General features: G+C 37.0%; 17 protein-coding genes across 27 annotated transcripts in view; 10 read left to right on the forward strand and 7 right to left on the reverse strand.

Moving 5' to 3' along the window:
- Window positions 1-887: 887 nt before the first annotated feature.
- Window positions 888-30,169, forward strand: LOC306878645 (electroneutral sodium bicarbonate exchanger 1-like). The gene is made up of 25 exons (XM_079431104.1): window positions 888-980; window positions 10,318-10,399; window positions 10,517-10,678; window positions 12,331-12,466; window positions 12,999-13,159; window positions 15,125-15,313; window positions 17,577-17,662; window positions 18,565-18,722; window positions 18,808-18,895; window positions 19,098-19,244; window positions 19,328-19,428; window positions 19,693-19,867; window positions 20,003-20,136; window positions 20,929-21,174; window positions 21,332-21,437; window positions 22,158-22,319; window positions 22,422-22,535; window positions 24,196-24,357; window positions 24,465-24,716; window positions 26,373-26,441; window positions 26,527-26,700; window positions 26,856-26,984; window positions 27,753-27,865; window positions 28,075-28,183; window positions 28,696-30,169. The coding sequence occupies exons 1-25, from the start codon at window positions 936-938 to the stop codon at window positions 28,705-28,707; spliced, it is 3,312 nt and encodes a 1,103-aa protein (XP_079287230.1). The 5' UTR covers window positions 888-935; the 3' UTR covers window positions 28,708-30,169.
- Window positions 30,170-34,995: 4,826 nt separating this feature from the next.
- Window positions 34,996-37,507, forward strand: LOC306879340 (uncharacterized protein). The gene is made up of 2 exons (XM_079432187.1): window positions 34,996-35,064; window positions 35,958-37,507. Exons 1-2 carry the CDS (start codon window positions 35,044-35,046, stop codon window positions 36,918-36,920), a joined length of 984 nt encoding a protein of 327 aa, XP_079288313.1. The 5' UTR covers window positions 34,996-35,043; the 3' UTR covers window positions 36,921-37,507.
- A 110-nt stretch (window positions 37,508-37,617) lies between these two features.
- LOC306879713 (sorting nexin-5) lies at window positions 37,618-42,557 on the reverse strand. Of its 2 annotated transcripts, XM_079432856.1 has the most exons (14): window positions 42,356-42,557; window positions 41,820-41,927; window positions 41,629-41,736; window positions 41,451-41,520; window positions 41,151-41,278; window positions 40,334-40,417; window positions 40,090-40,164; window positions 39,941-39,971; window positions 39,765-39,849; window positions 39,577-39,616; window positions 39,368-39,454; window positions 38,437-38,526; window positions 38,255-38,320; window positions 37,618-38,051 (listed from the first exon to the last, which is right to left on the reverse strand). In XM_079432856.1, the coding sequence occupies exons 1-14, from the start codon at window positions 42,356-42,358 to the stop codon at window positions 37,908-37,910; spliced, it is 1,119 nt and encodes a 372-aa protein (XP_079288982.1). In that variant the 5' UTR covers window positions 42,359-42,557; the 3' UTR covers window positions 37,618-37,907. The 2 variants fall into 2 exon arrangements, with proteins under 2 accessions (XP_079288982.1, XP_079288983.1); XM_079432857.1 differs by lacking the exon at window positions 40,090-40,164 and having other exon boundaries at window positions 37,619-38,051.
- A 75-nt stretch (window positions 42,558-42,632) lies between these two features.
- On the reverse strand, window positions 42,633-47,200 carry ccdc174 (coiled-coil domain containing 174). 2 transcript variants are annotated; one of them, XM_079431332.1, is made up of 11 exons: window positions 46,815-47,200; window positions 46,520-46,624; window positions 46,334-46,434; window positions 45,548-45,606; window positions 45,254-45,416; window positions 45,049-45,144; window positions 44,823-44,959; window positions 44,627-44,721; window positions 43,928-44,057; window positions 43,655-43,810; window positions 42,633-43,554 (listed from the first exon to the last, which is right to left on the reverse strand). In XM_079431332.1, the coding sequence occupies exons 1-11, from the start codon at window positions 46,854-46,856 to the stop codon at window positions 43,247-43,249; spliced, it is 1,392 nt and encodes a 463-aa protein (XP_079287458.1). In that variant the 5' UTR covers window positions 46,857-47,200; the 3' UTR covers window positions 42,633-43,246. The 2 variants fall into 2 exon arrangements, with proteins under 2 accessions (XP_079287458.1, XP_079287459.1); XM_079431333.1 differs by having other exon boundaries at window positions 43,105-43,554; window positions 43,655-43,801; window positions 46,815-46,936.
- Window positions 47,201-49,016: 1,816 nt separating this feature from the next.
- LOC306878799 (ghrelin-like) lies at window positions 49,017-50,084 on the forward strand. Its single transcript, XM_079431334.1, has 5 exons — window positions 49,017-49,084; window positions 49,181-49,318; window positions 49,441-49,521; window positions 49,614-49,722; window positions 49,971-50,084. Exons 2-5 carry the CDS (start codon window positions 49,205-49,207, stop codon window positions 49,976-49,978), a joined length of 312 nt encoding a protein of 103 aa, XP_079287460.1. The 5' UTR covers window positions 49,017-49,084; window positions 49,181-49,204; the 3' UTR covers window positions 49,979-50,084.
- Window positions 50,085-50,206: 122 nt separating this feature from the next.
- On the reverse strand, window positions 50,207-56,084 carry tatdn2 (TatD DNase domain containing 2). 2 transcript variants are annotated; one of them, XM_079432868.1, is made up of 7 exons: window positions 55,815-56,084; window positions 54,928-55,225; window positions 54,487-54,834; window positions 52,229-53,215; window positions 52,007-52,134; window positions 50,965-51,130; window positions 50,207-50,862 (listed from the first exon to the last, which is right to left on the reverse strand). In XM_079432868.1, exons 2-7 carry the CDS (start codon window positions 55,219-55,221, stop codon window positions 50,722-50,724), a joined length of 2,064 nt encoding a protein of 687 aa, XP_079288994.1. In that variant the 5' UTR covers window positions 55,222-55,225; window positions 55,815-56,084; the 3' UTR covers window positions 50,207-50,721. The 2 variants fall into 2 exon arrangements, with proteins under 2 accessions (XP_079288994.1, XP_079288993.1); XM_079432867.1 differs by having other exon boundaries at window positions 50,213-50,862; window positions 50,965-51,148.
- Window positions 56,085-59,603: 3,519 nt separating this feature from the next.
- vhl (von Hippel-Lindau tumor suppressor) lies at window positions 59,604-67,573 on the reverse strand (the record flags this gene model as incomplete). Its single annotated transcript, XM_079431148.1, is given in 4 exon segments — window positions 59,604-59,797; window positions 59,912-60,034; window positions 67,296-67,353; window positions 67,357-67,573. Coding segments are annotated over 4 exon segments (510 nt in total). The 5' UTR covers window positions 67,492-67,573.
- A 1,979-nt stretch (window positions 67,574-69,552) lies between these two features.
- On the reverse strand, window positions 69,553-75,649 carry crbn (cereblon). 3 transcript variants are annotated; one of them, XM_079432107.1, is made up of 11 exons: window positions 75,532-75,647; window positions 74,488-74,597; window positions 74,081-74,283; window positions 73,742-73,900; window positions 73,436-73,592; window positions 73,032-73,094; window positions 72,692-72,776; window positions 72,494-72,609; window positions 72,278-72,342; window positions 71,303-71,434; window positions 69,553-71,212 (listed from the first exon to the last, which is right to left on the reverse strand). In XM_079432107.1, exons 1-11 carry the CDS (start codon window positions 75,602-75,604, stop codon window positions 71,035-71,037), a joined length of 1,341 nt encoding a protein of 446 aa, XP_079288233.1. In that variant the 5' UTR covers window positions 75,605-75,647; the 3' UTR covers window positions 69,553-71,034. The 3 variants fall into 3 exon arrangements, with proteins under 3 accessions (XP_079288233.1, XP_079288235.1, XP_079288234.1); XM_079432109.1 differs by having other exon boundaries at window positions 69,891-71,212; window positions 74,550-74,597; window positions 75,532-75,649; XM_079432108.1 differs by having other exon boundaries at window positions 69,891-71,212; window positions 72,494-72,573; window positions 75,532-75,643.
- Window positions 75,650-76,590: 941 nt separating this feature from the next.
- Window positions 76,591-77,341, forward strand: LOC306879081 (dnaJ homolog subfamily B member 9; the record flags this gene model as incomplete). The annotated part of the gene is made up of 2 exons (XM_079431786.1): window positions 76,591-76,798; window positions 76,886-77,341. 2 exons carry the CDS (start codon window positions 76,591-76,593, stop codon window positions 77,209-77,211), a joined length of 534 nt encoding a protein of 177 aa, XP_079287912.1. The 3' UTR covers window positions 77,212-77,341.
- A 2,285-nt stretch (window positions 77,342-79,626) lies between these two features.
- On the forward strand, window positions 79,627-93,173 carry fgd5b (FYVE, RhoGEF and PH domain containing 5b). 4 transcript variants are annotated; one of them, XM_079431581.1, is made up of 21 exons: window positions 79,627-79,849; window positions 80,943-83,275; window positions 83,844-83,937; window positions 84,017-84,075; window positions 84,237-84,267; window positions 84,379-84,485; window positions 84,607-84,727; window positions 84,955-85,033; window positions 85,201-85,251; window positions 85,976-86,034; window positions 86,159-86,230; window positions 86,367-86,435; window positions 87,458-87,541; window positions 89,591-89,670; window positions 89,755-89,848; window positions 89,937-90,074; window positions 90,851-90,953; window positions 91,047-91,156; window positions 91,391-91,513; window positions 91,599-91,741; window positions 92,362-93,173. In XM_079431581.1, the coding sequence occupies exons 2-21, from the start codon at window positions 81,102-81,104 to the stop codon at window positions 92,396-92,398; spliced, it is 3,828 nt and encodes a 1,275-aa protein (XP_079287707.1). In that variant the 5' UTR covers window positions 79,627-79,849; window positions 80,943-81,101; the 3' UTR covers window positions 92,399-93,173. The 4 variants fall into 4 exon arrangements, with proteins under 4 accessions (XP_079287707.1, XP_079287705.1, XP_079287706.1 ...); XM_079431579.1 differs by having other exon boundaries at window positions 89,591-89,848; window positions 92,362-93,168; XM_079431580.1 differs by lacking the exon at window positions 92,362-93,173 and having other exon boundaries at window positions 91,599-91,898.
- An 8,773-nt stretch (window positions 93,174-101,946) lies between these two features.
- prkcda (protein kinase C, delta a) lies at window positions 101,947-113,261 on the forward strand. 2 transcript variants are annotated; one of them, XM_079431379.1, is made up of 18 exons: window positions 101,947-102,221; window positions 107,066-107,194; window positions 107,537-107,736; window positions 107,832-107,898; window positions 109,206-109,365; window positions 109,443-109,474; window positions 109,709-109,794; window positions 109,870-109,999; window positions 110,250-110,350; window positions 110,451-110,541; window positions 110,617-110,747; window positions 110,831-111,004; window positions 111,197-111,288; window positions 111,419-111,481; window positions 111,592-111,730; window positions 111,817-112,005; window positions 112,092-112,220; window positions 112,312-113,261. In XM_079431379.1, exons 2-18 carry the CDS (start codon window positions 107,086-107,088, stop codon window positions 112,468-112,470), a joined length of 2,052 nt encoding a protein of 683 aa, XP_079287505.1. In that variant the 5' UTR covers window positions 101,947-102,221; window positions 107,066-107,085; the 3' UTR covers window positions 112,471-113,261. The 2 variants fall into 2 exon arrangements, with proteins under 2 accessions (XP_079287505.1, XP_079287506.1); XM_079431380.1 differs by having other exon boundaries at window positions 102,167-102,394.
- Window positions 113,262-117,860: 4,599 nt separating this feature from the next.
- Window positions 117,861-125,215, forward strand: ddi2 (DNA-damage inducible protein 2). 2 transcript variants are annotated; one of them, XM_079432402.1, is made up of 10 exons: window positions 117,861-118,242; window positions 119,174-119,300; window positions 119,386-119,646; window positions 119,736-119,862; window positions 119,964-120,091; window positions 120,364-120,492; window positions 120,596-120,699; window positions 120,969-121,161; window positions 122,201-122,252; window positions 122,507-125,215. In XM_079432402.1, exons 1-9 carry the CDS (start codon window positions 118,105-118,107, stop codon window positions 122,209-122,211), a joined length of 1,218 nt encoding a protein of 405 aa, XP_079288528.1. In that variant the 5' UTR covers window positions 117,861-118,104; the 3' UTR covers window positions 122,212-122,252; window positions 122,507-125,215. The 2 variants fall into 2 exon arrangements, with proteins under 2 accessions (XP_079288528.1, XP_079288527.1); XM_079432401.1 differs by lacking the exon at window positions 122,201-122,252 and having other exon boundaries at window positions 122,507-125,204.
- Window positions 125,216-125,941: 726 nt separating this feature from the next.
- On the forward strand, window positions 125,942-128,079 carry LOC306879185 (uncharacterized protein; the record flags this gene model as incomplete). The annotated part of the gene is made up of 5 exons (XM_079431985.1): window positions 125,942-126,026; window positions 126,267-126,357; window positions 126,476-126,538; window positions 127,317-127,563; window positions 127,681-128,079. 5 exons carry the CDS (start codon window positions 125,942-125,944, stop codon window positions 127,810-127,812), a joined length of 618 nt encoding a protein of 205 aa, XP_079288111.1. The 3' UTR covers window positions 127,813-128,079.
- A 157-nt stretch (window positions 128,080-128,236) lies between these two features.
- Window positions 128,237-129,905, reverse strand: tomm6 (translocase of outer mitochondrial membrane 6 homolog (yeast)). The gene is made up of 3 exons (XM_079431659.1): window positions 129,718-129,905; window positions 129,454-129,574; window positions 128,237-129,358 (listed from the first exon to the last, which is right to left on the reverse strand). The coding sequence occupies exons 1-2, from the start codon at window positions 129,810-129,812 to the stop codon at window positions 129,478-129,480; spliced, it is 192 nt and encodes a 63-aa protein (XP_079287785.1). The 5' UTR covers window positions 129,813-129,905; the 3' UTR covers window positions 128,237-129,358; window positions 129,454-129,477.
- Window positions 129,906-129,985: 80 nt separating this feature from the next.
- On the forward strand, window positions 129,986-132,603 carry uqcc2 (ubiquinol-cytochrome c reductase complex assembly factor 2). The gene is made up of 4 exons (XM_079432179.1): window positions 129,986-130,198; window positions 130,586-130,660; window positions 130,999-131,068; window positions 131,375-132,603. The coding sequence occupies exons 1-4, from the start codon at window positions 130,061-130,063 to the stop codon at window positions 131,479-131,481; spliced, it is 390 nt and encodes a 129-aa protein (XP_079288305.1). The 5' UTR covers window positions 129,986-130,060; the 3' UTR covers window positions 131,482-132,603.
- On the reverse strand, window positions 132,357-134,532 carry tspo (translocator protein). The gene is made up of 4 exons (XM_079432178.1): window positions 134,260-134,532; window positions 133,322-133,495; window positions 133,043-133,181; window positions 132,357-132,900 (listed from the first exon to the last, which is right to left on the reverse strand). Exons 1-4 carry the CDS (start codon window positions 134,379-134,381, stop codon window positions 132,724-132,726), a joined length of 612 nt encoding a protein of 203 aa, XP_079288304.1. The 5' UTR covers window positions 134,382-134,532; the 3' UTR covers window positions 132,357-132,723.
- Window positions 134,533-139,397: 4,865 nt separating this feature from the next.
- The window catches only part of LOC306879335 (fibroblast growth factor receptor substrate 2-like), a 10,246-nt gene continuing 9,149 nt past the window's right edge, over window positions 139,398-140,494 (forward strand). The window contains exon 1 of the mRNA XM_079432180.1: window positions 139,398-139,643. The gene's annotated coding sequence lies outside the window, so the exon portion shown is untranslated. The remainder of the gene's footprint in view (window positions 139,644-140,494) is intronic.

The raw sequence follows: 140,494 nt of genomic DNA on the forward strand, positions 1-140,494 counted from the left end.
GCGGACTGCCTCTAAAATATTTAGGCTATGTTTTGCATTATGTTTATTTGTGATTACCTGTCTTTTGGAATAAAGTCAGTCTACGTAAGGCTGCTTGTACATAAGAAAAGCCACTAGATGGCAATGTATGCTATAGCTTAAAGAAATGTTATGATTATGAGTTGGATGATATAGTTTACAATTTAAAACACCATGGTTATGTGTATAGTTATGTGTCTTTACATATATATCTTATGGAAAGCAGAGAGAAAATAATTACGTAATTACACATTATTTAATTTATTTAATTATTGTCTTATAAGCCAAATAAGTGATTTTACGTATGCAGGCATATTTGTAGTGTGAAAAATAGCATAAATGAGTAGCCTTGATAATGACGTTTATTCACTTATCACAAAAATAAAACCCCTATTCACTAATCAATTACAGCATTGTGGCTTTAGAAAGTAGTTTACTTAGTCGCTAAATCATGCGTTTTCTTTACTAATTGTAGTACATTGCGTATTACGACCTTATATAGACTTCACTGACTTGAGACGCTCCTCACATTATTTTCGCTCTCATGAATTGTACAACTATTTCTGGCACTTTCCTGTATGGGTGCAAAACCGCATCAATCGAGTTACAGCTTCAGCAACAGTCCCATTTCCAGCTCTCTGATTGGCTGAACGACATATGATGCTGCCACAGTCAGTACCTTTTTCCAAGTCCTGGAGAGCGCGCGCATAACAACAGCATTAAAGTATAGACAGGGCGAATGCAGGTCTCAATGTTAGTTTGAGAAGGGATCAAGTGTGCTTCATGTCTAACCGTGTATGCATCAAGTGATCTGGAGTTTCTCAACAGGAACTGCGAATCTGATCCGCGTCGCTGTATTCTTTCTGTGGAAGCTGCAATCGACGCACCTTTGACTCTACTTTAAAACGGAGTTAACCATGCCTGCCGAGAACAGCGACCAGGAGAGCATGCTGAGCTATCAGGTAGTTAATGAAATGCATACTTATGTGTTTATTGCTTAACTGATTATTCGTTTTATTCCTTCAGTAACTTAGAATAGGACACCTGCTATCGGAAACAGTCTGTAATGAGCCATATTATGTCATAAATCACCATCTACATAAGACTGCCTTTAATGTTAAAATTCCTGAATGTAATACAAACACATCCGGGCGCCTCATTAGTGCAAGGATCAATAGTACTGTGTGTTCCCTCTCGCCACCATTGCCACAAAATATCTTATCTACGCTGCACTTTCGGTCTATAATTGCATCCCGTTAAAAGCGGACCGTTCCTATTTCTTCCATGTCTGCTTTAGTAGCTCAGTTTGTGCTCCGTGCGTGGATGTGTGTTATTGCGGCGTTACAGGCACGTGCAGCAGCAGTATTCCCATTGCCAGGGACAACAGCTCTCATCATTCGTTTATTGCCGGGCGTTCTTGCAGAGGGATCCGCACTGTCGTATTGTAATGGGTTTAGTATGGAAGCGCGAGAGAGAAATAGCATATAATGTAAAATTTACCATCCTGCTGCAAGAGGGTGCGCCTAACGCCATGAATTGGTTTGGAAATTAAAGCTTTTAGCATTTGATGGTGTTGTATCAATGAGATTATTGTGCAAAATATGGCTTCCTTTGGGGAGCGCGTACTTCCAATGTACCCCGTTACCCTCAAATGACCTTGACGCCATCCTCTCTTACTGAGTTTTTAGACTACAACAGCGCTATTGGAGCAGTTTTTCAGCGCCAAAGTAAGCGCTGCTTGTTGCTTATCATTTGACATGTTAGGAGGAAACCTGACTCCTGGCTCTTTTGAGCAGCTACTGCTTCCCGTCATTAAGGCTGAAAGGATTCATTCACCCATTAGTAAAAATTCATCTTCTACTCACCCTCTTGTCGTTCCAAACTTGTCTTGACTTTATTTAATCCTTGAACACAAAAGGAGAAATTATGAATAACAAACTGGTCACTCTTGTATATTACAACTAACAGGGGTTTTAAAGTGAACTTGAGCTTTAAAGGAATAGTTCACCCAAATGGGTTCATCCCTAGGCCATTCAAGATGCAGATGAATTTCTTTATTAATCTGAACAGATCTGGAGAAATGTAACATTACATCACTTGTTTATCAATGGATCTTCTGCAGTGAATGGGTGCCGTCAGAATGAGAGTTGAAACAGCTGATAAAAACATCACAATATTTTGCAAATAATCCTCAGGACTTAAGTCCATTAATTATTGTATTGTGAAGTAAAAGCTGCATGTTTGTAATAAACAAATCCATCATTCAAACTGCTGCTTCCGTCTTAAATAAAAGTCCTCTGGCCATAATATTGCTTTCTCTATAGTGACAAAAGTTATCTCATCTGAATCAGGAGAGAAATACGCACAGATCACAAGTGAAAACAGTACAAAACAAATATGTTTGTGGGTTTTGATGTGAGAGGAGAACTGAATTATGGAAAGTTTTTGAATTATGGAAAGTTTAAAGTTAAAATGTCTTAATGATATATTTGTTTCTTACAAACCTCTGTTCAGTTAACAAGACCTTAAAACTAGGCTAGATTTTTGTGGATTATTTGTGATTACTGTGATGTTTTTATCAGTTGCTTGGACTCTCATTCTGATGGCACCCATTCACTGTAGAGGATCCATTGGTAAGCAAGTGATGTAATGTTAAATATCTCTAAATCTCTTCCAGTGAATAAACGTACTCATCAACCCATTTTAGATGACCCGAGGATCAGTACTTTTTTATTTTTTCTTCAAATTTTAATTTCTGGGTGAACTATTCAAAAAAACAAAACTACAAAAGTATCATGAAAGTCATCCATATATTTGAAGTCTTTTGAAGCCATAGAATGGCTTTGTGTGAGTGAGTGAAAAACATACCGAACAGTCATTATTCACTGATTTTCCACTCAAGTGGGTTGTTAACAACTACAGCGGAATCATTGAGTAAACTGGAGAACCAGATCAATCCACTTCATGAACAAGTCATTCAATGGATAAACTGATTTGTTCATGAATCAGGCATTGCTATCTCTCATGAATGCGCCAAAGTTACAGTGATAAACAAGATTTTAAGGGAATAATGACTTAAAATCAAAAAGACTTTAAATATGTTGTACAGTAGCACTCAATTCATATTAATTATTTTGACTGCATTTTCATTTTTGGGTGAATTATTCTGTTTATAAGTTTCATAAAATCTGCTTGAAGGATTCACTATCTAAAACACATTATGAGAATTAAATAGAGTTTTGGTACTTCTGAACATATAAGAAAACTTTTTCATCCAGTGGAATTGGGACTGTGGAGAGAAAGGGCATGTGTAAAGTCAAACTGATCAATAGTTTTTCCATTTGAAAAATTTGAAAAATGTGTGTTTATTCAGACACTCTCAGCAAAGAGAGTGCATGAGAGAGAACCATTCAGAACTGTCTTGGCTCAATATGTCATTACAGAAATGGTGCCTAAAACTTTTCATTTCAACCCAGATTTCATTTCATACCTTGGTTCTTTTTCTAGTCAAATTCTGTCTCTCTGTCTAGTGTGATCCTGAGAGGTTTTATTTACAAGAAAAGTCTGATCAATCATTTCTGAAGAGTTTTAAAACTGATTTTTGTGTTGAGCTAAATTATTAAAAAGATGCTCTTCATTTATGATAAAATATTGCCGATATTGCAAAGATATTATACATTTTAATGTACACCTGTGAAAAGAAATGCTTAAAATTTGTATCTCATTCTGTTCAGGGCCTTTGTATTAATTATATGTAAGAAAAACCTCAACAATCTTCTAGAGAGTCATTACCTATAATGTTTTTTATTTTGTTATCACTATATGTCTGATGCTGTGCTCTTTTTATGCCTTTCAACATCTCTCTTTTTCTCATTTGGTCACTTGTTTCTGACTGTCATCTTGAAAAAGGTTTCAGAGACCTTGAATAGTTACATAAGGTACTTTGCCCACATCCATTCCAAATAGTTAGCCAATAAAAGGCAGTCTTTGTGCAGGGTTAATTTAATTTATAACTTGAATGCATAATAATAATTTCACCTTCCGTAATGTAATTGCAGTATATAGAATATATTATAATGTACAGTATATAAGAGCATAATAATAATAATAAGAAGAATAGCATCTTTAATATGTTTGTTATGCATAGACTATATATTGTTAGACTCAAACTTCCAGCCGTATAATAGAAATATTTCCGAGACTGATGAAAACAAATGTAATGTGCCTAAAAAATTCAGAAGACACCTTTACAAAAACATAACGTTGAAGCTTTATGATACAGTGATGGTATCAGACACTCTAATCTCCAATGGGCTTTTTTCAAACTTTAAAGAATACCAAAATATACTAAAATATATTATTACCATGATATTATGCCCAAAACATGTCAATACCATGGTATTTTTTTAGTACTGCTGCATGATCCAGTACTTACACACACAAGCATACATTACAAAAACAGGGAGCCAAAAATGTCTTTGTAAAACGCAAAAACTTGTCACACACAACGTTAATACAAATGCACTTAAGGTGTCATGTAAACGATCCTTATTTTTTTATTTTAAATACGCACGTCATGAAGGCTACAATGCCACTGTGATAGAAAGGTTGAGGTGGCAATGAATAGTGAACGAGTCATTCCGCCAAGAGTAACAGGTAATACTTCAACTCTCTCTAACCAATTCTTTATTCCAAGTCTGAATACTGCAGTTGGTTGACCATCTCTCCCAAAATGATGCTTTTAGTGGTTTATTGAAAAATAAACAGTAATCAATAACATACACGCCACCCTCTACGAAAGACAACATAAAAGCATTCAATGATGTTATGGTTTGTGCATGCGTGTGTGTGTGTGTGTGTGTGTATGCGTCACTGTTAGGGATGGGTATTGTTTACATTTTATCGATACCGATACCGGTACTTATCGATACTGTTATCGATACTATTTGGCGCAAAAAGACATGTGAAAAGTTGTTGAAAATTTCAAGTTATTTTATTACTGCTGAACTTTAGCAACTGTATTAACCCTCATGTACTGTTCAAAAACAGGTGACTTCCTTTATGGTTCGGGTCAAATTGACCCGTATTGGATTCAATGTAATTCCACAAAAATTACGACATGTAAAAAACATACAATCAAGTACAATCAATAAACTTTTAATATCAGTACTTTTCACACATTTCAAAGAATGAATATCTGAATTTATGATTTATACAAATGTTTTTAACCACTATTTTTGACTGCCGCTCCCCCAGACCTGTGAGATGTTTGCGATTGCACATTTTTTAACGATAATATCTTGGTCTAAACCTAAAGTAATCTTGACAAATTATATATCATTTGAAAGCTTTTGGACTCTAGTTTTCATATTTGGTGAAATGACAGAGCAATAGATAAATAGCGATAGATTCTCCATTTGTGATATAGTGGCAAATACACTTTTATTCTATACTTATGTTTTTATGTGTTTTAGAGATAGCGTTCAAATCAAATATTAAAGTTACAACTATATCTGAATAGGATGTCTACTTCATAAATATTTAAAAAATTATGGAAATATATAGTTCAGAACACTCAAACAATAAATGGAAATCAAGAGTCCCTGTGTATCAACTAGTGGAAAAGTTTGTTACTTATCCACAAAATCGTACTTAAAAGTTCATTTTTTGAGATATCAACCTAACATTTGGCACAATACTTGTTCAGATGATTGGCTTTGAGTTTCTTGAAGATTTGGTGGTAAACATGTTTTGTAAAATTGCTATTTTAAATAAAATATAAAAAATATATATATTTTTATATTTTACATTTTCATACACTTAAACTTTTATAACTTTTTATAAATTTACTTTTATAACAGTTTTTTTTATTTCTACAATAACCTGTGATGTTTCACCTTTAAAATGATACCAATCTTAAGTCTGTGCTCTGAAGTAACAAGAAAAACAACACGAGTTAAATAGTATTTCAGATAGATTGAAAAAAGAAATGATAGACTGACACTGGTGTGGCTTTTAGTTTTGTAACGTGAGCCCAAACTTTCAAACGTTTCACTCTTGCCGCGATGACTGATTGCACGCAAACACACACTGCACATGCGCATGGATATCACACGCATGTCGAGCAAACGACGGCCACATCATTCAGTGAAGGAAAATGACAAGCAACAGCTTCTAATTCGTCATTAACATTGAAGTATACGGAGATAAAACAACGCAAGAGTATTGTTTGTCCTGAAGCTTACCGGTAGTCCGGTATTGACCAAATTACGTACCGATCCAAAAAAATACCGGTTCTCGGTACCCATCCCTAGTCACTGTATCTGTTCAGGCAGACAGGAGCATCTGGAAGTGGCAGTGGTAGTGGTCTGTGTCAAGATTACTAACATAACTGTCAAAGCAATGTGCTAGAGAACGGGAAGGAAAGAGGAAAAAGGGCAAGAAAATGGCCCATGTGACCTTTTGATCCAAAAGGGCAATATTCATGTACTGGCAGCCAAACTGACACTTGGTAGTGACCTCCATCTAAATTATTACTTATCCCATTTCTTCCTTAGAGCAAAAAATTGGAAAATTGGTAATTGTGAGATAAAGTAAGAAATAAAAAACAAAAAAATAAAGTAGGCTATACAGTCACATTGTAAGAAATAAATATACAGTATTATATAAAATTATATTAAATTTATTATGTATTATATTAAAATTATACAAAATAGTCATTTTGGTCAATGTGCGTTCTTGCTGAATAAAATGATTAATTTCTTCGAATTATTTCAATATAATATAAAAACATTATATTGACCCTAAACTTTTGGTAGCATTTGTGATTTGTGATTGCAACTATTATTTCATAGATCACGGCTGCAAGATAGAAAGTAAAAATTAAGAAAAATAAAATTGCAGTTAAGGTTTATATAGACGTGTTTTATTTGTATGCGTCTTTGATCAGGGACTGTGGAATTGTTGCCTGGTAATAAGGAGAGGTAAGAAGAAGCCATTTTTTGTAAGTGGAAAATCTCCCTTTGTGAGTGACACACAGATACTGTACACACAAACGAGTAACTAGGTGACACAGGAGCAGTCTAGTCAGCTCAAGTGTTTTGTTATTATTTTAATTAGGGTATGTGCTCATGTCAGACCAATAAAGGGAGAAAGACAAGGAGAGATTGAGAGAGAAGGAGTAGGAAAACAGTTGCATAAAGCAGATGATGAAAAATTAATTAACTTCACATGATTTGCTCTATCTCTATTTTCTCCTTCCCCCTGGGTAAGTGTTTTAATGACAATAACTGCTCAAATGATCCATGACTAGGATGACAGGGCAGTCTGAGTGATAAATTGTATGGTTGCCTTGTGTTTAAGACTGTCACTTAAGTAACGATTACACACACTATACAGAATGAAACAAGTAATAAGTAATTGTTCAAAAAACAACAATTTGATTGGTGAGGTTGATAGTTTATCTAGTCAACTTCAAATATATATATAAAAAAAAAAAATTAAATAATCCCCTTTAAGACAAATGTCTCCAGCATTTGCATCATGTGTCATGCTGTTTTTTGAGTGTCCTACCAAAAACGTGACTTTTTTTAAAAACAGTTTGTAGAGTTTAAAATAGTCCAACCATTAAAAAACCCTTATTGAGGTCAGGGTTCCTTAAGGTGGACTAAATGTTCAACCAACCCACCGACTGGTCGATTCTGAAAATCACACCATGACCACCAATCTATAAAATGGCGTCTGTATTCTGGCAAGTACTGCATATCATGCAGTGGAATATGTCTGGGAACAAATATCCTTAATAAATGAGTAACAGTACTTAAGGGCTCTTTAACTAATGGGTCCCCCTTGCAAAAAAAAAACATTTTTATTGTATTCACACATGCACTCATATTCTTCAAAGGGAAAGCAGAGGGCTTGACAGTATGAAATGGATCCATTTAATTGCAAACCTTAAAACAGAACAGTAATCATTCAGAAGTGAGGTATAATGATTTTGCATTGCAGCCATGTAACTGTCACGGTGCACACAGCAGGGGAGGAACAAGGAACACGGAGACGTTGACACATGACACACACACGACAGAGGTCTGACATAACTCCCCCCTCCCGAAAGGCTCTGGAGGCCCCTCAGGACAGACACAGAAACATACACCGGACGGGGCCTCCAGCGCGAAACAGACAGCCGAAGGCCGAGGAGGAGCAGGGAGCTCAGGAGGCCATGGCAGGTGGTCTTCATGGCCGTGGCCTCGTTCCTCGGCCCGGCCACTCCAGCCGGAACCCTTCTACCCCCTCAAAAAAATTTCCCTGGGGCAGCTCGGGGGTATCAGGGTGTCCAGGACCAAACGAACTGGCACAAGTGTTAAAAAGACCTTGGTCACTGGTCAATGTGGCGGCAGCCGGCTGACACTACAACAACGGCAGCAGCCGGCCGGCTGACCATCTCAATGGGCTGGAGGAAGCCTCAACCGGCGACGGGCCTTGTGACCGCGGACGGCGGGTTGGCCTTCCCCACGAAACAGCGGGCTAGGTGAGCCGCGAACGGCAAGATAAAATCACAATAAAATCATAGTCGGTTGTTTTAGGATTACAGAAGCTAAGAAACTTAAGCAATTATTCCGAAGCCTATAATAATTGTAGTTCTGGTGGACCTTGATAAGATGCCTGTACCATAATGTTAGTGGGATGTTGGAAACAAGGCGGATGCTGTTATAGTGGAAAGCTACTCGTGCTTTTGTTGTAACACACAATGTAATGCATGACCTCAATGCTGATCCACACTATGACTGCCAATCAATACCTCACCGATCAAATATACACATAAGCCTCAAGCAAAATACACAAAAGAGCATCATTTGCAGAACAGTGAATATAGATCATTTTAAAGCAGTTGGGTTCATTTGACAAAGCTTTTCTTGAATCTGTTATTATTCTACTGCACTACAAAACCTGTTAGAACATTTTGCTCTGTTTGGCTGTATTGTTGATGCAGGAAATGTTTAATGGGGTTTATATGAATTATAGGCTTGTGTTCCTGCAGAAGTAAGCCGTGAAAACACACTGATGAATCATCTTTTTCATGGAAAGATAGCAGCATCCCAGTGGGGTAGCACACACACACACAAATGTAAAGAAGGAAGTGAATAATAGGAAGCCTAAGTATGTGGTCTTTGACTGTTTAGAGGTAGTGGGTTACAGTACCTTTATTAACAGGCAACCACAAAGTCAGGTAAGATCTTATATGCAACTTTGATTTAATGCATCTATTTTGCAAACAGTTATAACTAAACTGTCACAGGATTATGCAATATTCATGTACTAAATTGTGTCTAAGGGTCAAGCAGTTCATGTGCTAAATAAAATATGCATGGTCTAAATAAAATATGTTGATACTTATTAGAGTACTTTTTATATTTGATGAAAAGTATGCAAAGTGAATTGTTTTAATTTGGTAATATTTTAAGATACCTTTTTTGACTCGTCATTAGAGATTAAGGAGACAGGTCAAATGATGGGAAAAAAATAAAATTTTTGATTAAGATCTTTTTATTATGAGTCCTAACCTAATACCTAAAAATTAAACTAAGCAGCAAAAACCTACTCCTTAAACAGCACTTTAATTAATAGGATCAGAGAGAGGGTGGAAAATGGACATTTAAAACAAATTATGACTATGCAAAAATAATAATAATAATAACATGACAAATATTTATATTTACGTATTTATTTCCTTATGGAAATAAAGTGTTAAAAAATTATGATTTTACCTCTTAAAGCTTGATAAGAAAGCATCCACTGTTTAGAATAACACAGTAAATGTCAGTTTATGCATGCCCAGCCCCTATAATAACTCATAAGTCTGTCTTTCCCTAACACACATTCATCATCCCAGACAGGTCCCTCATCTGAAATGCAGTCGAATTCAAGTCTGAATTCACTGTGTGTATGTAGAGGTGTGCTTACTTTGTAAACAAATACAGTGAAACATAAAGTAAAATTACCACAAAACAGGCGAATACTGCGAATATTTAAATATCTGAAATAATATGTAGAAATTAAAGGTTTCTGCAAGTATTAGGTTGAGAGGATTAAAAAAAAAAAGGTGTCATTAGCTCATTATAAAAGAAGTCAATAGAAATTCCCCTCAGTGATAGAAAAAACTTTTGTGGCCATCCTCAAATAGAAATAAATAAATAAACAATGCTGTTTTAAACGGGGAAAAGATTAGGGGTAGTAAGTACATGGTACTGTATGTACTTATTTACACTCTCATTAAAAACAAGTAAACGTGTTTTACAGAGGCCTGATGAGGAAGCTGTGGTGGACCATGGTGGCACCAGCTCAGTTCTGAATATCCATTATGAGAAAGAAGAGCTAGAGGGTTAGTATGCAACCACAACACTTACTCAGTCATTCATGTGATACAGCCAACAGCTCAATACAGTCATATTAACTGGAAAATCACATTGAATCTCACCAGCTATCTTTTTTCTCTCAGGTCACAGGACTCTGTTTGTGGGTGTGCGGATGCCCATGGGCAGACAGTCTCATCGTCATCACCGGCAGCACAGCTCCAAACACCGCAGGAGAGCTGAGAGGATGCGGGCTGGAAGTGTGGCTCAAGAAGACATGAACACAGAAAGTACCGCAACATCACACGGTGAGAACGACAACAGCAGTAACAAGCCGAGCAAATGTTTGTAGCTTCATTCACAGGAAAGTGAATCTGGAGAATTATATCAAGAATTCAAAAGTAGCGCTCGCGAAAGCGCCACATTCAAATGCGCCACAACTGTGACAATGACATGTTGCTTTTATAAACTAAATAAGGTTATTAAAAAATAGTATAATTTTAGACACAACATTCCCAGTTCCTACTTTATCTACTTCAGTGCCCCCTTCCCTGACAAAAATTGACCGTTGGGCGTATCCAAGCAACACAGGTGTTTTGAACTACTGGGGTTAGTGACTGATTTAATGACTCATCGTATCGTTATTTTCCTAAACGATTCAGTGCTTTGAACGATTCGGGTGATTGAATGATTCAAATGAAAAAGACAGTCTCTTGTCGCCACCTACTGTCATAACGATGTAACCTCAAAAGAGAGACACTGAAAATCCACAATGCTAATAATAAAAAGACTTGTACACAAATAGTAAAGGTCAAGCTTTACATAGCACAACGCCTTTCCTTTCAGCTGTTTTATAAAAAGGGTCATCAAAGCTTTTTAACATGGTGTATGCTGCGGCCATCAGGTGGTCAAAATAATGTATCTAATTTTTTTTAAGAAATAAAAGTGGTCGTAAAATAAATGAAAAACAAATAATAAATAAAATCTGCAGTCTATTTTTACCATGCCCCAGTTGTCAAATGAACATTGGGATTTATATATAAATTCAGGTATTTATTGTTAGAAACATATTAGAGTAAGGAAAACTGCACTAAGGTTCTCTCCTTGTGATCCAGCTGAAGCAGTCATGTGGTTCTAAGGCGAACAGAGCTTTGGACATCATAGATCATGTCCTTTTGGCAAAAACGAATCAGTGCTTCACTGTGAAATGTTTCAGTTTTTTTTAAACATGCTTCTTCTTCTCGTATGATATAATATCATTATATAATATCCCCTAGTAGCCATAACCACTCCCTTGTGGAGGGCCCAGGATGACAAAGGTTCAAGTCCACAGGTGGACAGAAATTGGGGCACTCCTCCATCAGGTGTTGGGCGGTCTGCTCAGGAGCACCGCATTGGCAGCTGACTGCTGCAGTCCCCAACGGCACATGAATACACCAAAGCGACCAACACCACTTTGCAGACGATTCAAGGACACCCATTCTTTCCTTGGTAGCTCAGCGCCAGGTGGTAGGGCTGTGTTCAGATGTGCAGGTTGAGACGCCTGTTGCCAGTCAGTAATCCATGATTCACAGATGTCAAACTGTGAATTCACAAGCCTAGCTGCATGACGGGAAAAGGGATGACGTGACAACAGATAGCAACACAAACATGCTTCTGAGCTTTGGTATCAAATTAAAAACTACTACTTTACTTCGTATGTGGTTCGGGCCTGAATGTTATTAATCGGTGATAAAATCCTGCAATTTGGTGAAAAAAGCACACTTTGGACCCTTATTACATTTTCTCAACATTGTGCCCTTGAGACCACAAAACCTAAAATCATAAACTCAGATTTATGATAACAAACACTGAAAATTGCTCTGTGCTTCCTTCCTCTACTTCCTCTCTCACAGCGAAAATTAATTTTACAAATATCCTCTTCTCTGTGTCTCTCATTCTTCCTATCTCTTTTCCCCAGATACTCCATCCCAGAGGGTTCAGTTTATTCTGGGCACTGAAGAGGATGAGGAGCATGCAGCACATGACCTCTTCACAGAACTTGACGAAATCTGTGTTAAAGACGGCAAAGATGCAGAGTGGAAGGAAACTGCGAGGTATGCACATGTCCTGCATCATGATATTCGGTGCCAAAAATGTAACTCGGGGGTTTTGAATCTTTTAGATGCAACAACTGCCAAATATGATCATTCTTGTGCAAAACGCAGCTGTATTTTCATGCAAAGAACCAATTTATTATGTAACAAAATTCTAATATGTGTAAAATATTATTTGGAAAATGTTTAGTCTCTGTTATGTTACATTATTATGTTTTTCCTGCTAAATAGTGTTGTACTGTTATATTTTATTATCATTTATTAATTGAAAATATTTAATTTAATATTTGTTATAAAGAAAAACAAATATACTTGTATTTATTTGTTATTATTTATTGATATTATTTATTTTTAGATTTTTTTACACTTTTCTAAACTTTTCCACAGACCACCTAGTTCTCCCTTGTGGCCTCCTGACGGTTCCAGACCCCAGTTTAAAACTTCTTGGTTATTAAACAACCCTCTGTTGCCTTCTGAGAGTTGAAGCAAGAGACTGTCTATGTGACTCTCTTTGTTCTTTAATACTTCTCAGGTGGTTAAAGTTTGAGGAGGATGTGGAAGATGGAGGGGAGAGGTGGAGTAAGCCGTACGTAGCTACACTCTCTCTCCATAGTCTGTTTGAGCTACGGAGCTGTATCATTAATGGAACAGTTCTGTTGGACATAAAGGCCAGCTGCATTGAGGAAATTGCAGGTCAGTCAGAAATCAATGTGTATAACACTCTACATATTTATCTGCAAAAGGACAAATTTTAACACTAAAAAATGACAAACTACACCTTACTGTATCAGATTCTGAAAATGTCAGTGTATGAAGTGCTTGCTAAACCTGAATTTAGCTTAACAGTCTGATCACGGTCAGTCTGAGCCTGACCTCAAGTTTATATTTATTCATTGAGTTCATGTCTTTAGTGGGTAAAGCAGCAGAGTAGCAAGTGTGTGTTCCAATCCTGCAGTGTATTAGGCTCACCTGTAACCTCACACATACTGTAACATCACACTCCCACTCATGTTGGTGATAGACACACGCGAACACTCATACCCACACCCATACCCATGTCACGTTAAAGAGTAGGAAGGAAACGTTTAAATTAAAAATGCATTTAATGGTGAAGTGTCATTTTTTTCAGTGTTGAAATATCCTTTAATGTGAAGAGACAAATATAAGAACACCATTTGTAGATTTACTTTTCAAAGAGTTGAAGATTTGTGGCTGTTCTTTCATAATGCTTGAGTGGCTCAAAATGTCCCCTATGGGTAGCATTAGCTTGGACCAGGACTACCTGTTTGGAAACAATAGTAATTATTGCAATACTATTTAGTGGAAACGTGATTTCTTCCGAGGGGAACGCTAGAGCCCTGCATTTCGGCCCAATATATGATGATCCTGACTCGCCATTTCCTCATTAGTCGCGCACCTTCACGGATTATAATGAAAGAGTTTTTGTTTTCGATTAGATTTATTTCATTAAGTAGTAATTTAAAGCTTTCTATAGATATATTTATCATGTCTGTGAGGCATTTATTCACTGACTTTCGGTTCATTTTTGTGAAGCGCTCCTGTTCAAGACGAGACGGCGCATCATTGTTTTCTTTATTTTATAAAATTATTTTATATATTTTATAAAATGTTTTGTTGATATTGTGAGTGCACACAAATAAAAGTAGACCCTTTACAGTTCCGAATGATGTATTACTCTTACTTTTATGAGCAAAAATTGCGGCGTAAGTTGTTTCCATGGAAAAAAATTGCAGTTGATTGCTCTGGTGCCTCCATGTCCTGCGCTTTAACTTCCACTCTCCGCACAAACTGGATGCAGCGCACATTTATCTAGGTTTAACGTTTAAACATTGTTATATGCTTGAACTGTTTTAGTATATCTATAGATTTTATTTTAGGCAAGTTGTGATGATTTGAGAAGGATAAATTGATCAAACATGGCTATGATCAGCCTGCCGGTCTGCCTCTGGCCGCTTGGTCGTTACTTTAAGAAAGAAAAAAATTAATTTAACGAACAAAAAAATGCTCCAAACGTTTTTCTAAATAAACTTAATAAAAAAAACTAAACTAAGTATAATCACTTTGCCATTACATACAAAAGTGAACTATTTTAATAGCTGAAACAGTATAATCTGATTTGGGAGAAGGGGAAAAAGACGGGCTCGGGACGGACTCGGGCTGGTAATTCTGTTAAGCTCTCGAACAGGGGCCGGGCTAAGGCCTGAGCGTCTCGGGCCAGGGTGAATATTCTGTCCAGGGGGCCCAGAATCCGTAGCGGCTATGATCAGTGTTGCAGCAATGGTAAGAACAAGATTAATACCGGAGAAATAGAAGGACAGGGAGACCAAGAGAGAATAATTATACTGTAAAGGTTGGAAGGGAGGGAAAGAGTGAGTGATGCAGATTAACAGTGCTGCATCAGCTCTGATTAGGGAGGTTTTAAAGAAAAAGAGAAAGTGAGAGGCTGAGAAAGTACTGCATTGTTTAGCATGCTGGAATAGAACATATTCAGATCTAACTATGAGGCTGCTCATCATTATCATACAGTTTAATCATGCAAACAATAAAAACCCTTTAAATTATACATGATTGTCTTTCAAAAGTCGATTGTGTTTGGTTTGTATTCACATGTGTATATGTATAATTTGTTGTGTGTAGATTTGGTGCTTGACCATCAGGAGGCAGCTCATGAACTAGATGACAGTGTGAGAATGAAGGTTCGAGACGCACTTCTGAAGAGGCATCACCACCAGAGTGACAAGAAGAGGAACAACCTGCTGCCCATGGTCAAGTCCCTTACTGACTCAGGCAGGAAACAGAGTGAACCTCATCATATGGACAAGTCGGGTGAGCTAAACTGCACATTTTACATGTGCATCATGAAGAAATATTATTGGTTAAATACAACTTAAGCCCTTTAGATATAATTACATAATGTTGATTTTGATATGATTTGTCAACGCTGTGCTTACAGTAATGCATTTACAATGTAAATCTATGGGGCGATTGCTCGAAAATATATCAAAGGACAAATGCAAAGCTATTTTTTTATTAATTATTCTGTAAACATAATTTTCTAATTCAGTTAGTAAAGTTGTCTAAATCATTCTTTTGAAGTTTGACTACTTCTGGTCATGCATTATTGACATAATTTCTTTGGGTGGAGTGCTATGCTCCATAAAGGGTTTTACAGATTACATCACATCCTGAGTGGTATTCTTGTGGGTATAATATGAAAAGAGGGATTTTAATGTAAATGGTATTATACTGATGTTTTTTTGTCACATAATTTGTTTTGTATTCTCCTGCCCAGGGACAGCAGATGAAATTTAGCTGAAAATTAGCATACTAACACCTGTTTTATGCTTAACTTTAAAATAATTTATTTAATTCTAATAAATAATATTAGTAATATACATATACAAACAGCTTTATTTTGGTACTATACTGCAACCCGAATTCCAGAAATGTTGGGATGTTTTTTAAATTTGAATAAAATGAAAACTAAAAGGCTTTCAAATCACACAAGCCAATATTTTATTCACAATAGACCATAGAGAACATAACAAATGTTTAAACTGAGAAATTCTACACTTTTATCCACTAAATGAGCTCATTTCAAATTTGATACCTGCTACAGGTCTCAAAGAAGTTGGCACGGGGGCAAGAAAGGGCTAAAGAAGCAAGGAATTTTGAAAAGATTCAGCTGGGAGAACATCTAGCAACTAATTAAGTTAATTGACATCAGGTCTGTAATGTGTTTAGCTATGAAAGGGATGTCTTAGAGAGGCAAAGTCTCTCAGAAGTAAAGATGGAGAGAGACTCTCCAGTCTGTGAAAGAGTGCGTAAAAAGATTGTGGAATACTTTAAAAACAACGCTCCTCAATGTCAAATTGCAAAGGCTTTGCAAATCTCATCATCTACAGCGCATAACATCATCAAAAGATTCAGAGAAACTGGAGAAATCTCTGTGCGTAAGGGACAAGGCCAAAGACCTTTGTTGGATGCCCGTGGTCTTCGGGCCCTCAGACGACACTGCATCACTCATCAGCATGATTCTGTCATTGACATTACTAAATGGGCCCAGGAATACTTCCAGAAACCACTGTTGGTAAACACAATCCACCATGCCATCTGCAGATGCCAATTAAAGCTCTATCATTCAAAAAGGAAGCCATATGTGAACATGGTCCAGAAGCGTCATCGTGTCCTTTTCAAGGCTTATTTAAAATGGACTGTTTCAAAGTGGAAAAGTGTTCTATGGTCAGACGAGTCCAAATTTGGTATTCTTGTTGGAAATCACGGACGCCATGTCCTCCGGGCTCAAGAGAAGGGAGACCTTCCAGCGTGTTATCTGCGTTCAGTTCAAAAGCCAGCATCTCTGTTGGAATGGGGGTGCATAAGTGCATACGGTATGGGCAGCTTGCATGTTTTGGAAGGCACTATGAATGCTGGAAGGTATATAAAGGTTTTAGAGCAACATCCAGACGACGTCTATTTCAGGGAAGGCCTTGTATATTTCAGCAGGACAATGCAAAACCACATACTGCAGCTATTACAACAGCATGGCTTTGTAGTAGAAGAGTGCGGGTGCTGAATTGGCCTGCCTGCAGTCCAGATCTTTCACCTATTGAGAACATTTGGCGCATCATTATACGAAAAATACGTCAAAAACAACCACAAACTCTTCAGCAGCTGGAAGCCTATATCAGGCAAGAATGGGACCAAATTCCAACACCAAAACTCCAGAAACTCACAACCTCGATGCCCAGACGTCTTCAAACTGTTTTGAAAAGAAGAGGAGATGCTACACCATGGTAAACCTGCCCCCGTCCCAACTATTTTGAGACCTGTAGTAGACATCAAATTTGTAATGAGCTCATTTTGTGCGTAAAATTTAAAAATTTCTCAGTTTAAACATTTGTCATGTTATCTATGTTCTATTGTGAATAAAATATTGGCTCGTGTGATTTTAAATTCTTTTAGTTTTCATTTTATTCAAATTTGAAAAACGTCCCAACATTTTCGGAATTTGGGTTGTATGTGCGATCTGGATATTGTAGGATGCTGTAGATATGAGATATTTATCATATTTAATTGTATCTCTCAGGTCCTGCCACTTCTCCCCAGCCTCCACCTACAAACCCAGATGTAAAGATCGGAGCAGCGGATAATGGCCAGATGGATCTCAGCAAGGTACTAGAACCACAACAATAAGAAGAACATCACAAGTTAATTAAATAAAAAAAAAACACTTATTTTACTCTAAAACTGGTACAATATCACTATTGTTTGTGATGTATACTGTATGTAGCATATTCTCACAGATCATTGTTTGGCTTCAAAATATAGGTTATTAGTTATTAGACACAATCAAAAAAAAAGAAGCAAAAATCTCTCCTACATCCAGTTTTCAGAGAAAACAGATATAGAAAAATGGATGTAAAAAAATAGAGGAAAGATGGTACTGAGCAAGATAACCCTTTAAACCAAATAGGTTCAATCAGTTTATTTCTGTTCATGTCCTGAGTGCTCACTGAAGGCAGGCAATGTATCGATTACCAAGAACATCTGGGACAAATGCACTCACACATACGCACAAACACTGCCACCTGGTGATCTTTAGAGGTACTGCAGATTGTTTGTGTAATGTTATGCTAATGATCAGGAAACAGGAAATGAACTTTAATGAGCCAGATGTCAGCCATTTAGAGTGACAGTAGCAAAAACGTAAAAAAGTAGCAAAACTTTGTGCCCCAGCTGTTCCTTTTATCTGAACAGCTGGAGTTAGTGACTGGAATAACCACCAGTCGACCATTTCTTTTCTACATTATTTATTTATATAAATATTAGATGAAATGTTGAACTTAAAAAATGTAAATAAAAATGAGAAATATTGCCTTGGAAACTAATATGTATAAAGTATTAAATTAGTAAAACCAAAACTGAAATAATAATTAAAGAAAGCTAACAAAAAAAAAAAAAAAAAAAAAAAATGACTATGACACGTAACAAATGAATAAAACTTAAATATGATAAAAAATATTAATAAATACAAATAATACAAAAATAGCACTGCTATGACCTTCTCTCTCTAGGTGGACACACATTTCATGAAGAAGATCCCCACTGGAGCAGAAGCTTCCAATGTGCTGGTTGGGGAGCTGGACTTTTTAGAGAGATCCATTGTTGCATTCGTTCGCCTGTCTCCTGCTGTACTGCTTACAGGGCTCACTGAAGTTCCCATTCCCACTAGGTACAAAGTGTTTGCTTTCAAATGCATAAATGGAGATGATAACGCCATTGTAACAGAATGATCAAAATCACTTTTTACTCTGCAGATTTGTGTTCATTTTACTTGGTCCCGATGGAAAAGCCCAACAGTACCATGAGATTGGTCGCTCCATGGCTACCATCATGACCGATGAGGTCAATGAATATTACTATCTCATTGAATATTAATGCATTAATTTTACATTTACATTTTCAATTCTTTTGCATTTTCAAAAATACCATTTGTAGATTTAAATCGATTCAATTCAAATTATTTTTAAATGCTAATTTCTATCTTTAATATAATTTTCTTATTTTTATGTTTTATTTAATATAATTTTATTCTTCCATTATTTAGATTTTCCATGATGTTGCATATAAGGCCAAGAACAGAAGTGATTTGTTGGCTGGTATAGATGAGTTTCTAGATCAAGTGACAGTTTTGCCTCCAGGGGAATGGGACCCTTCTATACGTATAGAACCTCCTAAAAGTGTCCCATCACAGGTAAGGTAAAACAAACATGTTTTACAGTGTGGATGAAGTGATTGATTATATGTGGTAATTTATCTACTCCTCTCACGGAATAGGAGAAAAGAAAGATGCCAGGAGTGCCGAACGGAACAGCTGTTCCTGTTGAGGAAGAGCAGCATGGAGAGCACCATGGACTAGAACTGCAGAGAACTGGAAGGTGTGTGTTCAGGTTTTAACCACACTGCGCAAGGCCAAATATCCTCACTAGAATATTAAAACCTGAAATAATTTACAACAGTCCCCATGAGGAAAATAGCCGTGTAAACACTGAATAATGTGTTCAATATGACAACAACAACAAAAAAAGAGGTTTGTGTGAGGGTAAGAGGTTTAGGGGAAAGAAATGTTATTAGCTCAGTATGAAAACATTTGAAATCAATGAAAATATAGTTCTGTCTATGTCTCTTCACTCTCTCTGTAGGCTGTTTGGTGGACTGATTCTGGATGTGAAAAGAAAAGTTCCATTTTATTTGAGTGATTATAAAGATGGTCTGAATTTGCAGTGTGTAGCTTCTTTTCTGTTTCTGTACTGTGCCTGTATGTCTCCTGTTATCACGTTTGGAGGACTTCTGGGAGAGGCTACAGAAGGTCGCATTGTAAGTACTCAAACACACAGTTTTGTTTCTGTGTGGTCTGTTAGGCAAAGTCACGTGAAAAATATGTTTGTAATGCAAAACACAGCAGTCATGTGTATTTATGTGTGTGTGTGTGTGTGTGTGTGTGCGTGTCAGAGTGCGATTGAGTCTCTTTTAGGAGCATCTATGACTGGAGTAGCATACTCTCTGTTCGCTGGACAGCCGCTAACTATACTGGGCAGCACTGGACCTGTCCTTGTGTTTGAAAAGATTCTCTTCAAGTTTTGCAAGTCAGTACAGACCAGACTAATCATTCACTTTCTCACCCAGAAAAAATGTGATTGGTGATGAATATGATACATTTGATAAATAATTATTATACTGAATAATAAATACACAGTTCTGTCATGAAACTCTAGAGGCCAATAAGTTCTAACTCAATCTGATATATTACCATCATTATTCACACGGTGCAGCCGATTGGTTTCTTTTCTCATCAGCAGCCAATTAGCTTGCTTCTCAACATTCAAATACTTGGCTAGTGCTTGCTGTAGCAGTTGCAACGCACTTCAGAAACCCTCCACCTTCCCCAGCTCCACCTGTATAGATCAGTTATGGGGTGATTTCATGTATGTCATATATTTTGAGGTTATTTTATATATATGTGCAGCAGCAGTATTTCCTACATAATCACAGCAGCCTGTCTGTGGATGTATTGGCAGTAGCAAATCTCAGTACTTGCTCTGCCACAGCAGCAGCAGCATAGCAGATCTATTCTGCCAAGACCAAACTCATTAACATTGCCATGTATATTACCATGATAAACGCTCAGAGAGTTGTCATGACAGAAGTATTATTATTGATTATTGTGTATTAAAATATATAAAAAAATCCCTCATTCCCTTACATAAAACAAGAATGTAGAATATGCGTTTAGAATATATCTTCTGTATCAATTTAGTATTAATTTACTGATTTAGCCTTATTCCTTATATTGTGTAATAAATCTGCAAAATATTTCATATATGATCAGATCTTAACCCACTATACTGTCTCTCTCCTGTCCGTTTCTGTCCCTGTAGAGACTATGATCTCTCATACCTGTCCCTGCGCACTTGTATCGGTCTGTGGACGGCTTTCCTGTGTCTGCTTCTTGTTGCAACGGATGCTAGCTCCTTGGTCTGTTACATCACACGTTTCACAGAGGAAGCGTTTGCTGCGCTCATATGCCTTATCTTCATTTATGAAGCACTAGAGAAACTTTTGCATCTTGGAGAACTGTACCCCATCAACAGACATGCTGATCTAGACAAACTAACACTGGCCTAGTAAGTATAAACGCATATACACAGATGCCTATGCACCTGCTCATCAAGTTGGAAGTCAGTAAACAATTAGCTTTCATCAGTTGTTTCTCCCAGGTGTAAATTAGATAAAATGGAAAGCAAAGGACTTATTTTAACACATTGTATTGTATGGCATCAGCTGTAGGTGTGCAGAGCCTGATATCCCCAGTAATAAAACACTACAAGTGTGGAATCAAAGGAACATCACAGCCTCTGCAGTACCATGGAGCAACCTCACTGTATCGGTACTTCAACCTCCCACATGCTCCCACAATCTTAGTTAACCACTGGAAACAGAAACATTCTTACATGGTGTAACCTTAAAAGTGCAATTCTTTGTTTAGCTGGCTGATACAGCAACTTTATACTGACAACTACTGGCATGGATGTATTATCTGGAAAAGCAAAAGTGTTTGGTCACTGATGCAATTGAAGAAATACCCTGATCAAATTTGTCACCTATTATTAATTTATTCTTAAAGTGGAGATGTAGCCAAGACAAACACGAGTCATGTGATCAGTATTCTGGTCATTGTGATAAAACACGCCTGTGTCATTGTGATAAAACACGCCTCTTAATCTCATGCGAGTACAGATGATTTTGAATATAATGTGTGAAAAATAGTATTCATTTCTTTCTGTGTTATTCTTAATGGGGAAAAGGGGGGAAAAGTACTCCTCTAAATGTGATCCCAGTTTTAACTTCTCAACAACTTCACATCTTCATAAACACCAGTTTTTGAAAAGACTGGTGTCAAGCAATGAAAAGAAAATCCTAAAACACACACTGTACAGTCGAAGTCCTGTTAATTCTCATCCCATTACTGCAGTGCGGTGTTATTTCACAATGTAGTCTCACACAGATCGCATTTAGTGCTAATCCTATTTTCACAGCTGAGTCAGCGTCTCGGCTGCAGTGCAGTTAAACATGAGCCAAACTCTGTGTGTGTGCGTGTTGTGAGTAGGAGTGTTTAGATCTCCAGGGGCAGTTTATTGGATCGGCGTGTGGACACCATGGTCCCTACACTCCTGATGTGCTCTTCTGGTCAGCCATCTTGTTTTTTAGTACCTTTTTCCTGTCTACCTTCCTGAAACAGTTCAAGACTAGCAGATACTTCCCAACACGGGTGAGGCTAAAATACTCATTCACAAACATAATTTTCAAACATAGTGTTATTTTCTATACAATAAATACAAAGTGTGTATTTTTGTGTGTTTCTGTTGTGTAGGTACGGTCAATGATCAGTGATTTTGCTGTTTTCCTCACCATTGTTCTCATGGTCCTGTTCGATTATTTAATTGGAGTTCCATCCCAAAAGTTACAAGTGCCCAGCAACTTCAAGGTAGTGTTCATAAACGAGTGCGCATACAAACACACACACACACACACACACACACACACACACACACACACACTTGTGTTTGTGTATTTAGCTCTGCATGCATTATATTTAATAAATTGCTTTCTAAGGCCTCTAAATCATTAATGTGATCAATACTTTGCCAAAAAGTGGTAAAGTACATTTCTTCTGCCCCCTTGTGGATTATCCATGCTCCCTCTTCAGGACGTAGAAGGAGGATTTTAAATAATTTCCAAAATGTTTACCTTTGTGTTGTGATCAACATGTGTTTTTGCCTCTGTGCTGATGTTGAAGTATTTTTAAGAATAATTTTATATTATTATTAGTAGAAGTGGTAGTCATAGTAGTAGTATTAATATTTCAGAATTAATATTTACTGGATCTAAGCAATGTGTGCATAATATTTCATTTTTCATTTTATATTTGAGTTGTATTTATTTAATTCATTGTTGAAATACATTTCATGATATGTTATTCCAAGCCAAAGTCACTAAGTTATGTAATCTTTAAACTAAATCAAATTAGTTAAAAAACGAAATATTATTTTGATAGTATATATCCAGAGTAAGAACTGATATTTACTTGTATTTTTGTATGCAATATTCTTATATTTTTGCAAACTCTTAACATGACAAAATATACACTTGACAAATAAACCAAAATAAATGCAAAAAGCTAATCAATTCATATTTCTTAAAAAAAGAGATACATCTGTGTAAGTCAGTAAAGAGGAAACACTCTCCTAAATGCTTTAAGCTTTCCAGTTCTTCCTAAAAGCTCTGCTTGTGAATCATGTTCTTTCAAAGCTTACCTTACAATGATGAATCCACTGCTTCAGTCTTCAAAGTTTTTGGTGTCCACTCATAATCCACAACAGTCCTGTTTTTGTGCAATTTCTTTGTGTCTTGTTTCTAGGCACATTTTTTCAAATGATTCATTTAGAGTGGCACCCCTGCAATGACAGATTAGATGATTAGACAATGCTGAGTCTTAGAATTTAGTTTATACCCCAGGCTAATCTGGATACACGCATTGTGCGCAGACAGTGATCTATGAACAATTGAGCTGGACTAATATTTAATCCATAGTTAAAATGTATGTCTCAATTTAGACTGAATTGTCATGAACATTGCATCGTTCTCAACTATTCACTCACATCTTTGTCAGCCAGGCAAATGCTGAAATGTACAGTTTACATAATCAAAATAAATCACAATGTTCACTACACTGTAAAAAAAAACATAAACATAAAAAATCATATAAGGTTTATAATACATTTATTGAGCAACAATGCATTAAATTGGTGAAAAGTGACAGTAAAGACTTTTACATTGTTGCAATTTTTATTTCAAATACTTTCTGTTCATCAAAGAATATAGACATGTTAATAATAAGAATAAATGAATAAGAAGAAGAAGAAATGTTTCTTGAACACCAAATGAGCATATTAGAATATTTCTGAAGGATCATGTGACACTGAAGACTGGAGTAATGATGCTGAAAATGCAGCTTTGCCATCAAAGGAATACATTATATTTTTTTCACAAAAATAATTAGTAGTACTATTTTATGGATATGATTACCATGCTATTTTCAGGGGTTTGGCCCTTTTCTTGACTTGTTGACTGGTTGTGTATTATAGCCCACGCGTGATGACCGTGGTTGGTTTATTAAACCTATCGGACGAAACCCATGGTGGACTGTGCTGGCTGCCTTAATACCAGCTGTTCTTTGCACCATCCTCATCTTCATGGACCAGCAGATCACCGCTGTCATAATTAACCGCAAGGAACACAAACTGCTAGTATGTTTATTTTTTAAATTAGCCTTTACAGAGGATGTGTGTGTGTGTGTGTGTGTGTGTGTGTGTGCAGATCATATGTAAGTGTGTGCCCTATTTTCTCTACACAGAAAGGCTGCGGGTACCATTTGGATCTTCTGATGGTTGGAGTGATGCTGGCTGTATGTTCCATAATGGGGTTACCCTGGTTTGTTGCAGCAACCGTCCTGTCAATTACCCATGTCAACAGCCTGAAGCTAGAGTCTGAAAGCTCCGCCCCTGGAGAGCAACCTCGATTTCTGGGTATTAGAGAGCAGAGGCTGACTGGTCTGGTAATCTTTCTACTCATGGGCTCATCTGTGTTCATGACTGGAGCATTGCAGGTAATTACAAAAATTCTGTGATTGTCATATAATATGTAAAGTGTGCCCTTCTTAAAGGGATAGTCCACCCAAAAATGAAAATTGTGTCATCATTTACTCCCCCTCATGTCCTTACAAACCTGTATGACTAACTTTTTCTGTGGAACACAAAAGGAGATATTTTGAAGAATGTTGGTACGAAATGATTTCAGGTCCCATTAACTTTCATAGTATTTTTTTGTCCATACTATAGAAGTCAATCAGACAAGCTTAAAATATATATGAATGTAACTAGCTATGTTTCCTAGCTAGCTAGCTTACCTGGCAGGGGAGACACCATGATCAAGAAGGTGGTTCACCCAGGGCGAGGCTTGGCCATTGCACTCCGGTTGAGCTGACCCCTGCGAATTCCCCAAATGTGGGAATCTCGACTGCATAATTTATGGTAGTGGGGGACTGCGTTCGCGCTCTCCCCTGAATTTTTCAGGGGGCAGTCGTGGCCTAATGGATAGAGAGTTGGACTTGTAACCCGAAGGTCGTGGGTTCGAGTCTCAGGTCCGGCAACCACGACTGAGGTGAGACCCTTGAGCAAGGCACCGAACCCCTCAACTGCTCCCCGGGCGCCGCATTGATGGCTGCCCGCTGCTCCAGGTGTTCCTGGATGGGTTAAATGCAGAGAACGTCCCTTTCCCCCCTCCCCTTGGGGAAGTCGTGGCCTAATGGTTAGAGAGTCGGACTCGTAATCGAAAGGTTGCGGGTTCGAGCCCCCGGCCGGCAGGAATTGTAGGTGGGGGGAGGGAACGTCCAGCGCTCTCTCCACCCTCAATACCACGACTGAGGTGCCCTTGAGCAAGGCACCGAACCCCCAATTGCTCCCCGGGCGCCGCAGCATGGCTGCCCACTGTGTGTGTGGATTTGTTCACTACTCACTGCTGTGTGTGTGCACTTGGATGGGTTAAAGGCAGAGCACCAATTTCGAGTATGGGTCACCATACTTGACAATACGTCACGACTTAAACTTAAACTTAGCTATGTACATTTTGGAATATCACATAAAAAATGCTGGATGGAAACGCCAAGATTCGCATCGATTCTAAAAATGTACACAAAAAACTTGTGCACACAATTGAGTAGGATAAACTTTTTATCCGATACGAAAAATGCTCATAAATTACAATGGAAACACATTTATCGAATAAATTCCAGCTTGCGATCAAAAAAGTCATGTGACTTTGCACAATGGGACGGGATAACTTGACTAACCAGCGGACCGATCTCGTTGCACAGCATCTGAAATGTTTTGGTCATTCTGAAATGCCTGAGCAAAATGTCATCAAAGTATTGCTGTATAATTGTCTTATAAGACTGCGCTCCCAAACAGTAGCATCCACCTCGAGTTAGTGTGTTTCTTCTGCTTGCTTTGAGGTGCAAGTAATTTATCATAAATAAAAATTATTATATTCAGTGGCTTCTCCTACTTTTCTTATTGATATTTAGAGGCAGTTTATCAGGAAGTAATCATTTTTTTCTGTTTGACACGATGGTTGGAAATTTATTCACAAATATTTTATGCGATATTACAGTTTTGCACATAAGTTAAATTTGCATCTTTGGATGGAAACATAGCTACTGCTTTAGATAACAAAATGTCTTAATGTCTTGCCTTTTGTTTCGCAGTTCATTCCCATGCCGGTTCTCTATGGTGTTTTTCTTTACATGGGCGTCTCATCTCTGAAAGGCATTCAGGTAGAGACATTCGTCTGAACTAAACATACATGTACATGCCAACACATCAGTCACTTGTCATCTTTCTCTGTCCTGTCTTTCGCAGTTTTTTGACCGTCTGAAATTGTTTGGCATGCCAGCGAAGCACCAACCAGACTTTATTTATCTACGTCATGTTCCTCTGAGGAAGGTTCACCTGTTCACTCTGACCCAACTTACCTGCCTTGTGCTGCTCTGGGTCATCAAAACGTCCCCTGCCGCAATCGTCTTCCCTATGATGGTACGACCCAAAACAAAGAACACTATATTTAATCAGATCATGCTGTCCATGGGAATAAAACCCATGACCTTTGTGAAGCATGTGCTGTGGTCAAGCATAGTGCTGAAGGCTAATCTAAGAACCATTTGAATCATATTCACGTTTATCTCCTGCAGGTGCTGGCATTAGTGTTCATCCGTAAGCTGCTGGACTTCTGTTTTTCCAAACGGGAGCTTAGTTATCTTGATGATCTGATGCCTGAGAATAAGAAGAAGCTGGATGATGATTCCAAAAAGGCAGAGGAGGTTTGTGATCTATATGCAGAGTTTAATTAAGCAAAGGGTATCCCAACAATCAATGTTGTTACATCTATCTAGGTAAATCCAGGTCTTAAACGAATATTAGTAGAAACTTTTTATACTGTGCAATATGTGTAATGCGCATAGTATGTACCTTGTCTTTATGGGAAGAAAACTACAAAGCTACATTTCCATGTTATTATTATTTATCCAAATTATTCTGTATACAATACAATATTGTAAATCACAATGAAATGTGCTCAACATTCCATTTCATGCATAACAAATGAACCAAAAGTAATTTTAGCAAGTTTTTCAACTCATTTTAAGCTATTTTAATTTTTTTATTTGGATTAAAAATGCAACATAAAAACAATTACGTATAAACAAATAAAAAATGCACAAATGAAAACGTTTTTTATTTTTTTATATTTAATTTTTATGATGTTATTTCATTTTTTTTTAAATATTATTTCCTTTATAATAACTGGATGGCAACCAACAACTAAAAATGCAACATGAATGTTGTGACAACAGTGTATTGCACTACTATTTAAAAATGTTATTTTCACATACATACAGTGGACTATTATTTAAATGATCAGTAAACACTTAGAGTACAATTTTAAGGTTCCACCCTTAACAAACTTATCCCGACCTTTCAAACAAATCAGGTTAGTTATGCATGTAAACTGAGATTAGTACATCAACCTAATTTTGCATTGTAGTTTGTCACATGTAATGCAACACAGGTGTATGTGTTTATATGAGTAGCAGGAATCACAGGAGATGCTGGTTGATGACTCTGAGAAATTACAAGACAAAGACACAATGCATATCCCAATGGAGAGCAAACCTCTACACTCACCTCGAACCCCAGACCCCAGGTACCACACTGCTGCAGACTTCCACATCAGAAGCTCTATGATGTAACGCAAACCCTGGAGCCCTGTCCAGTGGTGTTCAAAATAAGCTTAAACCCCACAATGTCCTCTGTGTATCTGATTATGTGTACTTACTAACACTCACCTTCCCTTCTCTTCCCTTCTCCTGCCTTCAACCCTCCTCTCCTCAACTGTGTCCACCTGTTGTCCAGAAGCGATCCCTCTGATATTAACATATCTGATGAAATGTCTAAAACTACTGTGTGGAAATCCCTTAATTCCAATCACAAGGACACACAACGCTCAAACACACAAAAAAAGGCAAGGACGCTCGTTCTTTCCATCCTTTAATGGTTGGTTATTTTTCCTCTTCCCCGAATTTCCTTTCGTACCTACGTGTCTACTACTTTTCTTGATTGTAGATGGGTTTGTTTCTTAATCAGGACAGATTTGGAGAGATTTAGCATTACATCACCAATGGATCCTCTGCAGTGAATGGGTGCCGTCAGAATGAGAGTTCAAACAGCTGATCAAAACATCACAATAGTCTACAAGTAATCTACTAGTAGATTATTGTGGTGTTTTTATCAGCTGTTTGAACTCTCATTCTGACGGCACCCATTCACTGCAAAGGAACCTTTAGTAAGAAAGTGAAGCAATGCTAAATTTCTCCATATCTATTCTGATGAAGAAACAATCTACATTTTACCTCTCATAAGTTCTCAGCAAATTTTCATTTTGGGGTGAATTATTCCATTAAATTTGAATTATTAGATTACAAAAAGTTTTGATTTCATCTAATTTTTTATCTGTGTGTTTTTCTGTCCTCGCAGGAGGTTCCGTGAAGTAACCCCGCGGAAAGAAGAAATTACGTTCTTAGCGTCGGTTGTTTGAAATCCGGCTGATTTACAGAAGCAGCCATGTGCTAAAAACACACAAATATTAGTTCATTCCTTTCCACTGTTTCTCGCACACATGCGTTCACACATGTGTGTGTTTCTGTAAAGCTGTGTGAGAAATATTGGTGTGTCAGTGTGTGTGCGAATATGTGCAACATATTCTCCTACCAAATCCAGGTTATTTTTAATGTTTAGTTCAGTTTTAGCAGACATAGTCTGTGCTGTGCTGTAGTGTACATGTATTTTTTTTGGTAATTGTTTTATTTATAGAATAATACAGTTGTTTAAATGTTCTCATTTGAACTATATACTTGCTGTAGATATTACTCTATATGTGTGGTTTGTTTATCGTCAAAAATCCACGATAAGTACGTGTGTTTAAGCCAAATGGCCTGTCAGAAGAATAACCTCAGTTTGATCTATTTTTGCGCCAGTATAAATAGCCATCGGTTACATTAGACCAACATGGCCATGAACCAAATCAGTCCTTATCCAGTAGACGGACTTGTCTAATTTTATTGCGTGTGTTGTATTGAAACTTGTTAATATTGAGCAATAAAAGGCTTCTATATGGTTAGGTCACCAGGGACACTGATGGATAAGTATGAACTCTGTCGTGATTGTTTTTACCACCATTTTAAAGTCACCCCTCCCTTACTTGTAAGAACAGACTGGTTGAAATCTCCATTTAGATGCACCATCCAAATTTAAGGCACAAGGGTTGAGGGTAAACTGGACTGTTCAGGTTTTCATTTGAAGACCCTTTCTAGTCACGAGTCCCAGTAATAAGCCATCTCTTCTAAACTACCTCCCCACTCTTTTAAAACTCCCACAGTAGTTTCTGCACTGAAAGAGGTAAAACTATGCTTGTGTTTTTAACCTCAGTGAAATAACACTTTATTTACAGTTGCACTTTGTGTAGATATATATATACTAATATGATTTTATATTTTGAAGGGAATTATTATATAGAGTATAACAGTGTGATAAAATTATTTTAAGTAAAGCATTTTGTTTTTTATATGAATGTATTTTAATAAAATGAGTTGAGCAGATACAGTAAGACACTGGCTGTTAATATGAATGGGTTACAGCTGTACTTTTCTTACAGGATCAGTTGTCTGTAAGTTATAATTTCACTTTATTAAACTGCCTTCAGATTATAGGAGAATGTCAATATTTAATTTGGAATGTCAACTCAGCTTTGGAATGTTGAGGAATGAGGAATTTTCCCAGCTTGACATTAAGCTACTAAATTATCTATATTGTCCCCTCCATGGCTTTCTTGTTTATGGAAATGTTGTCATTGACTTGATTGTACATGTTATGTTAATGCTGGGATGTGCTCAAAGAGAATGTCTGTTTCATTCTAATAAATTTTTGATTTTCTGAATGAGACGAACCTGCTAAGAGTTGTGCATATGTTCTTTCGTGTTTCTCAACAAATGGTCATGTGTGTTTTATTTTTAATTCAGGGTGTAAATATATGCTTTGAAAGCTATTTATTTAATTCACTCACAGTTCTTAACTAAACGATGCATAATGAAATCTGAAAATTGGTCATGCTTAGAATTTTGTAACTAAGAACATGTCAAAATATAGGTATTTTTTGGATAATAAATGAATGTGTAATACATAATTGATCATTAAATTCTGTAATATTCTCAATTACTGTATATTTCAACCACAGCATGAGCATGTACTATACAATGTAATATGTAATATACGATTCAGTATCCATTTTCACATTGATTTTCTGCTCATGCTGATCCACCCCAGTAATGTCAGTATTCACTTCACTTGAATATTTCACTTCAGTGCATTTATATTCTTGTATATTCATCTTCACTATAATGTAACCTGATTTTTTTCACCCAATATATTTCAGAAATATATTTCAGATCACGTGATATTTTGATTAATTCTCTATTTATCAAACAATAACTGGCTGATTGTACATTAACCTGTTTATTACACGGCCACTCACCAAATGAAGAAATGGAAATGTGACCATAAAATTTGGAGTCAAAAAATGCAAATGTACAAAACAGCCTCACAACAAGACTAACATATATGGTGGTAGGCCTATAATAATTACAATATATTGTTTTTTAAAATATTCATTTTTATATTGTGTCTGTATGTTTCATTGACTCTGCAAACTAATAATTGTGCTCTTTAAACCATTAATTGAGTTCTTCAACTGTACTGATAAAAAATCAAGAGCAGCAGGATGTAACAGTGATGTGAGAACTGCCTGAAAAGATACGTGACCACCACAGTATAAATATGGCATATATAAATATGTTGATGTTTTTAAACATCCTGACTTCTCTCCACTACCTCACGAAAGGTAAGGCTGCTTACTTCATTAAGGTGCAGTTAATTAATTGTACATTTTTGGAGTCTAAATTTATCTACAAAATACAAATACAAATGTTGGTACAGTCCAATTATCCCTGTAAAGCATGACATATGAAATAATACTCATATGATATTTTTCATCAAAGTTTTGATCATGTTGATAATTTAGAGGCCTTCAAAATTTGGTTATCATGAGAAATCTAACTTAATCTTATAGGTCTTATAATGTAAGTATATATCATGTCTGTTTCCCTCAGCCTGTACTCCATCATACAGAGATTTGATACAGATAACAGCTTTCTCAGGAGTGTCTGTGCTGCTGCCCTGCTCCTGTACCGACCCACAGGACAAGCCCAAAAGCGTCTTCTGGGAATCCAACAGCAAAAGAGCTTCTAAAGATCGCATTTACTCTGATATATCCAGCTGTACAGTGGCAGAATTACACAGTTTATTCAGACCTCACCTGGAAACGTCTCTCTACTTCTGTCAGATCTGACTAAAGATGATCAGGGATCGTATGTCTGTTTGTTAGATAAAACATCCAGAATCTTTAACGTCATCATTGAAGGTAAGCAATCAGTCTCTGGTACGATTTTTTACTTTATTTTTATTTATCATTATAGAACATTGACAAACATTAACGGACAAACAGTCAAAGCCTCATGGGTACAGTTATCTGTATTCTTTCGAGATTTTAGGTTTGAAAAAAAGGTACTGCAATAGAAGAAAATCAAATGGGTTGCAATATGGATACAAATAGGCCTATACATATTCACATATGTATATACATACAGTGCCCTCCAAAAGTATTGGAAAAGTAAGGCCAATTCCTTTATTTCCTTTTTATTTTGACATCAAAAGATGAATATGAGATGAGAGATTAACATTTCAGCTTTTATTTACTGGTATTTTCATCTGGATCTGATACACAACTTAGAAGATAGCACCTTTTGTTTGAACCCATCCATTTTTCATGTTACCTAAAGTATTGGAACATGTGACTGACAGGTGTGTTTTGTTGCCCTGGTATGTCCTATTAATTGATTATTCAAACAATAAATAGCACTGAATGTCTGCGCTCATCTGCGCAGACTGCATTTATAGTTAGTTAGACGTGTAAACAACAGAGAGGTGTCTATGGGTGAAAAATGAGCAATTGTGAAGCTGAGAGAAGATGAAAAATCAATCAAACCATTGCACAAACACTGGCAATGGCAAGTACAACCATTTGGAATCTCCCGAGGAAGAAAGAAACCACTGGTGTACTAAGTAACACACCTCAAACGGGTAGATCAAGGAAAACATCTGCAGTTGATGACAGAAACATCGTGACATCTGTAAAGAAAGACCCTAAAACAACTGTTAGTGACATCAGCAACAACCTCCAGAGGGCAGGAGTGAAGGTATCACAATCTTCTGTTCGCAGAAGACTTCATGAACAAAAGTACAGAGGCTACACCAGAAGATGCAAACCACTCATTAGCAAGAAGAATGAGACGAGCCTCAAAAATTCTGGGACAAGGTTTTATGGACTGATTTTATGGACCAACGTGATGGAAAGGCTAAAGTTTGGAGAAAGAAAGGATCTGCTCATGATCCCAAACATACAAGCTCATCTGAAACACAGTGTACACAGGTGTACATTATAGTACACATTACACAAGTAATGTAATGGCTTGGGCTTTCATCGCTTCTTCTGGGACAGGCTCATTAATCTTCATTAATGATGTAACACATGATGGCAGCAGCAAAATTAACTCAGAAGTCTACAGAAATATTTTGTCTGACAATTTACAGAAAGATGCAACCAAACTGACTGGGAGATCCTTCATCATGCAGCAAGATAATGACCCAAAACACACTGCCAAAACAACAAAGAAGTTCATCAGGGGCAAGAAGTAGAAGGTTTTAGACTGGCCAAGTCAATCTCCACACTTAAACCCTGTAGAGTATGCATTTTACCTGCTAAAGACTGAAGGGAGTAACCCAAATGTTTTCAGTCTACAGCTAAAATAAAGGAATTGGCCTTACTGTTCCAATACTTTTGGAGGGCACTGTATATACTTTATATATTATTGTATGTTTCTGTAACAATCTGTTCCCATTGTATTTCCATTGGGACAATTTGCTAAAGCCATAGGCGGGTGATGTCTTTTTCACTGCTTTTAGTAAATATTTATAACTGTTATTCATTGAATCCGGTGTATGTACAAGGAATAGAATATAACTTGTAACCTCTATCTCAATCTCTAAAATCTCCTGTATAATTGTATGTGTTTCTTTCGAAAACAAAACCAAAAAAGCAAGACCAAAATAAAAATAGCTGATGTGGTCCACATTGCCTCCAGCAAGATCCTTGACTTGTTTCTCCCTTTCAGTTTTGGAGTAATAAAGAAATGTACTGTATTTTTCCAGCAGAATTCTCTTAAAGCAGAATTACTGGTCACACACTGAGCAGTACGCAGTTATTCCCTTGTGAGCCCAGATCTGAAACCTTTTATCTAGCTGAAGAAATTGTGAGTCATAACCAATATCTTCATGATGCACCATTCTTTCTTCTATTTCGCATTTTGACTGTTAACAATGGTAATTTTAGATTACCTTTCGGATGTATTTAATCATAAAACCATTTATAATCTATGAAAACATTTATTAACAACTTATGTCATATTTTCTATAAACCTTCTTGTACATTAAGACAGGCATCTGCAATTCTGCCCAAATTAAAGATATGTTGTGTTTGAATTTGTACATCTTATAATATAATTATTATTAATGACCTCTTGTGTTTAATAAAAACAATATAAAAAAACATTGATTAGTGAAATGAACGAATGATTTCATAAAATATTAGAATGATTGTCTCTCATTGGCCTGATTAGCTAAGCCCTCAAAACATTATTTAGCGGTACAGTACTGCATGATTTGTAGATTATATTTAACAGTTTACACTTTGCAAAAACGTTTTCAATTAGTTTTAAAAGGTAACATTACATTCTTAAGGACTGTACACTTACGTTTCTTTTCAGAAGCACTTGTGCTTCTACTTAAATAAATAAATTAGGAACACCTTCTGATCAATGACAGAAATTAACCTTACTATTATAAGGTGATTTTTGACTCCTTAAAGTATTTTTTTAACCTTTGTAATGCCATTTTTAACTTTATTAAATGTATGTCATATGTTGTGCCAAAAATAGATTTATTAACTTTTTGTAAAAAAATTAAACAATAAATTCATTTAAAATAATAAGATACAATCAGGAAAACCTGAAATCAGCATTAACAATTCATCTTTGCATGTTGTTATGAGATTGAATATAGAAACATTAAACAATTAAAATGTATACTTTAAAAATGAAACTCCCAGTAGGTGGCAGCAATCAGTCTGCTCTTGATGGCCAATCAAACACGGCTTTGACCAGCAGATTCATGCATAGACACAAATATCCCGCTACATTTCGTTTAGTCTGCACTGCAGTAGGGTTTATGCAGAACTGGGTTCGCTTTTGTAGTCTTTTGAATGGATAAAATATAGAAATCACTTTAATTTTCAAATAAATCTTTGAAATTGGGTTTGGAAAAATGAATCGTTGAATTGTTTGGGAGTCTTTGAGCAAGTAAGGTAAAAATAAATGCATATTATAAGACAATGAAAGTGCATGCATGTCAACCTGTTGTTGGGGACTCCCAAAACCAAAATATGAACTTTTTGTTACCCATAGTTACCCATATTTACAAACAAACAAGCCAACATGATTAGCCATGATCTCATTTCATACAGCAGGCTTGGTCTCTAAAAAGCCCTTCCCTCACAGGCGTGGCAGAATGAAAGACTTTATAAACATGCAGCATTGCACTATTGCTTCCACTTTTCACAGTGACCAACAGCATCACAACTAGTTTAAAACTCACAAAATGGCAGAGGCAGCTAGACGTGTAAGTTGGCAATTCTTCACAATTTATATCGATTTCAACTTAAAACTAAAATAAATGAAAACGTCTTTTTGTTTTAATTAAAAACATCAAAAGCATAGCTCAGTACATATGTGACCCTGGACCACAAAACCAGTCTTAAGTGTCAATTTTCAGAAATTGAGATTTATACATCACCTGAAAGCTGAATTAATAAGCTTTCCACTGATGTATGGTTTGTTAGGATCGGACGATATTTGGCTGAGATACAACTATTTGAATATCTGGAGTCTGAGGGTGCAGAAAAATCTAAATACTGAGAAAAATCGCCTTTAAAGTTGTCCAAATGAAGTTCTTAGCAATGCATATTACTAATAAAAAATGAAGTTTGATATATTTACAGTAAGAAATTTACAAAATATCTTCATGGAACATGAACTTTACTTAATATCCTAATGATTTTTGGTATAAAACAAAAATTTATAATTTTGACCCATGCAATGTATTTTTGGCTATTACTACAAATATACCCCAGCGACCCAAGACTGGTTTTGTGGTCCAGGGTCACATGTATGATACTCTAATTTGTCTGAGTACAAGGTTTTTGTTTTTTCAATTTTGCACCGTTTTGTACCACTTCTCAAGCATCAGTGATATCATTTAAAAGTAGTTCAGAGTGTAAGTCAAATCTAATCTAAGGTAAAAAGTAAACATTGCTGATTGATTGTCACAGAGCTCCGTTTGGTTGATATGGTGCAGCATGAGTGACAACAGCAAGTATATAGAGTGGAAAGGGTGGATGTGTTTTGTTTTTAAATGACCTTTTTCATAAATAACAAAATGTGAAATAATTTGTTGATCTGGGAATGTTTTTAAAGCTGATACAAAAAAAAAATGTTAAATCTTCATATTTCCAGTATTCCTTCCATGGGAGAATAAACGATCGCAAGCATCCTGAGGTCAGCCATGATGGACACATTAGCATAGAAGATCTGAGAATGGCACTTAAGGATGATACTAATGTGATGCAAATACGGCGTGACTTCGAAAGATTGGGAATACACTATGAACTAAAAATACTTCAGAATTTGACTAATAACAACCCAAACTATCCAACCCCCATTGAATTTCACATCTCAGAGGTGACTCATGTCACTAACAATGATGATTTTCGGAAAATCATGGAGTCAGGGGGATTCAAGGCTCATGAGAAGATCTCGTGGTGGAGTCTGAAGATTGATGAAGAGAGTAAACGAGCAGCTGAGGAGTGTTATTTAGAGAAGGTGTTTCCAAACAGATCCCAAGAGCAAAAAGAAAGACAGGATCCATTTCTATACAAATTCACAATATCACCTGCATTTCACATTGACCAATCACGCTATGGCAACTTTCGCTTCACATTTCCTCTGAAAGAACTTATGGAAACATACAAGGAGCAGATGTGTGGAGGCCAAGACCCAGTTCTTAGGGAATATAAGACAATGTTTTACAAGCAGGAGATCATGTATGTTGTTCTCATTCACAGCCCTAAAGTCAATGAGAGCTTTGAGAATTTCCCACAGATTGAAAAAAGCTCATTTGTAGATTATGAGGAAAATCAAATTGTCTGGAAAGCACAAGCCATTGGTGATGTCATCAGATTTAAACTGGTACTGAACACAGAACACAGAATAGCTGAGGTTAAACCTGTGTCTGACCATTATTATGTATGGGATCATGTTAGCCTAGCATTTCATTTCGATGATGTATTACAGTTCCCTCAAGAAAAACTTAAAAAGAGCATTACCTGCTGTAAATTGGATAAAATAAATCTTTCAAAAGGAAGAACCTGCACCTCCCTTGAAGAAGCAGAAGAAATACGTTCTAAATATTTGGTGTAAAAACAACTTGCATTAAGAAATTGCTAGTAAATTTCACAAACAATTAGGCTATTTCAGTTTTGAAGTAGCAACACGGAAATATTATTTTCTTGTAAAACGTGCTCCAGTGATCTGTTTTATTTACAACGTAAAAAATATTACAGCTTAATATTTGATAGTTTCTCTCTTTTGACCGGATTAGTGTTTTGAAATCTTACATACATCATTGTAATTACATGATCAATTGTAATCAAGAATTTCTGAAAATTATTATTTTAAGTTTTTTGTATTTTATTTTGCTTGCTATTTCATTTTTCTTCTTCTTGTTTAAGCATTTTAAGATATGTTGTCTTCTGTATTTCATTTTTTACCTGTATTTTACTTCTACCAGTATTTATTCCTATATTATATATTATTAATTTTTGCAATCTGGTATATTTTTTTATTATTATATAATTTTATTATTACCTTGCAGTAATTTTCATATATTTGACAAGGTTTCTTGGACCTTTCAATAGACAAAGAAAATATCAGAAAATCTATAGATTTGCAGTGATTTTGTATGCTACACTATTCTGACTTCATTAAACTCACCATATTTAAACTCTATATAATGTGCTCGTGTTGATGACTACTTTCACAAACACCAACTCACTAGAAAATGTTTCTGTGCAGCCATCCCCTCAGTGGTTTGCAGTGTGTACATTTGAAACAGTTGTGGATTTTATAGCTTTATTGCAAGCTTACACAGGACAAAGTTCACTTCTAAATCTGTAGCCTAACCTAGGATTGTGGAACTGGAAGTTACATTGGTGTTTAAATTAGGCTGGAAAAGATTAAGTACAATCAAATTAAAGGGGACTAGTAATTAAAAGGATTTCAGAATAAACAGAAATTACAGAGCACTTTAATCATTTTACGATAAGGTTCTGCTTTTTTTAGCTGTCTTGGAAAAGTTTGATTACATTACCAGCTATATTGTTATGATCTACAGTGTGCTTGTTTCATTCATTCGGAGTACATGTTTCTGCAAGCTTCCAGATGCTGAGAGTAGAGTTCAGCAAACTCCTTCGCTGTGTTGAGCTGTAGTTCACACCAGCCAATCAGGAAGTTCTTCAGCACATTCACACGGGAGCTATGGAAACGCTCAATCTGCCACACAATAGTACAATTATTATACTATATCCTCTATAAATGTGCAATGTGGAAAATTGACTGACCTTGTGACATGACTTCTGATTATTTTCAGATCAAAAAGTTATGTCACAGGGTTTTTCAAATTTCCAACCTAACATCTCTGGAAACACATTTAGCAGATCATCTTCATTTGAATTAACATCAGGCACAGTATTTACCTCTTCTTTAGCCACATATGAGATCAGGTTGAACTCTTTCTCAGCTGCTGTTTGAAATGCTTCCATCTACAGTATCAGACACAGAAAGACTTCATCTGAATTCAGATAAACATGACGTGAACACTTCAGTGTGGATGTGTGTGTGCGCAGAATGAATGGAAGATATGGAGATTAAAACATACCACTTCTCTCTTATTGGCCTTGGCTTTTTCTGTACCCTTCTTAACCGTTTCCAGCTCTATCAGTTTACAGGTTCTTCTGAAGAGCATCTCCTGTAACGACACAAGCAGAAATGGACAATTACTATCAAAGCAGTCTTGAGTCAAATTTCATTTCATTTTACACAAACCTGCTTTCAATATATGTCCAAGCGGGTTGGACACATTTGGCTTATGTTTAAGATTTTAATAATAATTTTGTAGACAGAGTAGGAATTTTGTTTAGTTCCACTTCTTGAATTTGATTGCACAGAGTATTGATATACAGTCTAGCAGCAGAGATTTTCACTGTAGTACTCTGCCTGTCAGTCTGACTAACAAAACCTAAAACCATAAAAACATTTTCATTACTTGAAATAAACGTTAACTGAAATAAAATAAACTATAATAAAACATATTTTGTGTTGGGTAGTTGCTAAGGCAACATTTCTCTTTTACATTTAGTTTAACTTCATTTACTAAAAATAAAAAATAATAACTATTTAAATAATTAAAAAAAACAATAAAATGAGAAAAACAAAAATTCAATCTTTAACTAAATTTAAAATGAAAATTGAAAATATGAAAACTGAAACAAATTTAAAATATTCAAATAAAAATTATTTAAATTATTTTAAAATAACACTGGTCTGTGAATGTATTTTTAAGAACTCTTTCTGTCACAAATAGTGGTGACAAATTACTGTTTTCATACGTCAATCAATACCGATTCATTCAAAATCGATTCATTCAAATTAATTATTTTTCGCTACCAGAACAAAACTATTTTGCGGACCAAAAATAGGCAAAGTAATTGGCAATACTGTATCTAAAGGGTAAATTACTCTGTATTAAATGTTGTGTATAGAATGAAGCAATAGTACACATAATCACTGACACATTGAGTAGAACATACTTTCTCTGCCTCTTGGTAGCGAGACTCCAGGTCCAGACCCAGACCAAGAGTGGACAGATTGTTACTTGCAACTTTCTCAAAGTTTCGCTACAGATACAGAAAAAAAATAAAATTATGTGTATTGAACATTTGTAGATAAATAGAGGAATGATTAAGAACCCTTTAATAGTTTTTAAAGCTTTCGCATGTATTTTTGCATGTATTCTTACCTTTACTGCCTCAAGAACATCTGACAGCTTCAAACAAACCCTAAAGAAACACAACATCTGAATAAACTGATCATCCTCTTAAAACCAACATTCACATAAACATGCATGTCTCTCACACATTCTGTCTTTAATCAATGTGTGTACATTAATGCAGACATAAATGGTCATTTTATTTTTTAAATTCTAACTTGGAGAAAGCAACAGCAGCTGCATCGTCCTGATTCACACAAAGATGAAGAGATGTGGAGAAATGTCCACAGGCCAAAGCAAGCTCTGTAAAACATACAAACACAGTGATATAGGCCTAATGTATTACTAAATAATGTGTCCTGAGCATACATATAAACTTCTTGCAAAGACTTACTTTGCTCTGTCATCACAATATCGAGTAATTTCTATTGAGAAAAGAACACACAGAAATTGCGCAATGAATTATAAAATATTTTATAATATTTAATATTAGTCCACTGGACAAATAAAAACTGGGGAAAAAAAACATCTTAAATAGTGTACCTCTGTGGCAACCTTTGACAAAGCGGCAAGATTAGTGTTTTTGTTTCTCTCATTCTGAAAGAAGTTGTCCACATCCTGGGGATTATTAAATTATATATTTACATATGTGATATAAATTGTATTAATGGATCTATGATGTTTGTATAGTCAAATATCATATGTCACCACACAATGTTGTGTTTGGCCAAAAGACTTTCCCAGAGGTGTATAAAGCACTCATAAACCCAAACTCACACACAGATACCTTATGACTTTCCTTCCTCATCTCCTCCACAGCCTGACTGAGGCGATTAAAGATTCCTTTCCTGCCTCGCTGTTTTCCAGGAGACTAGTCCAAAAAATACATGCAATGACAAAAGTAAGATTACCAACAAAGATTTTGTCACCTGTCCCTCAAAACTGATCAAGGTGGTGACATTTAAAAACAGCAAAATGATCAAGCAATATAAACAGAAGACTTCGCTAGCAAAGCCTTTCTCCAATTCTGGAGAATCCGGTTAAAATACAATCTCAGAAAAAAAGATACAAAACCTGTCACACTTCCATACCTCATTTACCCCTATTATTACCTTAAAGTTACCTATTAGTACCAAATTTGTATATATATTAGTATCTTTTGAAAAAGTACAATCCCAGTGAGAGCTCTTTTTTCCCCTAAGAGTGTATGGTGAATATATACATCACAAACACTGCTGAAAAACAAATCAGCTCACACCAGCTTAAGGTGGTGGTCAGACTTATTTTTGGAATATAGTAGCTAATTTGTTGCTGGTCCAACATTGGCAACCATGTTAGCTAGGTCTCCATCATCTTATAATACAGTTGGTTAACCACCTAAACTACTTTGGCTCAGGTAATGACCAGCTAGGTAGCTACCATGTTCCAAAACAAACAACTGCTATCTTCAGCTGGTTTTAGCTGGATTTTCCAAAAGGTTAGCCTGGTTAGATGCATTCATTTGGACTGAATGTATTTACTGGCCTTGTATTTTCTTTAGAGCAATCGTATAACAGGCTGTGATGCTGAATTTGAATTAATGAATGTGTGTGTTTATAGCAAACCTCAGAGTTAATAAGAAAGCTGTCCAGTGCTTTGCACTTGCAGAGAGTTGGGTGTGCTGCCACTTGCTGGAGATAAAACTCCAAAGCTTTACAATAACTCTGCCAATCCTGTCCTAGAGCCAGGAACCCTGAACACATATACAGAAAATGTATAAGATGCATTGCATAATAAACTAAATATCAAACCATGGGGTATCTATGCAAAAAAACAAAACAAAAAAAAACCTTACTAACTAGCTTACTAACATTATGCAGATATATTTTTTCTAAATTGCCTATGCATACACAAATAATACATACCAAGTTGTTTGAGTGCTTTGGTCTGGGTGTTTGACTGTGATGGAAGGGCTTTAGAGGGCAAAGGCGGAAACTGTGGGCATAATCATCTCATCTGAGTGTCTTCCTCATTCATAGATACGATACTTTTAAAATTTAATAAGCAATGATGTTAATTGTGAGTTTTAGAGAATTCACTCACTATAATTCCATGAAGTCCGGGAAGATTTTCTTGTGAGAATAGACTCTGTTGAAGCCAGTCAAAGTCCTCATATATTCGAAAAACACACACCCCAGCACTGCTGTTCAACTGAGGGAAAGACATTTTAACATTTTAATGTCCACCAAAATATAAAACTACAACATGTTTTACGCATTTATCAGGCATCTTACTTTCTGGGACGCGATGGCAAACGTCAGAACATCTCCATCCTGAGTCACATCAGTGATTCTGATGCTGCTTGCACTTACACTTAGTGCTGCTTCTGCACTTGAACCTTCCTGAAACACTCGCACAGACACATTCATTTACACGGTATGAACAAATTATGTGATAAATGCTTGCATTCAGTTATAATCACTCATGGGGGTTTTTATTAGCAAATGTGTTGAGAAATGTAATAGAACTTATATCTCTTGAGATAATAATATTCCAGCATATGTTTTTAGTCTTAATCATCTACTTACAGCAATGCATTATGAACTAACATTCATTAACAATGATCAATAGCATATTTATAACTGATCATTTTCTAAAATATTGATATACTAATGTAATTGACCATTAATAAATGCTGTAAAATTACATTTCATGATATCTAATGCATAAATTAATCCTGCAAATTGAACTCTGATTACAATCAGCAGATGGCTGAACAGCATGTTACTACATAGTCATGTGATAATCACAACCAGAAATAGTTACTTACCATCGTCCTTGCATTCAACTGGTTTCCTACTTTGGTTTAATCTTCAAAAGGAAAAAACAAAACAAAAACAAAAAAAAACTGACAAATATGAGAAAACTAAACGTAGATCTGTCTCTCAATATTACATATGAACCATTTTACTGTCCTCCCTCTTCACCACCTCAATTTTCTACTCTAGTTCCCTTCCTTCCTTGCTCTCTCTGGTCGATACAAAATGCTCACACGTACATTCCTGCTGAGACAGGATATCCTTCAGATCAAAGGTCACTCTGGTCCTGCGATTTGGACATATGTGAAATTTTAATGTCCTCTTTCAAATGACATATGGAATAAACTGACCCATTACATGTGAACTAAGTAACTTGTAAAGCAACTCATTACAGGCTACTGAGTAACTAAGCAGAGTTACACTGCAGTCAGGTGCAACTCATAAACTTTGCCCAGTGTTCATAACATGCACAAACACATTTAAATGACCTGGATTTCAAATAATTTAACAAAAAAGACAGTGACAAACACAATGAAACACTTCATTAGAACAGGAAAACTGACAAAGAGAACATTTCAAGTCTCAGCTTAAGTTAAATCATCTATCATGTTTGATTAACATAATTTTATGGACAAGAGTGACTTCTGTTCTTTACAAGCTGTTGAAAAAACTGACAGCAAAATTAATTAATTATGGTTAAGAATGCTGTTGAATTTGGAACAATAGATAGTGATGGAATAATAAAAAAAAGCACATAAATCAAACAGAAATCGTGTCATTCTTTATTCTAACTTTGCAATTCAGTTACATTTAGTACAAAGTTTTACTGCTATTTAAGACTGACATGCATCCAGACAGCTTGCCAAGTCTCATAGTTTCCAGTGATTTTCAGACTTGCACTTTTACGTGGAGTGCTTGTAGTACGATAACAGTTCGTCCAGACTCTGTGTTTGAGCAGTTTGTGGTTGAGAAGGTTGTGCATATGTAGGTATGTCAGAAGGTTGACTAGAGGTAAATATGTTCTCTGCATCTCTTTCTGTGGAATTTTGGGATTCAGACCACTTGAAGGCAAGTTTTCCTTTGCTCTGCCTTTTGTCTGTGGCTCTGTTGTGACTGGCTCTTGTGTCATCTGCGTAATAAGCAGAAGGAGGAGCAAACTCTGAATCTCGCTCCTCTCTACGACGACTGGTCCACTGACCCCAGGAGAACTCTGGAAAAGGAAATAAATGTTGTGCATCTTCAAAAAAGCAAATGTAAACACTAGGGCCAATGAAGAGGAAGAAAGGAATATGGTTTGCATTTATGTGTACCTTTGCCTCTGTCCCACTCTCTTACGTGTGGAACGCCAGGTTTGGTGTCTTTTCTCTCTTGAATCTCCACTTCCACTTTCTGCACTGTTGGAGGGACTGGAGGTCCAACCAAAACTTCATCAACATCTTCATCATTCTCAGCATCATCTGCAGCAGCTACAACAGAACATCACACATTATCCAAAAACAACCACATATACCGTAGAATTTATCACCAACACAAAGATACACATTAATAGCTATTAATTGAATAACTAATATTCAGCAACACACCCTCTTCTTCATCCCCTGGCTCCAGCTTGCTTTTCTTCATCCTCCTCATCCTCACTTTAGTGAGTCGAGCTTCAAGCAGAGCTTTCCGCTTCTCCTTCAGATTCTCACGTTTGCGGCGCTGATCGGTGGTCTGCAGAAAGAAAGAGAAGTGTAAAAAGCTGATTTTGACTTTAGCCAGTAGTAGAGAAGCTAAGGACATAGTGAGCTCACTGGTTGTATAATGCCTACATAGGCAGCAACCTAGCTGAAATTAACAAATATTGTTTTAAAATTAAAAATTAATAAAAATGGATCAAATAATTAAAATAATTGTGAATAACATTAATAATAAAAAAAATACATATTTTGTTAATTAGATAAATAATAAATACACTTTGTGTGCGTGTGTGTGTGTGTGGGGGGGGGGGGGTATTGAAAGAAAAAACAATAACTGACAATATCACTTTCTGAATTTGTTCACAGAGCTTTTCAGAAAATGGAATGCACAATATATTGGGACCATATTAGTTATTGGTTAATATTAATTATTTTTTATTTCGATTTACTGGTCATATTAGATGCATGTCAGCTGATATTGAACATTTATTGGATACTGGATAGGCTTTTGGAAGTCTTTGCTTCGTAAGCACACTTGCAACAACTTAAAATGCTGTTTAGCTAGCCAGCTCATGACGCTTCATTTAATTCAGTTGATCTGACCTGGTCTCTCAGCATGTCTAGAGTTTCTCTCTGTTTTCTTCGTTGGTCCTCATCCTGGGCAAAAGCAAAATACCCAACACCCAGCTCTCTGGCCTCTAAAACGGACACACAAACAAATCATGTGAGACACTATGAAGATGTAATTCAACACTCCCATAGAAGCACTAAGACTTTTCAGTGTCTGTAGACTTTTCACCTTGCTCTTTGATATTTTCATAGTGAATGGGTCCAACAGGTTTCTTCATCTGCTCCTCTTCCTCTCTCTCCCACTGCTCTCTATGCATTTCTCTCCTCATGTCATCAGATAACAGTGTCCTGTCAGCACCTGTCACCCTGCACACAATAAAACAGATATAGAATGAGCAGGAACAATGCCAATTTGTTACATAAAAAAAGAGCAAAGGTAAGAACAATCAAGGCACCTCTTGTTCTGGAGTTCTTGGTCCATTTTCTGAAAATCTGGTAGGTCTTTTCTCAGACATCTTCGAGAACGTCCTAATGCATCAACATAGTCCACCCTGCAAAAAAGACAGTTAGAAACGCACCGCTAAGTTCAAGTCGTATTGCCTCTTCACCAGGCAATACGATGTTTATAAATGTTTATAAACATTTATAAACGCATGGTACCATTCTTCATTTGCGTTCTGTGGGGGTGGAACAGGGATGTTCACATCAGAGTCCTCTCCATCTCGGTCCCCTGCTACATTTGCAGTGCGTGTCTGTGGCTCATTCCTCTGGTTGATAATCTTTTGGGTGAAGTCCACCAGGAAAAGACTTTCAGTCTCCTCATCTAAAGATAAAAACATGCAGTCTACTTCAATATCAGTTCATTTTTTGTTACACTAAAAAACATCCAAAGTAGAATAAACATTTGTTCAAAAAGTAAATTATTTGAATATTGGCATGCCAGCAAGCACATACCTGGGAAATCTCCTTTTGTCATCTGTTCATAAAGACGTGCCTTTTCCTCCAATTTTTGCCTGCATAATGCATCAGGAAAACATTAATATGAATATATATTTCACAATTTTAACAATGAAGGAGCTTTATAGTATGCTTAGATGTATCTGAATCATGAATTCTTTGTTAACATCATTATATTTTTTAACATTATTTTAACATTTTATATTCAGTGTACAATAAATATATTCCAAACAATGTTTTATTTAAAAAAAAAAAAAGGTCATCATTGTATCATTACATTATATTATACAGTTACATTACTGCCATTACATTATATATCAGCACTCAAAACAGTAAGGTATATAGTTTACAATTATTATACCATATTAATTAAAAGTATTTAGATGCACATAAAAAGTTAAATAATATGTCCTCATTAGCATAAATTCATGTTTTTACAATTTGTGAATGTCAGACAGTCTGCAGCAAATAAAACAATTTCTGAAGTATTAAGGCAACAGGTTGTTTTAGAAACAAAAGAAAAGATATTTAGACACTTAAGCCATGCTTGTGCATGAAATGTATTGCATTATATTATCAAATCTATTAAAAAAAGCGTCTTCTGCAAACATGCTACAAATTTTCACAAAATATAAATTTTGGGGGATTTCCTGCATTGGTATTTAGTCTCATTGGGTTATATATCAACATTCATACATTCTACTTTTAGGGCAAAAGAAAATTAATTAATGAAGAGGATATAAAGAATCAGAATAATGTAGTACCCGTTGAAAGTTAATTTACCTGGATTTATCTAGTGTGTTTTCTTCCTCTGCAGTTTGCTGAACGTCCCTCTGAGCTCGTGAACCGACTCCTTCATTCTGTTTGCTCCAGATATTGGGCTTCTACGAGCACATACACACATAATCAAATTACTAATGTACTAATTCAGTGATCATATCTAGCTGTCATTAACTGCCCGTGTCTTACTTTTATTTTTGTCTTAGACTTCTGTGCGGCTCCTGCATCTTGGCCAAGTCGGTCGTGCTTAAATTGTTCTTGTTTCCGATATAATTCCGCTTTCAAATCAACCAGCTGAAATGTAAATAAAGTAGATGTTAGTTAAGAGATTTAAAAGAATCGAGCCATCATTACAAGTTTAAAACAGCCTCACAATGCAAGTTTACTGTCAGCTGTCATGCTAAGCTAACTATATACGCACTAACAAAACTAAAATACTCATTCCTCTTGTTTAAAAGAGCACTTTAAGATACGAATTACTCACCGACGACGCTGTAACATTGTATGTTTTTTTCTTTTTATCCATATTGGCTGTAGCTTTTTAGGTAAACCAGGCTAACACTGACATTCAGAGCAAAACAGTGTATCTCTGTAAAAAACAAATGTAGCCTGCCATCTACTGTCTCGGAGGTCACACGTAGTATTTTGAATTTTAACGTGGTAATATACTATGGTACTTTTTTGTTAGTGAAAAACATAAAAACTACAAATTTAACTTCAAGTTGCTTTAAACTGCCATGCTCCACAACATGTTACTACCATGGTAAATGTCCAAAAATATGCCAATACGGTATAAAATAGGGTCATGTCATAAAAAAAAACCATGGGAATATTGTGGTACTTTTATTTTTGTTTGTTAGTGAAAAATATGAAAACTTTAACCTGTTAATTGTCACCCCCCCTTTTTTGAAAATAGACTTGAAAGTGCACTATTTAAAGTTAAATTGTTATAATTCATGAACGCTTTGGAATACAAACGGTTGGTCTCTTTTTAAAGAAGACAATCAGCAGATTATTGCAGATCATTTCAACAAATGAAAGTAAAAAAAAAGTTATAAAAGTTTAAATTTACTGTAAATAAAATGTATTGTACTATTTTTATATTATTTTATATAAAATAAATATTTTACAAAATAGTTTTAATCCAAATTTGGCAGAAAATTAAAGCCATATGTCTAAATGAGTTGTGTTCCAAATTTGAAGTTGATATGAAAAAAATGTAGGTTACTATGCAATTTTATTTAGGCGTTATACCACAAACAGCCACCGGGTGCAAACCAAATCCCAATGATTTTTTTTATGCATTTTTCTGTCACAAATGTATAAATATCTCTCTGTTTTAATCCTATCACAAAATAACCACCAAATATGGAGACTCAGACCTTTCCGATGATATGTATTTTGTCAAGATTATAAAAAGTTTTGAAGACCGTAACACATTTGGAATATGACACCTCCCACTAAGGGGCAGGAGCCCGATAAAAGATTTTAAATGACAATTTCTATGGTAACCCAATATCCGATTTCAAAACGGTTTTCACAGGATGAATTTTGAGGTTTTTAGCTTTCAAAAGATATATAATATATGATGATTACTAAAACGTGATTGGAAAAAAAGGAAACGAATAGAATTTTTGTGTCAAAGGTCAGAACTCCTGTTATGGTGTATGTTTTGAGGTGCACTCTTGTCATAAATTAATATATTACTGCTCCTACATACTTTTTAACATCAAACAGTGGTAAAATATCTGTTTAGGAGTCTTGGACCTTTCCAACGATTTATAGTTTGTCATGATTAGATTAGGATTTAATTGTAATATATTGAAGTAAATTTAGGCGTCCCGTATACAGGACGGTGACAGTTAAGGAAACTAAAAAGCTCTTAACAATATTACCAATACAATGGTACTCTGCAAATGTAGCGCCCTCGCCGCCTGATGAGGGGAGATGCGAATAGTTAATAAAACACAGGACACGGAGCTGCTGCTTCACCATCTCTGTATTTTCGGAGTATTTTCGCGCCTCCTCCCCAAACAGGTGAACACTTCCCAGGGAAGAACAATCAAGCAATCAATGAAACATTCAAGGCTGAGCAGGGAACATTAATCTTCACAGATAAGACCCTATGAAGTGCATTCAAAAAATACATTCACTTGTTCTAAATTCAGTGTTACTCTAACATAATTAATAATTTATTTACATTTTTCCCCTTAGTTTTACACATTTATTTATTAATTATTATTTTCCTTTTTTTTTTTTTAATCACCACACTAATTTATTATTATTGCTCAAAAGAAAATGAATGAAATGCAAACCAGAACCATAAAAATAAATGTCAAATGTTTTTCATATAGGTAGAATGATAATGTTGCTGGAAGAACATGCTGCCAACCAAGTACAAAGGTGAGTCCACTTAAAAGTGTGTTCGCACATAATAGTCTCTATGAGTTCCAGTTACAGAGGAATTACCAGGTCAGTCAAATAAACCTGCCATGGCAATAGTTCAGTGGTCTAGTAACACTAATAGCTATTGACACAGCTGTGTACCACTATATGACTTTACTTGTCTGTTATCATCATATCACCCTAAAATCTCTCTCTCACACATACAGTAACAATCAGGGATTTTTAGTTGTTTGTTTTTACAGTTACAGTTGTAGACTTTAATGCTAATTGTTAACCAAAGGCTGTTATAAAAGTGAGAAGCAGATCTTAGTGTGCAGACCTACAGAAGCAGTTTGATCATTACAGAAGGTGGGGTTGACTTTTATTTTTTACTATTTCTGTGCATTCTGCATATTTATGAAATACTTTTAAAGTGCAGCCATTAAGAGTGTTGTCGTAAAACAGAACTAAACCAGGAGACTTCCCAGGATGCCTCTGCATTGTCGTGCCAGCCACATGTTTCTGCTCTTATGTGCTCTTTCCTTGTGTGTTGAGTCTGTGAGAGGCGGCACCAGCTTCCTCAGTCCTTCTCAGAAACCACAGGTGAGTGCATGTCTGGTGGATGTGTTATATGTTTGGAGTAAACTGATGTCAATTTAAAAAAAATGGTCACAATTACATAAATTAATGCTAGAAGCATGACATCAAATGTGTCCAATTTTAAGGGTCGAAGGCCACCACGGGTGGGCAGAAGAGATGTTGCTGAGCCAGAGATCCCAGTGATTAAAGAGGATGACCAATTCATGGTAAAAACTCAATGCAAGTGCACTTTTGAATAGGATTTCAATCACTACCGCAGTCATAATTTAATAATAATTTATCCTCAATACTCATTTAGATGAGTGCTCCGTTCGAACTGTCTGTGTCTCTGAGTGAAGCAGAGTATGCAAAATATGGTCCTGTGCTGCAGAAGGTTCTGGTCAATCTTCTTAGCGATTCCCCACTTGGTGAGTTAAACTCTTTATTTTTGGAACAGATCCATACAAGCAACTATGAAAGTGGCAAATGCAATAAAACAGCTAAAAATTCACTATGGAAAATGGTTTAATTTCCCAGAAAGTGTCTCAGATCCTTAAAGAACCCTGGCACTAAAATTACTTTCTGGCAGATAATTCCTCCAGACAATATTTGTTGTTGTCTTTGAATAAATTAAATTGTCTTCTGCAAAATTATTATATTAAATGTGTATTTTCAGAATTCTGACGAGCAGTTCTACAAGACTCAACTCCTTATAAACCATTAAAAATGTTTGTAAAGTAGAAATTATGTAATCATTTTCCAACATCACAATTTGACAAAATAAAGGGCAAAAAAAAAAAAAAGCCTCTGGTTTCGCTTTTCTTTGTTCAATCACATCTGCTTGACATTTAATAAGGTCTGAAATAAAGCAGTCTTGTTCTTCTCAAAAAAAAAAAATTTCATAAACCCACTCATGTTGCGTATACAAGATAATTTATTCAATCTTCCCATTTAGACAAAAGTTACATTCATATAAAGCCAACAACTTGGTAAAAGCTATTTGTTGTGGGTTTTCACAATCTGTTTTACATTTTATTTTTGCATAAACATTCACGTGATGGCGTAAGGAAAAATGACTTATTCTAATATAAGGGAAGACACAAGCCGACATGTTGTGTCACTTATGTCTTACAAGCATACATAACTTGTAAGAATGCATGCAAATACACGACAAAAGAATCCTGAGAACAAAGAACCATTTTAAAACTAAACTGAAGAGATATTAAAATTAAGCATTACTAACATTTTTAACATGTGAAATTCCCTACAACACTTACAAAACTTAAGTATCAATTCTCATCCACTTAATAGCACACACTTCAGTACATTCAAATATAAATCTTAACTTTTTTTAGCAAGACTAAGCTGATGGCAGCTAGACTAAGATTGCAAGAACTTCAGTTGCTATAGTAACATGGAATTTCAAATCACAGGCCGTATATATGTCTGGTGTTCTGCCGGACGGTTTGCAGTACTGTGGTTAGGCTCTCTTCCTTCAGCAGACTTATCTCATGCAGAGTGTGTATGCCCATACCAGGATGAGCAAACCTGCATGTGGACTTAGGCACCTAGAGGAATATTATGTGTATGTGTATATTAAAGAATGATAAGGCATGCGCATATATGTAAGTGGAATCAAACAATGTGCACCTAATAAGATGCACTGATACCTGTCTGGGTAGGAAATATGGTGCATCTGTCTCTAGTAAGATTCTGTCGAGTGGGATTTTCTTCACAGCGTCTCGAGCCTCCACAGCGTGATGGTATGTCACCAGTCCAGTGAAACCCACACACAGGTTAGAGAATTCACTTAGGAACGGCTCAATCACAGAATAGCTGTTGGTAAAACAGTGTCTAACACAATAACTCAAGTTAGTATTTAAAAAAAATTCATTATAAATTATAAGTTTACATAACATGAGTGTACTGTTTATATTTATTATATCTAAATACACACACATACATGTAGATATTAAAATAAAAAATATTATATATTTTATAAACTATATGAATATAAATATATACCAGTAAATCCATGAAAATATTTTCAAAATATATATACTGTATGTGTGTGTGTAAAAACGTATTTTTGATGCGATTAATCGTTTGACAGCACTAATATATATATATATATATATATATATTTTGTGTGTGTGCTTAATATTTCTGTGAGAACTGTGATACCCAGAAATAAAATAATGTTTTTATTCAGCAAAATTGACAGACACTTAATTTTCAAACTTAAAACACTTAAAAAAAACAAAAAAAAAACATAGATAATAATAGGAATTCAGCTTCATCACAGGAATAAATTACATTTTCAAATATATTAAAATAGAAAACAGTTCTTCTAAATTGCAATAATATTTCACAGTACTATTGTTTTTACTGTATTTTTTATTATATAAATGTAGTCTTAAGCCTTCTTTTCAAACAGTAAAAAAAAAAAAAAAAAAAAAAAAAAAAAAAAAAAAAAAAACTTTAAAATCTTAGTTTTACTTCAAAATAAATTTCACTCCAAAACATTTCCTAAATCGTCTAAGGTTTACTAAATAATATATAAAGAAAATGTAGTCTATTTGTAAGACCATTTAAGATCACTACAATACTGTAATGTGAAAACTTAATTGAAAAAAAAAAAAATGAATTCATAAAATTGAAAAATCTATGTAACATCAATGAAACCAGCAAGTTTGTTTTAGGAGCACTGACCTGTGTATTTTGTAATCCCAGGGGACACACTTCTTCATAATTTGCAGCAAATCATCATCAGCATCACGGCAATGTATGACAAGAGGCTTCCCGAGAGCGACGGCCAACTGCAACTGCCGTTCAAACACCTTGACACACAAAGCCAAAGAAATTGTGAGAAATAATATATTTTATAGAATTTGATATAAAAATATTTGGAAGTAATCATCCTGTCTGGCATACCTCTTTCTGCTTCCATGAGTCGGTGGAATTCTTGTACGAGTAATCCAAACCGATCTCTCCAAATGCAATGGCCTTAGGGTGACGCATAGCACCCATGATGCTTTGCTCATAAGTGTGGTTATACTCCTTGGCAAAATGCGGGTGGCAACCAAAGGCTCCCCACACTTTCTCCTCTCCTAGTAGTCCTTCCCAGATAGCCTCTCTCTCTGTGATTCGTGGGTTGCAGAAGTCCGCGATGCAGCCCCTAAACTCCTTTGAGAAAGTACTTGCATACATTCTCTGAAACTTTTGGAAACTTCCCCGGAAACCCAACTTCCCATAGAGCATGTCAAGGTGACAGTGCGTGTCAATGAATCCTGCAGAATCTGCTTGTGAGTAGTTCAAATCTGACAGCCAGAGAGGCTCAGAGCCAAGAGACATTCTGCGAGTGGAACCGTCCTCTGCGAGGAGCATATGTGAGGATGCATAAATATTTGACTCTGAAGTCCTGCGTGTAGTAAGATGCGAGTAATCCCAGTAATCGGGTGCATATGGGGTGGAGGCAAAGGTTCTGAGCCTGGGGAAAGCATTGACCAGTGGAGAAGAGCTGATGACAGACTGTTGTAATTTGAGGGACTGCCTGATTGTCCTAAAAGGTGTGTAATTCTTGGGTGGCTCGAGGTCAGAGGCTGTATTCTGAGGTGAATGCTCTGACAAAAGCTCCACACCCCTGGACGGGACGGTTGGGAAACTGTTATCTACTTCTGGCTCCGGTTCCCACAGCGCTTGAGGGAATGTTGAAGGCTTTAAAGCTGGTGATAAAGAGTAAGGATGGCATTCCAAAGCTGGAAGAGTGTCATTATAGTCCACAAACTCACAATCCCTTTTAAGCTCAGCTGTTTGTCGCCCCTTTGTTTCGAAAGACTCATCCTGTAAGAAGACTTCAACCTGCTCCGAATCCTCAACATCTGACCAATCTGGCGATTCTGGACGCTTTAGGATAACACTCTGTGTATAGAGACAAGGTCAGTAGCAATTCTCTTAAAAGATATTTATGATAGTGCAAAATAGCCATGCTTTCTATAGGACTTCATTTATTATACAGTGCTTAAACTTATTAGACCACCTGTCATAATAAAGAGAAAATTAAAATATATTAGGAATCGGTCAAAAACTTAATTAAAACTAAACATTTTATTGTTATTGATTACAAATAAACTGAAGCAACTAAAGAGTCTTTATTTACACATAACCAAAAAAATGTATACATTTTCTTTTTATATTTTATGGCCTCCTTTGTCCTTGATAATCTTGATGCTATTGTCTTTTCTACAATGTATGTTATTACTGACTTCCAAATAGTTTCTAATTGTTCCAAAAACTTGCCTTTGATTAAACCAGGGGTCAGCAAACTTGATCCTGGAGGGCCGGTGTCCTGCAGAGTTTAGCTCCAACTTGCCTCAACACACTTGTCTGGAAGCTTCAAGTATACCTAGTAAGAGCTTGATTAACTGGTTCAGGTGTTTTTAATTAGGGTTGAAGCTAAACTCTGCAGGACACCGGCCCTCCAGGACCGAGTCTGGTGACCCCTGGATTAAACTTTTGTGTGATCTATATTTGAATCCATTTTATCCCAACAATAATTATATTCTAGCATTAGAAACACTACTGTTTCTAAAGAGATTACACATACTGTTGTGGATTAACCACTACAGAAACAAAAAAAATTATTTTGGTAATCACCAATACTGTTAGTTTAGGGCAGCTGTGGCACACACCTTACATTGGGTGGTGGTCTAATAAATTTGTTAAGCACTGTATCAAAGATACAGTTCAAAGATTTGAGGATGGTATGATTTTTTTTATGTTTTGAAAGTCTCTTATGCTCACCAAGGCAGCATTTATTTGATAATGAATATTGTAAAAACAGTAATATTGTGAAATATTGCAATTTATATAACAGTTTAATGTAATTTATTCCTGAGATGGCAAAGATGAATTTCAAGCAACCATTACTACAGTCTTCAGTGTCCCATGATCCTTCAGAAATCATTTTAATATGCTGATTTTGTGCTCAAGAAACATTTCTTATTATCAATGTTGAAAACAGTTGATAATATTTTGTGTGGAAACTGGAATATTTTCAGAATTCTTTTTATGAATAGTATTTTCAAAACTAACATTTATTTTAAAATATTAGTGTTTACTGCCACATTTGGTCAATTTAATGCATTCTTGCTGAACAAACATATTGAATTCATTTCCAAAAAACACATTACCCTGGTGTCCAGCTTTATTTCTGGCCCATCATCTTCTGTGTCTATGAACTCCAGCGCGGGACGTTTGTCATCTGTAGTCGTGATCAGTCGTTCAATCTTCTCACTGAATGAGCAGCAGTCAAGCTCAGATGTGCTTTCCTCCTCAACTGTCTTTATAAGCTTGTCTGGGGTTTTCTTTGCAGATAGACTTTGAGGCCCACCAGTTGATGATTTCTTGTTTGCATTCCTCATCGCATCATTCAGCGCTTTGAGGAGAATGACTTTCTGCCCTTCCTCTGGCCTCCTGCATTTTTTTCCAGCAGAAGGAGGTGAAGGTCCAACAGAGGACTGTTGTCCTGACACAGTGTCCTTTATGCCACACACAAAACACAAATCCAGTCAAATATATGCAATTTTTAAATACAGACATTACATAAATTTATAATTTCTATTATTCCTTACCTCATCAGGACAGTTTTTTTTCAACAGTGTTCTGAGGTGTCCAGTCAGTTTTAAGCGTGCTTTGGGTGTACTGCGTGGGGTGCTGAGACGCATGTTCTCCATGTCGCCCAGTCCAGCTGACCCAGTAGATGTGTTCAGGCCAGGAGAGCCAGCATCTCTTATACCACCATCCTGATCATCTCCATCCCAGCATGTTGGCTGTGCCACACCCACACTGTTCTTCATGAGCTTTCTGGGGGAGTCCTTAGCCTTATTCAGCCATGTAAACGTAACCTTTTCCCTTTTGCGGTTCATCGTACTAAGACATTGAGAAAGAAAGGAAATGTATACATAAGACACATAGATCATAAATGAGAAACACAAACATGTGCAGTCTTTCTAAGTCCTATTTGAGATGGATTTACTTGCAGGTTCTTTGAGGAAACAGAAAACAAGCCAAAACACTCTAGATTCAAGGTGGAGATGGAGTTCAGCAACCAGATGCGTTTGCAAACAACTTTGAGACTCGCTTAAGTTAAATATAGAGTAATATTCATTTAATATTTACTTGTTTTTAAAAACTCCGTGATCAGGCATTTCCCAGCTGGTTAGCTAAAAATTTAAAAACACATCGACGTCTCTTTTATATTTATTTTTATACACGAATAAAGAAAGAGCATAAACCTGTATGCGATGTAAAACACGTTAACATGTTAATTCAAAGAGCTATTAGTTAATTACAGATGCTAATAATTAGCAAAGCCTCATGTCTGGCCTAAAACTGTGACCCCAAGCGTCAGAACACATAACGAAGATCACAGGAACGGTAAACAGCCTAAAAGTGCGTAATAGTGTTGATTAAACACGATTAAGTCCAAGCAACGTCAACGAAAGTTAATATTACAAACCTTAAGGCCTTTAAGGATGAAGAAAGTTCCGGTGGATCACGTGCGTATGTAATTAGCGATGCATGCCAACACTCAACATCTTACTGGACCATAGACAGCATTGAATGGTGGTGAAAGCTTAGTTTGAGACGTACTAAGTATGGAGTGTGCACATATCTAGCACGTATGTATGTTTTGAGGGGATAAGAAAGGGAACGTTTAATTTAACTTAGTGCAGCATTTTTTAACGAGAACATACAGTGGTCGAATTGTAAAAAAAAAAATGTCAAGGGAGATGGTGGTACGGGGGGTGTCATGTGATTACAAATGATAAAATTTGTCTAATTTTTAAACGCATTTTTTAAAAAAAAGCTTTATTAAATGAACAATGGTTTATGAGCTGTTTTCCTTGTGGGGCCTGACATTTCAAAAGTTTTACCTTTTTTTTGTGGGAAAATTTGGTCTTTCTAATGTAGGTTAAACCAACACACACACACACACACTTGCGTGCACACAGTCTGTGTCTGTGTACCAAATAACAAAAATGGTGCCCCTTATTTAGTGGTGTGTGATATTAACAAAAATTATAGAATATTGTGTGTTTTTGTGCTGGTTTAGGCTTGTCTTGGATAAATAAATATATGATAAATAAAACTGCAAGTATGGCGGCAAGTGTCTGTTTTAAAAAATGATTCAATCCTTCAATCAAATGATTATTTTAAAATGGCTGATTCAATTAGAATTGAGGGACTTTGAATCGAAGCAAGATGAAGCAAATCTATATGAATAGATCGTTGAATTGCTCACTCGATTCATTCAGGAAAGTGTTGCTCTGAGACGCACAACAGGGGCTTGTACCATGAAGCCGGTTTAGCTGGCTAGCCAAGTAAGTTTCAGTTTAGTTTGTCCCAACTCTGGGTTTTAGGTACCATGAAAGTGGTTTGGTTTTTTGCAGTGTTCATCGCCATAGTAACAGCTAACCTGCTCCAAGGCAGGTTATGTTCTGGTTTAGAAATCTCAAACCGAAATTTGACCAATCAGCTTCAAGCAAAGTGACACATCTCTGATGCAATAAAGCCACTCCTCTATTTCTCTTACTCCAAATTAAAGGACGCTACATAGTAAAACATTTTTAAAGATAAAATCATCTGATTTTTAGAGATGATTATTTTTTATAATTATTTTATATTATTTATATAATTATTATACCCTTAATCCATTACACAAGCAGCTTAGTTTAATAGTAAATATTAAGCTTTTATTTTAAATTTATATAAATACATAGATAATATGCAATATAAATAAGTTTTAGAATCAATAGCTCATACATGACTACATATGAGCTTAGATTTTTAAGTGTTTTATACCTATATATATTATCAACTCTATAAACTAACTTTACAACTTTTACTTGCACTTATATGGTAAGACGTTTTATTTACGTTTTCCTCTTTCATGGATAGATCATTCCATCTTGCAGTGTAAATGTTTAAATTCTTCATATTGTTCAATCTTTTAATCTTTGGTAGTGAATTTGGTACTCTCTCACAAGAAGTGAATCATAGTTTCAAGGTATGTGACTGGCTGCTCATTACTGATGTCACACTTTAATGTGCATGTGCTCCATTAAATCAGGATCAAGCCTGAGTTGATAGAGAAAGTTGATGATCAGAGTGTGTTCAGGCACCATCATGGTACAGGCCCCAGGGGGCTGTTTCATAAAACAAGTTTAGCAAATAAGTCAGGTTTACTTCAGTTAGTCTGACTTACTGTCATTTGATTTGGGTCAAAACAAGTCAGATTAACTGAAATAAGCCTGGCTTATTTGCTAAACTTGTTTTATGAAACAGCCCCCAGCTCTGCTTCGGCTTTGTTTGGAACTATTTCATTTGCAAAACAGGAAAAAAGACTGTTTCTAAACTGTCTGTTGAACTGCTGTATAAAATTAATTTAACATTGGCGATTTCAGACATGTGCTGATTCTTGTGTGATATTAAATAATAAAAACTCACACATGGATATTCTCAGAATCAGCTTTATTGCCAGGTATGTTTGCACATACGACAAATTTGTTTTGGAGACAGAAGCTCCACAGTGCGACCGAATGACAGCTACAGGACAGAGATAATAAAAAATTATTGTACAAATATACAAAATGGACAATGTGCAAAATAGCACAAACACAATATACAAAATAGACAATTTACAGGTATGTTAGGTGCAAATTTGAAATGTAATAAGTATGTGTGTTAAATAAAAAATAGAATAAAAAGTATGATAGTGTTGTGTGTTTCATGTTTATTGTTAAGAGTTCAAATGTTCATGAGATGGATTGCCTGAGGGAACAAACTGTTCCTGTGCCTGGCCGTTCTGCTGTACAGAGCTCTGTAGCATCGACCAGACGGTAATAGTTCAAAGAGGGAGTGTGCTGGGACAATGACCCTTTATTGTATTTGTTATTATTATTATTTATTTATTTTAAATTATTACTTTTCCTTTATTTATTTTTTTTACTGTTTTTTCTTCTTTTTTTTGTCTGTTCAAGTGTTATGTGGATATTCTGTAATTTGTACTGTTTTGTACGTTTTTGTTTTCAGCAATAAAAAGGGGGGGGGGGGGGGCTGTGCTGGGTGTGAGGGGTCTAGAGTGATTTTGCTCACTCTGGATGAGTATAGTTCTTGGAGATTGGGGAGGGTTGTGCCAATGATTCGCTAAGCAGTCCGGACTACCTTCTGTAGTCTTCTGAGGTCAGATTTGGTAGCTGAGCTGAACCAGACAGTTATTGAAGTGCAGAGGATGGATTCAATGATGGCAGATTAGAACTGTTTCAGCAGCTCCTGTGGCAGGTTGAACTTCCTCAGCTGGCGAAGGAAGTACAACCACTGCTGGGCCTTTTTCACAATAGCCTCACTAACTGCTTCCTGTCTTGTCAGGAAGCTGGTGATCCACAGACAGACGGAGGTGGGGACGGAGAGCTGAATTAGTTTAGGCAGGAGGAGGTTTGGAATGATAGCATTAAAGGCCGAGCTGAAGTCCACAAACAAGATCCTCACACAAGTCCCTGGTCCCTGAAAGATATTCTTCTTTCATTATTTGAATTATAGTCATTCTAACTGCATTCTAATAGGCTTCATCATGCTATGAATGCTTTTGGACTGACATACTTGATCACTGACATACTTGATAATGTCAGCTAGCGTGAATTAGAACAGGGTCAGTGGGGTAGCAGACAGGTACGCAGGGCACGCACTGCGGGGGCCCACGTGATAACCTCCCCATGGTGAGTTGCATCATATATTGCATGTATCTACGATAGCTAGAGATATTGTCAAAAGCATCAAACATTGGCAATATTAAGAGCGTTTGGCATTTCCAATTAATTATTAGCAACCATATAAATACATATCAATTACTAATAAATGCTGGCTTAATGCAAAATTCATTAGTCTTAAATAATTAGACACACAGACATAATTAAAAACATTTAGTAACTTTTTTGTTTTTATTTAGAAAGATTTTTCCAAATATGAATATGAAACAAGAGTAAAAGTATACAGAGAACTGTAATCAAAAAATATAATATTGCAAGGCCTACCACACAGACAGTCGCGCAAAATCTGCATTCTCCAGTCAGTGAAACCTAAAGATACCGATGTTTAAAGTGTCCATTTTCTTAAGAAAATATTCCTCCTGATCTGAGGTTTGTCAACACTGTGTATTTTACAGTGCCAGACTATATTGTCCATTCATGGTGATGGTGCACAGGTTTTCATAGTAAATATGCCCTTATTCCCATTCATGTTCATATTTTCATCTGTTTTGGTGTTCTCTGTTCTCCAGTAGCTTCTGTTCCACCCGCTGGCTAATGCGTTGTAGATCGGTGTGAACACTGGGTCTCTGAGCAAGGTCATCTTGTAGACAGCGGGCGATCTCCAACTGACAGATATCTTCCCTGCACACCAACCGCCTCACAACTTGCAGACAGCGATCTCGCAAGGTCAACACTGGTAAACAAATATAGAAGTCAATTTTAGATGAACAAAAATTCACATTCACAGTTTGATTGCTAATTTACAAAATGACTGAATTGGTCATCAGTCTGAAAGAAATATGAATACCAGGCAATGTGATGTTGGCAATTGAGACTTGTCGATTTTCAAGGGGGGAAGGCAAATACATCTCTTTATTGATGACTACCATTGGATCGTCAGTTTCTGCATCCCGAAACATCCATGGATGTCCTGACAGAATCAGAAAAACAGTATGAGAAACTTTCATTCAAATAGATCATTGCACTAGTTAAAGGGATAGTTCATTGTGAAAATTCTGTCATTAATTACTCGTTCCAAACCCGTAAGACCTTCGTTCATCTTCAGAACACAAATTACGATATTTTTGATATAATCCAAGAGCTTTCTTTCTCTTTTCTGACGTAGAACACGCATGTGCTGTGCCTTGTTTACAAGCAGAGGAAAGCAAGCACGTGCTTCGTGGTACTCTCCATAATACCGTCTGGTGATGTTGAGGAGAAGAATTGTCAAAGACTATAGAATACCCAAGACATGTCCCTTGTATAGTTTTGAATGGGGTAAAATCAGAGATTGTCTTACTATAGGGAGATGAGAGAGTCTATATTACTTACTATTGGAGAAAGTGTAACAATAACCAAATCATATTACAGCCTTGACATCATTGCATTTCAGTCAGAGTTGTGTGACACTCAATCGCGTTTACGGATACCATAGGAATGAATGTGAAGTGCTGTAAAATGAATCCCACCTGTCGCAAAAAGTCAGTGACTTCTCTTATAAAACAGCATTTTTTCTGTGTATATTTTGACATCCATTAAAAAAATAAATAGAACTATCTCTGGTCTCCTTTCACATGTACGGCCGGACCGGAAGCATTAGCATTACGACCTGACTGATTGGACTGTTTTTGAAGCTGCGGCAAATTATCTGGACGAGCTCACAGAGACTGTAACATCTTATATCAGTTTCTGTGAGGACATGTGCATTCCTACCAGGACTCATCTATTCTACAACAATGACAAACCATGGTTCACTGCCAAACTCAGACAGCTCCGTCAGGCCAAAGAAGATGCTTACAGAAAGGGGGATAAAGTCTTGTACAAACAGGCCAAATACACACTGGAAAAGGAGATCAGAGTGGCAAAGAGGAATTATTCTGACAAGCTCAGGAACAAATTCTCTTCCAGTGATCCTGCTTCAGTGTGGTTAGGATTGAAGGACATCACCAGCTACAAAACACCACCCTCCAGCACTCTGGAGAATCAACACCTGGCAGACGACTTAAACGAGTTCTTTTGTCGTTTTGAACGATCACCCCACACCCGCCCAGAACACCCCTCCACACAACCATTCACACCTCCAGCAACCCCTCTCTCCCCCACACCTACAATTCAAATCAGCGAAGATGATGTGTGCCAGGTCTTCAGGAAGAACAAAAGAAGGAAAGCACCTGGTCCAGATGGTGTGTCACCAGCCTGCCTAAAAATCTGTGCCGAGCAGCTGGCCCCCATCTTCACACAGATCTTCAACAGATCACTGGAGCTGTGTGAAGTCCCCTCATGCTTCAAACGCTCCACCATCATCCCCGTCCCAAAGAAACACAAAATTACTGGACTTAATGACTACAGACCTGTGGCCCTAACGTCTGTAGCCATGAAATCATTCGAAAGACTGGTTTTGGCTCATCTGAAGGACATCACTGGACCGTTACTGGACCCCCTGCAGTTTGCCTACAGAGCAAACAGGTCTGTGGATGATGCAGTCAACATGGGACTACATTACATCCTGCAGCATCTGGACAGACCAGGGACTTATGTGAGGATCCTGTTTGTGGACTTCAGCTCTGCTTTTAACACCATTATCCCGGAAACCCTTCAAAATAAACTAACTCAGCTCTCCGTCCCCACCTCCGTCTGCCAGTGGATCAACAGCTTCCTGACAGACAGACAGCAGTTAGTAAAGCTTGGCAAATTCACATCCAGCACTCGAACCATCAGCACTGGAGCTCCTCAGGGCTGTGTACTCTCCCCACTGCTCTTCTCCCTCTACACCAACGACTGCACATCTAAAGACCCCTCTGTCAAGCTCCTGAAGTTCGCAGACGACACCACACTGATCGGCCTCATCCAGGACGGTGACGAGTCTGCTTACAGACAGGAGGTTAAGGAGCTGGCTGTCTGGTGCAGTCTCAACAACCTGGAGCTTAACACGCTCAAAACTGTGGAGATGATCGTGGACTTCAGGAGAAACCCCCCTGCTCTACCCCCACTCACCATCATGAACAGCACTGTGACTGCAGTGAAGTCATTCAGATTCCTGGGCACCACCATCTCTCAGGACCTGAAGTGGGATATTCACATTGACTCCATTGTCAGGAAGGCCCAGCAGAGGTTGTACTTTCTTCGCCAGCTGAGGAAGTTCAATCTGCCACAGGACTTACTGAAACAGTTCTACTCTGCCATCATTGAATCCATCCTCTGCACCTCAATAACTGTCTGGTTCAGCTCAGCTACCAAATCTGACCTCAGAAGACTACGGAGGGTAGTCCGGACTGCTGAGCGAATCATTGGTACAACCCTCCCCACTCTCCAAGAACTGTACTTATCCAGAGTGAGCAAAAGGGCTGGTAAAATCACTCTGGACCCCTCACATCCAGCACACAACCTCTTTGAACTGTTACCATCTGGTCGACGCTACAGAGCTCTGAGCACCAGAACGACCAGACACAGGAACAGTTTCTTCCCTCAGTCAATACATCTCATGAACACTCAATAAATAAACGTAGAACACACAACTAATTCATTATCCATTCACCACACTCACTTATTTTATTTTTATTTTCTCATTTCTAATTTGCACATACTTGACCTGTACATACATAGTCGCCTATATTATATATTATATATTGTGTATTTTTTATTTTTTTTGCTGCTTTGTACATTGGTTATTGGCTATTTCTTGTTATTTTGTTTTATTACCTGTGTCCTGTCCTGTTACTGTCTTTCTGTTGCACTGTGGAGCTTCTGTCACTATAACAAATTCCTTGTATGTGTAAACATACTTGGCCAATAAAGCTCATTCTGATTCTGATTCTGATTCTGATTAGCCGTTACGCTTTTTCAGCTAATGGTTGCAGGCTTGCCTTCTAGTGGCTTTGGTAAAATGCAACACTCATATGACCGCTTTATCGAATGAAACCCCGCAGCTGCGTTAGAAGTCCCGGTTGCTACAGTAAGCATTCTGAGACATGCACTGGCTGATCCAGCCTGAGAAATAAGCTTTTTTTTTTACTCTATTTGAGGAAAATAAACATTTATGATACAGTTCTTGTCAGATTTCATTGGTGAGTTCAAATACGATATTTAGCCTAATCGTAAGCTTGGCGAACAGTTTTGAAGAATTTGATGTTTCTCCATTCAAAGAGATAGGAGCTGCACCTGCATGCCCGAGAGGCGTTTCAAAGATGGCTGCCGAGTGACATGACTTGCCTTAAGGCCAATTCACACCACACAAACGAGTTGGTTCCAGTTGGCTGTTAGATTTAGAATTTTATTAAAAATAACTGCCCCAACAAACTTTGAGTCACAGGGAGTCAAGTAACAGTGTCTACACACTGGACGCAACAGTTGTCGCATCGCGCCACATCCAGTGTAGACAGCGTCACTGATTATAATCAAAAGAACCTCTATTGTATTTTGTCGCGTTGCAACGCGCCGCTCGCATCAGGTGTAGATGGTGTAAGTCTGATTGGGGACGAAACTGGTGATCATGTAACCACAATCAAAATTTTACTGTTAGTAATGCCTTTGCGTGTCATTCTTCGCCTGAAAAGACAGCGAATAAAATGAAAGAGGCCGTAGGTGAAGCACGCTTTAAGTGAAATATGCGCATCGTCGTGGAAACGTCAGAGTTTGTTGTAAAACCCTTTCACATTCCACGACCCAACAAACGCAGATTAAGCATGTTCAGTCGGGTGTAAACAAACTCCAACCAACGCCAACAGGGGTAACACACTGATCCAACAAACTCCAATAGACTTGTTGGTGTTTGTTGGCATATTTTTTTTTTTATTATTTAATTTTTTATTGATCCTTTATTTTACCAGGATAGTCCCATTGAGATACTAAATTTCTTCTTCCAGGGAGTCCTGGCCAAAATGGCAGCAGAAATACTTTCACAATGAAACAATTACAAACACATAAAACAAACAAATATTTTGCCCTATTCAGGTGATTACACATAACACTAAAAGAAAAAAAAAATACTCATAACAAGTACATGTTTCCTTTAGAGTAGACCATAAAAAGGTTTTTAAAATTTTTTAAAGAGGGGAGTGTTTCCATAACGAGGGAGCAAAAAAAGAGAAGGCAGTTTTGCAGAGCTCTGAATATACAGGTCCTTTTCAAAAAATTAGCATATTGTGATAAAGTTCATTATTTTCTGTAATGTACTGATAAACATTAGACTTTCATATATTTTAGATTCATTACAACACAACTGAAGTAGTTCAAGCCTTTTATTGTTTTAATATTGATGATTTTGGCATACAGCTCATGAAAACCCAAAATTCCTATCTCAAAAAATTAGCATATCATGAAAAGGTTCTCTAAACGAGCTATTAACCTAATCATCTGAATCAACGAATTAACTCTAAACACCTGCAAAAGATTCCTGAGGCTTTTAAAAACTCCCAGCCTGGTTCATTATTCAAAACCGCAATCATGGGTAAGACTGCCGACATGACTGCTGTCCAGAAGGCCATCATTGACACCCTCAAGCAAGAGGGTAAGACACAGAAAGAAATTTCTGAATGAATAGGTTGTTCCCAGAGTGCTGTATCAAGGCACCTCAGTGGGAAGTCTGTGGGAAGGAAAAAGTGTGGCAGAAAACGCAGCACAACGAGAAGAGGTGACCGGACCCTGAGGAAGATTGTGGAGAAGGACCGATTCCAGACCTTGGGGGACCTGCGGAAGCAGTGGACTGAGTCTGGAGTAGAAACATCCAGAGCCACCGTGTACAGGCGTGTGCAGGAAATGGGCTACAGGTGCCGCATTCCCCAGGTCAAGCCACTTTTGAACCAGAAACAGCGGCAGAAGCGCCTGACCTGGGCTACAGAGAAGCAGCACTGGACTGTTGCTCAGTGGTCCAAAGTACTTTTTTCGGATGAAAGCAAATTTTGCATGTCATTCGGAAATCAAGGTGCCAGAGTCTGGAGGAAGACTGGGGAGAGGGAAATGCCAAAATGCCTGAAGTCCAGTGTCAAGTACCCACAGTCAGTGATGCTGGTGTTGGTCCACTGTGTTTTATCAAGGGCAGGGTCAATGCAGCTAGCTATCAGGAGATTTTGGAGCACTTCATGCTTCCATCTGCTGAAAAGCTTTATGGAGATGATTTCATTTTTCAGCACGACCTGGCACCTGCTCACAGTGCCAAAACCACTGGTAAATGGTTTACTGACCATGGTATTACTGTGCTCAATTGGCCTGCCAACTCTCCTGACCTGAACCCCATAGAGAATCTGTGGGATATTGTGAAGAGAAAGTTGAGAGACGCAAGACCCAACACTCTGGATGAGCTTAAGGCCGCTATCGACGCATCCTGGGCCTCCATAACACCTCAGCAGTGCCACAGGCTGATTGCCTCCATGCCACGCATTTCTGCAAAAGGATTCCCGACCAAGTATTGAGTGCATAACTGAACATAATTATTTGAAGGTTGACTTTTTTTTTTTTTTTTTTTTTTGTATTAAAAACACTTTTCTTTTATTGGTCGGATGAAATATGCTAATTTTTTGAGATAGGAATTTTGGGTTTTCATGAGCTGTATGCCAAAATCATCAATATTAAAACAATAAAAGGCTTGAACTACTTCAGTTGTGTTGTAATGAATCTAAAATATATGAAAGTCTAATGTTTATCAGTACATTACAGAAAATAATGAACTTTATCACAATATGCTAATTTTTTGAAAAGGACCTGTACTCTTGGAACATTTAAAAGAAGTTTAGCAGAAGATCTAGTGCTGTAATTACAAGTGTAAAAGAATAAAAGACTGCAGATATACATTGGTAATTTACCTAACAATAAACAACAGCATATGCACTTTCCTTCTTTGAAACAAAGAGGACCATCCCACCAATTCATACAATGATGAGAAGCACTCGTCACAAAACGTAAAGCAGCATGGTATACATAGCCCTACTTTTTAAGTGAAGATAAACATGCATGCATATAGATCACATCACCATAATCTAACACTGAGAGGAAACAACTTTGTATAATTCTCTTGCTTCAAAAGGATAAAATTTCTTTAAGCAAAAAAGAACACAATTTTATTTTAAGCATTTTTAAAAGTTTTCCAATATGTACATAAAATCCCAGTTTGTCATCCAACCATATACCCAAGTATTTGTAACAATTTACTCTTTGAATAGATTCTCCTTGTAAAGTTAAAATAGAATTATCTGTTTCAGTGCGGCAATGAGTGAAAAGCATGTATTTTGTTTTATTTGAGTTTAAAACCAATTTTAAGTTGGACAGTGACAGTTGCAGTAACTGAAAAGATTCTTGCAAGAGCTCTATGGCTTGATTCACCGAATGTGCTACTGTAAATAATTGTGTAATCAGTATATAAATTAACTCTAGCTGAGGCTATACCACCAATATCATTAATATAAATAGAAAATAAAACTGGTGCTAAAATAGAACCCTGTGGAACACCTTTTATCGTTTCTAGTTACGTTTCACAGCGTTTGTCTGTGCAGTGTGAATTGGCCTATAAATGGACTTTGGAATTGTTGAATAAAGTCATTATTTTTGTTTTCTTTGCGCACAAAAAGTATTCTCGTCACTTCGTAAAATTACGGTTGAACCACTGATGTCACATGGACCATTTTAACCATGTCCTTACAACGTTTCTGTGCCTTGACCATGGAAGAAGAAAGCTCTCGGATTTCATCAAACATATATTAATTTGTGTTCCGAAGATGAACGAAGGTCTTATGGGTTTGAAATGACATGAGGGTGAGTAATACTAATTAATGACATCATTTTCATTTTTGGGTGAACTATCACTTTAACCTGTAATCTAGAACATAGACAGTATCTTTCAGAAATTCATTTTTTGGCATGAATAGGTTAAAAAACCATGAAACTAAAATGGAAATAGGTTCAAATTACTTGCACATGGGTCATATTAATGTTTTAAGTAGTTTCAATTTAGAGATTAATCACTTATGGGGGAAAAAACTCAAAGTACACTTTCTTTGTTCATGATATCAACCCAAACACTTAGCTTTTCTGAACAGTTTGGTCTGCCTGATGCCTGAAAACACTTGTGTTGAGCCGTTTTGTACATTGACTGGCATAAAAGGTGTAGCAGGATGAAAGTAGTTGCCTTAAACAAGTTAAACGTCTCAGACAGTTATTTTCCAAATTTATTTAGACCTTAACGCAACAATAATCGTACGAACCCACATAAATTGTCATTCTTCGGCCGGTGTACGGCTGAATATCTGCGTATGGCAGCGGCTACCCGCGGAAGTTGATCCAGACGGGCTTCACGACGCGCGGACTGCAGTTACAGAACACGACGCAGGCCGGTGTCCGGCTGACCAGAGATCGGACCAGCGGCAGCGCCTGCTGCCCCTCCGGAGACTCCTGGGGCATCGCCAAAGACCAAACAAGACTAATGAAACACACAAACAGCAGCCACGCTGCAAACAAATAAATACACAGACTATAAACGTTCAAGTTCTCCTCTAAATAGATTAAACTATGCGCCACGGCCCAAGGCGTCGGAGAACGGAACGCGTACGTGACTGTCAACATTCATCTGTTCAGCTTGTCGTCGTTTGTTGTGATTGCGTAATCATGTGAGAGCCAGTGAAGAAGACAACGCGACTCACAGCAACACCTCCCTCTGGCGGGTTGTTCGGAAATGAAAACATGTAAAACATTACAGTATAAACTACAGTACTTCTCTCTCTCGCTCTCTCTTTTTTAAATGGCATATGAATTATGAAACAACAGACGTTTCAAACAGTAGTATGCTTCACTGTTGTCACATGACCTTAATTCAGCAAAAATCTTAAAATGTCACCAAATTAATACAATTATTTTCAATTTCTAATCCATTCTGTATATACACATTTACATTTACTTTTAGTCATTTAGCAGACGCTTTTATCCGACTTACAAATGAGGACAATGGAAGCAATCAAAATCAACAAAAAAACAATGATATGCACGAGATACATATATCCAAGTTTGTCTATAAATGTGTGATCAAACAATGGCTGGATTAGCAGACTATTAATATTTCTATAGAACGGGTGCGTCTCAGTAAATTAAAATATCGTGAAAAAGTTCATTTTTTTCTTTTAAGTTATTTCAAAAAGTGAAACTTTCATATATTTTAGATTCATTACATGTAAAGTAAAACATTTCAAAAGTTTTTTTGTTTTAATTTTGATGATTAGAGCTTACAGCTAATGAAAGTCAAAAATCAGTATCTCAAAATATTATAATATTTATATTTGAGTTTCAATTAATGACCATCCCTGCAGTATAAATTCTGGGTATCTCTTGTTCTTTGAAACTACAATAATGGAGAAGACTGCTGACTTGACAATGATCCAGAAGATGAACATTGACGCCCTCCACAAAGAGGGTAAGTCACAGAGGGTCATTACTGAAAGGTGTCTCTGTTTATAGAGTGCTGTATCAAAGCATATTAAATGCAAAGTTGACTGGAAGGAAGAAACTGGTTAGGAAAAGGTGCACAAGCAACAGGGATGACCGCAAGCTTGAGAATACTGTCAAGCAAAGCTGATTCAAACACTTGGGAGAGCTTCACAAGGAGTGGACTGAAGCTGGAGTCAGTGCATCAAGAGTCACCACGCTCAGACGTCTTCAGGAAAAGGGCTACCAAGCCACTTCTGAACCAGAGACAACGTCAGAAGCATCTTACCTGGGCTGTGGAGAAAAATAACTGGACTGTTTCTCTGTGGTCCAAAGTCCTCTTTTCAGATGAAAGTAAATTTTGCATTTCATTTGGAAATCAAGGTCCCAGAGTCTGGAGGAAGAGTGGAGAGGCACAGAATCCATGTTGCTTGAGGTCCAGTGTGAGGTTTCCACAGTCAGTGATGATTTGGGCTGCCATGTCATCTGCTGGTGTTGGTCCACTGTGTTTTCTGAAGTCCACAGTTAACGAAGCCATCTACCAGGAAATTTTAGAGCACTTCATGCTTCCTTCTGCTGACAAGCTTTATGGAGATGCTGATTTCATTTTCCTAACCTGAACTCCATAGAGAATCTATGGGGTATTGTCAAGAGCAAGATGAGAGACACCAGACCCAACAATGCAGATGACCTGAAGGCCGCTATCAAAGCAACCTGGGCTTCCTTTACACCTGAGCAGTGCCACAGGCTGATTGCCTCCATGCCACGCCGCATTGATGCAGTAATTAAAGCAAAAGGAGCCCCTACCAAGTATTGAGTACATATACAGTAAATGAACATACTTTCCAGAAGGCCAACAATTCACCATTTTTTTTTTTTATTATTGTTCTTATGAAGTATTCTAATTTGTTGAGATGGTGAATTGGTGGGTTTTTGTTAAATGTGAGCCTAAATCATCAGAATTAAAAGAACCAAAGACTTAAACTACTTCAGTCTGTGTGCACTGAATATATTTAATTTGAATTACTGAAATAAATGAACTTTTCCACAACATTCTAATTTATTGAGATGCACCTGTATATACAAGGTTCATTTTTAATTAAAAGTGTTTTAAACAAAAATTTTGATATCACATTACAATAGTCCCACTTGTTAACATTAGCTAAAATGAGCAATATATTTGTAACAGGACTTATCTCATGTTCATTAAATAATATCGCCAGATCATTTTATTTTAATAATGTATTAGTAAATACAGAAATTAACATTAACCAAGATTAATAAATGCTTTAGAAATATGTTTTATTGTTGGTTCATGCTCACTAATGTTAAAATATGGAACCTTCCAAATATAAATTTCCCTGAAGAAAAGATTAAACACGATGCAACATTTCAGAAGCGGTTTATTGGCGAGTATTTGTCAGTACTGAACAGTATTTAATCTCTTGAATATTACAGATATGCAAGTCATTGTGTATCATGTTTATGTTTTCTTATTACAGCTATGTAACTGACTAGTGAAGAATGAGCATGTTTGTGTGCTGATTTTCCGTGTAAAGCGTGTATTTTGCTCTCCATTTAATGAACATGAACAGAATCTTTATATTTTAGGAAGTTTCTCGATGCAAACTGTAGTTTCTCAGCATACCAATTCCGTTCTGGATACACGTTTTTGGATTTCAACTCGACATATACATCATATCATCATTCAATTAAATCGTATTCAAATAAAACAAATATAAAGGATGAAGCGAAACAGAGAAACACAAAACACCCTTTGAGAGTGTTAAAATAAGGTCTGGTTATCGAGTCTAAATAACATAAAGGGTAACTGCCTGATATTTCCTTTATTATTCACCGTCTGACAATTAATCAAGGAGTTGTGTGCCAAATGTACCCGACACAAGCACATGGGACACAGCGTGTGGGGAATGATTTAATTCAAGCAGTTTATATCTTGTTTTGAAGATGTCCAAGAGCATTTAATTGTTTGAGGTATTCTACATGATTGTTGATTATGTTGCTAAAAGTGGGCATGAAAAGACTTTCTGTCAGACTAAATGAGATCATCACACTGAGATTTGACCTTATTTTAACACAATACTCATAAACATCCAAACATGATGACGTCTTGCTTAACTGTTATCTAGACAGTAATAATGAAGAAAAGCCTGCTAGACGGTAAATTAAGTGCATTACAACAGACTGTAATATCTTAAAGAGCCCATATGGTATGATATTGCACGTATCAGGTTGTAATTTACACAGCACAAGGTGTGTGAAGGCAACAACTTGCATTCTGTTGTTCTTTCTACTCCTGTATCTTATGCTTCCCTGTCCCCTTTTTCTTTCCTCTCCCTGTTCATGCACACATCTACACATATAAACTCACAAACACACTTTCTCTCTCTCTCTCTCTCTGGGTGAGGTTTTGGGGTCTCATGTTTTTGGGGTGACAGAAGAGACCCCTGGGGGAGCATACGCTTGTGGGCTGTAAGGTTAAAGGTCACAAGTAATGCTCAGATCACATTACAGGCACAGCAAGCGTGACCCCTCAACACCCTCCTCGCCCTGTGGGATTGTCGGTAACAGGGCAGAACGAGTCAAACCCCAGAACCGAGGTGGACTCAGATCTTTTTTAACTGCTGAGAACTTCCAGCCCATATGAGAGCTGCAGGTTCTGCACTGAGCAATTGTCCACGCATACCTAAGCAAAGAAATAAATGTAATTATGCAAGAAAACCAATTCAAATGATCAAAAATGCATTTTTGAATGTACAAAAGATTTGAATCTCACCCTGGAAACCAACTATGCAGTGTGGAAGGTCGTCCAATCAGATTGAGGTTGTTGGCCTTGAAGACTGTAAGAGTCTCATGAACATAACCATGTGGATTCACATATGCTGCCATTGGCCCATATAGCGATAGACTAAAAACAGAGGAGTGCTGAATGAGTATTTGTTTTCATTTCAGTCTTAAAAGGAAAGATCACCCAAGTCTTTCATCATTTATTCAGGCTTAAGTCGCTTAACCTTCCAGTTTACCATAATTGTCAAATCTGAGAGTTACAATGAAGGGAAATAATGACGATGTAAACTTTAGGCTTATTCTCAAATAAAGCTATCATATGGTTTCAGAAGACTGAAGTACCAACAGACATTTTTTTCCACATTTTGATGTACATTCGAGTCAAATGGATTATCGAGGAAGAAAAAGTATAGGGTGAGGACTTGGGTTCTATCCATCAGCTGTTGATTAAGCTTGTAGTTGATTATAAGAAAGTCTGAGGTTTCACAAGAAAACTGAGTTACTGCATAAAACTGAGGTTTTATACAGTAAGACCAACAACAAGCATTTAGAAAATAAGATGGGGTGAATTTTTATTTCCTGTTGATTTTAATGGATTATATGACCACTTTCATGTTGCTTTATTTTCTTAATTGGAGCTTGACACACTTTGGTGCCTTGAATGACCATCAATTTGTATGACATGTGGGTGAATAAATGATGACAGAATTTTTTTTGATCACCCAAAAATGAAGTGAGTCCCCATTGACTTCTATAGTATTTTGTCCATACTATTGAAGTCGATGAGTACCAACAACTGTTTGGTTACTCACATTCTTCATAACATCTTATTCTGTGTTCAGCAGAAGATAAAAACTCAAACAGGTTTGAGTAAATGATAACAGAATTAGCATTTTGGGTGAACTATCCTTTTAATATTTTAAGAGTGACTAAATTCTCAGTGTTTTTAAAGTTATTGTCTGACCTGAAGATCTCATTCTTGCTAGTTATCTCTGTATCCTGGCACTGTTTACAGCAGAGAGAGGTGCACTGTAAGGAAACATACATACACTGTAAGGAAGTGCATACATTTTTTTAAAATCTTTTTTTCACAATATTACAATGCATAAAACAAACTCCTGGACAAAAAGAGAGACTTGCATAAACATTTATAGACAGAGGCAACCATACACATACACACCCTGTCCATGATGTCCAACTCACAACGCAGTCTCTGGATGGCACTGCCAATCTTCAGTAGCTGCAGTCGCAGAGCATCATCTATTGGTAGACACGCAGCCACCCTGTATGAGAAATCTGCAGGGAGAGAGACACTCTCTAACAACTCGACTGTGTGTGTAAGCCTGAGAGCATCTGGGTGCCTGAACCCAGTGTGTACCTGTGGGATTCGTAGGCAGGGACTCGTCTTTGAGGTTTTCATCCCATTCATGGAGTTGTTTCTTTACTCTGCTCATGAGAGTTTTCTAGAGAGAAACACATACACAATCATCAATGCTAAAAAGTTGTCACTGATATTATAAAAATGCTGATGATTTTTTTAATTGTACATTTTCAGAAACATTTGTCAAAAGAAGAAACTGTTAATTTCTAAGGGGGTAAAATGGTTTAAGTGGGGGAAAAAAGAAAATCACACCTTTAAGGCTTACTATGCAAAATAAGAACTGGAAAAATGTAAAATGTATAATATTATAAAACTAACAATACGAGATCAAACTCACAGAGTCATATAAGGCATACACCCAAGGAGGCCATGAGGTCATACTAGCACAACGAATCATCTTCTGTGAAAGAAAGTGAGAAAATGAGAGCGCATTACATATTAAGCAAAATGTATGTTACTTGCGACTTACAAGGATGATTCAGCATTTTAAAAGATCATATATTTTGCAATGGCAAAACAATAAAAAAACAAAATAACTTTGATTCCAGAACGTTTAAGAACACGGATCGCAACGGATTTGCAAAAATCGGATTTCATGCAGTTTGTTGTCGTTCAGACTATCTAAATATGATCGGATTTCAATCGGATTTGCACAAAAATCGGATTTGGGCTGACAGTCTGAACGAGGCTTTTAATAAAAAACAATAGTTAATGAGGGGGAAAATCATTTACATCAGTTACCTGTCTATAGATCTGGCTGCACCGGTCCTGCGGTGGTGTTGTTTGTGAGTGTTTGGTCTGTGGTGTGTGTTTATGTAAGCGGGGCAGGAATTGCAGTGCACATAAAGGGTCTGGCAGAATCCTCTCAGGTAAAATCTGTACTTTTGCCTGACGAATCCTGTAAAAACAAAAATGTGTGTGTATGGCAGTGTCTCTTTCACATTACATTCCTGAATTCAATGAAAAATAGCATGGTGGTTTATTACTAGAGTACATTTTGTGGACAGCACATTGTAGTACCTAGTGAAAGCATGTGTATAGCCCTACCCATCTGCTTGTGTGCGTATTTCATGCACTCTGAAGCGCTGGCGTCCAACAGCTTTGATCTTCACTGTCTCTATGCCGTACTCCTGTTCTTCACGAAAAGCATAGATCTCTGCAGTCGTCCCAAACTCTGCTTTTATCTCCACTCCACTCACATCAGGACTGAGAGAGATAGAAACACGTCAAACTACAAAGTGCATGTACAAATGTAAGAAGTATAAATACACCTGCAAACCCTCCACTCACTGCAACCTGCTTGGATAATGTTCTCGATGAAGAATCAAAGGTATGTGATCATTAATGTGGAGTAGGTAATATTCTGCACCTTGTGTCTGTTAATACCTGTGTGCAAGCACTGCAAACGTGCGGTCTTGGCTTATGAGGTTGCGGAACATGCTGACCTCCTGTGGTCGGAAAAGCTGCAAGGGTAGCGTCTGACCTGGGATCAGAATGAGTGCGACGTGGGGAAGAACCGGCAGATTCTGCACACTGTCCTCATCATGCAGGGTACGGCCGTGAAACTCCTCCATGTCTGAGCCCAGATACTTCACAACATACACACAAATGTAGACAAACATGCAAAAAGAGATTGAGATTTGATATATAGCAATACTTCGACCATCAGCTACTTGCATATTATTTGCATGCTAATGAATTCAAAATGAATCTAAGGTGCTATATTCTTAAAATACTTTTAAACATAGCCTCATTACTGGTGTTTAAATGTACTGTTGACAGATGACACTCACAGCGTGTGAAGTTGGCAGACTCGTGTCAAAATTTATAATACTTGGCTTTTCTGCATCCTCACCATCTCGATCCTCTGTCTCCATATCATCCTCTTCTTCCTCTTCATTTTCTGTAGAAAAACAGAAAGGTAGAGATTAGAGCTAGAACATAATTTCACTTAACCCAATCAACCTCACATCATGTTTATTCATTTAGGACAGAAGAGAAGAGTCTGGTTTCTCCCAAGGTTTTTTTCCCCCGCCATTTCCGTCACCTCATGGAATTTGGGTTCCTTTGCATCCTCGCCTTTGACTTGATTAATTGGGGTCTAACAGACACTTAATATTCAATAACATATTATCGATTTGACAGCACTGACACTATTGGATGACAACAAAATTTCAACTGAACTGAGCTGAATAATGTCACAGTTGACTTCTGTGTTATATCTGGGTCAAACTTGTTCATAATTCATTTATTTTGCAACATCAACACTGGTATTAAACTATGAAGCTGCTATGAATCGATCTCTATTATATAAAACACTATAAAAATAAAGGTGATTTCACTTGACTTATTATTTACTGTATTTCCTTTTATTATTCACTTTCACTTACATTTACAACCTATTTCAATTTACTTTCGATTTCAATCATACAGAGTCATTTGAGGACAATCGGGCAGTCATAAAACCATTAATAAGCAAAGTGCTAGCAAACATAAAAAAAACCCCACAATGATTATAATAACGAATGTCTGCTGACAATACAATAAAACAACAGAATGCGTGCACACTTCAATCAAGACTGTTGCTGCAGCTATTAAGGCAACAGCAACTAAACGCGTCGCAGAATATCGTTACTAATAATTGTTTTATATAACAGGTGTACGCAGACACGTAGAAAAGCCCCCTTGTCTTGTCACCTGTCATGCACGGCGACAGCTGCGAATCTGGATCTGTCAGTAAAGATCTCCCTGCATGCTCTGAGGAGGACATTAAGCTGGCATGCTTTTGATACTGCTATATACTCCGTGTTTATTAGGAAACTAACTGGCTTACGTACCTGGCAGGAGTTCTAGTTGGTTGCCCATTTCGTCGTAACGGTTGTTGTCGCCTCCACCCCTCTCTGCAGCCATAGCCGTGTGTTTACAATCCGCTCTCAACAAGCGCAGCACTACCGTGAAGAAGCATGTGGGGTAACACACAGCGCCCTCGTGTGAGTGGATGTCAGAGCTCCAGTGATTTCGAATCATCCAAGTGAATCGAATCTTTTGAATCAGTTCACTATCCATTTAGTTGTGCTCTTAACAGATCAAACCATCATACCAGTAGATGGCGACAAGTTGTGCAAGGAAACCTTGTTATGCTATATTACAATTTCGCGTTTTCACAAATTTATGAAGAGGCTGAAACAAACACGTGAAAGAGTCGTGTTCGTTAGCAGGAACGTTACATCGAAACGAGTTAGCGTAATTGTTTGTTAATCGCAATTAGCCTTTCTTTTGGGAAGGTGGGTAACGTTAAGTCTGCTGATATTTATTAATTTATTTATTTTATCATTTCTCGTTTTTATAAAACACACTGCAATTCTAGCAAAACTACAAAAAGTAATTGGTTTGATTTTAAATGATACACCACATAAAAGCGTAAATGTAGGCTTTGCTATTCAAAACAAACCTTTTTTTAGACTTTGATTTTCAAACGTAGTGGAACATGTCTGTAGTTAATGTGATAAACTACACCTTTGGTTGCTCTGCTAGGACACCTGTGTGAACTTGAAGAGTGGATTGATTTAAAAAATAAAATAGCAATTGTGTCACTACTCATGAAGATAACTTAATAGTTTAGGACAGGGGTGTCAAACTCAGTTCCTGGAGGGCCACAGCCCTGCAGAGTTTATTTCCAACACACATACCATGTAGTTTTCAAATAAACCTAAATTACATGATGAGCTGGATCAGGTGTGTTTAATTAGGGTTGCATCTAAACTCTGCAGGGCTCCGGCCTTCCAGGACCTGAGTTTGACACCCCGGGTCTAGTACATTCACTTTGCATTTAAATGTTTTGAAAAGTGTATATTTATTATTGGTTTGTTTATTATTCTCATTTGCTTCTCAGGTGGATGATGGCTACAGAGCATCTATGCATAGTACTTCTGTTATGTGTGTGTGCCTGTACTTGTTTGAGTGACTATTACTCACTGCTTGGAGTTTCTCGCTCGGCATCTTCAAGAGAGATCAAGAAAGCATTTCACAGGCTGGCCCTTAAACACCATCCTGATAAAAACCAAAGTCCTAATGCACAGCAGATCTTCACACACATTGCTCAAGGTGTGTGTTTGGATGTAAAAGTATATAAAAAAAATTACTATGTAACTGAAGTATTTCATGATTAATTCTGTTCAATGTTTCCTCCAGCTTATGAGGTACTATCTGACAGAGAGAAGAGGCGAGTCTATAATCAAATGGACCACATAAGTAACCCTGATCACGCCAGGGAGGGAAAGTTCAAGAAAGATGAAAAAGAGGATATAGACCGCAATCCATTTGTCGATGAAGGGACATTTCATAGTAAAAGGGGATTCCAGCATTTTAGTTTAGAGGAGTTGCTTCATTCACTGCAGATGGATGATGACTTCTTTACAGGCGAACAACCTGGTTATGAAGGATGGAGTTTTATTTTTGGGCCTGAGGATGATGATGATGAAACAGTCCTCCTCAGTGATCTTTTCAACATGCTTTAATTTCAAGGGTTTGTGTATCTTGACCACATTAAGTTCATATTTATTAATTACATACATTTAAATAGCTTTTAAAGTGCTTTGCATATTTATCTTACTGCTGTGTTTATTAAATAAAACTTCAATTTAAACCAAAAATCTCTGCATAAGTGTCTTTATTTTATAGAGAATGCCCCTTTTAATCTTTAGTGATATTTATGTTTTTACTTGAAATTTTAAGAACATTCATTTCCAAAGATCGCAAGTTTGGGGATTCACCAACATGAGATGCAAATTAATAAAGATTATATGCTACTCTTTTTAATTAATGTTATAGTTCATAGATATGGATCTTAACAGAAAGCTTTACCTAAACTGCACATATGTTAAGACAGTAATTCTTTTTCTGAAATTATGAACCATAAATGTTAAAAATCCCTTATTTCTGTACAGTTGATTTTTCCTTGTCAGTTCCTCAACTCATCCTACTGATTGGACTGTTTAGAAACGTATCACAATATTGAGTAAAATATACTGATGCTTGATCAAAAGGACTGACACTCAGATAACAGAATCCTTGATAAATGTTCAACCTACTTTATCATGCTCGGCATTTCCTGCTTGAACTGGAAAGGGTGGAGTGATCAGGGTGTTTTTTCCCTTCTTTGTTCAAATGATGGACAGTGTCAGTGTGTATGTGTTTGTACTTAACGTTTGTCTACAGCAGGTTTACTGACTGCTTACTTTAGCCTGATGACTACAAACCTGGGTGAGTCAGACACTGCAGATCCTCTGTGTGCCAGTGAGATAAACCACCTCCCTTGTTTTCTTTATTTTTTTTTCTTTTTCTTTTTTTGGACTGCGAATGAAGGAACCAGAATTACACATTCAGGTTATGACTAACTACAACATTTTCAGGGTGCTGAGCCTAAATGCAGTGAATATGAATCAAGGATAAGAAAATATTCATGTTTATTTATGTAGGTAGTGAGTGTATCAAGAGGATATCATTAATCGGCTCCACCTTAGTTCAGTAGCCATTGCATATCCAAAAGCAGCATCCTAGAGATCTTAAAATTATATTTTAGAAGAAATTAAAGGTGTAAAAATTTGAAACTTGACATAATGGAGACACCATGCACGATGTGATCCAGTGTGTTGTGTACTTTCTTTTTTCTTCTAGTTCATCACAAGTTTGTGACGCAGTGGTTTGCTAAAATCTGGAAGAAATAAAAAGGAAAACGTCTGAATCCCATTCATGCTGCAATAAAGACATAAACAGTCTAATACAGAAGAACATCTCTTAATATTCCCATCTAAATACACACACGTTTCTGCACTCAGTACCCAGGATATTACTAGAAAATCAGTCATTTTAGAAACAAGATGGACACCTGTTTACGATCTATAGCAAATACCATTAAATCCAATGAAATAAGTATTAAGTTAAAGTTAGGTTTAGTCTTATTTTTGAAGTAGGTTGTTTACCTCTTTCATTGTACTCTTCTCCAGGAGAACTGAATGTTCATACCAACCCAGACTAAACTCAAGCTAAAGATGTTTGAGGAAGGAAGCATATTTCTGTAGAGCTGTTGGGAAAAGGTCATGGCCTTATTTAAGCCTATAGAAATGGCTTCCTATCATAAATGCAAAAATAACAGTTGCAGATTTTACTCCACAAGTTGCAGTTGAAGTTAACGTCAACAAACAAATGATGCTAAACCTTTGGTCAGTGCTACAGTAGCTTTGCTTTTCTAAGCCATTTTTTGCATTTACAAACAGACACTGACATCTGAACTATGGTTTTAACTCGTGATCTTGACATTAGTATGAGAGGTTTACATTAAAAGATATTCTGTATTCCCAATGCTGTTGTTCTGCATTCACTTCAGTGATCTAATCTGAATATCAAAATCAGATGAATGCTCTTGTGTGTGTGTTTCAGTGCATTATGGATTAGTTATGCTTAGTACTTTTTTCATTGTCACTAGGGAAAGGTTAATAGTAAATGAAATAATACAACATAGTACATAGCTCTTTGGATGTCTGTTGTTGAGGAAGGTTATGCGGGATAAGAGAGCTATTTCCTGTAAAGCAAACCTCTGAAGGCCATACTCCCTCAAATAGCTTTGACCAAAGTCCAGTTTTCTATTTTTAATATTTATTTTAAATATGCATTATATATTGTGTATACTAGGAAAAATCTGTCAAATCTGTGTGTTAGATCGGTGTGCTCCTGAAATACAAGGCCAAATTTATACATAGGCCTACTCTCTCTCTCTCTCTCTCTCTCTCTCTCTCTCTATCTATAAATATATATATATATATATATATATATATATATATATATATATGTTTAAAAAAAATTGCCTTGATTTAAAAACTCCTGTTTTTGCTTTTTCCTGACGCCCTTTCCTCGGGAAGTCAAAGCAAAGTCTCGTGTGTGTGTGTGTGTGTGTGTGTGTGTCTGCTCGTGCAGAGCGCCTGCTCTCTTGTACTGCAGTTATATCGCCAGATGAAGTAGAATGCAGTAGTTGATTTATAATCTCATGTTATAATATCGTGTAAATTCTCCCTGGATTACGATTTCATCGTGCTGTAATGAATTTGACCTGTCACTGTCGTGTCTCAGATACCAGATGATGTTCGACGATGAGCGCAGGTGAGTTTTCAACGTGATAATGTGGTAAACTTTATTTAGGAAAAGATAAATATGTGTCTGTGGGAAATTTAAATGTCTGAAAGTATGTGAAATAATATTGAGTTTAGAGTTTCCCACTTTCAATATTTTAGATTTTCTCGAGAATCCCTCTTTGTCATTGTATTGTGCTATATAATGTACTCCGATTACATTGATTAGATATTTAAATATTTTTAAAGATTCTGTTTGCGCCTCATGAAGAACATATACATTGTTATTTGCTTAACCAAAATGCCAGCACTGTTTTGAGCGTAACATATTAATATTTTTCTTATGATAATAGCCTATTTCTTAAGATATAGGCTATGGTTACTTTTGGCCCTGGTAAGTTTTTTTGAAGACATTGACAAAACAATATCCACCATAGTAAGCTGCGTTTTAAACATCCTGTTGTGAAAATTACAATATGTACAAAACATACAGTAACAGTAGTTTATTTAAATGGTGTAATTCACTTTGTGTAGATCATAATTTTTATGATGGATTTAGTTTACAATTAGTAACATTTAAAGTTTAGGTCTGTGACGAGAGTAAATTTAAAGGCAAGAAGTATAAATATTGAATATGCAGATAAAAAGTGTTTACTGTGAGCTTAGAAAATAAAGCAAAACGTTTAAATTTGTCAAGTTAATGAAAATTAACCTCTTTTCAAATACATTATACATATGTTTATAGAACTGTGCATGTATTATATGTGATATCTAAAGTCTGATTTTTATACATTTCTATTTAATTTTTTATATTTTTGCGCATAGCTGCAGTGTTTCATTCAACTGTAAACAGAAAATCTTAACACACAAATCACCCTAAAAACAATTTTCATCCAGAAGTTGCAATAAATTTAACAAACAATTACATTAAATAATACACAAAAATTTGAAATGCGAAGACAGAAATAGTATTTGCATTTTCCAGCAATCTTCAAGGAAATAATCATTTTTACTGTGAGGATGGAACTATTTTTTTGATGCCCCAAATTGTTTCAATGTTCACAATGCTACTCTCCAGTAAAAACGATTTTTGTAAATATTAATATTTTCTTATTGTGTTTCAGGAGCATTTCCTGGGCACCAGAGGACACTTCCAGGCTGAGCCTCTCTTAAAGCGGCAATATCAACAACCTATTTCTGAATAATTCTGTGATAATCAAGAACCCAAACCAAAAATTGCATCCAAATCAAGAAAAAATCTCCAGCATCATCTCAGTTCAAACATGTACTTCAATATGCTTCACAGTAACAAAAGCCGAAGGCCTCCAAACTCAAGAGAGCGTATTACGGAAGTGCATGGAAAAATAGTTCTGGAACAGGAGGGGTCACAAGAGAGGAAGACAGAGACAATAATACATTCGGAAAAGACAATGCAAGCAGAAGAGACAGAACCAGATGTTACTGTGGAACAGGGAGATGAGTTAGGATGTGGGGATGAATTAGCGCAGGGAATTGATTTAGATTTGGTGGAGGGTTTAGAAGAAGGTGAAACATTTAAGTCAGAGGATGAGGAAGAGTCGATGGACCTTCTCTCTGATTTATGCAGTAAGAGAGACGTGGATGATAATATAGAGACTGATCAGACTGAATTAGAGAACACTGGGAAGATGGCATGGAGACTGACTAAAAATGGTGTATCAACATCACATAAAAGCTCTAGTGATGTTCAGTTGGCTTCTAATGGTGTTTATGGATGCCTTGCAAACACAGACAGATTCCTGTATAATGAAATTTGCCTCAGTAAAACGTTCATTGAAGCATTTTACCCAAATGGTATAGTCCCAGGCAGAATGTTTTCAAGTGAAGAAGACCTAGATGGGATGTTCCCCGATATTTGTGATGCAGGTGAAGCGTTAGCAGACAAAGATGGACTTTCCGAGTGTGACATTTTTGAACAAACAGAACATCTCCAAATAACAAAAAAAGAGGACAACGCCAATGGAGATATTATGATGCTTACTTTGGAGGAGGGGTTGAACTGCTCTGATTTGTCTTCAACCTCCATTGAGGAAGAGGACGATGAAATACAGTTAGAAAAAGAGCAAATGGAAGAAAAAGGAAACCATTATTTATCAGACGACAGTGCATCTCTGGATCCTTCAACTGCCATTGACTCTCCAGACTGTCCTTCATCAAACAGTGGAGGTGAAGCGCTCCTTGAGTCCGATCTGACTCCTTTTACAAATTCTTCTTCTTCTCAGCCATTTTCTGGCTCTGAAATGGTCTCAGATGATGATATAGCAGATACAAATCACAACTACTGTAGAAATGTGGTTAAACATGACGAAGCGATACCTGCCACCTTAAATCTTGATGCCATCAATGCTTTCTCACTCATTCAACAGCAATCTGAAAGCCAAGGCCAAAGTTTACAACAAAATCAAGAAGAAGAAAGCATTGGGGAAGAACAAGAAGAAGAAGAAGAAGGGGTTGCCCACTTGAGTAGATCTCAGGGAAAAGAACTCACGGTAGATCATTTGTATGAAAAAACAGAGCCAAAAATCCAAGCCAAAGACTTCCTTCAGGACAGGAAGTATTTTATGACTCGCTCTATATCTGTGGAAACCCCCAGTAAGAGAGTTGACCTAATGAGTAGCCCTGCAACAGGAAATAGGCGGCTTCTGCTACACCCAGGCTCCTTCTATACAGATCAGTGTTTCCTCAGAGATAGTAGACCTGCACTGACAGGCTCATTAGGATGTCTTTCACAAGGCACCTCAAACTTAGCTAAAGTCACTCGAGTTGATATACCACCCCCTTTTGAACTGGCATCCATCACAAAGCGACCAATCAGAAAAAGTTCTCCATCCCTCCCGAACGAAGTCTCCGCTTCTTGCAAGAAGCCTGATTTTGGGTTCAAGCGATACCTTCTGCCGTTACGATTCCTTAGGAAATCAGATCGTAAAAGCATAATGGATAATCGCTCAGTCTCCTCCAGGTCCTCGTCTGAGTCAAGTCCACAAGGGTCATGCAAGCGCTTGGATTTTATCAGGCATAACATGGGCAGACCGGAGTTGCAGAGCACTCCAGATTGCACGCCACCTATGTCCCCTTCTTCCTTTGTCTTCCAAAAGAATAGACAAAAACAGGGACTAAACTTCACTCTTAAAAATGACTTGGCTTCAAGCACCATTTCTATGGAGCTAGGGTCTCTCTTTGAGCCCCATCCCCTTTCCAAACCTCGATCTTTCTCATCTCCCAATACAGAATCTTCAGATTACGAGAACGTTCAAAATGCTGCTTCTCATTATGAGAATGTGCAAATTCGCCTCCTGAATCCAGTCATTCAGAGCCAACGAAATCAGAGTTCAACCAGTGATACTGATGGTTATGTGGATATGAGCAGTCTGCCGGGCTTCCAGGCCAAAAGTCAGCTATCCGAGCAAGAGACAGATAGGTACAATTGTTTATATATTGATATATCGTTTAATTATGTTTATATCATTAATATGAAGCTCAGGATTAATTGCAATACCATTGTGGAAAATAAATGTTTGGTATGTTTCAGTTTAGAGAAACTAGACACACTATAAACAGCTTAAAAAGTTGGAATCATAAGCAAATGTGTTATTTAACATATGAAAAGCTTGATGAATGCATGTTAGATCTTTTTGTTAGATCTAATAACAGACAAACAAAGAAACTTTGTTTTTTAAATTAAATAACACTGTACTTTGTTTGTCTTTTCTTTTAATTTTATCCAGTGATTTTTAATTAAAAAGTTTGTTTTAGCATTTTTAACCTGGACATTTTAGAAAAATGTATTATTTACATAGAATAATGACATAAAGCCACCCATTTCCTTTATAAATTTACTAGACAGTTTTGCAACCCTCTTAATCTGTATGTTAGTCTTTAAAAGCTCAAAGTATTGCATTCCTGCAAACTAAAGGTTATTGCATAACTAGGTAGTTTATTTATTTATTTTGTGAATGTGTCATGATTCTACTTTTTCTCTTATTTAGCCTCTACACTTTCTGTTCTCCTAATGTGAGACAAGATGGAACAGTGGGTGTGGCTTGTACACAAGAGAAAAAGACAAAGGCATCTGACATACTGGTAAGCTTATTAATAGTGTTTATGTGTCTTGCATTGATTTGTTTTAATTTATTTTAAGTCAGTTGCCATTTTATTTCAGAATGTCAACTGTTCCAGGGCTTTCTATAGTGCCAAAGAGCTTCTGGACAGTGAGGCCCAGTAAGTCATGAAAACAGCAGCTGAAGTCTATGAGTAGATTGGCAGAAATTAATTTCATCATTAATAAAATGATTACCATTACCGTTTGTGTTTGAAAAATGTCTGAATTTAATAGAAATGGCTATATTATTCTGACCATGCTTCTTTTTCTTCATTTTAAGGCATGTCAAGACTTTACAACTTCTCTATGAGGTGGATCATTCATATTTCTCACTGACATTATGTGTGGATTTCAGTAGAAAAAGAGAAAAATAGCGATGAAGGTGAACTCTCTTATTTTTCTCCCTCACTTTCACACAATAGTCGGTTGAAGCGGATGAGAGGCTGATGACGGTGTGGACAGAGGTACCTGATATTTATACTCTCCACCAAAATATCTACACATTACTGGAGACTTGCTTAAAGGAATGGTAAGACACTCTCACCCACACACATGCTTGTGCATATGCTACCTTCAATTGTTTATCATCCTCAAATGATGTCCATCTGTCATCATTTCATCTGTTTTATGCATTTCACTCCACTCATCAGGGATCAGAATGAAGGTATTGCTGAAATCATCCTGGCAAAGAAGACAGAGTTTTCCATGTTCTCTTCTTACATCAGTCACTATGATGAAAAATTGAATTATCTGGAACACATACAAAGCACAGTAAGGGATATATGATGGGGTTTTTTTTTTTTTTTTTGCATTGATTGACAACTTTAACTGAACCAAATCTATTCTTATTATTAAGCCACTATCATTAAGTGTGATTCGAGTGTGTGTTTTGTATTGTATTATTACACATAAATGTGTTTGAGTTGTGTGTTCATTTACTCAGATGGGATGTATTTAAATATATATCTATGTACTGTAGTATGTGTTTTATATCTCAGCTACCAGATGCAGAGACTCTGAAAAAGCAGTTGCTGCAGGTCATTGTGCGCATCCTACAATACCGTATGCTGTTAACTGGTGACTATTAAATACTTTTTAACTAATGACTTTATATACTTATTAATTCTTATCAATTTAAATATATTTTTTTCAAATGTATATTTATTTTTTTTCCTGGAATTTTTATACCAAGACCTGTAGTATTGCTAAATATGTTTTTATTTTTGTTGTTTTTTTCCCAACAGACTACTTGAACAACCTCTCACCAGACTCCAGAGAGTTTGAAAATACACAAAGTAAATCTCAACATTACTCACAGACAACAGTATCTTAACAGCATCAGCAGTATACTTTTTTCTTGTCTTATTTTTTTCTGTCTCTTGGATTACAGTTTCCTAATGTAGGTTTCATAAATTTTAAGAAACTGATGTTTGATTCTTATCTTGACATGTTTGCAATTACAAACGATTCCTTTGGTCGTATCTCTCAGTGTGTGTGTGTGTGTGTGTGTGTGTGTGTAATTTATTTGCTTAAGCAACAACATATCTCTGATCTTCCAGATAGTTTTACAAAAGGCAAATTACCTTTGACCCCATCATGGATTTTCAATAATTTTTTTAAACAAGCCTTTCTGCATAATTTATATATGAGGGTCATTTATCTATGAGGTGCTGCTGTAAGAGAGTATCTGTTTGTAAGGGAGGATGTTCTGTTAAGTTCTGCAGTGTGACACAATATCATTTTTTGATTATTCATTCATTTTAGATATGTTCTAATTATTGTGTAATTATTATTTATGCATTTTGTTTAATAATTTATTGAGATGGCCTATTTTTTTAAGGAAATATTTAATATATTCAATAATTATTTAATGCAGAAATTGAATATACATTCAGTTCTATGTACAATAATATATGAAGTATTTATTATATGTTTGTGTGTATTTTTATGTATGTTGAAAATGTACATGTGTAAAATATTAATCTGTCCCTCTCTACCTATAACTTTCTTTCCCCTCAGATGCTTTGGTTGTAGTCTCAAATATTGCTCATGATGTCAATGACAGCCTTAAGAATGGAGTAAGTGTGTGTTTTTTGGCTTAATGTGCTTACAGATAGGCTGTGTGTGTGGAACCAAAGCATTTTGTGTAAATGACTCTGCTGTGCCATGTAAGGGCATTTTTGCATTATTTTTCTTTCTCAGGCAGATCTCCTGCATTTGGTCCATATTGAACACAGTGTTCTGGGTCTGACAGATCTCCTACAACCTGGGAGGGTGAGAAATTCAATGGCTCACTGATCACACACCCTTCATCCAATCAAATTTTATGAATGTCTCAAAATTTTGGGGGAGTTTAAAGATGTAATTATGAGTAAGGTTGTCTTAATCTCTATATTTATCTTTGCCCTAGGTGTTTGTGAAAGAGGGCACTTTAATGAAGGTCAGCAGAAAGTGCAAGCAGCCACGTCACCTTTTCTTGGTATGTGATTTGATTCGCACATTATTTTACTTTTAGGAGCTGAGATGAGATTGCCAAAGTTGAGCATGCAAGAGACGCAGTTGTTTTCTTTCTGTATAGTCTCTAGTGTCTCTCCTTTGTGTTTGTGAGCTATTTTACTTGTTTTTAGAGTTTCCTGACAGGATGTTGTTCTGTGTGTGTGTTTATGTCTACATGTGCTATTGTTATTGCTGTGCTGTTCTCACACCAGAATAAGTCTGTGGGAACAGGGACAAAGCAATGTGTTGAGATAACAGAACAGAGGCTGACAGGATGGCCGTGAGATGGGCTGTCAGAAAAACTGTATACTGTAGACTTTTCAGTCAGACGGACAGTTGTGCGCTGAGACGGGCACGTGGCCCCCAGAGTGCTGAACTTGAATATCCCTCATATTTTATTGCTTGATGCAGGAGACAGTCTGTGACATTTCATATGCACCATTGATTAACATTTCAGAAGACAAAATATGCTGCCTTATCAGGCAGTAACTGATGGTAGGAAGGGACGTCTAAATCCAGTGTTTGCACAACATCCTGTGTACAAAGATGAATTTTGGTTGTGTTTAGCTGTATAGATGTATTCTTCAGTGCCTATGATAACCCAAAATAATGTGCACATGATTTCGCAGTTGTTAGAACAAATAAAAATGTGCATCAGACTGAGTAATTGATGACTAATAATTCTGTTTCACAGATAAATAAGTATCTTAGTGAATTAGTATTCTCTTTGTTAAATCACAGCTTTAATGCACCTTTGAGTTTGTTCTAAATCACTATGTTATCATGCCTTGCTGTAACAACTTAATTGCCTACAAAACATTGCCTGTGGTCACTGATGGACAGAGCAGTGATGCAGCAAAGCAACCTCATAGCGCCCCTTGTGGTGAACATTTGTTACAGTGACCCACTCAGAATAACTGTTGTGGTATGCAAATATTAAAGTAGTTATTTGTGCTTGTATGTTGTGAATGTTATGCTTTTCTTTTTTACTTTTTACATTTTCAGATGAATGACATAATGCTGTACACATATCCTCAGCAAGATGGGAAATACAGACTCATCAACAGATTACCATTGGCAGGGATGGAGGTAAAGCTGATAACATTCACAGACACTTCTAGTGTTTATTCATGTATAATAGTTCTTGGAAACCATAATTTCTCAATAGGGAGAACACTAATACACTTTACACTAATATGTATTTAGTGCTCAAGACACTAATTACAAGCAGTGTTGTTTTTTTTAAATAAAATAAGCTCCAAAATTATTAAAATAAAACAAAAAAAAGACAAGCATTTAACAAAATTACTAAAATGAAATGAAAACGGAAAATATTAAATTAAAACTGTATTAAAAATATAAAAGGGGTCATATGACGTTGCTAAAAAGAACATTATTTTGTGTATTTGGTGTAATGCAACAATGTAATGGTGTTTATGCGGTTTAAGGTTAAAAAAACACATTATTTTCCACATACTGTACATTATTGTTGCTTCTCTATGCCCCGCCTTTCTGAAACACGTCTATTTTTACAAAGCTCATCCTTCTGAGAAGCGAGGCATGCTCTGATTGGCCAGCTATCCAGTGAAGTGAAGTGACATTCAGCCAAGTATGGTGACCCATACTCGGAATTCGTGCTCTGCATTTAACCTATCCAACGTGCACACACACAGCAGTGAACACACACACACACAGTGAACACACACCCGGAGCAGTGGGCAGCCATTTATGCTGCGGCACCCGGGGAGCAGTTAGGGGTTCGGTGCCTTGCTCAAGGGCACCTCAGTCGTGGTATTGAGGGTGGAGAGAGCGCTGGACATTCACTCCCCCCACCTACAATTCCTGCCGGCCGGAGACTCGAACCCGCAACCTTTGGATCACGAGTCCAACTCTCTAACCATTAGGCCACGACTTCAGTGCGTTGTGATTGGCCGAATACCTCAAGCGTGAGATGGAAATGTTACGCCCCTCATCGTATTGTGATGCCGTGTCCCGGTGCGACGACACAAAAACAATAAAACCCATTATAAATGAAGAATTTGCTGCATCCAGTGGGGACATAATTACTGATTATAATGACTTATACTGTCTTTTTACCATGTCTGCATTTGTGATCGGAGAAACAACTCTACACAGCTCAAAACTCGCGTTTGAATCGTCAGTAGCAAATTCTTTAAATAAGAAAACGTACTTACAGGCTGAGAGTCAGAAGCGCCAGACTGTCATTGCAAAGTTGGAATTGCCCCACTTTTTAGAAACTGCCTTTGTGCAAGCCAGCATTATAGGCTACTCTTCCAGGTTCAGGAAATAGTCCTCCGTAAAATGCACTGCACACACTCGAATATTTGTGTTGAACTGTTCTGGAACAGTTTTGTAAATACAACTTAACCACTGATTTTTAGTTGTGTCCTCTTTTGGAAGCCCAAAAAAAGTACTTTCGCTTTCACAATGAAACGAATACTACAGCGAGAATAAAAGTTCCGCCTTCTTTCTTTGCGTAAACATTTGAGCGGTGTTTTGCTAATCTTCCCACACCGTGACGTAGACATGTGGGGGCGTGTTTGAATGAGCCGTTTTAGGTGGGCGTGGTGGAGTCTTAACTTTTATAAAGAATATCTCTTTGGTTTTGAAAACTTGAAATCGCATCATATGACCCCTTTAAGAAATAGTCGATTAATATATGAATAATACTAAAATAACACAGGTTGTATCTATGTATAGCATTATTTATATAGCCTTTTAAAAAAGTCTTTACAAAGTGATTTGTCGAAAACGCATATATGTCATATAAACAGTAAAACTAACATAACAGAATAAAAAATTTAAATGCATAAAATAAAATTAAATGAGAAAACAGAACGGAAAGAAAGGAAAAATGTATAATACAAAAGGGAATAAAATCATAATAAAATTAAATATGTAAAATATGTCAGATCTTCATCTTTTTCTAGTTTGCATTTATTATATGTATGAAAATGTTCAAAAAACCTTCTTTCATGTATTTATTTTGTCTATTGAAAATTTTTCATTTTCACCTCTCTTCTTGTAGAACCTTAAGTGCCTCATTAAATTGGTCTGAACCCCAGACAGTGAGTGAATTATAATTATTAAATCCTTTTCACTTTTTTTGTCTTTCAGGTCAGCAAGCCACCTATAGAGAACACTCAGAGTGCATTGAAGATAGATGTGAAAGATATAAGCATCACTTTGTCTGCCAAGCAAGTGACATACTCAAACGTTCACACATACATATGTAGTGTATGTGTGTGCATTGTGACTGATGCATGTGTTCCTGTGTGCAGCTCCTGCACTGAACGAGACGGCTGGTTTGCTACACTGAATCGGACATTAGTGAATCTCGGCCCTGTATCAGGAGACCCAGCACACTGTTTTGGGGTGAGGAAGCTTTAAATACAGTGCGACTAAAATGTCAACACCTGAAATAGTTGACATTTTGTTTCCTGTTGTGAAATTATGTGTCTAGTTAGTGAATGGTCCAGAGATGTGTCTTGGCGAGAACGCTCCTCCTCTGCTGTCTGTTTCTCAGGTGACAGTTTGCATGAACTGTCACTCACATTTCAGCCTCACAAACAGAAGACATCACTGCCATGCCTGCGGCAAGGTACAAATACGGTTAAAGGAATGGCTTTCCTAAAACTGAAAATTTACTTACCTTTAGGCTAGCCAAGCTGTAGATGAGCTTGTTACTTCACTGGAACAGATTTAAAGAAATTTAACATTACATAACTTGTTCACCAGTGAATCCTCTTTAGTTAATGAGAGCCCAAACAGCTGATAAAAGCAGCATGTTTGTAATAAACAAGTCCATCGTTATGATGTTTTTACCTTTAAACCATCACTTCTGGATAAAATATCCATAATCCATAATGCTGCTTCCTCCAGTGAAAATATCCATCCCCTGTTGTCCACTGATATTTGTTTAGAACGGTTTTGGATGGTTTTCACTTGATCTGTGTATATTTCTCTCCTGATTCAGACAAGACAGCTTTTTCACTGGAGAAAGCAATAATCTGGATAGAGGTTCTATCCAGAATCAACAGTTTGAAGTTAAAAACCTCCTAATAATGGATTTGTTTATTACAAGCACACAGCAAGACGTTAATTGGTGGACTGGATTTGTGGGGATTATTTATGGATTATTGTAATGTTTTATCTGCTATTTCAAGTCTCATTCTGACGGCACCCATTCACTGCAGAGGATCCATTGGTAAGCAAGTAATGTAATGCTAAATTTGTCCAAATCTGTTCAGATGACAAACAAACTCCTCTACGTCTTGGATGACCTGAGGGTGAATAACGATTCAAATTTTAATTTTGCATAGAGAACCACTCATAAGATCTATTTGTTGTGATTTTCTCATCTTATATTGTTTACAGATTTTCTGCAGAGATTGTTGCAGAAACAAATTCCCCCTCAAATATATGAAGAACAGACGCGCCAAAGTTTGTGATCATTGTTACACTGAGCTGCGTAAACATGGTACAACCATAATATCTTTATTAAAATGGTTTTATTAATTAAACATAGTTATGCGTGACTCTCATTATAATTGTGTATGCATTTGTTTGAGAGATGTTGCCACAATAACAGAGAGCTCCAGTCGACCTCTCTCTTCTGTCTTCCAAAACATTCATCCATCGAGTCTGTGGAGAAGCCGCAAAGGCCAATTTTCTTTCAACCAGGTATTCCATAACCTCTGGATTCATTTCTTTGGACTAAATTAAGTCCAGTGGATCGTGTTTTACTCTGATCTCACTCTGAATTGTTTAATTATAACACAAAAGAGTTTTATTAAGTGTTGCTATTAAAATTATTATTTTAAGACCATTAAAATTTTCACCCTTTCCCATTTTTATTCAATTAATGTTTATTTTTTCCTTTGGATTTGGGGTGAAACATCATGTGTTGTTTCCTAGGAGACGGTGTCTGATGGGGTGATGAGTGGAACCCTGCAGAGGTGCAGGAACAGCAAGAGAAGTTGGAGAAGCCTGTGGTTCCTCCTGAAAGATAAAGTTCTCTACGCATACCCACAGCCTGAGGTAATGCTCACAGTCATGTTTTGGCACACATTAACTTGCAACATGCAGCTCCTAATCTCTCCCTGTGTCTTTTCTTTTATATAAGGAGAGGGTTGCATGCGAGACCCTTCCTCTCTTGGGATTCTCTGTGAGGTCAGAGGTTGAAGGGGAGAGCAGCATATTTCAGCTGTACCACAAAAGCACTCTCTTCTACACTTTCAGAGCCCAGGACAGTCACACTGCACTGAGGTTAAAATACATATTACATTCACACAATACAGCAATTTATAATGTGTACATATAGCATTGGGATTAGTAAGTTTTATATATTTTTGAAAGAAATGATTACTTTCATTCAGCAAGGACTCATTAAATAGATCAGACAGTAAAGTGGTTAATATTGTTACAGAAGATTTCAAATGCTGTCCTTTTGAGCTTGCTATTTATCAAAGCAACCTGAACAAAAAAATGCATCACCATTTTATAAATATTAAGCAGCACAACTGTTGATAATAATAATAAATGTTTCTCAAGCACCAAATCAGTATATTAAAATTATTTCTGAAGGATCGTGCGTCATTAACGACTGAAGTATTGAATATTGACTTTATAAATTACATTTAAATTCAATTACATTTTAAAATATATTTAAGAAAAAGTAAATAAAATGCAAAGTTTGTAAAAATATTTTACAATATTACTGTTTTTACTGTATTTTTCTCAAATAAATACAGCTTTTTTTGTTTTTTTTTGCATAAAAACATTTTTCTATTTTTTTTTCAAAAACATTAAAACGTTATACATAACACATTAACACAAATATATTACGTTCTACTATTACATAATGTGAAAATTCTGCTCTATTCCAGATGGGTCAATGCCATGGAAGAGGCTACAGTCCTGTAGCATCTGCTGTCCTGCTTTTATCTTCTCATATGAGCAATTAAATCTGTTATTGATCATTCGAGAGCGATGCATTTTCACGTCACATTCAAAAATCACAACCCAGTGTGACTGGGAGTGTAATCAACTATCCCTACGCTAACGTGACGCAACAGACATATTTTTGGAACACCAAGGGAACAAAATGCTCACACTCAGACATTTATTTTGTGCCAAATACTTCTTACAAAGACCTCGTTGAGCTGTGGACACACTTTAAAAGGAACACTGTAGCACTTCTAGCCGTCATTTAGATAAGAACATTTTAGAACCAGTGAGATGTTGCTTAACTTAACGATTATACAATATGATATATATTATGCAATACCCCAGTGCACTCAATTTTATTAGGACAATTTCTAAATATGGGAACTGGTGTGAATTTGAGCCCATTTTGTTCATTTGGTGGCATTTTCTTAATGTCTTCTCATATCTGGATTATATTTCCTTGTATACTGCTGTCTGTCATTTGGACAATGACTTCTACAACAATCAGAAAGAGTAACTTTGGATTGATAGTTAGTATTTAGCAACTGAGCTGGTGTTCTCGTTGCACTTGATGATGATGTAATATGTAATTTACTTACCTTTTGTCCAAATTGCCAATGTATTCACTTGCCATGTTATAATTAAAATATGAGGGCTTAATGTATTTAAGTATAAGTATGTTTGTATAAGTAGTTTGTCTGAAGAATTGTCACTGTATCATTTGAGTAAACTTTAATGCAAATTGCAGTGTAGTGTAACTGTGTTCACTTTGGTTTCCAAACCTCACTAGTGCCTCAACTTCCTATTTTATCCTCCTTTGTATGTGAAAGTTTGCTTCTCTAATGTGGTTATGCATATGATACCTAGGGTTCAAGTTCAAGTTTATTTGTATAGCGCTTTTTACGATACAAATCGTTACAAAGCAGCTCTACAGGAAATTAAGTTTCCATAATATATTTATATATTGCAGAACCTTAATATATTTAACTTATGGCAAAATTGGGTAATTCTGTATGTTGTCTGAGCATTGGCATCCTCTGAGGTCCTCTGAGAGGTTGGCATTATCTTTTCTCAGGTGTTCGGTCATCTCAGATCATTTAAGGGTTGGATCCAGACTGAAGCTTCTGTAATTCCTAGTTACCATGGGATGTTAATAGAATAGTGACAGAAACAGAGAAACAAATAGAGACATAATTAGTGTAGCTGCTGTTCCATCTAAGCAAAAATTATTTGTTCAACCCAAGCTAAAGAATAATAATAATGTACATTTGATCAGATATAACTTCAGTACAAGATTATAAGATGCATTATGTGAATGCTTGGCTAAAGAGATGTGTCTTTAATCTAGATTTAAACAGAGAAAGTGTGTCTGAACCCCGAACGTTATCAGGAAGGCTATTCCAGAGTTTGGGAGCCAAATGTGAAAAAGCTCTACCTCCTTTAGTGGACTTTGCAAATAGGCTACTAACAAAGTCCAGAGTTTTGCGACCTTAGGGAGCGGGTTGGATTGTAGCGTGGTAGAAGACAAGTTAGGTACGCAGGAGCTAAACAATTTAGGGCCTTATAGGCAAGTAATAATATTTTGTAAATGATACGGAACTTAATAGGTAGCCAGTGCAGAGACTGTAAAATTGGGGTAATATGATAATATTTTCTTGTGAGATGCAGCCTTGGTCTGAAGCAAGAAGCAAGTCATTTGTAATTTTAACAAGTGCAGATTCTGTGCTATGGTGAGGCCTGAAACCTGACTGAAATTCTTCATAGAGATAATTTTTTTGCAAGTAGGAACACAATTGAGCAGTTTTCTAAAATTTTAGACATAAACAGAATATTTGAAATGGGTCTGTAATTTGCCAGTTCATTAGATAGTTGTGGTTTCTTAATAAGAGGCTTAATAACCGCCAGCTTGAATGGTTTTGGGACGTGACCTAAAGATAACGATGAGTTAATAATATTGAGAAGCGGTTTTTCCATGCAATTCTAAAAACTTCTAAGTTAGTTTTTCTCCATTTGCGCTCAAGATTACGAGTTTCCTTCTTGAGAGAATGGTTATAACTGTTGTACCATGGCACAGTACGTTTTTCTCTAACCTTTTTCAGTTTGAGGGGGGCAATAGCTTCTAATATATTAGAGAAGATAGTGCCCATGTTGCTAGTCATTTCGTCTAGTTCATGTGTATTTATGGGTACACGGAGCAGTTGAGATAAATCAGGCAGGTTATTTGTGAATCTGTCTTTGGTGGCTGGAACAATAGTTCTGCTCGGACGATAACGCGGAGCCATATAACTAATATCAGTAAGACGCAGCATGCACGATACAAGGAAATGATCAGTAACATCATCATTTTGAGGTACGATATCTATATCGGTAAGATCAATTCCATGCGATATAATTAAATCAAGCGTATGATTAAAACGATGAGTGGGCCCGGTGACATTTTGCTTGACTCCAAAAGAGTTTAATGTCAGTAACGCATCATTTGTATTATCAACGTGAATGTTAAAATCTCCGACAATTAGCACTTTATCAACATTAACCAATAGATCTGAGAGGAAATCTGCAAATTCTTTTAGGAAATCTGTATATGGCCCTGGCGGTCTATACACAGTAGCCAGAGCAAGAGATAGGAGAGATTTATTTTGCATATCTAACAGTGTAACATTAAGCAGAAGTATTTCGAATGAGGTAAACCTCCTGTATCCTGTTTTCTGAGTAACATTGAGAATATCACTATATATTGTTGCCACACCGCCGCCACGACCAGTCTGACGGGGCTCATGTTTATGATGGAGTAGACTCATTTAGACCAATATATTAATTTGGTTTCAGCCAGGTTTCAGTCAGGCAGAGTACATCAAAATGATTATCTGTGATCATTTCATTTACAATAACTGCTTTGGGTGTGAGTGATCTAATGTTTAGGAGCCCAAGCTTTAAAATTGTTTTTGTTCATTTATTTTGCGTTTTTCTGGTTTAATCATGATCAGATTTTTTCTAGATCCTGCATTAAATTTATATTTTGACCTCGCTATTCGGGGAACAGATACAGATTGGACAACGCAAGTACTTCTATCTTTTAAGTGGGTAGAACAAAAGTCATCATAGCAGTTATTTGAGAATTGGCTTACTAGTCAGATGAAGCGTAGCGTCCTGGAGATGTTGTCCGACAGGAGTTCCGCTCCGACTCTGCTGGGGTGCAGGCCATCAGCACGGAAAAGCCTATGCTCCCAGAAAAGATTCCAATTATTAACAACGAGCAGTTTCTGTTCTTTACACCATGCCAATAACCATTCGTTTAAAGCAAAAAGTCTACTGAACCTTTCGTGTCCTCGTCGATACGTGGGAAGTGGTCATGACATGATCGTCGTCGCGGGCGATGTGCTGCGTACCGTCTCGATCAGGCTTCTGAAGTCCCTCTTCAGTGTCTCAGTCTGCCGCAGCTTGGTGTCGTTAACTCACGCGTGCAGCACGACAGCACCGATGCTCTCGTCGCCCGCATCGAGAACACAAGCAACGGGGAAACAGTGAATGTGCACTTTACTTTCACTAACGTAGCCCTGTTGAAATAAAACCATTAACTGTATGGTAGTCAGCGCTATGTATAATGGTTCCCTATGTGGTTTCAATTCAGTTCTGTTCCATTCAAATGTATTTCATGATGCAAATCATTGAAGAGCAGCTTAGGTTTAGGTAGACATACTTAAGGATAAACCAACAGTTTATAAAATAGCTCTGTAACTTTTTTTCTGAACCCCTCAACAGTTTTTAAGTTTTATTTTCAACGACTGCCAGGTTGAGTCCACAGAGAGTGAATTTTAGAGATGCGATTCTGTGATTAAATATCTTCAACTGAGTAATTAAAGAGTGTATTACAGATTGAGATTGTGTGTGTGAGGGATATGAAGAAAAGGGGAGGGAGGGCTGGTGTTGCCCTGCTTTCAAGTTCCCAGGAGACGATGTGACCCAGAACAGAGTGAGAGAGCAAGGATGAGAGTTTGTTTTCTGGAGTACCTGAAAGTTATGGACACCTTGTCCCAAATAGGAGATGCATTTATCATTTTAACTCCCTCTATCCCTTTCTCTTCATTTGCTTTTTCTCTTTTTCTATCAGCTCTGATATCATGCTCTAAATTGTCAGTTCTACCTCCTCTACACCAGCAACCAACAACGACCAGATCGGCTGAGAAAACAACAGTAGTTGATGACAGACAAATCATAAAAGCTGTGAAAATGAATCCTAAAAGACGTGTCTCTAAAATCACCAACAACTTCCAGAAAGCTGGGGTGATGCTCTGACAATTTACCGTCCTCAGGAGACTTTGACACAGAATTACAGATGCTACACAGCAAGATGCAAACCTCTGACCAGCACCAAAAATAGAGAAGGCAAGATTAGAGTTTGCAAAAAAGCACAAAGGTGAGCCAGAAGAGTTTCAGAACTGTGTTTATGGACCGATGAGACAAAGATGAACCTTTATCTAAGTGATGGGAAAGCAAAAATGTGGAGAAAAAAGGGAACTGCAATGATCCCAAGCATACAGCCTCATCTGTAAAGCATGGTGGAGGTGGTGTCGTGGCATGGGCATGCATGGCTGTCTCTGGAACAGACCCGCTCAACTTTACTGATGACTTAATGTATCATGACAGTAGCAGAATGAATTTGGAAGGGTACAAAACCATCTTGCCTACCAATATTCAAGAAAATGCCACCAGATTCATTGGGAAGTGCTTCATATTGCATCAGGACAATAACCCAAAACACCCTGCCAGTTCAGTCAAGGAATTTATAAGGGCAAAGAAATGGAAATGCCCAAGTCAATCTCCAGATTTAAATCCGACTGAACATGAATTTCACCAGCTGAAGAGGAAAGGCAGAAATTCTCCAAAACAAGCAACAATTGGGATTGGCTATATTAAAGGCTGGGAAAAGCATTTCAAAGGATGAGACCAAGAGTCTGGTGATGTCTATGGGTCACAGACTCACTGCTGTGGTTGTGCGAAAGGGATCTGCAACTAAATAATAGCTTTTAATCTTTTATATCTGCCTTATGTTCAACTGTCCCAATACTTATGCTCACCTCAATGAGTGGGATGAACTCTAAAATTGCTGTTCTTTTTATTTGGTAAAACATATATTTGTTGAAACGACTAATAATAAAATGTGACATTCTGCAGATTTGTCTCATATTCATCTTTTAATCATATTTGCAAATGTCTTGACTCCACAGCCAACAGAGCAATTTTGTCTTTACTGTTCCAATACTTATGGAGGGCACTGTATATCTATATAAATAAATTAATTAATCAGGTTTATGTTGAAGAAATGCTAGGTTGTAATAAAGTACATAATTGAGATGACGATATGCAATAGAGGCCTACTGTCACGAATCCTGGCCATGCACTTCCACTCATTCACCACCAGAGGTCACCCGTTCACCACATGGACTTTTCACACTACACAACACATTGGACTCCATTTCCCACTATGCATTGCACAGATCAGCTGTCACCATTCACTCATCACACACACCTGATCACCATTTCACAATCACCATCACTCTATTTAAGCCTGGGACTGCTCTTGCTCACGGCCGAGTATTGATCTGCGTTTAGCGCTCACCTAGCGCTAGCTGCTTTACCGTGCCATTCCGTGTTTCTGTTTTGTTAGCGTTTATCACTCCCCAAGCGATAGCAACTCTACAGAGCCATAATTCTAGTCCTAGTCTTGCCTTGTTTTCCTGCCGTGTCTGACCCTGCCCGTGTTTCCTGGATTTACCCCTTTGCCTTGCCGTTTGGACTGTGTTTGCACCTCGTTTGGATTATTGCTTTCGACTCTGGATTATCTCTCTGCCTTGCCACTTTGGATACTGTTCGCTGATCGTTGACCCACGCTTGCTCCACGGATTGCTCTGTCTTGCCCTTGCCATACCTGTTTGCCGATGTCTGACCCTGCCTGTTTCTGACCATGTTTCTTAATAAAGCTTTGCACATGGATCCGCACGTCTCACGTCTCGTCAGCCCCGTAACACCTACATCCATGCATCTTCTATCAATTATTTAATTATCATTCTTTCTCGTTAGATAACATACATTTGCATATTCCGAAAAATAAAAAGAGTTTAAAAAAACTCCTAAACATCATAATTTTTACACCGACTTGAACTATAAATCCAGCAGTTGCCAAGGTTTTTGATTACATGGTGTTAGCTGGACATTTTGGAAGCATGCAGCTTGCAGCCGATGCTATCTTGCTTGTTTTGCAGATTCTTTATTAAAGAGGACGAATTGTTCTCTTGCGGAACAACATTTATTTATTTTTACAAATTTCATACCTTTCATACCATGAAAAGTGGGCGTTCCCTAACAGAAAGGGCCACTAGCAGTTGGGTGTGGATTCTATATTACATGCAGTCAGTGGGAGGGGCTCAATGATAAGCACTTTTTGGATTTCAGGCAATTAAAAATGTAAATAGAGTCCATTTTTGATTACATAACTTGAAAGTCTCGTTGAATCAGCTCTACATTTAAAAACTGGCATTAAAATGTATATAAGAAAACGAAACAGAGAATTAAAAGCCTCGTTAAAGTTCTGGATGGCTTGGAACCTTTCTAGTAACATACTGTCTATACTCACTTCAGTTTGAGTGCATGGGTGCTTCCACACAGCCCTAAGTAGTCTTCTTCAAAGTACTTGACCGCACTGAGTTAATGATAATTAGCTGTGTGTTTGAGATTATTATTGTTAATCAAACATCTCCAGTTAGGCTGCTTGTAGGCCAACCCACTCCACCTTTCTCAAAGAGACCCATACATACCACAGAAACTGCCTAAATGAGAATGGTAATTACTGTGCTTTGCTCTTATAGATAAATGCATTATCAAATAAATTATAAAATAAATGGTAAATTATAAACAGTTTAATCTTTTTAGGCCATGTAATAAATTAACAAAAGAACATTGTTAAGATGCATGTAATGGTCATTATAGAATACAAGTTTTTATTCTTTCATATTTCTCGACCAAGAAAATATTACTGATGATCTAGAGAGATTGAGAGAAAATGTGTGTGAGAGTGTGTATGATTCTGTGGCAGTGTCACAGTGACATTGTCATGACACTTTTGGGTCTTTTAAGTGTCTTATGTTCCTCTGTATTGCAGCTGAGAGATGAAGAGAGGGGGAGGCAAAGATCTCTAATTTTCCTACAATAGATAAAAGCATTATCTATTCTTTTCTTGATCTATCTGAGGTAAATTACCCAGTCTAACAGCTAACATTGCGTAGGGACATAAATATATAAGGAATATATAATATTTGAAATCATGCCAGCTGCCCTGATCTACTATTAATAAACAGGAAATAAACTCATCTCTATAAAAAACGTCTTCTTTTTTTCATATTTCCACTTCCCTTTTATTTGGTGCTGTTCATAAATGTACACGTAAATGTGTAATTTCACTTAAAACGTTACAGAGTACTTATACTCTTTTCATGGGTTTGTGGTGAGAAGGGGAAGAAATGTGACTTCTGTTTTACCGATTTGTCAGACAGCTGTTTACAGAGTGTGTGCATCTTTGTGTGAAAGAGTGTGTCGACTGCAAAGTTTATGCAGTACTGTAAACTTCTCTCTATGCGCACCAGTACAATAATTCACCCGTGTACTTAGTTGGGCTATTTATCTGATGTTCTTTTCATAAACAAACAAGACAAAGATGAATGATTAAATATCATTCAGTTGGTACTCTGGTTATTTTACATATACTCTAACAATACACCATTTATCTGTGTAGATCTGCTCGATTACAGATAAGGGGTAGCAAAACAGCCCCCTCACCACCTCCAATTCTGCACCAGATATCTACACACACATAGGCTCTTCAACATACTGTTGTTTCTTTGCTTTTTTTAAATCTCACCCACACACTTAAATCTAGGACATACACTCCACAGCACTGCAGACCAAGAGGAGGAAAGCAGGACAAGACTACATGCATGCACACACACACACACACACACACACACGCACACGCACACGCACACGCACACGCACACGCACACGCGCACGCACGCACGCACGCACGCACACACACACACGCACACAGGGGAAGTCGTGGCCTAATGGTTAGAGAGTCGGACTCGTAATCGAAAGGCTGCGGGTTCGAGTCCCCGGCCGGCAGGGATTGTAGGTGGGGGGAGTGAATGTACAGCGCTCTCTCCACCCTCAATACCACGACTGAGGTGCCCTTGAGCAAGACACCGAACCCCCAACTGCTCCCCGGGCGCTGCAGTATGGCTGCCCACTGCTCCGGGTGTGTGTGTGTGTGTGTGTGTGTGTGTGTATTTGTTCACTACTCGCTGTGTGTGTGTGTGCATTTGTTCACTACTCACTGCTGTGTGTGTGCACTTGGATGGGTTAAACGCAGAGCACCAATTTCGAGTATGGGTCACCATACTTGACAATACGTCACAAAAAGAAAAAAAAAGAAGGATGTCGATTTTCACATTTTGCGTCTTTAACACCCACAGTTATGTGACCTTTCAGTGTATGTTTTATAGGTAATATTCCATGAACGCAATATAGAAACCAGGCACAGGATCTATTCCTCATCTCAATGCCCCCTGAGTAAACTATCTATAAAGCCAACACCAGCCAACACAATCACTGTTTCTCTTTGCATGTGTGGACAGAATGCTGGCACATGTGGAAAGCTGCTTTTACATTTAATCCGTAATAATATTCTATTTTGTGTTACCAGTATGCCTACGTAGCTGTAATATTACAATGTATTAATGTTTTAAATTTGACTAAATATTCAGTGCTAGTATTTATGCTGTCTTCATGTGCTATCGGACATTTTCTGCTTCCCATTTCTGAAAGTGTAATAAGTTTGTCACGTTCAAGTTCTTTGTTGTTGGAAAGAATATGAATCATGGAGGACACCAAGGGGTCGCGAGGGAGAGGGGGCCCTAATGGGATCTCTACCGAGGGGGCCAACAATCTAAATGCGATGCGGGGGGCCCGAGTCAATATGCTGTTCCCAGAAACCATAGCAGTGCCCCTGGTCTGACATGTAGCGCCACTGTGCCTCCGGCAACCTGAGTTTGATTCCTGGCTTGAGGTCCTTTGAAGCTCCCTTCTCTCTGCCCTATGCTTTCCTGTCAAACTCTCTACTGTCCTATCAAAAATTAAGGCATAAAAAGCCAAAAATATAACTTAATCAGTGGTATCAAAATTATCTAGCTTCCAATTTCCGACTAGGGAACTTTATGGTAATACTGATAACATTATTCCAATAGTGATTTGTAGTCAATTAGTCACTAGTACTTCTTCATTACATACTATACTTATTTGTTACTAGCCACTATAGAATATATACTAATAATTATCGCAACATTTGCATAAAAATAAAAAGAAGAAGAAGAAGAAATAAACGAAAAGAATACGGAATTATGTTAAAATGGCTTGCCATATGTGTGCTCTCAATAGTGGGGCATCTAGAGGTACACTGCCAATGCCTGCCCTTCACATGAGCCCTTTGCAAAGAGGTCACTCACATACACACTGGATGGACTGATACAGTTTCTACAAACGCACCTGTGCTCGCGCACTGGCTTATTAAAGTGTCATCTGAGCGCGCGCGAGACAGAAGAGGGATCGCGCGAAGAAAGAGAGCACCTGTGCGACGTCACTCCGCCCTACTTTACTCAGAACTCTACGAGCGGCTTGTACTTCCTCAAACGACTCAATCACTGAAGCGAGCAGGCACCTCAGAGAAAAGTCCGCTTCTTCCGGAGGAGAGGTAAGAAGTTAGCAGCGCTTCGTTGGGTTTTTGGATCGAACATTGCCTGGTCGAGATAGAACTTTGGTGATGTTGCGTTTTAGATTGTTCTGCTCATTTTCTTCGCTGCTTTTTCCCGATTGATGCGCTGAACGGATTCGAGCGACGACCGCGGAGGCAGGCTGTGTTTTTAGGTACATTAGACTTTAATCCTTCTCCTCAGTGTTTTTTTATGACCTTATATTTTCCAAAAAGCGTAAACATATTTTTAGTCTGTTAGAATGATATAAAAAGGGCGCAGTTTCGAGAACGCCGCTGTCTATTGGACCTTGACAGAATCGGCGTTTTCACACTTTGTCTTGCTAGACAACACTTCTCCATAACGTTAGTTGTAAAGACAACAGAGGTTGTGTCTCAACCTGATGACCTACCTAGACAGCACTTGAATAGCCTACATTAACAGGCGAGGGCGAGTTCGCAGCTGCTGATAACGTTACTCAAAAATGCTGCATGCACCTGTGATGTACAAAGACTAGGTAGTTTGTTACACGACTGTTAGTAAAAATATATATTATTAGTGAATTATCAAATTTTATTCTTATTCCATAAATAGCTCCAGTTTTTGACATTTGAGGGGTCTAAAATACCACTGACACGGTCCTGTACAAAATATCAATGATTATTGATCCTTTACACAAAACAGATGGAGCGTGGTTCTGGTTGAGATGACTGAGTGAGTGAGTGTGTTTGTGTGAATTGGGGCATGGTGGAAATGGTTATGTCACATTTTATAGTAATTATCTACAGTTTTAGTTGTTGGTGGTGGTTTGTAGACAGATTTCAGTTCATTTTCTTTAATACTAACACCCCATCCCTATACCAGCATGTGTCTGAAGTGAGAACTCTTTGCCGTGGAGACACACATCCTGCTGTGGTTGAACCGTTTACACCATACCACTCTTTCATTCTGTTCAGCGGTGTCGATAGTTCCTTCCTGTCCCATATTGTAGATGTTGAGAGCATTACTGTGGACATGAGTGATGAAACCTATTGTTCCTTTTGACATCAGCGAACTGAAAGACTCCAGAATTGGTGTGCAAGCATTATATATTACATGCACTTTAAAGCAATTGGCTACAGTGAGTTTGATCACATATTGATAATTTTGATAATCCATCAGAATTTTGTTTATATGCAACTAGGTTTCAGTTATGCAGTTGCTAAGGTCTTCCGATTGTTATATGGTTGATAGGGTGTTCTAGGTGGTTGCGTCCGGGGCAAGACAAATTGAGACACTCTCTAAAGTAATTATGATATAAAATCCAAATATGTAGCACACCTCAATGTCCATTTGTAGCACAAACAGTGCAAGATCAGTTACACACTTAAAGTGATGGTTCTCCCATAAATAGAAATTCTGTCATTTAGTCATCCTCAAGTACTCATAAACCTGTATGACTTTTCCTCTGTGGAACATAAAAGAAGATATTTTGAAGAATGTTGCTAACCAAACTGTTTCAGTTCCCATAAAAACTGCAAAGTCAATGGGAAATGAAACTATTTGGTTGCTAACATTCTTCAAAATATCTTGTGGAGAAAAAAAAAAAAAATCATACAGGTTTGGGACTACATGACAATGAGTAAATGATGAGAGAATTTTCATTTTTGGGTGCAGTATTCCTATATAAGTAGTTCAATACTTGGGGTTAGGGATTTGAACAAGCCTCTAATCCATTGAGCAATAGTACTAGTTTACTTAACAAGGCCATGCATACACAAACGCACTTCTTACACCCTTGTAATTGTGTTTCAGCTCCTATTATGGCTTATCATAAAGCTTATGAGAACACACATTCTCTTAGCACTCATTTTAACTTCTTATGTTCAGGAAAGCACATGGAGCCTGTTAACCACACCTGCCTACCCAACATACCACCCTCGCTGTCTCTCTCCTTCTCTCTATCACTCTCATTTTCACACATACTAACACAGGTCCACAGGCTCTTCTAGTTTTATTTTATTTATTTTGGCTGAATTTGGCTGAACAGGATTCATGATGCACATGTGATCATCTAGACTAGAGAGACTGACCGATATGACATGCATGGTTTCAAAATCGATTTCATACTGTGCTGCAAGCTTAAGTTATTGACACATCCTTCCATACCACTGATTCGCTAGCTCTAACACGCACGCGCGTGTGAATGAGATGCTGCAACGTGTTTGGGCATTTCTGTGCTGGTTTCAGACATGTTTCCACAAGGTGCCCTTCCTAATTGAACTACAGCAGTGTGTATGGGTGTGTTCAAATCTATCTCTCCCTGTCTTTCTTATACACCCTCTGTAGTAATTCAGTCTAAATACAGTCACTGCAATACAACAAGCAAGTTTGTTATGAAGTTTCTGTTGCAGTCACAGCCTGAGTCATGTCATTGGCTTTCGACAGAAGTGGGTGGAGACCTTATGTTATACAAGACTGATCAGTTTCAGCCCCAATTATTACCATAACCTATAAACCTCATCTGGGTCATGTTCCAAATGTTCTGATCCACAATAATAAAGCAAGATCACGTAATAGAAATAAACATGATGACGAGTGAAGGGTAATGATGACCAGGAACTAGTGCTGTCAAACGATTAATCATGATTAATCACATCCAAAATAAAAGTTTTTGTTTACATAATATACAGGTACATCTCAAAAAATTTGAATATTGTGAAAAACTTATATATATTTTAGATTGATAACATGTAAAGTAAGACATTTTCAAAAGTTTTTTGTTTTAATTTTGATGATTATAGCTTACAGCTCATGAAAGTCCAAATCCAGTATCTCAAAATATTAGAATATTTATATTTGAGTTTCATTAAACGACCATCTCTACAGTATAATTTCAGGGTATCTCTTGTTCTTTGAAAGCACAATAATGACTTGGCAATGGTTCAGAAGACAATCATTGACGCCCTCCACAAAGAGGGTAAGTCACAGAGGGTCATTACTGAAAGGTGTGGCTGTTCACAGAGTGCTGTATCAAAGCATATTAAATGCAAAGTTGACTGGAAGGAAGAAACTGGGTAGGAAAAGGTGTACAAGCAACAGGGATGACCACAAGCTTGAGAATACTGTTAAGCAAAGCTGATTCAAACACTTGGGAGAGTTTCGCAAGGAGTGGATTGAAGCTGGAGTCAGTGCATCAGTCACCACGCTCAGACGTCTTCAGGAAAAGGGATACCAAGCCACTTCTGAAACAGAAACAACATCAGAAGCATCTTACCTGGGCTAAGTAGAAAAAGAACTGGACTGTTGCTCAGTGGTCCAAAGTCCTCTTTTCAGATAAATTACAATTTTGCATTAAATTTGGAAATCAATGTCTGGAGGAAGACTGGAGAGGCACAGAACCCAAGCTGCTTGAAGTCCAGTTTGAAGTTTCCACAGTCAGTGATGATTTGGGGTGCTGTGACGTCTGCTGGTGCTGGTCCATTGTGTTTTATCAAGTCCAGAGTCAATGCAGCCATCTACCAGGAGATTTTGGAGCACTTTATGCTTCCATGTTATGTTTATATATTAAATATGTTTTTATACTATATAAAATACAAGAATATAAATGTATATACATGTAAATATTTTCAAAATTTATACTGTATGTGTGTGCATTTATACATAAAAAATATACACAGTACACATATATTATGTAAACAAAAACTTTTATTTTGGATGTGATTAATCACGATTAATCGTTTGACCGCACTACCAGTAACCCTTTTCTATATGGTCCTGTTGCATGAGAATTAAACCAAAGAACTTTAGCAAAATGGCATTGAAACGTATATTTTATTTGCATTGAATTATATTTGTATTTATTCTTAGTCATTGGAGTTCTGTTTAAAAAAGCTCATCAAAGAAAATATCCCACATAGTCTTGGTAGCTATTAGTTTAACCACTAACAGTTTAGGTTCACCACACTTTTATACACAGACAATTTGCATACACTGAGTGTGTCACATCATATGAAAATGAAATCTTTGTTAATAGAGTTTGATATCGAACATGTAGAACACAACTGTAACCTTCAGAAATCAAAATTTCAAATTTATTCCTAAAACACCTTCTGATGTTCTGAAGCCTGCAGTAACACATCAATGTCTATTTGGTACATAACCCCCCCATTCAGTGTGAGGTTATACGAATGAAGTATTATACTTCTAAACACTGGAAATACTAATGAGAAGAGTTAAATTGTGATGGTTTTGGTTGTGTGTAGCACCTGCTACTCTACATGCCTTTTTGAAGAATCCCAGTGTTAGAAACTGCAGCTCAAGTATTTTTATTTCAGGGTCACTGATCATGTCAGTCTGATCATTTCAGCATGGATTGTTTTCTGAACCAACAGAACAGCAGCTTTTGAGAAAATGCAGTGAAGCACTCAATCTCATTTACATCTAAAAGGGCGTTTACATTGAAGCCTCAAAGGCACAGAAAAAAAGTCCTTATTAATACTAAAGGTCAGAGAGAGAGTGGATGACTATTTTTGATGATAACTGATTACAAGTAACAAAGCATTACAAAACTACTAAGAGAGCTACAGAGCAACTATTAGATTTAACAATAGAACAGGCGCAGAAATTAACATTAAGATCCCATATAAGACTAAACAATTTTCTCTGAATGCGCATATGCTAGCATGAACAAATTATAGGTTTCTGTTTGATTACAAAATTATGATTACATATTAAAGCATGACAAATTTAGTTTTTTATTTATTGCTATTTGCAGCAATGCTGATGTTTGGCTTTACTTTACTGAACATATCACCAATCGCATCAGAAAAGTCATATGAATTTTGCTTGTCTGAATCTTTTTTAGACTGTGCCTGAGGGGTTGCCATGGCCCCTTTCTTGAGGATTGCGTTTAATGCCTATGATCTTGGCACATTCTCCCCAATGGCTGAGGCGCCATTCTGTGCTATCAAAATGAAAGAAGCTCTCAGCACTGGTGAGTAAATGTGTAATGGGTTTCAAGTGCATGGCTATGTTTGGAATGGCATACTGCCATGCGTCTTGCACTGTTTTTTGCAGTATACTGTATGTACACAGAACAACATGCAAATCCTCCATCTGCAGAGAACTGGATTACCTGCTTCATTTTGCCAAATGGGTAGTTTAGAGCAGAGCTCACTGCACAGAATATTGTTTCCCACAATGCAACGTTCTCATACTTGACCTTAATTTCAATGTGACTAAAAGCGCTATCATTTGCTATGTTTAATATAATTTTTTAATCAGAACTGGCATGACTTAACAGAGTTAATCAAAAATGTTCCCCCTTTCCTTTAAGAGCGAGGAAAAACAATGATCCAGAAGAAGCCTACCATGTATCCTGCTTGGCGATCCACTTTTGATGCACACATTTATGAGGGACGTGTCATACAAATACTACTCATGAGAACCGCAGAGGAACCTTTAGCAGAAGTTACTGTGGGTGTGTCTGTGTTGGCAGAACGATGCAAGAACGCAAATGGACGTGCAGAGTTTTGGGTATATGACAATGTGGTTATGTCTATACATTTGTATGAGTGTCAGTGTTTGTACATTTACAGGTTCATAATGTTATAGTCTTGCTTCATTTTCAGGTTGATTTGCAGCCTTCAGGGAAGGTTATGATGTCTGTACAGTTCTTTTTGGAGGATACAGATGCAGGTAAGACACAATCACAGTGAAATAAACGCTCTAAAAGAAACATTACAAAACACAACTAAAAGACTGGATTGCCACTCATAAAAAATAAAATTTCTATAAAAACTACTAGATTTAAAGAGTTATTCATATTATGCTCAACCAGTTTAGTACATCCACTCTGAGTTACAGTGGCAATAATGGGCGTTTTACCTTAGTGCCACCCTTGAGCTCCTTCTCAACAGACGTTTCAACCCCTGCTTGAATCTAGCCTATTGCTGTCAGCAATGGGAGGGGTCGAGTGTATGGGCGTGTGTGAATCCATTTGGACTCCCTTTAAAGTTCTTAGCACAGGAATGTCTCTGTTGAACGTGTCAGAACAGCTTGTCCCTTCGTTACATTGGGACTTCTTCAAACATTCTGTCGGTCTCTTCTTTTTTTTTGTTTTATTGTTTTTCGAATACAAAATGTTTAACTGCAGATTTGCAAAATTAAGTGCAAAATTACATTGCCATTAAAAATTTTGGGGGTGGTGAAATAAAAAAAAAATAAAAAGGCTCATGCTCACCAAGGTGCATTTATTTGATCAAAATAGAATAAAAACAGTAATGTTGGGAAATATTGTTCATTAAAATAACTGTGAAATAACTATTTCAATATATTATAAAATGTAATTTATTCTTGTGATGGCAAAGCTGAATTTTCAGCAGCCATTACTCCAGTCTTCAGTGTCATATAACATTTCTTATCACTATTATAGTTGAGAACACTCAAGCTGCTTAATTTGTTTGTGGAAATATTTTTTTTCAGGATTCTTAAAAGAAAAGCATTTCTTTAAAATACAAATATTTTTAACAATGGAAAAGTCTTTACTACCATTTTTGATCTATTTAATGCATACTTGCTGAAAAAAAGAATTCCTTTAATAAATCTCACTGACCCCAAACATTTGAACAGTAGTATATTTTTGGTGCTAGCTAATCTGTGAGTTGATAGAACAACTGGTTGATTATTCAGACTTAAAGAAGCCTTGCACAGTATAGTTAGGCTGGTTGTGGATTCACTTGATCCCAGTTGGGTGTGTTTCTTAGGTGACGTTTACATGAGATGCTTGTTCAAAAATGGAAGGAAACAGAATGTAGACTATTTAAAAGTTGGTCAAAATATTTTAATCAAGAAATGCAAAATGAATAATATATATTGTATGTGTATATATAAAATATTATTATTTTAATTATAATAAAGATTATTAAATTACTGTTAAAGTTTCCTGTCATCAACTTCAATTCTGCTTCCATTCTGTTTTTGTTTTTTTTCTCTTTTGCTCTCAGATTGTAGTCAGTCAATGGTGTCAGAAGAGGAGGCACCAACTCTCAATCGCCGTCGTGGAGCTATTAAACAGGCGAAGATTCACTTCATCAAAAACCATGAGTTCTCTGCCACCTTCTTCAGACAGCCCACCTTCTGCTCTGTCTGCAGAGATTTTGTTTGGTCAGTCCTGATTATTCAGTAAGATGTAAGAAGTTCGTAACACAGGCGTACTTATCATTTTGTCTTTTTCTGCCCAGGGGTCTTAACAAGCAAGGTTACAAGTGTAGACGTAAGTATATTTTGCCGTTTTATTTTCTGTTATCATAAATACCTTTCCATATATGTCCACAGTTTGTTTTAGTAAGAATGTGCCCTAAAAGGGGAAAAATACATGAATGGATTGCTTTCCATTGTTCACTGTTTACCTGTTTTATTCAGAATAAAGCATCGCGCACACAGCCTCTGAAATTCTGTCCCAATGGCTGAGCCCTCCTTAAAAATGTATATATTTTTCCCCCACCAGAATGCAATGCAGCCATCCACAAGAAGTGTATTGATAAAATTATCGGAAGGTGCACAGGCACTGCAACCAATAGTCGAGACACTATGGTATGAATTGTATTACACAATTTTCTTTTTTAATTTATTGTGCCATGGTTATTTAAAGTTTTTGTGTGCCTTCAGTTTCAGAAGGAGCGTTTTAAGATTGACATGCCACATCGCTTTAAGACCTACAACTACATGAGCCCCACCTTTTGTGACCATTGTGGCAGTCTGCTGTGGGGTCTTGTTAAACAGGGCCTCAAATGCGAGGGTGAGTATACTGTGTATGTATTGAAAAGGCCCAAAATAATTTGTTAGCCATTATCTGTTTACATTATGCCTTTAAAGTATTTAGAAATATTTAGTATTTATTTTAGTATTTAGAAACACCCACTGGTCAGTAACTCTGTAAATTGGTTAGTTATTACATGGTGTAAAAAAAAAAACCTTTTTGTTATTTGGTGCGAGTCTTGTAGGACCCTGAATATATGTTTGCAGTCGTCTCTTCTCTTCTCTTTCAGAGTGCTCCATGAATGTTCATCATAAGTGCCAGACTAAAGTGGCCAACCTGTGTGGCATCAACCAGAAGCTACTGGCAGAGGCTCTTACCCAAGTCTCAACTGTAAATATTAATGTTTGCACAATCCCAAGTTATGAGGCACTTATATACTATAAATTCTATTTCAGCACATTAAAGTTTGTGTATATTTTTGCCATCATAGAAATCCACCAAGCGACCTGAAAGCAACTCGCAGAGCAACACGCAGGATGTTGGTGTTTACCAGGATTTTAATAAAAGTCCTGATGTTAGTGGTAAGTGTGACTGGTGGTAACTAACTGTGAGAATTAAAAATATGATTTTGATTTGACAGCAATTTTGTATTGTAGATGGGGCTCCTTATGGTCATCTGTGGGAGGGTTCGAGTCCTCGTCCCCCTTCTCGAATCACCCACCAAACGCATATCACTGCTGAGCATTTCGTTTTCCACAAAGTCCTGGGCAAGGGAAGCTTTGGCAAGGTAACAAACAAACTTCTCTATCCCTCAAACACACATTCATATACACCCATACAAATACGTGTTCATCATCGCTCTGTCGTCAGGTGCTGTTGGCTGAACTAAAGGGCACTGGTGAATGGTTTGCAGTGAAGGCGTTGAAGAAAGATGTGGTGTTGATGGATGATGATGTGGAGTGCACCATGGTAGAAAAACGAGTGCTGGCTCTTGCCTGGGAAAATCCGTTTCTTACACACCTCTACTCCACTTTTCAAACCAAGGTACACCACACACATTTACAGAAAAAACAACCACAAACCTGGCTCATGAGGTCCTATACCAAAAAAAAAAAAAAAAAACTCCTGCTCTGCCAGAGTGTCTAAATCTGACAGTACCAAATAATATGTTAATGGAGAATGTCATGAACAGTTATTGTTAGCTATAACATATTTTAAAATGTTTATCTTTAACAGGAGCACTTATTCTTTGTGATGGAGTATCTGAATGGAGGAGACTTGATGTTTCATATACAGGAAAAGGGGCGTTTTGATCTGTACAGAGCCACGTATGTCACATACGCATATAAATGTTTCTATAATTTAAAAAATTGTTGAACCCTTGATTTAATGGGCACTTGTGGAGTATAAATATAAATGGCACCAAAGTAATTGTATTGAATGGACTTCTCCTGCCAGGTTCTATGGAGCTGAAATAGTGTGTGGCCTGCAGTTTCTCCATTCCAAAGGCATTATTTACAGGTACACACAACTGTTTCTCCATTGTTTTGTTGTATTGATTAATTACTCCACTCAAAATTCATAGAAAGGCTTTCTGGATCATTTTCACTGTTACTCTTTCCTTTTGCCAGGGATATCAAACTGGATAATGTAATGTTAGATGGAGATGGTCACATAAAAATTGCTGATTTTGGAATGTGTAAGGAGAATGTGTTTGGGGAAAATCGGGCCACAACTTTCTGTGGAACTCCAGATTATATTGCTCCTGAGGTACGAAACACATTTTGGCTTTGATTCACTCTCAGACCGGCAATGGCCTGGTATTGACCTGATGTGTTTGTGTGTGGAAATCACAGATTCTTCTGGGTCAGCAGTACTCATTCTCAGTAGACTGGTGGTCGTTTGGTGTGCTGGTGTATGAGATGCTGATTGGTCAGTCTCCATTCCATGGTGACGACGAGGACGAGCTGTTTGAATCGATCCGAATGGACACACCTCATTATCCGCGCTGGATCACAGTGGATACTCGAGACATGCTAGAAAGGGTACACATGCACAAATACACCATTAAAAACAACACAAATGAAATTTCTGCTATTACACTATTTATCTTTATTTCATCTGTTCTCAGCTGTTTGAGCGTGACCCATCACGCCGTTTAGGGATTGTGGGTAATATACGAGGCCACCTGTTCTTCAAGACTGTCAACTGGTCTGCTTTAGAAAGGAAAGAAGTTGAGCCCCCCTTCAAACCAAAAGTGGTATGTTTTCCCACTCGTATCTTCTTTTTTTTTGTCTTTCTCTGTTTTCTTATTGTTTTTTTTGTTGTTGTTTGTTTTTATTTAATCGCAGAAAGCTCCAAATGACTGCAGTAACTTTGACCGGGAGTTTTTGAGTGAAAAACCCCGTCTCTCACACTGCGAGAAAGGCCTGATCGATTCCATGGACCAGAGCGCTTTTGCTGGGTTCTCATTCATTAATCCAAGAATGGAGGTTCTTGTGCAAAAGTGACACACTTACAATGTGGCCAAATAGAAAAAGATCTATTATGTTCATGTGATTGTAGTATTGAGCCAGTTTATTGCTCTAACCAAACCAATCATGAGCACTCTCCTAACTCTTCCTTTAAAAGAACTGAACTCTAACCTTCTGAGATAAGACAGGCCCTTTGTAAACTAATATATATTTCGAGCCTCCTCATGGTGCATCAGTGAGATTGCGGTCTTGTTGCATTTTAGGGTGCCCCAATCTGAATGCAATTTTTAACTTACCCTTGCAAAGTTAGGATCTTGTGAAAGAACTTTGCTGGATTAGTACAAACTTGACAGTTGAATGCAGGGAGTGTGCTGTAAATTCAGTTTGGGAAAAAGAGCAATTCAAAGAAGAGTACAGAAACAAATTAGGTCAGAGATTATATACAAGTATTGTTTAAATCACTATGTGCATGATACAGTCAGGGATTATGTTGTATATTTCTGCTGTGATCTGTGTCTGTTCTCTTTGTGTGTGTGGGTTAATTATGTTTGAACAAAGGATCGACCGGAACTTGAATGTGTGCTTTGTAAGTGTTGCATATACTGTGTTTTAATTAGTTTGAAAACAATGTGTGTATATCTGGTACAGAAACATGGCTATCTTAGCTCTGAGAGTGTCATATGTTTGTGCGTTTTAGTGTGTATATTGTTGCATTTAAGGTGTTTTTATAAAATTAAGAGACCACATGATCAAATACCGTACATGACTCTGTCTTAGAATGAGAAACATCACAGGGTCCAATAAACAGTTTCATGGTGAAAATACTGACTTGGACTGAGATTTATTTTTATTGTCAGAGTTAGTTTTTATTTTACCTGCATTTTAGGTTTGTAGAAATATTAATACACTTAAGATAAAAAAAAAAAAAAAATCATCAGTATAATTTTTGTGAAAATATTAATTGGAAAAATTGATTTCAGACCTCGAGATAAAAAAATCAGCCAAACATGCCTCAATCATTGAAAATGGTATGCATATTGAATATTATGTAGTAATATTAATATAATTTATGTATTGTATGTGTTATTAGTATAGTTGCTTAATCAGGTTAAACCTTGTAGTCACAAACAAAGTCTAAATAAATAGGCTATGCATGCGTCTATACAGGGGTATAAAAGTCTGAGGCTACACTGAAAACCTAGCATCTCTGTAAAAATAATAGTTATGGTTTCAAATAACTTTTAGTTTGTTTCTGTGAATTGTGGGGATTTTCCATAGACTTCTACATTTACATTTAGTCATTTATCAGGTATTTTATCCAAAGTGACTTACAAATGAGGACAATGGAAGCAGTCAAAATCAACAAATGATGTGCAAGTGCTAAGTCTCAGTTTTATATATATATATATATATATATACACACATATATATATATATACACACACATACATACACTCACCTAAAGGATTATTAGGAACACCATACTAATACTGTGTTTGACCCCCTTTCGCCTTCAGAACTGCCTTAATTCTACGTGGCATTGATTCAACAAGGTGCTGAAAGCATTCTTTAGAAATGTTGGCCCATATTGATAGGATAGCATCTTGCAGTTGATGGAGATTTGTGGGATGTACATCCAGGGCACGAAGCTCCCGTTCCACCACATCCCAAAGATGCTCTATTGGGTTGAGATCTGGTGACTGTGGGGGCCATTTTAGTACAGTGAACTCATTGTCGTGTTCAAGAAACCAATTTGAAATGATTCGAGCTTTGTGACATGGTGCATTATCCTGCTGGAAGTAGCCATTAGAGGATGGGTACATGGTGGTCATAAAGGGATGGACATGGTCAGAAACAATGCTCAGGTAGGCCGTGGCATTTAAACGATGCCCAATTGGCACTAAGGGGCCTAAAGTGTGCCAAGAAAACATCCCCCACACCATTACACCACCACCACCAGCCTGCACAGTGGTAACAAGGCATGATGGATCCATGTTCTCATTCTGTTTACGCCAAATTCTGACTCTACCATCTGAATGTCTCAACAGAAATCGAGACTCATCAGACCAGGCAACATTTTTCCAGTCTTCAACCGTCCAATTTTGGTGAGCTCGTGCAAATTGTAGCCTCTTTTTCCTATTTGTAGTGGAGATGAGAGGTACCCGGTGGGGTCTTCTGCTGTTGTAGCCCATCCGCCTCAAGGTTGTGCGTGTTGTGGCTTCACAAATGCTTTGCTGCATACCTCGGTTGTAACGAGTGGTTATTTCAGTCAAAGTTGCTCTTCTATCAGCTTGAATCAGTCGGCCCATTCTCCTCTGACCTCTAGCATCAACAAGGCATTTTCGCCCACAGGACTGCCGCATACTGGATGTTTTTCCCTTTTCACACCATTCTTTGTAAACCCTAGAAATGGTTGTGCGTGAAAATCCCAGTAACTGAGCAGATTGTGAAATACTCAGACCGGCCCGTCTGGCACCAACAACCATGCCACGCTCAAAATTGCTTAAATCACCTTTCTTTCCCATTCTGACATTCAGTTTGGAGTTCAGGAGATTGTTTTGACCAGGACCACACCCCTAAATGCATTGAAGCAACTGCCATGTGATTGGTTGATTAGATAATTGCATTAATGAGAAATTTAACAGGTGTTCCTAATAATCCTTTAGGTGAGTGTATATTAAATAAAAAGAAGACAGAATAGAAAAAGAATAGAGCAAGCTAGTGTTAGAGGCCTTTTTTGCTTTTGTTACCTGTATAATAAATAAAAAGAAAACAGATAGAATACAAAAAGATTAGAAAAGCTAGTGTTAGTTTTTTTTTTTAAGAATATAATTAGAATAGAGCGTGCTAGAGTTAGAGGGTCAAATAAAGATGGAAGAGATATGTTTTTAGCTGATTCTTGAAGATGGCTAAGGACTCAGCTGCTGAATGAGTTGGGCAGGTCATTCCATCAGGAGGGAACATTTCATTTAAAGGGGTCATCGGATGCAAAATTCACTTTACAAGTTGTTTGAACATAAATGTGTGTTGGAAGTGTTTACACATCCATCCTATAATGATAAAAATCCACCCAGTGTTTTTTCTTTTTAAATCCCTATTTTACAATCCTCTTTCTCAAATCAGGCTGTTCTGAGAGCCTTGTCAGAATGATGTAGTTCTGTACAGGCCCCTCCCATGATAGTTGATTGACAAGACTGTCTTACCTTAGTCCCGCCCTGAGTGAGCTGAGAGATGTCTTCCTCTGGTGCAGGGGAAGACAAGATGTCTCCAATTAAGCGATTGAGGTGTTTAGTTGTTGGATGTAATAATGAATATATCAGTCGTCATTTACTGCTGACATCTGAGCCGCTGAAGACGCAGAGGATTCGTTACTTTCACTTTGAAGTGAATGAGCCGGTCCCCGATCTACATAAATGCATCTATGTTCGCCCGAATCATTCGTGATCCAGCTATTTCTACAGAAGATGTGAGTATAAGGATTTTATGAATCTTTGCAAATCGGCTTTTCTAATAATGTGCTAGTTAGCCAGTTTTGCGACTGAAGTTTAGTATGCTCCATAGATACATATACTTAGATGCCTCATTATCGACTGTTTCTATGGGCCGCGATAGGTAAGCCATCCACCATTTTTGGAATGGTCTGCGAATCAGGGTAAAGAAGGTGTTTTTACACTACTATTGAGAAATTTTAATCAAAGTATGTTATAGACTTTTCATTAAGAGCCTATCATATCAATCATATCAACTTGTGTAAAATGGGCATCCGATGACCCCTTTAAAAGTCTGTGAAAGTGATTTTGTGCCTCTTTGGGATGGCACAATAAAGCAATGTTCACTTGCAGAACACAAGCTTCTAGAGGGCACATAAATCTGAAGTAATGAATTTAGGTGAAGAGCCATGGATGGTTTTGTAGGCAAAATTTAATGCCTTGAATTTTATGCGAGCAGCTATTGGTAGCCATTTATAAACAGAGGTGTGACGTGCATTCTTTTCGGTTCATTAAAAATGTATCTTGCTGCGTTCTGGATTAGATGTAAAGGTTTAATAGAACTGGTTGGTAGACCTGCCAAGAGAGCATTGCAATAGTCCAGCCTGGACAGAACAAGAGTTTAAACAAGGAGTTGTGAAGCATGTTCTGAAAGAAAGGGCCTGATCGTCTTGATGTTGAATAAAGCAAATCTGCAGGACTGGGCAGTTTTAGCAATGTGGTCTGCGAAAGTCAGTTGATCATCAATCATAACTCCAAGGTTTCTGGCTGTTTTTGAAGGAGCTATGGTTGATGCGCCTAACTGGATGGTGAAATTGTGATGAAACAATGGGTTTGATGGAACCACAAGTAGTTCTGTCTTGGCAAGGTTGAGTTGAAGGTGATGGTCCTTCATCCAGCAAGAAATGTCTGTTAGACAAGCTGAGATGCGAGCATTATCGTCTGATCATCAGGATGGAATGAGAGGTAGAGTTGATTGTCACCAGCATAGCAGTGATATGAAAAGCCATATTTCTGAATGACAGAACCTAGTCATGCCATGTAGAAAGAGAAGTGGTCCAAGAACTGAGCCCTGAGGCACCCCAGTAGTTAGATATTGCGACTTAGACACCTCACCTCTCCAAGGTACTTTGAAGGACCTATCTGAGAGGTAAGACTCAAACCTCTGGAGTGCGGTTCCTGAGATGCCCTTTGCCAATAGGGTTGACAGGAGGATCTGGTGGTTAACCGTGTCAAAAGCTGTGGACAGATCCAGCAAGATTAGTATTGAAGATTTGGAATCCACTCTTGCAAGTCTCCAACAACTGAGAGCAAGGCAGTCTCGGTTGAATGTCCACTTCTGAAACCAGATTGGTTGCTGTCGAGGAGGTTGTTCTGTGTGAGAAATGCTGAGACTTGGTTGAACACAGCTTGTTCAAGTGTTTTTGCAATGAGAGGAAGAAGGGAAACCGCTCTGTAATTCTCTAAAAAATATCGGTTAAGGGTGGTTAAGTTAAGTTCTATTACGTTTACACTGAACAAACTATATTTTCTATCCCCTAACCTTATCCTACCCCTTACAGAAAACCTGTTTGCATTGTTACACTTTCAGATAAATATTATTTACTATTTTTAATATTTGTATCCATTGTGGGGGGCCTCAGGCCCCCACAATATCAAAACTTTCTATACTTGTGGGGTCCTCACAATGTAGCATAATAAGTACACACACACACACACACACACTTATCTGATTCAATCCAATAACCAAATTTGTTACATTGACTGTTAACTTTAAAGAATTTAATTAAAATATTGAATTATTTGCTTTAAGTAAATTAATGTATTAAATACATAAATTAATTAAATTAATTTATTTCATTGTTTAATTCATTTATCAAAATGAGCTACTGTTTTGACGTTGTATGTTGTTTCTGACTTCCTGTCTCAGTAAGCTACGACACACGCAATCGGTTTACGGCAGTGGCTGAAGAGCTGTGGAAAGGAAGTGAACGAATTCTTTATTAGTGAATTGTGGTTGCTTTTTGGCTTGTTTTTCTATGCGCTTAACTTCTTCATAACCAGATATTACACAGTGTTTTAACGGAACAGTCCTGGGCACATTTCCCACAGAAAATCTCCGTAGTAACGGCAGTTTCAGACAGCGAGTAGCGGCAACCGGGTTCCAGCGACCCCGAGCACAATGCTGCTCACAGTGTTTTGTGCACCGAGAGACCGCTCGGAAACCACTTTCGCCCTGGACGTGTCCCCGGAGCTTGAACTCAGGGATTTTTTGGCTCTTTGCGAACTAGAATCAGGAATACCAGCCAGTGAGATTCAGGTAAACATCTTTCATAAGTGTTGCAACAGTTATTTAGCCTCTATGCTAAGCGACCTGACTAAACAAATCAGTGCCAAACAAGCCGGCAGGTCCATTCTATTAATAGCATACTGAGCCTCTGTCAACACTTCTGGAAAACCCCAGATTTCGAAAGATTAACAGGCCATAGCAGAATTTGCCACGCTAAACTGTCAGATAAACGCAGTTTGTTTGCTAAACATGAATCATATCAGGAAACTGATAAGTTACACGGAATTGTGCACTGTTAAACGTGGAAGCCACATAACCATTTCCACCACATAACAAAAATAAAAATCATGCTCTCCTGAATCATAATTATGACACATATTGACGTAATTATGAGGTCAATAGTCAAAATGGTCACACTAAGCATAAATTATGAGATAAAATGTCATTATGACAAGAAAAGTCGAATTTTATGCCAAAAGTGACTTTTTCCTGTCATAATTATTACTTTTTATATCATACTTTTGATGCATGTAATACATTTATGTAACAATTGTGACTTAGTGTCTCATAATTTCAACTGACTTTTTATGTGGTCGTCGTTTTTTTTTTTTTTTTTTCTCTCTCTCTCATAATTGTTTTCTTATGTGGCGGAAATTAACTTCCATAGTTAAAACAAACATGACAGAGTCTTTATTTGATATGGGTGTGTCTTGGTAGCAGATGAAGCTTGTTGAAAATCAAAAGAAAAACTTTTTCTGTATGCCTATTTAATGGTGCATTTAATGAAACTGTAAGCTATCATTTATTACACAGATAGTGTTCAGTAATAAGTAATCATTTGTATTTGTGAGTTGGTATAGTTTAGATTTAAAATGCTTACAATTTTATCGCTGATTTGAGAAGATGATATACTACTGTGTTTTCACATATTGAACAAAATAATGCAACCTTTGCTCTACAGATTTCATATGCAGAGCAGCCTTTACAAGATCCCACCCGAGCCCTGGGGAACTATGGGCTGAAGGATGGAGACGTGGTAGTGTTACGACAAGCAGAGAGGTTGCTAGGGCCACAACCCACAGTTCCTGGTAAACCAGCATAACTTGATCTATTTTAAAATGGTTTAACGTGAGCTTATCATGGCATTAATCATAATTAATCTTAATGTCTTAGGTCTGCCTCGCATCGATTTCAGTTCCATCGCTGTTCCTGGGACCTCCTCAGGCCAAAACAGACAGCAACAAGCCCAGCGTCCCAGTGCCACCCAATCACAGCCACCCCAAGCCACCACCGCATCAGGCTCAGCCCTTTCTCCTCAGGGATTGGACAACCCTGCCTTGTTACGTGACATGTTGCTGGCAAATCCACATGAACTGTCGTTGCTGAAGGAGCGAAACCCTCCTCTTGCTGAGGCTCTACTGAGTGGAGACCTTGGTAAATGAAGATGACGGGCCTAAATGCATCTATATAGAAGATTGAATGTTTTTTTTGTAAGTGACAGAATAATTTTGATTTCTTTTCAGAGCGCTTCACCAAGGTGCTATTGGAGCAGCAGCAGGACCGAGCCCGAAGAGAGCAGGAGAGAATCAAACTGCTGACTGCAGATCCTTTTGACTTGGAAGCTCAGGCCAAAATTGAGGAAGAAATCAGGTAACAAATAAGGGGTGAGATTATATGCAAAGCAAAAACATGGTCTGTGGCACAGGGATTATAAAACTTTTACTTTTAAAAGTTTTACTTTTAATTTCCAGACAGCACAACATTGAGGAGAATATGACCATTGCTATGGAAGAAGCACCTGAGAGTTTTGGTCAGGTGGTCATGCTCTACATCAACTGCAGAGTCAATGGACACCCAGTAAAGGCCTTTGTTGACTCAGGTAGTAAATCATGTTTCTGAATTTTTTCTTTTGAAGTCCCCTGGAAATGATGTTGAGTGCTTTGTTATATATTGCTCGGATTAATGACATGTTGAACATTATGCCTTTTTATAACCAAATGTCAAATACTTTGGGTTAATATACAGCATCCAGGTGAGTTATTTTCAGTTGTGTGCTATTTTTACTGACGTGTTTGGAACTCTTTTTAATACTTGAGTTTTTTTATATTATGTACAAATTTTTTTATTGTCCTTCTGGTTATCTTTCTTTAGGAGCTCAGATGACAATTATGAGCCAAGCATGTGCAGAACGATGTAATATCATGCGTCTAGTGGACAGACGCTGGGCAGGCATTGCCAAAGGTGTTGGCACCCAGAAAATTATAGGCCGAGTTCATTTGGGTATGGCATTTATTTAGACCTGCTCCTTTAATATTCATTATGCATTTCCTCCAACATTATTTTTCCCAAACCTTCTTATAGAAAATATATATTTTACATCCAGCCCAGGTGCAAATAGAAGGAGATTTCCTGCCTTGCTCTTTCTCCATTTTGGAAGATCAGCCCATGGATATGCTGCTAGGCCTTGACATGCTGAAGAGACACCAGGTCTGCTTGGAAACTTTGGTTCATTGCCAATCAAATAATCTATTTCCCGTAATGGAATCTGTTTGCCTTGCCATTAATGTTGCTTTAATGAAATAAAACAAAGTTGAGGATGCAGACTTTTTCTATATTCCCTAGACACTGTAGCAAGTGAGAGTACTTAGTCTGCATATTATTGTCAGTCTGTGTACTCAGGAAAATTTAATATCTCCTTTAATCTTACAAATACTGTCTGTCGATCTTATCTTCTAACTTCATTTTCTCTCATTCAGTGCTCCATAGACCTAAAGAAAAACGTCCTCCTCATTGGGACGACAGGTACAGAAACACGTTTTCTACCTGAGGCAGAGCTGCCCGAATGTGCCCGGCTGGCATATGGGCCAGAGGGACGAGAGGATACCCGGCCTGAGGAGATTGCAGATCAAGAATTGGCAGAGGCAATACAAAGATCTGTTCAGGACAGCGGTGAGATGCATGATATGTAGACCAACCGATGGCATGGCTTTTATTGGAATAAAAGCTAGAGTTACATTTTAACACAAGGAACGAATACTCATTAGTTGTGGAATTATGAGGATTTCCTTGTTTAGGGATCAGAAGAATATAACAGTTTTGGTATAGTCTGTTTATTCTGGTTGCAGTGCAGAACCACTCACCCAGTTCACAAGGTGGTGTACAATATGTGTATAAAATACACTATCATTAAAACATTTGGGGTCAGTAAGATTATTTTGAAAGAAATTAAGTTTTATTCAGCAAGAATGCATTAAATTAATCAAAAGTGAGAGTAAAAAAATTGAGATATTATGAAAGATTTCAAATAAATGCTGATCTGTGTAACTTTCAATTCATCAAACCATCATTGAGCAGCACATCGGTTTCTGTCACATCTTATAAATAAATTATATTAAAAAAATTTATTTCCTTTAAACTGTTGTAATATTTAATTGTTTTTACTGTCTTTTTGATTAAATAAATGTAGTCTTAGTGAGCATAGAAGACTGCTTTAAAATACATATTAAAAATCTTACTGACTCCAATCTTTTGAAGGATGTATGCTTTACATGCCTGTCAAAGTAACACTGATAAAACTATCTGAGGAAACATGGGTTAAAATATCAGTAGGACATTGGCTCTCCAGAAGATTTTTTTTTTTTTTTTCAAAATGCATGTTATTTTTATTTAGTACTGTCCTGAGTAAGATATTTTCAATAAAAGATGTTTACATGTAGTCCACAAGACAAAAAAATAGCTGAAATGATTAAAATAACCCCATTCAAAAGTTTGTGAACCCTTGGTTCTTTTTTTTTTTTTTTTTTAACAGAAGATATTCTTAAATTATGACATGGTCACTAAAGCCTTATGTGGGTTGAACGCCACCTTGTGTAGCTAATGTGATTATTAGGTGCATGCCTCTTTTCTCTCTTTCTCTGGATGTGTTTTGCTAATTTTTGCCTCTTATTGCATGAAATGTGTGGCGTTTGCGTGCCCTAACTATGAGCAGGACAAAACTGATGTCATATGGACAGACAGCTGGAGAGGGCTCTACTTACCAGGTACTACATTGACAATGGGTATATTCATTAGCCTGATACAGTATTTGACCCAGTAAATATTGGACATATGATATACATTGGTATGCACAGGGAAGGCCTCGATTTTGTGAGTAATATCTTGAATTAAGTTAATCTTTGCTTGTCTATGATGCTGATTATTTTGCATGGTTTGCAGTGTTTGCTTAATTTGCATGGTTTAAATAACTTACTTCAATGTAGAATTTCAACTTCATCAGTTAATGTTTCTCTCATAGATATTGAAGATGGAAAAACTACCTCACCACAATCTCTGTCATTTAAACCCCTCAACCAACCCACAACATCCTCAGCCTCAAGTCACCCCCACAGTCTCACCCTAGACCGTTCCAAGTCTGCCCCAGCCTCTATAAACCAGGGAGTGTCCCCAGTTGAAATTCCCACATCGATTGAATCCTCTCTACTTCAACCCTTGAAAGTGGGTGAACCCTCTCCAGATCCCACTGATGACACCTTTAGCTCTCAGTCCCAAGGACTGGCAGGTCCGACATCATCTTGCTTGCAAACACATGCAGATACTCCTATCCCAAGCACTCTTCCCTCTCAGGAACCATTCTCTAGTACTGTGCCCGAGGACAATGAGGTGACAGGCGACATTGTTTCGGGAGATTCCGGCAGTCCAATAGATGCAGATTTAGGGAAGAATATCACTTCCTCTACGACTGTAGAAGCAGAATCTCCCTTTATCCTTTTTAACCCAAGGTCTCAGACTCAAACACTGGATCAGGAAGTGGACATGGATGTTTCTTCCAATGCAAAACCAGAAGCTGGCCATGACTTTCCTGATCAGTGCCAGAGAGACCAAGGTAGTATGATGCAGGATGTTTCAGAAGCTCAACAACAACGCATGCCTGTTCCAGATTTGAACCTTGAGCCCCGTCATGCTGAGCCAGCCATTTCTTCTGTCCATTCAGACTCTGAGAGTGTAGTACCCTGTGAAAGAGACCAGCCAGAGATGGATAACATCCCTTCCTTGGCTCAAGCTCTTAAGGAGCTCCATGAACTTCTGATGTCCAACGGTTGTCCAACAGTTTCTGAAAGGATTTCTCTATCTGATTCTAATGATACTACACCAAGACAAGATGTTGATGAGGTGGACCAGAATCCTGCAAGAAACCATGTCATTCTGAACCCAACTCTTGACTCATCCTCTAATACTGCCACAACAAACGACAAAGAGGAAAGTGTTGCCAAAGCTGAATTTACTTCTCAACCAATGAGGGATATTCCAGACGTACCAACACCAAGTAGTCCAAGGCACACAGAGAACCAACCTTCTAGACTGGTAGATCCCACAGTGGAACAAACGATTGAGTGCCCTGATGCAGCTGAAGGACATCAGGCCCTTGTTTTTGAAGAAGGTTCTGGGCCGGTGAATTCTTCCCAGGGAGATCTTGAGCTCCCTGAGGGTCGGCAAGGGCAGGACTTCGTGGACAAAAACACCTCAGGCATTGACATCTCAGCTGACCTGTCTCAGCAGCGCCCGCTTTCTGTAGCAGCTGGCTCATCAACCAGTTCCAGCCTAGGGCCTGTTGCATCTCCTCAAGCCACTGAGACGGATCCTCTTTTTCTTGGAGACTCCATCCAACCTGCACCACAGCCCTTGATGGGACAGTTTCCTCTAGAGCACATTCAGAGGATCCAGGCGTCAGGGTTCTCAGCCCTTGAGGCTGCTGAGGCGCTGGAACAGGCTCAAGGCAGCGTAGAGCTTGCCTTATTGGTGCTGCTTGCAAGAAAGATCACTGTGCCCACTTAGACTCCGAATAAGCTCTTAGTGGTGGCATGAGTAAAAATATGAGCCTTTTTTCATGTCGTTTTCTTTTAGCAGTTTTCATGGTTTTGAACTTGATGGTCTTCTTCTGGCTCCTCTACTTTGCCAACATAATGTTTAAAAAATAGATTTGTGAGAAGCTGGCCATATTTCTCTTTCAACAGAACGATGTCTGTGCAATCTTATGTTTTTTTTTTTTTTTGCATGTTGCCTCAATAGTTCGTAATGGATTGTTGATTTTATTGGTTTGGTTTGAAAAAAGTTTATATACTGTCAGATATTTTACAGGATTATGAATATTTACTTCAGGTGGTGGGGCTCTGTAATAAAATTCCTCTTGTGGCATAAATAGATCTGTTTTCAATCTTCCAACAACTGCATGGTTTTAGATCTCAAAATTGATTTACGTGCCTGATGTTTACTGATCTTCTGAAGCATCTTACTCAATTTATTTAGTGATAATACGAGCAGATAGTAAACTGGTAAAGCACCCATTTCAGAGTTTTTTTTTTCTTATTTGAATTGGCAATAATGTTCAAGCTGAGATCATTTTCTCTTTAATTATTATATAATTTGATAGTTGCCAATCCTGTACAACTTGACATGTTTTCAATAGGTTGCCTTTGGAAATTATTAAAGAATAGATTTACCATTACCTTGTTCTTATGTGTTCATAGTCCATCCTTGAACAATATTGTCAGTCTTTTGTTAATTATATAAAACAAATCTGAAGGGGAGTCATATTTTTATTATAAGTATCTCGTTTTATCAAATTCATGATGTTGTGGATGTGACTGTAGTGTTTTACATTGTGTTTTTGATTTAAATGAAACAGACAGGAAAAAGCTGGTGCTGACAAAGTAGTCTACAGGTTTTTTTTTCTTCCCCATGTGCCCTTAGGGCATCTACCACTACATATGGTTGGGAAGTCTGTGTTTTATTCTCTTATCTGTTGTCCCTTGTCTAAACACTTGATTTTAGTGTAAAGTCATGATGTGCCCTTTCCAGCTGTCTGTTATCTTTTGTCATGTCTACCTTCTTGTAATTTTAAAATCTCTCATATTTCAATTGCGTTCAATCTATTTGAGAAACTCAGTTTCATCTTGTATACAGTTTAAAAACCAAATAAAAGGAAAAAAAGTGATTCTTATATTTCAAGTGTGTGGCTGATTTTTAAAAAATTATTAGTTGACTGCAAAAATGTGACGAGTGCAAGAAAATAGGGCATAAGAATAATGCTTTATATGTTTTAATTTGAGATAAATTGGACCGATTTATATGAAAAGTCTTGGAAAATCTTTTAATGGAAAAATGCCAACTTAAGGCTACTTCACAAGTGTTCTATAGTACCCCAAAACCAAAATATACATTACGAAATATTTTAATTATGTATTATATTAATAATAACTGTTTATTAAGAAAATTAAACATGAATAAATTTTGTTTATTTTCACATCTTATATAATCTATTATGCACATTCTTTGTTTGTTTTTGTTACATAATACACAGAGACAGCAAGTAACTGAAATAAAAGTGAAATGTTTTTCCTTATAAAACGTATTCAAATTCAAATATCTTTTATTCACATCTTCCAAAAAATTTAGATAGTGTGTAATGTAATGACAATAATTTTGATATCTAAAAAAATTTGTAAATTAAACAATGTGACATTTTCTTTATTGTTTGGTTTAGCCAATAATAAAGTAATCTTCATCTTAAAAGTAATGCCCAATCAAATGCAGTAAAATTGGTTGAACGAAATTGGACAGGTGTGGACGCTCTTCCGAATTAGTAACAGCGTCTCTATCGGCCCAGATTCTCGTTAAATGTTAAATATACCTTTCTTTTGCAATCAAAGTCAACGGAGTCTAAAAGCATTAGATGGGGACACTGATTGTCCCGGGCTGGATGAAAATAGCCCTGAAACTAATGTGGAGGACTGTGAAGCGTCTGGAGGACTTTAATGGTATGTAATCAAAAGAAATGAATAATAAATGTGACATTTGTTTGTTATTCCTATTCCTAACCTGTTGTTTTATTTCCCTTTAACCGCTACCTACCTCACAATAAGGTTGAAGGATCGCTCTAAAAACGTTTCAGATGGTGCCAGGATGATTTATTTTGATCTCTCTTTTTCTTAGCACATCTGAAGGGTTTTCTGAAGCTCTTAGATCTGTTGCAAGCTCACAGTTATGGAACTTTATAGGGTTTTCTCTGCCTATTTCATCCATCTTCTCTCTGGAGATCTCCAGTCTGAAATCATCTGACATGCACTGTGTAGAAAATGAGGTGAAAAGGTAATGTTTATGAATCACAAAATGACTATTCAGGCATCCAGTGTTAAATAACTATTCATTTCTGTCTGTACATCACCATTTGCCAAATATGATGTAGTTTCTTTTCAATCATTTTCAGGGCAGATGCTACAGAAGTCAGTCCTCAGCCAGAGGAAATGTATGTTGCCCAGTTCAAATCGGAGTACATCAGCAGTTGTAAGTTTACAGAATAATCTCACCAAAACAATCGACCAGATACTGTAACATATTTCTGTATCACATGGGTCACATTTTATCCATCGAAAGAGAAAAATTATAACTTGCTTAACCTTAAGGCCACGGTGTAATATCTGATACCCAAATTTTAAATTTGGCCTTTAAATTAACACGATCGAAACTTTGCTAAAAACCTGTTGAACACAGTTCAGTACATGCCTTGTGTTGTCAGATTGATAGTTTATGGTTTTTTTTTTTTTTTTTAGTATAATGTTTAAGTATAATGCCTCAGGTTTTTTTTTTTTTTTTTTTTTTAATCTACAAAGTTTTATAAGGTAAACGAGTAACTTTTATACTGTCAGTAATATTTTGAGATGAAGACTGACTGGACTGAAGCATGTATCACAAATCACAAAAATGTATCGCATGATACATTAGGCTTTTAAGGAACATTTATTTGTCTAATCGTGTCATCGTGTTCTGTTGGATTATATGTTTTGCCCCTCACAATTAAAACTACAGTGCTTTAATCATAAAAGCATTAAAATATCATTTTACAAAGAAAATATTAGTAGATAAATGAAAGTGGTCTCCTATACTGTTATAAAGATCTCCTTGATTTGCATTACTATCAAAATTTCATCTGCCATTAGCCATAAAAGCCTGATGTGTCTCGTATGATGCTCAACAAAAAGCACATGCTTATTTTGCTTGTGTATATATTTCCTATATCTTTTATCTGCTCAAATTTGGTTTTCCTATAGCGGTCCCTTTGTATCAGGAGTATTGGATGAACTCTCTGAAGAAGGACACCGAGCACAGAACACCGGACTGTCAGAATTTGTGACATCTATGCGTCTTCTTGGTCTGAAAACTCCCCCTGCTTTAAACCCGACTGCTGTGTTGAGCCCACCAGGACTACAGACTAAGCCATACGCTCTGTGGCAGGAGCTACCGCAAGTAAAGAGTCTGCTGAACTCCCTCAGTGTGCATGAGATCCAGCTTCAGGAGGTGTGTCTTGCAGGGGACTAACAAGTCTGCTGTGCATGCTTTCAAAACATGACCTTGGTCTGATGTCTATGGTTGTTCCACAATGCTTATCCCTCTGTTTTTGTGCTCTCGTTCTAGGCCATGTTTGAGCTGATTGTGTCGGAGGCCTCGTATCAGAAGAGTCTGATAGTAGCACTGAATGTGTTTCAGCAGCAGAACTCAAACGGATCCTGTCCCACGTGCAGCATCATGTTCTGTTCTCCAACCTAAAGGACATCTGCAGAGTCCGTGAACAGTATGGATAAAATACTTGAATATACAATACTATACGATAGAATTTTGAATATGAAAGATATATTGGGCTGCCTTCACTTAATATAACTTTAGGAATTCTAGTTAAAAATAATTTATATGAACTGTATTTTGAATATGAAATTATATAAGTACATTACCATTCAAAAGTTTGGGGTCAGTAGTTAATTTTTCAAAATGTGTACTTTTATTCAGCAAGGATGTATTAAATTGAAGTTACAGCATAATAAATAAAAAATTAATAAATGCTGCATTTTTATTTTTTTGTATTCAAACAACTAAAGGTGTTTATTCTAATGTCCCTAATCTGACGGAAGCCATTGAAGCTGTATGTAAGGTTGGCTTTATCTTGCTTTCAAAATAATAAATGCCCCAACATATAATTTAATAAAGATTATCCCAATTGGATACCAATTTATTGCATGCCGATCAGTATTGCATGTAAATCATGTTATCTTACAAATGAATGCATCTAAATATATAGATAGTGGAAGAGTGTGACAGAAGTGTCCAATAAATGAAGAGGACAGAGCTGCTTGTTTGTTTGGACAAGTTAGTGGACTTTGGGAACGTTAAGGTACAAAATATCTCAATGTAGTTCCTATTTTTCTGCTGTCATTTTTAAACCACTTTTCTTCTGTTCTCAATCAGTCCATTCTGTTAAACACCAGAGGGCGACATTTGGTTCAAGAGGGAACTTTAAGCATCTAATTGTTGGTGGCAGTCACAAAGTCTCTATAGTCTCTCGCAAAGATGTGTACATACACCTTTTCAATGATCTCCTGCTCCTCTGTTAAAGGTATGGTCTGTTGGATGCTATTTTACTAACCGTCTAGCTTGCATTTACCCATTTTTGATGTATAATATTGTTTTTCATACTCCACTCAGTGGACAGAGGTTTGTTGTGCAGGACCATGCTCTGTTTCCTGATAATGTGTGTATGGAGGAAATCAAAACAATGACTTTAGGACTAGCCCCTGAATCATTCCTACTCCAAGAACCACAGTAGATCTTCTCAGTAGCCCTGATACTGGCTGCACATACAAGGTGACTTGCTTGTCTTGCCTATACAATATATTGTATAGTGCAAGTATTCATCTGGATTCAAATTTTTAATTCTTATGAAAGGTAAATTCTAAAATAGTAATTGTGTTCTCAGATCAGAAAGAGACCTGGATGAAAGTTTACTCTTCAAAATAGGGAACTACAAGTGTGGAAATGCAACAAAGGATGCTCTTAAAGAAATGGGCACCATGAAGTGCTCTAAAATACTAACTGAAATGGCCATTTAAATTTTTTGAATATTATTTAAATATGTATATTCTTAAAAGGCTGTAAGCAACTGATTCAACGTGAGATTCATTTCAACAAAACACAATGAATGTACATTAGAAGTTTACAGTTGTGATCATCCAATTGCTGAGCTTTATTCCCTTCAGTGTTGAATGGGCTTGTTCAACAAGACCCGCGGTAGAAAATATCCGTTCTTCCATTTCAGCTCCACCTATCACGAAAAGACAGAATAAAGGACTTAAGTCTCAGATCTATTTTAGTTGGTTTGGAGTGAACAATGCTGTCAAGAGTATTAACGTAAGTTACTTTTTTGTTGAGTGGGAACTAACGTTACGTGACCGGCTGAGGAGACATCAAGTCAAAATCTGACAGGTTTCTTGCGACCCAAACACCCGCTGCGAATAAGCCCAGGTTTACAAGGAGATTCCTACAACAATAAAACAATAGAGATGGTCACAGGCTGACAGATATTTAAAACCATACATTTGAATATGATTTCGAGTATATGAGTTGCACGCAAAAGCAATGTTCGCGTCGTTTTTAAGCTTCGTACATTTTAAAACGACAAACCTTCTGAAATCATTTCTGTCCGCCGCGAAACGGCAAGCTGAGCTTATCCATCCCATGACACCACCTGATCGCCCATCTGTTTTCTTTCCGCTCATTTTATTTGTAGATAAATTCGTATTAGCCAAGCAAGCCAGAGGCTCTTTGATATTACCTTGAGATTTCTACGGCAAACCACGAGGTTAACAGTATCGCGCTACGGATCCTCGACTGGAACAAACCGTGTTGACAGACACTGTTAAGTAATCAATTTTGAAACGCGGTGTCGTTTGACCCTCCACGGCTTACAGATTTTCAGCACAGTGCTGTTGTGAAACACATCACCTACAATTCTTGTGCTTAAAACATGGCTGCCACCAGATACCGTCGATTTCTAAAGCTATGCGAGGAATGGCCAAAGGACGAGTCAAAGAAGGGGCGAGATTTAGGAACATTTTTACGCCAAAGAGTCGCTAGTGCTTTCCGAGAAGGCGAGAATACACAGGTGTTGTTTTTACTTGAGTGAATTACTGCACGATTTACTCGTGTTGCGTTGCAAGTTGTAAGACAAGTCAAATGTCATCTTTCATATTTGTGTATTAATGCTTTCAATAGATGGTCACAAACCTGTTACTTATTAGGATATGTTAGTTTTTACAATAAAGTTTCCATTAAGTGTCTTGAATTTATGTGTACACTGGAAGCTTCATTACCACAATAATAATAAAAATAAAAAAAACTTTGTACACTTGGCAATAAAGCTCTTGTTCTAAGGGGGTTTCCTTTTTTATTGTCTAGTATGTTTTCTTGTAAACATCCTTTCTCAAAATAATTTATGTAACAATACAAATATCTAATGCACTATTGACTATGTTGTCTTGTTTCAATGAAGATTTCAGATCCAGAGAAATGTGATCAGATGTATGAAAGTCTGGCTCGCATCAACAGTAATGTGTACAAAGAAAAGGTGAGCCACATTTTCTAAATGCTTAGGTCTAAACCTTTATGGATAACAGAAGCATCCACATGACAAAGCATAATTAAATTACCATTAGATTTACTTTAGGTGACCTGTATTTTTTGGAAATGTTGTATTTGATTATTTTTATTGTCTTTTCTAAGAGATGCATAGCTTGCATATTCTGTGGGGAATAAACAGTTATAGTATGCGCTCATTTGGATTTATTCTGTCTAAACGCCTATCCTCACATTTGAATGTTTTTAATAAAATACCTTTCATTGATTTGATTGACCTAAGCCTCATAATGCGACCGCATCATAATGATTTGGTTTGTTTGTGTTCAGTTTCCACGAGCAAAAGATACAAGTTTTACAGGCGTAACGGTAGAAGAGTGCCGTATGTTATTGGCAACAGGTGAGGATTTCTTGAGCTCACGGGTTTGTAATTCTTATGTTCACCAATGCTGCATATATTTGATTAAAAATGTTAAAATAACAATTTTTTTAATTTATGATGGCAAAGCTGAATTTTCAACAGCCGATAGTATTACTCGTTACACATCACAAGAAATTAATCCAATATGCTGATTTGGCATATAATATTTCTTATCAAAACAGTTTGTGGAAACAGTGGTAATTTTTTATTTTTTTTAATTAATCTTTGATTAATAGAAAGTAAAAAGAAACAGCATTTTACTTTGTCATTTCTTTTTTTTTGCAGGAAACATGCAGCACACAGATGAGGAGAATAAAGGATTGTGGAAGACCCTAATGCAGCGCTTCTCCTCCAAACCTGAAGATGGAACCCCCGAAAAAGCTGAAAAATAATCATCATACTGCACAGATCTTATTTATTCCTCTTTGCACTTTTTCAAATAAAACAATTAAGGTGTCTAAATCTTCACTTCTAACAGCTGTAGCTGTCTTCATGTTTATAGATGAACAGAGACTTCCAAGAAGTAAAACTGATGGTATCTGGAGAGCTGTGTTAAAGTTGGAGAAATGTGATAAGTAAAAACAATATTCAGTTTTATAGCATATTCTTTCTCTTCAATCCATAATGCAAATAAATACTTTTTGTATTTCCCGTACAACAGTATAGTATCTTTTTTTTTTTTTTTTTTCACTGGATAAAAGCTATGCTGAATTATGTACATTTTTGTTTTTTGCTCATATGTATACTGTTTTTGCACCTTTCATTTTATTATTATTAAGACTATATATATTTTTTCTAGATGGGTGTATTTTGAAGAGATGGTTATTTAAAATAAGGGTTTCAGCTTCTTTGAGGTTTATACAGGTATTTATTCCTAATATATTAGACATTTTATTGGCTGATTGCATGCACCATTTTAAAGGTAGTGTGGTGATTAAAGTATAAAATAATATTTTTATAATTGTTATTAAAAAAATATATTCATTTAGGGTTATGATGGAATAACTGCTGAAGTGCAGTTGAGTAATATAAAGTTGCACAGAAAAGTGATAAAACGTAAAGCTAATGCACAATTGGGAATTTCATGTCAGATATTGATAATATAGTCTGTGCCATGACATACAATATGTTCACAAAAGATAGCTAGATGATAAAAACTTTGCCAAACCACCACCCTTGCACAGCCACAAAGGTTTAAGACCAGAGCTTGGTGTTTGAAATAAAATCCATGAACAATGTTTGAACTAATTTCCTTCCAAGAACCAAGTCATGAAAACATTTTTATTAATAAAAAATAGGCAAGGAAATAAGCAAAACATTTTTCTGTTAACAATCAGAGACATTTTGAGTTTGAAGAGCCTGTAAAGTGATCTGTGTAAAATGCTTAACTTAAGTGAACTGATGGACTGAGTTTATATAATGTAAGCATTAGAACATTCTCATTGTATTGCCTTTCCTTCTTTCATAAGACACATTGTGAATTTGTCTGATATTACAAAATTTTAAGTGAAGATAAAAAAAAACTAAATTCTTCATTATTAAACTTCAAAATGGCCAACAAGCAAAATAAAAACATGGTTGCATTTTTGTTCTAGTCAGTGTTAGTTAGAATAGTGTTTGTTTTCTTGGACTCTTTAGTCATCTTTTTTGGGATCTGGATTGTCTCTCCAAATGCAGTAGTTGAGGCTGGTAGCAAGGCAAAGCCAGGCCAAGTATGGTACCATGAGGAGTGTTGCAGTGCGGCTGATGGGATACCAAGACACCATTGTGGCTGCCACTGTGCCAGTCAGCATCACTATCTCTATCATTGCCTGGATATGAAAGAAGAACAGAACACCACTATATTTAACCATATAAGATATTATTGACTTACAATTTAGGGACAAAAAAAAAAATACAGTGGAAGTGAATGGGAAATGAAACTGATTTTTGAAACTCATGATAACATCCCACCAGTTTAATGTTGTGAGCTCCAAAGAAGATGGGGGACCAGGCCCAATTAAGCGCCAACTGCGTCCCATAGAGCCCCAGTGGTACCAGTGAATCCTGGGTGAAGCCTCCAAGCTCTTTCCACACAAGGTATGAACCGTAGCTTTAAAAAAATTAAAATAAAAAAATCATTTACACCGTCTGGAGGTACCTTTAGTTACTCATTAACTTTTAAATCTAACTACAACTTCCTTCAAAGTTACTAAAACTAAACTATAGTAAGGGAGAAGTGTTTAAACAAACCCCATCCCAGTGTAGAGAGTGGTCCACACTATTGGGAAGGCAGCGTTAGGTGGCCTCCATGAGGGTTTATTGAGCGTGGTGTACCAGGTCTTCACCTCCTTCCGTGTGATGAAACCTCCAAATATCCCACCAACGTGTGGAAGGGCAGTCAAACTCAGCATAGGAATCCACATCCTTTCAATGCAAAATGACAAATTAAGGTTGCCTAGCATTTGCCAGTGTACATTATGTAACACATTTGTTTTAGAGTAATTGCTCTGCACTATTCTTGTCTGTATAACTTCCAAGTCTGACTGCTTATCTCCACAGAATGTGAGACAAGGAGGCCAACAGTAGCTTAAGGCTCATTTGCAGTAAATAAAATGAGGAAAACAGCCTTCTCTCGCAATAAATGCAATCGTACAACATTAGTGTGATGCAAGTCTCACATTTAAATACAAAATATCAGTCAAATATGATAATATTATGTTATAGCTGTTAGGTAAACTAGTACAACAAATATAGTAAAAAAAAGTTGAACTGCTGTCCAAATACTTTTTTTATTAGTAAACATGCTACATCAAAACGTTTTCATTTGAATTGTATTAAATTCCAACAATTTAGAATTCATTGTAAAGTTTTGGTTCATTGCCAGTTCAGTTTGTCCTACTGAGGGAACGACTTCACGCACGTAAACTACTGTACGACTCACAAAACTGTTTGTTTTATATAAGATAGTGATGAGAACGACGCAAAGACCCACAGAGATTTTTTTTTTATGCAAATACTGTTAAACAGCATGAGGGGTTTGTATGTTAGTCACGCGCTCACCATAACTTTATTTAACGCGCTATGCAGAGGGTGGAATTTTGTATTTTTGGAATTCTAACGACGGACTAATAAGATTAATAGCGAAGCAAATTGCCTGTTGTACTAAATAACAACGCTGTTGTCTTTACCTGAATTGACAGGTCGAAGCGCTGCTCGATGTAATGTGGAGAGAGACGTCTCGATGGCCTTCTATGACCGGAGTGATCTTGAAATCATGATAAAGTTTGTGTAACAGAGAGTGGGCGTGCATGAAGGATAGGCTGCTCTCGTGTAGAAACAATCCAACTGAAACGTTGGCCACTAGAGAGAGGCATGTAAATATCTGCCGCTTCTTCCTGGTGTTGTGATATTACGATCACAGCTTAGTAATGCTCGAATGGTGTGTTCAAGAAGATCATCGCTGCGCTGGAACAGATGTCAGTTTTGAAAATTAGCTTTGACATATTATGTGTCAAATATCAATTGACTAAGAGAGCTGCCAAAATCGATGACGAACCACTGCCTCAGAGACGACAACACAAATCTGTCACTCACAATAGATAAATATCTGTTGTGTATATGTATAAATTGACTGAAAATGCAAATGAAGACGATGATCCCATGGGAAATTTATATTCCCTTGTTTTGTCTGGCACCAAGGAAACGTGCAAACATGCAGAATGTAGACTACAGACCATGAACATGACTCCCTCTGTAGGATACTTACATGTGTTTAATAGACTGTTTCTATGAGAGATAGCACTTTATTTTACAGTCCTGTTACTCATGTACATACTATGTTCTTATTTTAGTCATTACAATTACTAGGTAAAAACCCTAAACCTACCCCTAAACCTAACTGTACCTCATGTAGTTACCTTATATTACCAGTACTTTCTTAGGTACACTGTACTGTAAGTACATGTAAGTACACATACTGTAAAACAAAGTGCAACCAGTATTTGTTTTTAAAATCTTCCTCAAACATTTTTTTTACCTGTAGACATGTAACATAATGCACACTAGCTATTAGAAATGTGCAGTGCCTTATTCTTATTGTGATTTTATCAAAACACTATTTTATAAAAATATGCACAATAGGCTATAGCCTGTGTATCACAATTCTGTGGTAAATCACAGTTGACATTTCCTCAGTTATTTTAGCATGGTTATGCAAACTCCTCAGTAGTTGAAACTGGTTTATTAATGACATTTTTACCCTTCAAATGCAATTGCAATACAGTGTTATATAAAAGTAAGAAATTTAATTAAATTTACATTTTTGTTTTTTTTTTACTGATTTTTTTTTTATTGTGAATTAATTCCTTATGAATTTGGATGTGGTCAAATATGTAAAAAAAAAAAAAAGAATGAAATGCTTAATATATACAAATGAAATGGCTTCATAATTAATGTGATTATTTTGTGAAAGCAATTTAAGTTATTCAAAATTAAATTAGTCTAGAATTTAATTTTGTTTGCAATCAATCTCAGAAAACACACTTATGCCTTGGTTTAACCTCATGACTGAGTATGAAATTTTATATTTAATTTTTTAAAAATTAAATGAAACTGTGTATGCATCACAACTGTGTAGCTACAACTGACATTAAGATATTTTTAGCATAATTATTATTATTATTATTCTAACTCCTTAAAATGGTTTATGCAAAACATTAAAAATAAAAATATTAACGATGACATTTTAAAAATGTTGAACATGCAATAATTAAAAAACTTTTAGCAAATGTATTCTGCATATTCTCTCTATATATTTGCATTTAATACGTTTGTATTTTTCTAAATTTTAGTTTGTGTTTGAATTTTTCGAAGAGAGTGTATGCAGCCACTAAACTAGCAACTATGATATCATAAAAGGAACATTTCAACATACTAACAGCAGATGAGAATATTGAGGGCTAACTGGGCTGCTAACAATTTCAAAAGAGCACTTGTGTCTTTTCTGATATGAGAACAAATTCTTTCACAAATATATACATTTCAATGAATTCCTACGACTGCTCTCAGCCCAAGCCGGGGAACGAGCAGGCTTCCTGCTCTCCACCACCTCAAATATGCCAGAATAATGGTAAGAGGAAATGATATCCTGCTAGAACTGGCTGATATAAGCCAAACTAATTATCAGTGAGTGATCCTTAATTCAAAACAACTTTCTGTATTAGTAAATTATGAAATAAATAAGTTATTTAGTAGGCTAATTATCACTTATTTTTCAATAATTCTTCCAAAATGGATCTTATATGAATTATGCTTAATAATAACTTTGCTTGAATAACATGTTTCTTCAATGCATCTAAACTGATCAAATGGCATTGTCTAATTTTTAAGGACCCGCCATGACCGAAAATGACTTCATGGCACCTCTATGCCCACCACCATCTCCACCTCCTCCCTCACAGCAGTACAGAGCAGAGGTGCCATCTAACAGCCACAATTTGGCCCTTCCAAGATCTGATGCAATTGAGACCCCATCTGGTGTTTTCACACCTGAAAGTAATTTCTCAACAAAAATATCACACCAATGCAGTTTATCAGCACAAACGTGAAAAAGATACTGGGTTGCTTATTATGTTTTTTATATTTAGATTTGATCTGGGATCCCCCAAATCTACAGGAGCTTGGTCCACTGAAATTATTAGGTGTTTACAACCTTCCACCGCTCTTCTGGCCAGCCAGCTTAAAGGATAAGATGAAGAATCTTGGCATTAATGTGGATGAGACATACAGAGCTGATGACAGCAGCAACATGAAGAATCCATCCTCCTCTGTGCCTTATAATACGTTTGAGGAGCTTCTTGATAATTTTAATTTCTCAACATCTTCTCATGCAAATGAGGATATCTTTGAAATACTAGGCCTCTCTGTTGATGCATACAATGAACAGACTGAGACTGATGCTGTCATAGAACAAGAAAAGGACAAGGACAAGCTCCCGCTCAGTCCTGATGTCATCACTAGCCACAACATGGAAGCTGCAGCCTTTGATTCTGAGGAACTTCTGTCTTATGTTACAGGCTCAAGAAAGAGAAAAAGGGCTAGTTTCTTTGACAATGACTCCTCTTCTGCTGCTGACGAAAGTTCTGACATGTTTGATGATTTGGAGCTCTTTGAGCCTCCGCATGCTAAGCCTCAACTGGACTCTAATGAATATGTTGAAGACTTTTTCACTACTCTTTATAGTGCTATCTTCTCAGACGAAAGCACTGTTTCTTACGATTAAAGCGATGCTATTTGCAAATTAAAAGTCTCGAATGTTTCCCTGTATTGTCTGTTGTCATCTGGAGATTTTCAATCAAAAATGTCATCTATGCTTTGAGCTACTTGAATTAAAAATGCTGGATATCACACTTTCTGGGAAGAAAAAGTGTAATGGTTAACTATTTCTAAGCTTGTTATGTAGAGGTTGCAGGTTAAATCCCTGATAGGGGCGATCTATAAATTTTCATTATCGTGCACTTGAACAAGAAAGTCAATGCAAATTGCCATTCACAACTCATTTTACTTCCATAATGTGAGACTCATTCAATATATCGGAAATGGATTGGATTGTGAAAGCATGTGATCTGGCCACAATAAGGGATCGCGTTCCATGTAAAACAAACTTATTCTACCCCACCTCTAACTTCAATTTGATCAAACTTGCTGTTATGTTGCCCTTTACAGGCTGACAGACATGTAATTGATACCTGAAGCTGATGTATCCATTAACTCTAGTTGTATGCTGTGTCTGAGAAGGATTTACAAAGATTTACACTCTGGGTTCATTTCATAATTATATATTATCAGCCTCAGTAAACAATGATCTGAGGTTGAAAAGGATATGCCATAAGACTGACGTACAACCTCAGGTTACTTTACCATAAATAAGAAAAGCGGTCAGAAAATATTTTTAAATATCAGATATATGTGACCCTGGACCAAAAGAACAGTCTTTAGTCGCTGGGGTATATTTGTAGTAATACCCAACAATAAAAAAAAAATTATTTTATGCCAAAAATCATTAGGATATTAGGTAAAGATCATGTTCCATGAAGATATTTTATAAATGTCCTACCAAAAATCTCAAAACTTAATTTTTGATTAGTAGCCTAATATGCATTGCTAAGAACTTCATTTGGACAACTTTAAAGGCGATTTTCTCAATATTTTGATTTTTTTGCATCCTCAGATTCCAGATTTCCAAATAGTTTGTAAATATAGTATCTCAGCTAAATATTGTCCTATCCTAAAAAACCATACATCAATGGTTCAGTTGTTTATTCACTTATTTATTCAGTGTATGATGTATAAATCTCAATTTAAAAAAAATGACTGGTTTTGTGGACTTAAGTGTCAATTTTTCGAAATTGAGATTTATACATCATCTGAAAGCTGAATAAATAAGCTTTCCACTGATGTATGGTTAGTTAGACAATATTTGGCCGAGATACAGCTATTTGAAAATCTTGAATCTGAGGATGCAAAAAAATCCAAATATTGAGAAAATCGCCTTTAAAGTTGTCCAAATGAAGTTCTTAGCAATGCATATTACTAATCAAAAATGAAGTTTTTATATATTTACGCTAAGAAATTTATAAAATATCTTCATGGAACATGATCTTTACTTAATATCCTAATGATTTTTGCCATAAAAGAAAAATCGATCATTTTGACCCATACAATATATTTTTGGCTATTGCTACAAATATACCCCAGCGACTTAAGACTGGTTTTGTGGTCCAGGGTCATGTTCACAAATATGATCTATTTGTGAAAAAGACGATTCATGGTACAATATCTTATTTTAGCACAAAATATTTTTGGTATTTGTTTTATTTTTTAATATATGAAACAGATGAATATAAAAAGGTAGTTTCTAAAAGCTAAGTGTTAAAAAAGATTTAGCTTTTTATACCACCTAGTGCATGCTAATTTTTTGGCTCACATGCAGATGCTCTGAGTTCAACGTTTTCCACATTCATGCAGCTGAATTTCTATTCTTCTTCAATAAACTCTAACAGTTGCACATAACCTAAGGAATGAACATAGCACAGTTACAGACGATTCAGAAATAAAGTTTTAGCCATTTCCCTAATCGTAAAACACCTGTTTGCGAGAATGCCGAACGCATTAAACCAATGGGAACTGGATTTGTGTCTAAAATGACAGCAAGGTGGATTTAAATAGAGCTGCTGCCAACACGTCATCGTGTGATGCTCAAACACATTCACACCTCATCTTCTGGTCCTCCAGCATATTCTACCTTCTTGTCGCTCCAGCAGCCCTCGTTGTCTGCCTGAACTCTCACCCTGGTGGTCGGGAAATGTCAAAGAGAGGCCCGTGCCGCAGCAAGGGGGCGTTACGGGGAAAAAAACAATTGGCTTTATTGTTATATTTTCACGCAATTCGCCTTTTCGTAGTCTTGCCACTAGAATAAGCATCAAAAACGACCAGCACGCCGCCCGCCAAGTCCGTGGACTGCTGTTCGCATCCTTCATCTGTCTCGTCTCGTATTGCAATCATTGCCAAACATGTGAGTAGCAACCGCAGCTGAATTGTTCTGCAGTAGCCTAAACGTGTTTTGATGCTGCTGGTACAGCGCGAGCTCGATCGCATCCTGCTCTCATTCATCTCATTAGTTTGCGTGAATGTGCTGTGTTTGATACACAATAGTTACTAGCATCCAGCTGCATACGGTCAGTGGTAGTGTAACACTAACGTTGATACAAAGACTGGAACATAGTGAGCCATCTCATTGAACGCCGCAAGTGTTGCTTTTACACTGGTTCGATTTCTACTTTGCTTTTCTGTCGTAGCAATAGAAAAGCTAGTCCTGCAGATTTGTGCTGCATTTATCCGGTTTTTCGACTGTTTCTCGGCGGTGATGCGCTACAAGACGTTCAAGTTGCATCCTTTGGTCACTCAGTGTCTATTCGAGAGACCTGCTGCACGAGATTTGGATGTAAGATTCTGGGTTTTTGCATGAACTGCAGACAAAAATAACAAATTTTCCAGGTGCCAAACGCGTCTGGTCTTGCACGACAGACTTCAGAGAATCAAATGTGGATTTCAGGTTCGACTGTGTGAACTGCTGTGTGAGGCACGAGACGTTGTGTGACCTGATGTTATGAACTGATATGCTCATATTGATATTGACATATCAGTATCCAAAAGAGAGAACATGTTACATTATTTATCAATCTATTATTTCCCTTTTCTGTCTACATGGCACATATACTGTTTATGTTAATTGGGGTGTATGTGGAAAGCAACTTTATGACAGGGCCTTCATGTGCATTGCAAACTTTATGAATGAATTGCACATGAATGGGACTGAAGGGTCTGGCACACTTTAAAAAATGCTGACATCTTCCACCATTAACC

The sequence above is a fragment of the Barbus barbus genome (assembly GCF_936440315.1).
Source record: "Barbus barbus genome assembly, chromosome: 13".
NCBI lineage: Eukaryota > Metazoa > Chordata > Actinopteri > Cypriniformes > Cyprinidae > Barbus > Barbus barbus.

Bases quoted from the DNA above. Each gene is read 5' to 3' on its own strand.
- crbn (XM_079432107.1), bottom strand. From the start codon at position 75,604: ATGGCTGCAGAGAGGGGTGGAGGCGACAACAACCGTTACGACGAAATG. The intron at 72,777-73,031 runs GTGAGTTTGATC...GTTTCTCTCTAG, and splicing joins TGTATGCCTTATATGACTCT to AAAACTCTCATGAGCAGAGT. The intron at 71,213-71,302 runs GTGAGATTCAAA...TTCTTTGCTTAG, and splicing joins CTGCATAGTTGGTTTCCAGG to GTATGCGTGGACAATTGCTC.
- prkcda (XM_079431379.1), top strand. From the start codon at position 107,086: ATGGCCCCTTTCTTGAGGATTGCGTTTAATGCCTATGATCTTGGCACA. The intron at 109,366-109,442 runs GTCAGTCCTGAT...TTTTCTGCCCAG, and splicing joins GTCTGCAGAGATTTTGTTTG to GGGTCTTAACAAGCAAGGTT. The intron at 111,005-111,196 runs GTACACCACACA...TATCTTTAACAG, and splicing joins ACTCCACTTTTCAAACCAAG to GAGCACTTATTCTTTGTGAT.
- uqcc2 (XM_079432179.1), top strand. From the start codon at position 130,061: ATGGCTGCCACCAGATACCGTCGATTTCTAAAGCTATGCGAGGAATGG. The intron at 130,199-130,585 runs GTGTTGTTTTTA...GTTTCAATGAAG, and splicing joins GAGAAGGCGAGAATACACAG to ATTTCAGATCCAGAGAAATG. The intron at 131,069-131,374 runs GTGAGGATTTCT...TTTTTTTTGCAG, and splicing joins CCGTATGTTATTGGCAACAG to GAAACATGCAGCACACAGAT.
- LOC306878645 (XM_079431104.1), top strand. From the start codon at position 936: ATGCCTGCCGAGAACAGCGACCAGGAGAGCATGCTGAGCTATCAG. The intron at 981-10,317 runs GTAGTTAATGAA...CGTGTTTTACAG, and splicing joins AGAGCATGCTGAGCTATCAG to AGGCCTGATGAGGAAGCTGT. The intron at 19,868-20,002 runs GTAAGTACTCAA...TGTGCGTGTCAG, and splicing joins AGGCTACAGAAGGTCGCATT to AGTGCGATTGAGTCTCTTTT.
- LOC306879713 (XM_079432856.1), bottom strand. The intron at 40,165-40,333 runs GTATCTGTGTGT...AATAATCCCCAG, and splicing joins TGAGGAAGGAAAGTCATAAG to GATGTGGACAACTTCTTTCA. The intron at 39,972-40,089 runs GTACACTATTTA...TTTTCTCAATAG, and splicing joins TGTCAAAGGTTGCCACAGAG to AAATTACTCGATATTGTGAT.
- fgd5b (XM_079431578.1), top strand. From the start codon at position 81,102: ATGTACTTCAATATGCTTCACAGTAACAAAAGCCGAAGGCCTCCAAAC. The intron at 85,034-85,200 runs GTGACTATTAAA...TTTTCCCAACAG, and splicing joins ATACCGTATGCTGTTAACTG to ACTACTTGAACAACCTCTCA. The intron at 86,436-87,457 runs GTATGTGATTTG...TTACATTTTCAG, and splicing joins AGCCACGTCACCTTTTCTTG to ATGAATGACATAATGCTGTA.
- tatdn2 (XM_079432867.1), bottom strand. From the start codon at position 55,221: ATGAACCGCAAAAGGGAAAAGGTTACGTTTACATGGCTGAATAAGGCT. The intron at 52,135-52,228 runs GTATGCCAGACA...TTGTGTGTCAAG, and splicing joins ACTCATGGAAGCAGAAAGAG to GTGTTTGAACGGCAGTTGCA. The intron at 50,863-50,964 runs GTATCAGTGCAT...ATATTCCTCTAG, and splicing joins CATATTTCCTACCCAGACAG to GTGCCTAAGTCCACATGCAG.
- ccdc174 (XM_079431332.1), bottom strand. From the start codon at position 46,856: ATGGATAAAAAGAAAAAAACATACAATGTTACAGCGTCGTCG. The intron at 44,960-45,048 runs GTGCCTTGATTG...TATTGTGTGCAG, and splicing joins CAAGAACTCCAGAACAAGAG to GGTGACAGGTGCTGACAGGA. The intron at 44,722-44,822 runs GTGAAAAGTCTA...TGTCCGTTTTAG, and splicing joins TGAAAATATCAAAGAGCAAG to AGGCCAGAGAGCTGGGTGTT.
- tomm6 (XM_079431659.1), bottom strand. From the start codon at position 129,812: ATGAGCGGAAAGAAAACAGATGGGCGATCAGGTGGTGTCATGGGATGG. The intron at 129,575-129,717 runs GTTTGTCGTTTT...TTATTGTTGTAG, and splicing joins GACAGAAATGATTTCAGAAG to GAATCTCCTTGTAAACCTGG.
- ddi2 (XM_079432401.1), top strand. From the start codon at position 118,105: ATGCTGCTCACAGTGTTTTGTGCACCGAGAGACCGCTCGGAAACCACT. The intron at 119,863-119,963 runs GTAACAAATAAG...TTTAATTTCCAG, and splicing joins AAAATTGAGGAAGAAATCAG to ACAGCACAACATTGAGGAGA. The intron at 120,092-120,363 runs GTAGTAAATCAT...ATCTTTCTTTAG, and splicing joins AAAGGCCTTTGTTGACTCAG to GAGCTCAGATGACAATTATG.
- LOC306878799 (XM_079431334.1), top strand. From the start codon at position 49,205: ATGCCTCTGCATTGTCGTGCCAGCCACATGTTTCTGCTCTTATGTGCT. The intron at 49,319-49,440 runs GTGAGTGCATGT...TCCAATTTTAAG, and splicing joins GTCCTTCTCAGAAACCACAG to GGTCGAAGGCCACCACGGGT. The intron at 49,522-49,613 runs GTAAAAACTCAA...ATACTCATTTAG, and splicing joins AAGAGGATGACCAATTCATG to ATGAGTGCTCCGTTCGAACT.
- tspo (XM_079432178.1), bottom strand. From the start codon at position 134,381: ATGCACGCCCACTCTCTGTTACACAAACTTTATCATGATTTCAAGATC. The intron at 133,182-133,321 runs GTTTGTTTAAAC...ATTTTTTTAAAG, and splicing joins ACTCTCTACACTGGGATGGG to CTACGGTTCATACCTTGTGT. The intron at 132,901-133,042 runs GTGGGATGTTAT...TTTCATATCCAG, and splicing joins GAGCTCACAACATTAAACTG to GCAATGATAGAGATAGTGAT.
- LOC306879340 (XM_079432187.1), top strand. From the start codon at position 35,044: ATGGCAGAGGCAGCTAGACGT. The intron at 35,065-35,957 runs GTAAGTTGGCAA...TCATATTTCCAG, and splicing joins TGGCAGAGGCAGCTAGACGT to TATTCCTTCCATGGGAGAAT.